We start from the raw sequence: 144,179 nt of genomic DNA on the forward strand, positions 1-144,179 counted from the left end.
TCTGAGCCATAGTGTCAAATGCCAAAGTTGACCTGTTCTCTTAATTCTGACAAAGTTGCCCGTTCCTATAAAGAAGGCTTAGCCAAAGAATGTTTGAATCAGTTAGAAAAAACACTTTCCTTTTAGTCTCACCCAGCATATCCACAGGAAGGTTTGCCAGCATTCTCTTCCTAGTTATAACCTTACAGCATTTGTTTCCAAAGGCAAATAAATGTGGAATATTGTGTGATTCACATGAACAACTTGCCTTACTCTGAGAAAGGAAAGGCCCCCTACTGTTCTTAATGGTTATGTGAGGGGACAAACCGTGTCTGAACTGTTTGAATGCATATCCCCTTACTTCTGCCTGGTGGGATCCACAGTCACCCACGAGGCAGGGTTAGCTAAGGACTGAAATGAAATCCAGTCATTTAAGGAAATCTCAAAGGCTTCCTGGGGTTAGGCTGGAAAGATGTCACTAGGAGAAGGCCTGCACTTGATGCCTTCGCAGTGTTTGTGGAACCTATAGCACAATGGAGCGTGATTAATGAGGCTCTTCAAACTCTGACTTAGGTTAGTTCTTCGTCCTGGTCATGTCTACAGATCAGCCTTTATCACCCCCATGTCAGCATAAATGTAAACCAGAACCTAGTGTTTCCGAGAGGAGTTGCCCTAGCCTTCATCCTCAAGTAAACTAAGGGGTCAAAGAGGACATGTTCTCATTTTTAAATGACAGTAAAACCTTTGCTTCATGAAATGCTTTTCCCTTAAACACTTTTACATGTGTCATTTTATCCTGCAGTTACAAAATGATATAAAGCAAGTTTGCGAGAAATTATTGTCACCTTGTGATAGATGAGACATCTGGGCCATAAGGTCATTAAGTAAGTTTCCTAAATACCTACCTGGTTGGGAACATATTCGATACTGAAACCCCATCTAATTCTAATTGAAATAGATGGTGACACCCTCTTGCACCTGAACACATCCTATAAGGCATTAGTGAAAGAATCCAGCCAACTGGCAGATTTTCTCAAAATCGTCAACTCGAGTTTCTACTCTTTCTCTGAAGTCTGGGAGTAATGTGAAAAGTGAAATTAAAATGTGAATTGTACTCATAGTAAAATACTTTTCCTTGTTTCAATCTAAGAAGTAGATCTCAAAAGCTTCAGAATTGTGCTTTTCTGCCCATTCCAAGCTCAGGCCTTGTTAATTGTGCTCACCCTCATCTCTCTTCTATCCGGGATACTGTGAATGGGTGACAGATCCATTGGATAATCACAGGTCAACATCCTTTATTCTATCCACACTTTTCTGACACCTGAAAAACAGTCTTTTTGGCTGTAAAAGGGCCATTACAAAGCATACAAACTCGATTTTACTGCATCTACTGGGCAACTTCCGTTTGAGAAATATGAACACAGGATACCAACCAGGGCCTGCTTTTAGCTAAGAGCAACTACATCATTTGTCCTGTGCCTCTTCATATGAGGACTATAAATATGTGCCTTGGATCCTTTTATATTATTGAAGGTAGATGTAAATTATTCTTCCTGGACATTTTCATCAGCATCACTGAGCAAACATGACAGTGACAGTTATCCAAATGTAAAAGAGATGACATACCCTTATTCAATTTTCTTCTTTTTTCTTTTTTGTGGTAAAAAATTTCAGGTCATCCTCCTGGTAAAATGACACGTTTACCTGCTCCAGGCCTTGTAAGGAAACCCAGAAAAACAACAATGGTGTTTTTGCTTATTTATTTTCTAGTTGCTCATAGCTCTGGAGCTGTTGTCATTTGAGTTAAAGAAAAACCCTTGATCTGAGCTCTTTGATGGATGAGATCTTGTCTTTATTTTGCCTCCTTTGTCAATTGATTCTACCCTTGAATTTCTTCTTAACCCATCTTATTTTTTCCCCTTTTGCAAGAAAAAAAAGAAAAATTTGACATTCTCACAAATTGATATGTATATTGTTCTAACTGGAAAGTAAAAAAGAAGATACCTGGTTACTGAACATCTGAAGCAAATACACGGTTCTCTTGATATGTAAAATAATTCACAATTCTATTATCAACAATATATTTTTATTAATAAACAGCCAAACAACTCAAACAATCTGACTTTGAGCCATAGTATATGATTATTCTATGGGTTGTAAAAATAGGAGACATTTTTGGCTCAGTTGTCTGGTGAGTAGAGAATTTAATGCAAAACCAAAAGATTTGTTTTCTCTTGTGGATTAAAAACATTTTTAAAATGTTGCTTAAAAAAATAAAGTGAAAAGCATAAGTCATTTTGCATTTTACTTAATTTACCTCTAAATTTTACAGATCAAATAACTGCATTTAATCAAATTAAACTTTACCTGCTGTTTAGAAGAACCAGAAAAACACAGGAGGAATTGTTTAGAGTCTCATATTAGTTTGCTTTTCCTAATAATAAACTCCATATCCCTTATGTACTCCTCCTAAGATAATTCAGATATTATTTATTATGATAGATGGGAACTACTAAGGATTTTAGAAAGATTAGATATTCATTGATACATGTATCTTCCTTCTTCACTTTTTGAAAAATAATTCTATTTAGACATATTTTGTGTGTCATATAATTTACTCTTTCAGAGTGTTTGGCTTAATGATTTTTTTTTTGCTGGGTTTTACTAAATTATGCGTCCATCACTGTGAATCACTTTTGGAATATTTTTATCCTAGCATTATGATCCTTCATACACATTTTCTGGTAATTCACATTCCCTATTTCCCTCCATTTCCCCTCACCTAGCAACTAGTAATATGCTCTCTGCCATCAGAGTTTTATCTTTTCTGCATATTTATGCAAATTGAATCACATAATTTAATTTGGTCTCTTGTGTACAGCTTCATGAATGTTGTTACATGTGTCTATAATTTGTTCCTTTTTATTGCCAAGTGTTTTTTTTTAATTATGTGGATATTTTGCCTATTATTCACCAGTTGATAGACATTTAGGTTGTTGCCAGTTTTTGAGTATCATAAATGATGCCACTAAGAACACCTGTGTGAAAGTGTTTGCATGGACAAGTTTTCATTTCTCTTAGTTTGATCTTTCAGAGTGGAACTGCTCAACCAAATAGTAAGTTTATGTTCAAATTTTGAAGACACTATTGTTCAAACCGTTCTCCACGGTGGCTTTGCTATTTTACATTTTCATCCATAATATACAAGCTTCCAATTTCTCTACTTTTTGACAACACTTGTTACTCTTCTTTTTTTAATTTTAATTTTAATTTGTTATGTATGACAACAGGATGCATTACAATTCATATTTCACATAAGAACCCAATTTTTCATATTTCTGGTTGTACACAGAAGTAGTACTGTCTGTCTTTTTGATTATAGTCACTCTAGTGGGTGTGATGTGGCATCTCATTGTGGTCTTGGTTTGTATTTCCCTGATGACACTGACAACTCCTTCAGTCTTAGAGGGCTCAGTTCCATAATTTTGAAAGCAATCTGTGTAAGATGGACATATTAGGAAGATGTGGTATTTTAGGGAAATCTGACTTTTATTTCAGAGATAATTAGAAAAAAAATTAAGAGTATCTTTAGTTTTATCAATAATAACAACAACTATTCCTTTCCATGGGATAATAACATTTATATCAAGGGAATGGACCAAACTCTACACAGTCTTCTCAAGATCTATCACCTTTACTTGCTGCCTCACTGTCTCTGTGACTACACAGCTTGTTACCTTGTCATGGTGAATGGTAGTGGGAAGCTCTTAGATACTATAATTAATGTAAGGATGCTCTAAGGGACACAGACTCTGCAAATGAAATTGTTTTACTGTCCACTGCTTGATTTTCTACCAAATCTGACCTATACTCCTTATTTTTGTGTCTCTTACATCTTATAAAAACTAATCTTAACACTATACCATTTATAAAAAGCACTGAAGGATAAGGAAAGATGTATCCCACTGTATAAAATGAAAATGGATCCTTAGAAGGAAAAATAAATAAATAATTTAAAAACAGAACAATCCTGTCCATTTTTATAGTTTGATGTTGGGTTTGGGATCAAATAGACATCTCTGAAACCCACCAGAAGTGAGAAGGATTTTCTGAAATCAAGCTCACAAAGATTTCTTCAATAAGGAGAGCCCCCAGGGCTTTGCCAACCTACAAAATAGCCTAGAGATCCACATTTTCTCTTCAGTGCCCAGGAAGGAGAATTTAATTCCTTCCCCTGTACCATGGATAAAGAACAAACCTCAAATACTATTAAACTCACATATACTCATACTAAATTATTTCCTGTTCTGTTTACAAAATACTTTATTCATGGAAATTTTTAAAGTTAATAAACAGAGACAGAAGAGACTATCTATCTATCTATCTATCTATCTATCTATCTGGGGATAGTAGGGATTGAACTTAGGGGCATTCTACCATTGAGCCACATCCCCAGCCCTATTTTGTATTTTATTTAGAGACAGGGTCTCATTGAATTTCTTAGGGCCTCACCAAATTGCTGAGTCTGGCTTTGAACTCATGATCTTCCTGCCTCAGCCTCCAGAGCTGCTGGGATTACAGGTGTGTGCCACCATGAGACATTAACTTGATAAACCTTTTTTTAATATTAAGTTTTTGTGTTAATTTTATTTTTCAAAAATGTTTTAGGTGAAGAAAGGAAAACATGAAAGCCAAGTTGTTTCAACTGAGTAAGTAAATAAGAATGACTAAATCCTGAAAATTCAGACACTATGATAATTGAAGAATAAAATCAAGAAGCAAAATAAAAGAACCACTTGAAAAACTTCAGTGACTTCCACTAGCTAAGAAGAGGAAGCATGAGAGAAAATTGGCCAAGCAATTTCTTAGTGACTTTTTAATAATATAGGGAAAGATAAGCTGATAATTTCCTGGGTTGAGGAAGTTTATTTCTCAGGTCCAAACTTGGTAGCAAAAGATGATACCTGAAGCCATTGTGCAGAGTGACTTTACGGAAACTAAGCTGTTCTCTACCTTTGAAGTCTGGAAAGATTATGTGGGAGAAGGTCAAGAGATAGCAACACAAGTAAAACCCATGGAGTGACTTAAGGTCACACAGAGTAAAATCTATCTCATATTAAATTATGTTCTGCAAAACACAATAGTCGTATAATGACAGTGTTTTCTTGTTTTGTGATTTGAAATACTTTACCTTCCTTAATTTCTATATATCTACCTTGAACAAGGGTCTTGGTTTTACTTTTCTCATTTGTTAGGGAGACTGAGGTTCAGGGGCATTAAGTGATTTCCTAACAAAGTGATGGAGACTTGAAGTAAGATCTTCCAAGTGCAAGTTCAGAGTTCTTTGTAATGCACAAATCTCAAGGGAAGGTAGTTGTTCTCCAAATAAGTCAGTCTTTTCTTCCAGGACATGCAATTTATTTCTGAAGCATGTCAATATACAGGGGAGAAAAATATTTATCAATTTTAATGCAGAATCTTATATATACATTCAATTAAATGTTTTCTCATATTAAAATATCCTCTCTTCATCAGAATTATAGTTCAATACAGAAAATTCAGTAACATTTTCTATAAGAGCAGCACAGAGCATTGAACAAGCCCCTGGGTAGATCGTTCATCTTTTTTAATACTTTTTTTTTAAAGGAGTTTCCTCAGTTTTTCCACCCACTACACTTGGAGAATGTTTGCATCAAGTTTTCTTTTTTTTCCAAGCTTCCCTTCTGAACAGAGAGCAACTGCTTAACAAATGGCAGGTTTATGTAAGAGGAAATCTCCATGGTTTAACGTGCTTTTGTTTCCTGTCAGTATGTACCTTCTGTTTTTGTTCACGCATAATCATCTTGTAACCTGCACAGAAAGGCAAAGAAACTGAGGTTTGGGGAAATGAAGCAATTGCTTACATACTGATTTTCCAATTCTTGGCCTAAAGAATTTTCCGTGAGACAGGAGACCCCAGTAGCTGGGGCTGCTGTATGCAGAAGACCAGATATAAAAATAATACCTCCCAGTCCCCTGTAAAATCAGTACATTGTCAAAAGAACCTCATCATCACTTGAATGAGGCCTTCTCTCTAGAGAGAACTTGTTTCATGTCACTATAGTCCTTTTGAACATAACAAAATTATTGTATTTCCATAACGAGCATACAATTATTTGTGTCTTCACTAAACTGAGAGTTTTGACAGGGTAGAGACTGAATCCATTCATCAAATTTCTGCTACATGTTTTGGATTTTCTACAAATGTGGTTGGGTGAATGGATGAACCATAAACTCTAGCTTGGCGTTTCCAAATCAGAATGGTATGAATTCCAAAGTCCCGGATTCAGGTGAATCAGGCCATGCTCACAAAAGGATGGCATAGATTAGGAGTACTTTCTACTCCTTAAAGAGAGGAAAAGTTGGGCTAGGGCAGTAGCTCAGTGGTAGAGTACTTGCCTAGCATGTGTGAGGTATTGGGTTTGATCTTCAGTACCACATAAAAAAGAGAAGAAAAGCTAATTTTCTAAACTGTATTAGCCAAGGATTTCCTTTCAATGGTCCTCATCCTCATCTTAGAAGAAAGAATACATTCCTCTCTACCTGCCAGAGAAGCTTGTTTGTGAAATCAATGATCATACTTTAAGCTTCTACCAGATGAAAAGTGTTGTACTGGACACTAGAAAAATACAAAAGTGAAATAAACTCAATTATTTAAGAAGACATTAAGATCTAGCTAAGAGATGAACATGTGGAGAGCAAATACCACTTTAAGAGAAAACAGAATCAGCAGTATATTGGTGGAAAATGTGAAAGGTAGAGAGGGATGGGAGGGGATGGGTGTCACTTGTGCACATGGAAGTTGAAATTTTGAACCAACCAAAGCTATGGCAATGGGTTAGGAAAAAGAAGCAGCTGTTTCTAAAAGCATCAATAGGATTTGGACAATGCCTGGATTTGAAAATTGTAAAACAGATTAGTTGAAAATGGTTTCAACATAAGTAACCAGAGGAGACAGTTCAGTGATTTCCTTAGAATTTACTAAATTCTAAATAGGAAATTTTTTTTTTCTGAGAGATTTTTGCTGAAAGAATTTTATATCTGGTATGTTTACAAGTCATGTAGGTGCTTATTTTGCTATTTAGAAACCCGAAATTCATGAGAGTGGACTGAATTTAGTGGCTCATTTCCAGAGAATCCAAAGAATTGTGTGGCCAGGGTAGATGGCTTCACAGCAGAAAAACCTGGTGCAGAATGCCTTCAAGAGTGTTGACATCACCTGTGACCCAAGACTGCGTGTGATGAATAGGACCCCGAGCCTACTGTTCTCCCATCAAGGCCCATGACTAGACACTATTCATGAGAGAATGACAAACCCAAGCTGAGAGATGTTCTGTGAAAGTACCTGAACATAACTTCTCAAAATTCTCAGGGTCATAAAAGACATGCGAAGATGAAGGAACTATCTCAGAGCACAGGAGATGTGATGACTAAAGGGAATATGGAGTCCTTAATGGGATTCTGAACAGGAAAAGGATATCAAAGGAAAAATGGTGAAAAACAGAGCTTAGTAGCAATGCACCAATGTTGGTTTCTTAGATTGATGTAATTTGCCTATGTTTTGAAGAGTGGGACTAAGTGATACAATAATAATAACATTAACAATAGCTCATGACATTTTTTTTTTCTTTTTTTGGTACCAGGGATTGAACCTGAGGGAACTCAGTCAGGGAGCCATATCCCCAGCCCTTTTTTATAGTTTATTTAGAGACAGGGTCTTGCTAAATTGCTTAGGGCCTCACCAAATTGCTGAGCCTAGCCTTGAACTTGGGATCCTCCTGCCTCAGCCTTCAGAGCCACTGGGATTACAGGCGTGTGCCACTATGCCCTGCAGCACATGACATTTCTAAAGAATTTTCACCTGTGCTGGCTCACTCTGGGATAATGTTATGAGGTTTATAGGACAGGGATAGTCAATGTTCATTTTGTAAATGAAGAAGCAGAGGTTCAGAACTGGACACACAGAAGATCAAAACTATCACTGCCTGGAGTTTCAACCATGGTTTTAGAAGACAGATACTGTGTTATTTTTACTTTTGTCAAGTATTAAGAAGACAGGTCATTGAAGATGTGTGTATATATATAGGGAATGACACAAGAAACACTTGAGGGAAGGTAAAGACTTTGAGATGTCAATAAGATTTCTACTGAAACGAAATCTCTATTAAGGACTGAATTCTTCAGGATAAGTAATGAGATATCCTTCTGTTTTGTTTTCTTTTTTAATCTCCCAGATTGTCATTTGTTTCTCTTCTATCTCCCTATCTTTATGTATCCGTGATATTTTATCAATAAAAATAACATAATTATCACAATTTTTGAGTTGGCAAAATTATTACACTTTAGATCTCCTGAATCACATTCCCTATTATTTCGCTTCTTCTAGTCACATTGCCATATATTGTTAAAGCTGACTCAGGTCAGATGAATAAAAATTTTTTACAATGGTTCTCTTCACAAATTTGATGTGATCTTTTTCACTACCTATCTTTCTTTGTCCTGATTACCACATCTGCACCAATAGCCTCTTGTAGGGAGAACACAGTCATAACATTGTTTGCTTATGATTTAGAAAGAGCAGTAATTGCAAATACAATATCTGTACTTCTAAAACCATCCCCTCCCCCCTTCTCCAGCTCATTCATTTTTCAGCAGCAAAAGTGAGAAAGTAAAAGCTGTAAAGAGTTCCATCTTGCTTTCAAACAAAAATGTGTTTTTAAAGGGGAAATCATCATAAGGCCCTCATAGATCAACATTTCAAAGGAAGGACATCATGCAGGCTCTTATATACACTTACATAGGAAAATGGATGTTTAAAAGCAGGCAGATGTGTATATGTCCTAAAACGCGGACTTTCTAGTTGATTCTGGAGCCCAAGGAGCTATCCCTATGCTTTGCTGCCACCTTGGCTAACTAGAAGGATTTACAACGGAATTCTCCACTGTAAGGGCTGGAAGCGGCTCGCACTGCCTCACCGGGCTGGCAGAGCTCAGAGAGGCATTTGAAGTGGTTATTACTATTTCCCCTGGCTTGGGTATGTTGCAGAGAGAAATTAGAACATCTATCCAGTGGAAAAGCACTCTTTCACTTTTGAAATAACTCAGTTTCAGCACGATCCACGATTACTCTCTGAAGACTTTTTAAAAGGCATCTTCCTTAGTCCAGAACGGAAACTCCGAAGGAGGTGATGTCCAAATGCGGATCTGAGGTTGCGCCCCCTGAGGTCTTGGCTCTTTTTGGGTGTGACGGTGACCGGAGCAGCGCTGTGCCAACATTTTTTTTTTTCGTGTCTGTTCGCATTCTGTCTTCAAGAGAAGACTGGCCTCCAACTCCGCTGAATTTCTTGAGCTGAGAACACTTAGTCAAAGCTGTTTATTCAATGCAAGGCGAGGTATATTCTCTGTTTCACATCTTCCAAAGCAGCTGGGAAAATATTGCCCTCAAAATCTTGGCGCTTAACACTGACCTGCTCTTTCAGTGCTGGGACCTTGATAATTTTTTTTGCATCGTCATTCTTGTTTTTATTTCCCCTATTTGTTTCTTTCTAAGGCTAACTTCTGTCTCTGTGTCTATTCCTTCCCTTCTCCCCCTTTCTCTTTCTCTCTAATCTCCTTCCTCCCTTCATTCCCATTTCCCCATTAACAAATCAAACTCCTTCATCTCGTCCTCACAATCTTCTGGTGTCTTAATCCTCGTTATTTGAGTATGTCTTCATTATTGAGTATTTGTCATTTGTCTTACTCCGGTTCTAGATGGGGGGAGGCAGCATTCCTTGAGGGTTCATTTAAATTTGGCCTGAGTGTCTCGCACACGCAATACAGTTAGGAGCTAGAGTTAGAATCAGCGACAAGTTCCAAATCTTCAAAGCTCAGCTAGTGAAGGAAATAATACGAGGGGCGGGGAACAGAAGTAGAGGAATAAAACCCAACTTTGCTGGCAACTTCCATAAATCCGGTAACTGGAGGCAAAAAATAGATTCCGAGGGCTGGGTCTGGTCCGGATGAAATGCTAGGGCTCCTTCCCATCCCTGAGTCTGGCGCTGGAAGCCCGTCACTGGCGTCTTGCCACGCGAGTGCCCCTAGACAGCAACACACCCACTGGAAACGCACGTGAACAAAGCTCTCGCCCTGGGAGCCGCCGCCTGCGGTTTCCTAGTCCATTCCAGCTTCTCCCTGGAGTGCAGGGCGCACACAGGGTTAAGTTAGTCCCCTCCCTGGTAGGAGGCAGAGCTGGGGGAGGGGAAAAGAAGCATGCAGTCTCAGGCTGGGTATCTTGTTAGTTGTACGTTCAAAACCTGTCTCCTTCACTTGTGAGTTTGGCATCATCCATTGTCATCTCGGAGGAACTAGCGCTCGGAGGTAACAACCTTGCTCGCAATCTTCGAGCCGAGGCGCTGAGCTTCCCCCGCTGGGGGTGCGCTTCTGGTCCTTCTACCCGGGAGTTTAGCGGCGGGGAGGTGGCACCTCCTCGCCCGCGACAGTGTCCACCGAGCCCCAGGACCAGGGTGGCAGTTCTCAACAATGGGCAGAAGGGACCTCGGCGGCGACCCCTAAAACAATACCATGCCCCGGGAGCCCCGCTGCTGCCGCGCCAGCTTCTTCCCTTTCCACCTCCCTGACCCTGTCGGATTCGGATGAGCCCACTGGGAGGAGACTCGGCCGCCAGGTAAAGAGACTGCGGTGCCAGGTGAAGTTTCTAATAGCCGCCCTAGCAGCCGCGAAGCGGGCATCACGCTCTTTGGGGGAAGATATATTTATTTTTTAACTGGGGAGGGAGTCACCCTGATGGGATATTCTAGACTTTTTCCTTTACCTGGAGAGAAATTAGGCTCCCGACTTTAGGGACGTCTATCTGCAGGTCCAATCCACCTTCTTTAAGGAGTTTTGTAATGGCTCAGGGTCAAAAAGCAAAAATGATTGCCTGCTGGATGTATAGGTCTTAAATGAGGATTTCCAGACCCTTAAGCCTGCTGGAGTACAGCCTCCCATTTCGTCAGAAAGAATCTCTTAACTTCCACGATTAACAACCTCCTTTTCCATCTACTTTTAATGCTACCAGCGTTATTATCAAGTGGTTATATCTAAAGCCACCAGCCCGCTCCATTCCCTCAATCCAAGATCCTTTAGCCGCTAAGACGCAGCGGATACTAATTCGTTTTCTTTTCATTTGGGGAGAGGGGCTGCTTTTCCCCAAACCGAGTCTATCCTGAGCCCTTTTGGTTCTCTGGGGCTGGCGGTCACTCAGCTGGGGCCACTGCGCCTTCCTGAAGCGAAGGAAAGGGTGGCGAAGACTCGAGGCACAAGAATAGCTGAACTGTGATCGCGTTCGGCGCCGCTTGCGTTGGACGCAGAGATGGGGCGGGTAACGCCCCCAGGCGCTGAATGCAGGGACCAGAAGACCGATAGAGTGGCTGAAGCAAGGCCTAGCAAGCTGCCACCGGGTCGCTGCTAGAGCCCCAACCTCCTGGAAAGATCCTTCCGCCGCGCTGACCAGTCCAGTGCTCTCCCCTGCTCTTTCAGAGTCGGCATGGTCACTTCTCTTTCTTTGATAATTAGGCCCAAGATCAAGGTACCGAGTTGAGATCCAGGCACTAAAGAGGGTAAGGGAGCCCTCTGGGGAACAGAGTGACTGGAGCGGGTTGAATCCACACTTGACTCCTGGAAAACTCCTGGAGCAGGTGAAACAGTTGCCGGTGGAGACTGAAGCCACCGCTGCTGTGGTCTCAGGCGCTTTGCTCCAGGAACCTCCCAGCAAGATGGCACTTACTGTTTCTCTGTGATTAGCTCCACCATCCTCTCCCCTTCCTCCCCTGGATAATTATTAGTTACACTCTGGGAGTTTGGGTAGAGGACAGGCTATGCATATCTAAGTTCAAGCGTTTTCTAGTCACCTTTGCATGATACTACAGAACAGCGACAGGCGCTCAAGCATTCGAATAGTGTGTATGAGTGTGTGTGCACGTGTGAGCGCGTGTGTCAACGTGTGCCTGGGTGGGTCCATGCGTGGCTTAGGAGACAAATCTGGCGTTTCTCCAACTCGTCTTAACCTTACTTAGGCTTTCAAACACATAAAGGCAGTAGACACAACAGGGATGCGAAGGAAATAAAAACAATCGGAGAAGGGGTGCCAAGTGACTCAGGCTTTGAACTGAAGACAGGGAGTGCGGTCTCGCCTGGGCGCGTCCGGAAATCATCTCCAGCCGGTTACAGGCACCGCCCGCGTCCTACACCATAGCCCACGGAGCTAAGAGGATCCCTAGAGTGTTGGTCCGGGGTTAAACTTGCGGATTGCATCTCCCTTGGCCTCACTGACAGCGCGTCTAGGCGCAGCCCAGCGCTTGGCGCGGGCTCGTTCTCCCTCTTCTGTTCAGATTCAGCCTCTCTCCGGACTTGTTAAAACATGACAGCAACTTACTGGAGGCAGGAAGAGCAGCAATGAAACGAAGAGCAAACCAGATCCCGTCCCCCGTTCCGCACCTCGCAAAGAAAAAGACATACCCCTCGGGTTTCTCAGATTATTCTTTACTTACTCTTTGCAAAGAGATTGAGAATTGGAAATGCTATTTATATACAAATTAGGTTTCTTTTGCTGTCCAGTCTGTCTCCAAAGTCTTTGAGGCTGAATTTTGGCTGTCCACTGAAATCTGTGGGGAAATTGACCCACCCCCACCCCACCAGCTGCAGCCAGGGTAATACGAGAAAGTAGAGGTGTTTAAAATGGTCATATCAAACTCTAGTTCATTCCCCAATTAAAGTTTAAAAAGGTCCGGAATGAAGGAACCTGTAATGGGGTGGAGATGGGGGTGGGGCAAATCATCAAGGTTGCCTGCATTTGAAATAACGCCATTTTGGTTCAGAGGCTTGCTATATTTTTACCCTCAAATCTCAGGTTTCGATCCTTTCTCGGAATCAAAGTAATAGATCCTCTCTCCTGGAAGTACAGCATTAGGCGACTTGGGGAAAATCGCCTTTCAGGGTTCGGACGCTGGAAGTATTTCTAAAAACTGTGGGTAGGGAGGGCATGTGCTTCGTAGAAAACCCAGAGGCAGCGTGCAGGGTCTAGGTGGTATCCGCGGGGTTAGCTCCAATGCTCTGGAACTCTCTCCAGGAAGGACAGGGTTAAAATTGGAGTCAGACTTTGCCTCTTGGAAAGCTTTGGGTAGCAGCCGCTCCTCCCCAGCATTCTTTAAACCAGAAAAGTGGGAGGGACTCCGCGAGGGAGGAAGAGAAAGGGAGGGAGAGAAAGAGGGCTCTAGGAGGGGAGAGCGCGCCAGAGCGCGAGGGACGGAGGGAGAGGAGGAGCGCGGGAGCCGCGGAGGCGATCCCGCGAATTCATTACTGTAAACATCTCCCGGGGGTGTCAGCAGGGGTGGGGGTGGAGGCCTCAGCGCCTACATTAGCCAGAGCGTCTCAGATTGAGGCAGCAGTTTGGTCAGAACAGCCTCCACATCCGCGCTGGGCGGGCGCAGCACTTGGAGCGAGCCCCGCGCCCGCCCCCGCGCAGATCCGCACGCAGTTCCGCGGGGTCCGCACACACGCGTCGGAGGAGCGCCCGCCTGGCTCTTCCGCCGACCCCCGGGGTCCTCGGTCTCCCAGGAGTCCGGGTGCCTCCTGGCCGTTTTCCACCGCTTTCACCGCCCGCCCTACTTTTTTTTCGGGGTTCCTTGGCTTAGCCGAGGCAGTGAGAAGGAAGGCAGAGGAGGAGAGGAGGCGGGAGCCAGGGCTGCCCGAGCCGAGAGAAAGTGGCATGCCCGAGCCCTGGAGGCGGAGGTGGCGGAGGACGGGGGAAGACGATGCCGCGCATCCGTAGGGGAAGTAGGCGAGAGCGAGCGAGGCGAGTGGGGCGCCCGGGCGCCTACAGGCTGCGGGGAGGCGCGCATCGCTCTGAGGCTCTGGCCTCCGCTCCCCCGTGCCCCGACGCTGCAGGCGACAGGGCTCGGCTTCAGCAGCCTCCGCCGTCGCCGCCGCCGCCACCCGGAGGACTAAGCAAAAGTTTGGATCTTGGGGAGGGCGCAGCGCTGAGCGGGATTACCACCAGGGTTGGAAGGAGACCTCGAGAACCTTCGCAGGTAAAGCACTTCCCCAGCCTTCTCTTTCTGTATCCCTCTGCTTTCTCTCAGACCCTTTCCTTGCGCTCGCCAGGCTTGGGTCAAAGTGAGAGGGAGATGAAGTTCAAGATGCCGGGGATGGGTACCTAGCTCTAGGATCTTATATGTGCCCGATGGGCAGCTGTGCCCGGCGCAAATGCCCCTGGGAGTGAATGATAACCCTCAGCCCCAGATGGTGCCTCATCTTGTATGGCTCTTTGGAAATCTGGAAAGTGAATCCAGGGGCTTTTAGTATTCCTCAATCCAGGGAAATGATTGATGGATTTCACTTACCCCCGCACGCTCAAACCTCTCACCCCTATTTAGCATTTTAAAAGAAAGAAAGAAAGAAATTCAATCCCACTCTAATTTGCCTGCTAGGTTTTGCTTGCTCAGAACAACAAATATGGGGAGGTGTGTGCAAATTGACTGCAAAGAGGCAAAAAGATCTTTCCCTTTTGACATCCCTGGAGTCCTCCCCTCTTCCATTCACCTTCTGGCGTCATATAATAGGAACTTTAGAACTCAATTTTCATTGAGGGGGCTAAGATGAAACGGGTTAGCTTTTAGAAATGTGAATTTTCAGTAAGTGTGTGTGTGTGTGTGTGTGTGTGTGTGTATGTGTATGTGTATGTGTCTGTCTGTCTGTCTTAGAGGGAGAGGGTTCCTGGTTGCAGAGGGGCCAGTTCCCCTCTCCCCTCTTAATGGCCTGACGGACGATGGTGCCAGGGAATTGAGTGGCCGCGTGGGTGCACTGAGGCTGTGGGCCCAAGAGAAGGTAGTCATGTCTCTGGAACAGTGGCTGGCCTTACTTAAGCTGAGAAAATAGCTGCCATTCATTCTCAGAGCCAAAAGATTCCAGCTCCAACTTCTCAATGCCTACTTCAAACCCCCCATAGAGTTTTGAGTTGGAAAGCACTTCAACATTTGCTGCTGCTATCGTCTTTATTATTATGATCATTATTAATTCACCTGGAAACTCATCATGCTTTCTCCTTTGAATGGAAAACAGTCTCTAAGAGCTTTTGATTAATTTTAATGGAGGGAATCTCATGTAAAGCTTACTGTAAGCTAATCAAGTAAGTGCAAGGCACAAATCCGTGTAAATGCAGGAGTGCAAGGTGCTGATTAGATTTCTTTACATGCTGCATTTGCTATGCAAAGCCTCTTCTAAATGGGAGCTATTGCTCCCCATTCAGCTGGGAGGCTCTTTAATCACACAGGGTTTCAGGGAGCTTTGGAGCATGTCCACTGCTTACAGGCTTATTGCTAAATTTATTATGTCTAACTTCCCCTAGCCAAAAGCTAATATGAAGGCTAGCTCCCATATCATGACTTAGATTGTCTATACACTTAACTGGTATGACCTTATTAAATCTCTAGTGAAAGGATCCCCCAAACATTTGAGGTAAATAGAATGCAGGTTGGCATCTGTCCAGGGATATATTTAGTTGTTGTATGAATGTAAAAATTTAGGTCAGTGTCTGAAATGTTAGAACTGGATTATTATTATTATTTCAATCTCTAAGCAACATGTGCCAGATAGGGATGATCGGCAGGTTACCATATTGCAAGAGAATCAATGTTTGGATGATAAATATACATGCCAAGAAAAGTTGCTTTTTCCCACAAAATATTATTACTCCGAAAAACACAACTTCTCTTCCAGCTCTCCTGGAAAACCTGTAACAAGATAGGGTTAAACTATCTAATTTTTTAATAATCACTGATGACAGTTACAGCACCATACTATCACATTGAGTTGCAAATATCTGTGACTGGAGGAGGTTGGAAGATGGGATTTTAAACATGATTCCATGTCTCTGCCAGTAGGTATATGAAATTGTAAAAAGAATTGGACTAGGTATACTGTAACAGAACCCATTACAAACCTAGCATGTAAAGAATGCTAGTTTAAAAAAAAAAATTGCTGTGTCCTAACACTTTGATAGTTTCATTGCATTTTTAGAAATTCCAGGTGATGCTTTTAACAAAAGAAAGTAGATTCCCAAATTACAACATGCTGGGATATATACCTGGGGTCCCCAGGTTTTTCCTGTATACCAGGCTTCTTGATGTGATCTTATCCTAGTGTGACTTCAACCGGCTGGATCTAATTTGAACTCTCTGTGATGCCCTATTACATTTATATTCTGGCTTGCTGGAGAGTTTGATTTAGGATTTATACGTGTCTCCCTAAATCAACTTTATATTTTCCCAGTTTGAACCTGGGGTTTCAGGAAAGGCTCAAGTATGTCTGATTCTTGAAGCCTTATTCTGTAGAGACTCAGTGTGAGCATCTAATCTAGTTTGACTCTTCAGCTCCTTACTTTATCAGGAAGAATTGCTGCTTCTTCGATCAGCAGCTTCTGAAGTTAAAAAACTGCCAGGGTGCCAAACGGCTTTAGGTTTTGCTCTCTGTTTAGAAGATTCAAGAAAGGTCAAGGTGATGAAATATTATTTGAATTCAGGTCACACCTTTCTGGATAATCGTCTTTTGGTATCTTTTCTTTATTTTTAATTCAAGTTCATTTTTCACTAGATTGCTTTAATAACTATGTGGTTTCTGCCACAGTGATTCAAATCCAGTCCATTAGTGACCTCTATCTGCGAGAAGTGAATACTCATTGTTTTTCTTCTTCTCATCAGTCTTCAGATGTGTGGGGGGAAACCCACGTTTCCTAGTTCTTTCTGAATGTTTCAGTTTTTCTAATGTGATTTTTCTAATACGGGGTTCAGTATGGCTAATGATATTGAGTAGCAGCAATACAAATATGATGGACTAATGCGGAGTCCACTAAATGGTTATTCCATAGAGCACTGACAATATGATCAACATAAATAAAACCCCAGTGCTGTCCATTGCCAGTAAGAGGATTGTACTGGCCGGGTAGACTGTTGTTTTGGGACTCACAGTGCTGCTGCATATAAGTGAAATTTTATTGTCCCTAAGTGCTTACATAACAAGGGAAACTTGAGACCAGCCCAGAACATATATGTGGTAACTAGACTTCATAGTAGCCGTATGTATGTCTTTAAATTCAGTCTGCTTCTGCTGTGAACTTGTGGTACAGATCAAGGACAAAGTAGAGTGTGAGAAGAGTATTTATAAACAGATGGTCCTTTTAAGGAGACTTTTAAAAATCGGATTCCAAATCCTGCTTTGCCTTTGGAGGGTTTTCCGATCGAATTTTCAATTCTAGTTGATTATTCTAAATGCTAGCTAAAGACAAAGTTTACTGAATTTCTAGGGTGGGCGGATACCATTATCTGACATTTTCCAGATGTTTTTTGATGTAGTGGTATTTGGGGATATGGAATTTTTAGGAGGTTTTCTTTCTTTTCCCTTGGGCAGGTTTTTACGCAAAAGACATTTTTAAAGACCAATTATTGTTATTATTGAAGTTAAGCAACCCTTCTAGTACCTCTGCCAACTTTCTTGCCTTTCCTGCCTGCCACAGTTCTTTGCTTTTGTGAAATTATATTTTTCTTCCAAGACTATATTGTTGGAGAGAGGAGCAGGAGTGTCACTCCTTTCAGTAATAAGCTACCTCTAATTAAGTATCTGTTTATAGTAACGTACGCACATACATTGCACACTTACACACACGCGTGCGCACATCGCACACTCACACACACACATGCATGCACTCACACACACATGCATGCGTGCGCACGTGCACACACACACACGCACACATACACACACACACACACCAAAAGCCATTATCAGACAAAAATTCTCTTCAAATTTTTAAGTATGTTCCTTTTTTAAGGGCTATGACACAAATATTGTAATAAAAATATCCTGTGTTCTGATGAATACAGAGACTTATTTCAGTTGGGTGAAACAGTAAAACACTGTATTAGCAAAATAATCAGTGGTATTTTGAGTACATGGTCAAAATCTGTTAGAAACTTTATTTCCCCCCTCCTCCCTTGGTGAATTTCTCATCCACTGGTCTTTTTGGTTTTCTTTGATTCCTTCTACTGTGGCTCTTTGAAGTGATTGAAAATTAAACAGTAGCTACTTTTTAGGGAAATTCATCATGCTATGTTCAGGATTCCAGAGGAGTTAATGATGCAGAAAAAGTCCTGTAAAACATCTTTCTAAAAGAAGTCCTTCTCTTGCAGGCTTCCCACTTACTGGCCTCCCGTACCATTTGCAGTGAATTGGAACTCCATTATTTATTTATTTTTCAAATACCGCCTCTAACTTAATTTAATGTGGGATGTGTTTCTGCAAAAGTGTATAGTGCCATGTGTCCCGATTCACCTGAACAAAGCAGTGTCATTGTTACCGATCTGCAGTAAGGGAAGGTCAAAGAAAAAAATCCTGATATAATTTGGGAAGTCAAAAGGCCACATTCATGGTTCTCAAACACTGCTCACTTATTCTGCTAATACCTAGGAAGGCCATACTTTTTCTGGCAGCTTAATGGTTAAAGATCTCAGCCCTTTTTTGAGGCATTCACAAAATAAATCTGTGGAGCTGCTAACCATTAGGTGTTCATTAGACCTGAATTTTTTTTTAACATTTTTTATTTTTTCCCTTACTTTCTTCTCAGGTTGCTTTTAAGGGAATGTGCAAGAAACTTGGAAAAAGGTCTTCTGTTCTCCTCAGTCCACAGCTCATATTGTTGTATTTCAGTTCCCTTTATTAGAGCTTTCAAGATACAGATAAAAGAATCTCCCATGTGAACCTTTTAAGAACCTGAGGGCTTTGGGATTTAAACCCACTGAAAAATATCAGGTCCCAAAGTTCATAGATGCTATTAGGCCTCAGAACACTGAAACTACCTTTAATGGGGAGTAAAAGAGCAGAAGTTCCTAAAATCAGTTCACGAATAGACTGTCCATTGAAGTCACCAGAGGTCATGTGGCTGGATGGAAAACACTGAACACATATCAGTCCTGAAATAGGTTCACATGTTGGTGTCACTCTCAGCCCCAGCTGCCTAGGAGTGTCACTTTCATGAGACTCCAGTGTCAAAACAGTCTCTGTGCTAGTTTTCTCTCCTACTTTGCTCCCACAGTTGGACTCAAATAATTAGACAGAAATAATGCAGGGAATTGTGATTCTTAACCACAATATGGGATAAAGAGAAGATGAGTTGTAATTCATATCATATATATTAGATAAAGGGGAGGTGAGAGATGAAGGCAAATAGTTTGGATAAGTATGGGCCACAGAGGTTCCATGGAACTCTTTTTAAGACAGATTTAAAAATACTTTCATATACTCTTTATAACCCAGTGCTTATGTTTTCCACTTCTCACACAAGCAGTTTCACTTATATCTTCCATCTGCCTGACTTCCAACTGGGTTGCTGGAGCCACAAAGAAGCTAAGGGCTATCTGACTGCATAGACTTTGATGACTAACACTTATTTTACTTTTTATTACAAAGATATAGAGTTCTCAAGATACAGTTTTACAGTTTAGAAGTTTCATTCTTTTTTTTTTTTTATTTGTATGGAACCCAGGAGTGATTAACCACTGAGCCACATCCCCCGCCCTTTTTATTTTATTTTATTATTATTATTTTTTTTGAGACAAGGTCTTGCTCAATTGCTTAGGGCCTCATAAATTGCTGAGCCTGACTTTGAATTTGCGATCCTCCTGCCTCAGCCTTCCAAGCCTCTGGAAAGAAGCTTCATTCTTTACATACTTACCCCAAAGAATCAGAGTTGGGTACTTTTATTAAAATAATAGAAAATATTGCAATCATAGAAATGTTTAGATTTAAAAATAGTAGCATTTAACTCTTTCTCAAACATTGTATTTTATATTAGAATACAGGTTTGCCTCTTCTGAATAATTTTATGATGCAGGTATTTGACCTTTTTTTATTGGTTGTTCAAAACATTACAATGCTCTTGACATATCATATTTCTTACATTTGATTCAAGCGGGTTATGAACTCCCATTTTTACCACGTATACAGATTGCAGATTCACATTGGTGAGGAGGGAAGAACAGGAAATTGTTTTAGAGGAAAGAAAAGAAAATCTGCATTTTCATGTCAGCACAGCCTTCCTTTATTTGCCTTCCTTTATTCGACCTTGTATGAATTGCTTAATCTCCAGGAGACTTAATTTCCCCTTTGCAGAGTTCAACAGAGTTGTTGAGGGTCAAATAAGATTAATGTGTGTGAAAATGCCTTAGTAACAATGCAAACTCTTATTCTCAAAAGCAGGCCTCATTCAGGTTGATGGTGTTTATCATTGCATGATTGTCTTGTGTTAAAACAGGCTCAGCTTTATCTAATTAGGATTATAACCTCAACCCAGTACTTGCCCTTCAGGAGCTTTTGTTCTTGTGGGTGGGGTTTCCCTCAGTTTGTAACTTGTCTGGTGGCCCTTGGCATCATTTTTTTTTTTTCTATTCATTCAATGCTGGGTACTCTCCTTCTGTGAGTTTGCTCTATTTTGTTGCAGGCATCCTTTCCAAGGATAAAGGGTAATTAGGGTGAGTTGAGTTCAAGGGCCAAACTTTCCTTCTTGAAGCTTTGGCTTGTTGATGGAAACCAAATTCGTCAAGGATGGATTTCATGGAGGATCTTATTTTGAATCAAACCATTAACATTCCCTGAAGCTTATTTTTCTTTTTGACCAAGTTTGAACTTTAGCCATTCAAGTTACCTTTTGTAAAAGCAGTGTCATTAGTAGAAACTATGATGATAAAAAAAAAAAAAAATTATCTTGCAAAATAAACCAGACTAGTACGAAAAGACCACCACTTTGGCAAATTTCTTTCATTTCATTTAGCAGTAAATGGAAAGATAAGATTTATTATAATTCTAACATATATGCCAAAGCTAGGCCTTATTTTGATGTTGTTACTGTCACTAAATCCTGGTAGGCCAATTCTTTACAATTTATTTCTGTGTATTTTGTTCAGTTGTATTTTTACAATTGTCAGATCTGAGACATTTTTAATTTTGAGTGTTCCAAATGTAGTCTTGCTTAATGTTGTTAATTTGCTTATATTGAAGTGTTTGTAAATGTTAGTTTTTAATTATCTTATTGTTGTTTTGTTGAAGGCTTCAGAAACACATGCACTTATAAAATGTGAATTTATAAAATATGTGATCATGATTAGATCATGATTCTTGGTCAGAATGCATGTTTACTCAGTAATTTGAAATATAAATCTGTGATTAACAGTGTTCTTTACCATTTCTGATTTGCTATTTGCCAAAGTTCTGAAGCTTGCTTTTCTTTTTCAAGTTAACTAATTTTTTTTGGTAATACGTTATAAAGTACATGGCCATAGAAATACATTTTAACATGGAAAATTACAGAGTTTGGTCAAATTAATCTAAGTTCCTTTTGTTCCAGCAGTGTTGAATGCTATAATAATATTTTTTAAAAGACAGTGTTTCTATTACTTTGAAGAGTTCTACCCAATGAAATGACAAGAATCTGTAGGCAACTGTTTGGGGAATTAGTATATGTGTATATCTTTGAAATGCACAAATCCAAGAGTTCAGTACTATGAGGAGGGACTGCTGTTTTACCCCAAACCTAGGTGCTGCTAATTTAGCCCATATCGCCTTGCTTGTCATAAAATAATGAAATAAGCCAAATTTTAATTGAAGATTTTCCCTCTAAATAGGCTGTAGGCAATGTAAATGGAGAAAAACATGAAGTTATATCAGAAATGATACTTTTGTGTGAGGAGCCTGGTCCTCGTGTAGGAGATGTCCTTCTTGTAGAATTGGGAGCCGTATACCACATGGTGAAGAGAGCTTCGGCTTTCATTGAAGAGACCATGTGTGGCACTTAGCATGCACCAGGCAGGGACTCCAGTCATGGATGACCTGGGCTAGACAGGAGAGTCTGCACATAGTGAGCAGGAGGCTGCTGAGCAGTGAGGAGACACAAAACCTAATTCCGTGGCAGTTTCATACATGATTGAAGACATCAACACTGATAGTGTGCCAGGAATTCACAGGATTAGTGCAAAGAACTCTGCCTTTGAAGAGGGATCCTCCAGGTTCCAGTGCTAGCTGGAAGTCTAGTTCATTTTATAAACAGGACTCCCAATTTAAATGTCTCTTAGTCTTTGCCATTTCAAATAGAAAGTAGGCAGGGCTGGGGCTGTAGCTCAGCAGTAGAGCGCTGGCTTGGCATGCATGAGGTAGGGGAGGATGGAAACAAGGCTCCTCTCAGGAGGGGATTCAGAAAGCGGGGTCAGCAAGGATCTGCCTAACTTGGACTTTTTTGTTCCCTGAAAGCACAATTGTTGTTAATTAAGAGGTTTGTCCCCATGCACTATAACTCGCAGAAATGTACCTAATGCTGATGACCAGTGCCTGCAGCCTGCAAGGAGTCCTATGTCTAGACTGGGACTCAGAGCATAGTGAGCTGTGGTTATGACGTCTCTGCCAAAGTACAAAGATGTTTATCAAAGTGAATTTTAAACACCTTGCCTCACACAATTCACTTGGCAGAGTCATGAGGATTTTTTATTGTAGATTAATGCATAAATTATTGTTACGCTTACTTAACACTTATTCTGTCCTTACAGAATGATTGTACCTTGCTTGGGTAATGATAGACGATAGAGTTGGAATGATGCGATTGGGTATTCCATCAGCCCAGTGTGGAAGTATTTTCTTGCAGAAGGTAATTTTCAATTAATTTCAGTAAAGGAGCGTCTTACTATGTCTGCAGCAAACACTTCTGAACAAGTACAGTGCTAGATGCACTGGTCAAATGCACAATTTTGATTTATACTTATAGTTTCATGTATGCATTAGTTTAATTTCTGCACTCTAGTCAATACTTGAAATTAATTTATTTTTTATTTTTTTACATTGTGAATCTGTAAATTTTTTGATATAGAAATGTTATTTATTATGAGGTTAGGCATGCCCCGGACCTCCAAGTTGGCAAATACAGTAGCTTTTCCTGTTAAGATCACATAATATATAATATAATATAAATACATATAATTAATCAAATTGGAACAACAAGAAGCAGGCACTTGAGTATACTTTATAAGCTGTTAACATCTTATTAAGTAGCTTCTGAACCAACATTCAACCCAACATAAAACAATAAGACCTTGTTTTGCTACTTTAGAAAATGTAAGAGAGATTAAAATTCCTTGGGAAATGTTTTTTTTTTTTTTTTTTTTTTTTTTTTTTTTTTAAAAAAAACATTTCTTTTACCCAAATAGGTAAGGAACAAGTCCAGTAGTGCTGACAGCAATGGAATTTAAAACTCCATTCTAATAACCTCAGTCTCCAAGGAATGCCAGGCAGACATCCGTTCAAGTCTTGAGCTTGTAGCTGAGGATTTGACAAAGGTTGAGTCCTTACCAAGCTAAGCCTTGTGCTAGGTATTTGGGATACTCTTGTAAAAACCCTTATCCCTGCTTATCAAGAATCCTGATGGGGGCTGGGGATGTGGCTCAAGCGGTAGCGCGCTCGCCTGGATCCTCAGCACCACATACCAACAAAGATGTTGTGTCCGCCAAGAACTAAAAAATAAATATTAAAAATTCTCTCTCTCACTCTCTCTCCTCTCTCACTCTCTCTTAAAAAAAAAAAAAAAAAAAAGAATCCTGATGGGTCAGACTGCAATCCCCCTTCTACAGAGTTCATTCATTTATGTGAATTAACAGGAAGAGATGGTTAAAAATACAGGTTCCAGGTTCCTAACTGGAGATGTTGACTTACTAAGGCTTTAGTGGAGCCCAGGAATGTGGATTCTCGAAAGTTCTGAGATTGGGAATCACTGACCTGTATAATTTTTAGAATATTTCTCTGGAACTAGAGATTCAGTGGTTTTATAATCATCTAGTTGAAAGTCACTTATGAATTTCTCGGAGTAAATTGTGGGTGTATTTTGACACTTAGGAAATATTGCTCAATTTAACTCTAGTCTTCTAGAAAAGAACCTGCAGAGGAGCCAGCTCTCAGGGCTGCTTCACTCTTGGCAACCACAGTCTCCTGTTTGGTCTCCCCACTATTGGGAACCTCCGAAACTATCATAATGTTCTTGCATTCCCAATTTCCTTAAAAGAACAAAAAAATGCAAATTACATAATGTTCTTCAGTCACCTGCATCTTGGATGCCCTGTCCTTATGGATAAAGTTATCCAGATGTGTGTCCTGTCATGTGAGATCTTTGACTGTCTCCATCTCAAGCTAGCCCTCAGACATTGTTTTCAAAGTCCTGTTCCCTCTAGTGCACCCACATCCCAAAGATGGTAAGGTATGACTGTCTTAATTCTTAGCCTTTCCCATGCCTTTTATTCTTCCCATAGAACATGAACTCCTTCTGGCAAAATCTTTTTGTTTTAAGTCCCACATGGATACCACCTTCCTTCCCAGTCAGAAGGAACCACTCTTCTTCTGGGCTTCTACACCATTCTCTGTAAACCTTGGTTGGTTTCCTGTTCATGTTGTCCTCTAATGTATCTGTTTACATGTCTGTTTCTCCCACTAGACTCCGTGAACTTTGACTTATTCTGTCTCTCTGGTGCTAACAGATGTGCCCATTGCACCACGGTCTGCATAAATGTAATTGAATGAATAAATGTGTAATCGAACCAGCCCAGCTATGAAGACAAGGTGTTCATAGTCTAGGGAGAGGGACTGCTTCCTCAGAAGTGCTTTTGCATCACTACAGATGGGTTGCCCAAGAGGAAGAAATGTAGTTACTACCTTTCTGCTTTACTCTATATATTTTAGTTCAGAAATGCCTGCTGGTTAATCCAATCCAAACCATGCATGAGATAATTCACATGCCACACTGGATAGATCTGTGTAAAGAAGAGATAATTTTGCTTCATGTTCTATCTTTCTTGGCACCAAGTAAAACTGTCAGTTAAGTAGATGGTCACACAGATGTATTTTTCCCCCTTCTACAGACTTTAAAATTTAAATTTTAAATATTTAATAGTAGCTTTAATTTTATGAATCTGCCCTGGCAAAATAGAAGAGAGCAAAGCAAAAACTTGTGAAAATTGGTGCATTTGCTTTTTCTGTTGTGCTCTTCGTTTTTATTTCGCTTATTTTACTTAGGCATATTCTTTTCCTGATGGAGATCTCTGAGGAGCCAGAATCCTCCAAGGAAGAGAAAAGAAGACTAGAAATCCCAACTCCTTAATCGCTCTGTCTCCACAGAGAAGGATGCATTCATTAGTCTTCATGAGGGCAAATTGAAGGGCATAAGAAGGTTATGGTACATTCTAAATTTATGTAGTTTAATATGATTTAACCATTAATCATGATGGTGACAGAAGTTGGGCTTTAGGTCCTTCATGAGGACCAAAAGTCAATTCTAACAACTTGGCTACTCTCATGGTGAATTATCAATTAATGGACAGAGATGGCCTCTGTGTAGGTGGACACATCTCAGTCTCCCTCTTTTGTTTTTCAGCAAAATTTTCAGTGTGTAAATGTATAGAAGAGGGTAGAGTGTATTTTGATATGCCTTTCCTTGGTTGTCCATACGTTGTCATCACTCTCTACTATAGCAGGAAAGACAGGGACTAACACCTGAGATGGTGTTCAAGAAACCACTTATCTTTCAAAACTGGGGCTCACCCCCCCAGATTTTAATGCTGATGTGTGACACTGCTTAGAAACAATGTGCTCTTCTGTCTTGAATGACACCAAGTATTAGCAAAGCTACATTCTCATCCGGAGGATCAATAAGGATAATAACAAAGATAATGGTTAATAATAATGGTATTGATTGTGTACAGGTTTTTTTTAGAGTGCTGCTTATGCAGTTCATTTACATTACCAACATTTAAATCTTCATAAAACCCCTGTGAGGTGGGTTCTATTGTTAAATACCAGGAATATTCCCATTCTACACACAGGAAAACTGAACTAGATTGCCTGGGGTTGCTTATCTTATTTTATAGTTATTATTAATTATTTTTACTTGATGAATGAGCCCCACATCGTTTGTAACATCAACTGTCATTTGTCTTTGAGTTAAAAATGGAATCCAGAAGGGGTGGCTCACTGTTCAGTTATTATGAGTGGAAAGCTACTCAGTGATATCCACCTTCCATATTTGACTTTTCTAGTAGATAACTATCTAAGGTGCCATCATGAAGCCTTTGCCATTTTGGAGTGAACGAATATTCTTGAGTCTCTTTAATGTCTTTCTGTAAAGTGGAAATAGTGAAAAGAACCCCTAAATTGAAAATAAAAGCACATTTTCAACAGAAATGAGAGTCTGTGGGTAAAGCGTAGTGATCAAGGACTACATTTATAATAGAGGCAATTCACCATTATTTTCCCTCACCCTTTTCCCAGCAACACTAATACATAGTTAAATGGATTGATTTGAGATTCGCCCCTTTTTCCCTGTGGAGGTGATAATGGACAGCGAAATGACCAGAGGGCAGATAATAGCAGAAAGCATGTAGCCTCTGAGGGAGTCTGGGAATAATGGAGAATTGGCAGTGTTATAAATAGCCTGATTCACTGCTTCAATATCTATGTAATTGCTTAGGCGGTAGACTTCTATTGGGTGAAAAAACGACCCAGTCATGGACTGGGAAAGGCTTGTTCCACATTGATGGTTTGAAAATAAGCATGGCATGAACCTTCACGTTTTTGCCTTATTGAAGTAGATTTTTTTTTTTTTTTTTTTTTTGGTTGGGGGAGTACTAGAGATTGAACCTAGGGACTTTTCACCACATCCCATCACTTTTTATTTTTCATTGTGAGACAGGGTCTCCCTAAGTTGCTTTGAACTTGTGATCCTCCAGCCTCAGCCTGCCGAGCCCCTGGGATTAAAGACGTGTACCACCAAGCCCAACTTGAAGTGGGTTTTTGACCATCCCTTGGTTTTTGACTTTCTACCAACATACTCATCGTTGCACCTAGAAAAGTTTTTTTTTCTTTTTAACTTCAGCATTGCAATTAAAACCCTCCACTTATTTGCCCATGGTATTTATGTATAAAAATTAATAATACTGCCAAAATTAAATGACCCATTCCTTAACTTCTTCATTTCCCTGAGGTGGCATGTAGTTTCTGTCACTTCTAGGTTCCTTGTTACCACATCCCCATTATCTGTCATGCGGTGATTGTGGTCCATTTCCGACCTAGTTCAGTCTGGATTCATTTAATGAGTCCATGTGTTTAGTGTAGGGTTGTTTGTGAGGGCAGTGAGTTCCCAGGTGCAGGAGCAGTTTAGAGAGGGGGTCCATAGCCAGCTCTACCACCCCATGGAAACACCAGCTCTGTTGGGATTGATGGGAATTTCTGTGGTGTTTCTGTCTACTGGCATGTACTGCATAGAATCAAAACATTCACTAGACTTTGTAGCTGGAAAATGATCAGACAATGTGAGAGAAACCTGACATACCAGTGTTGCTCCTGCTTGAACTAAAGGCTAGGTTTGTCTAGACCACATGCATCTGCAAAAGGTAAGTCTGGGATGTGGTGTCTCTCTTCTCTCTGCAATTTCTAGTGCTGAACTCACTTGGATTTTCTGGACCTCAGTGTCAGAGTGTTTTAGATTGAACTATTCATTCTCAATGAAGTTGCCCTCAAGCTCAACTCACATTTCTTACAGAACAAGACAGGTTGCTCCAACCACCGCTTCAAGTTGTCTTTCTCACTCCCTCTCATTCTTCTTCATTTGTCCCATTCATGCATTTTGAAGAAATTCTGTCTTTCTTGCCTTTTCACATTTGTCCCACTGTGGCCATTGTATTGAAACCTAGTGGATCCCTTTCGTCTCTCCACCTCTGACCTGTACGCTGGTTACCTGAGTCTTTCCTTTTCCTGTGTTAGCATCACTCTCCATTCCTCATGTGGTCAAGTCTAAACGTCTAAGCCTCACACCCAAGTTCTTTCTGAAGCTTTCTCTACTCTTTCCAAAGAAAGCTTTTTCTACTCTTTTCTCTTCTGAACTAGATTTAGGCTGTGTGCTTACCTTTATGTTTATAGTAGGCTCAGTGTGGGTCTACATTTCCCCCAAATGCTTTGCTTTTGCTGTGTGGATGAGCTCATTTAGAGCAAAGGCCTTGCTGAAATGAACTCGAATGACTGAACCTAACCTGCCTCAGTGAAACCTCCAGTACAGTGCAAGGCATGTCCCTCCTTGTGTAGACTTGTTCCTCTCAAGCTTTAAATGTTGAACAAATTAATATTCACAAAGTTTGCACAAATAACCCCGATGTATGTGATTTTTCAGATGATCTAATAGAAGAAGTTTCCTTTGTTCTCTCCATGGAATACTCTCTGAAAGCAGCGTGGTCTCTTGCTTTGAAAACAGGAAGGTAGAACATTCCAACAGCATCATGAGCCCACTGTTTATATTTGTAAGACCTGTACTCTTTCCAGGCCTCTAGGCAAAAGCAAATAGAAATAATCAGAGGCATTAGAACTTGATTATGTTGAATTGGATTCTTATAACCAAGCCTTGATAGCCAAAATTAGTGGTGTGGTAGTTTATTCTGAAAGAGATGCTTGTGATATTGCAAAACCATAGACTGCAGCTTACTGGAATCTTTGAAGACATCTGGATGTTTGGACAAATGCAATAATCACATGCTTTTAATTATCTCCATAATAAAAAGAGAGCTCTGTATGAAGACATCGGGGTGGGGTGTAGAACAGGGAGTTTGGATTTAGACTGGATTTGAATCCTGGTTCTGCCTCAAGAGCTTAGCATGACTTTAGCATGTTGCTTCATTTTAGTTGTCTACTTTTTCCATTTTTGTGGAGAGAAAAAAATACACGATGATTATGACATGTAGGATATGTGACATCTGGCACACATCTAGAGTACTGGTATGCGTACCTGTGTACCATAGCCTTCGCCATTCAACTTGAAACAACATGAGGGCTGGGCCTTGTGAACAGCTCTTGATAAGGTGGTTTTGTAAGATTGTTAACATTTTCCCCAAAGGATGTGTCTCCGGGGCCACAGTATATCCTGCCTAATTAATCCATAACAATACTAATTTTGGGGTCTCAGAGGAAGCAGTCACCTTGGAAACATTCACCACTCTGTCTCACTGAATCCACTCACTGTTGAAGCACTCTTAACATCACTTCTCTTTCTGGGAAAGAGGAATCTTGTCATGAGTCTCTTCACCTCAAATACTGTGGAGATCAGGAATTATTGGGAAGGAATTACCCAAACAAAGTGCTCTTCAGAATAACCACCTGTACAGGAAGCTGGTTTCTCAGCAGAAGAAAAGAGTGTTGTTTTTTTTTTTTTCTACTAGGTTTCAGGTTATCACTCTAAATGAGAAAATAGCAACATTCATGATATATTCTGCGGGGACAATGCTGTGAGTGTTTTTCCACTGGGTGGAATTCTCAAGTAGGAGCTTCTAAGAATGAACATTTACTCGAGAACCCTAGGGAACGTCTATTAGGAAACAGGTAGATGATAGCACGGGAACCAGTGCAAAAAGGGAAGCCAAGAAGGCAAGATGAGTAACTCGGTTCCCTCCAGCCCCAGTGGGGAAATGTGATGTGATGTGGGGCACATTTCTCCTCATTTAGCATGAAGGATCAATGTAATTGTATTCAGCCAATGAATATTTTTTCCTTTTCTGCATAATATTAATATCACTTAAAGTTCTGACTATTTTTCCATGTTCAAGCTCTGTAGTCATTCAGAATTCTATATATTTAGACTTCTTTTCTGGTTCTTGGTGTTTTTAGACTTTACCTGGATTTTAGTTTAAAGGTTTATCCACAATCTGGAAGGTAAATGTTAGAAGATAAAGAAGGATCTATAGAACATACTTTATAAAAACAAACAAAAAAAATCAAAAACGGTATTAGAGCTAATACTTGATGATGCATATATATGTGTATATAGTAATTTTTTTTTTGGAAGGATTGATCTAATTTGATGTACTTTCAAAATCTGGAAGGGGTTTCAATGGAACATTTCAGCATTTCTTACATCACCAATCTTTAAAATAACAAGAATGATTATCTGATGGTTTAGTTGTAATTTGGCCTTCTCATGACAAGTATTCAAAGCAGGTTGGCTGCCTCTGCCCCTCTTGTTCCTTGATTCAATACTGCTAAATCATTAATGGGATTTCTATGAAAATATATAGCCAATAGATTTCTGAAACAATCAGTATTCAGATAATTCTCCCTAAAGTAATTCTTCTCCTTAAGATAATTCTGAAGATAATTGCAGATAATGAAATCTAGTGATGAATTTCCAGTTTTGTTTAACTAGCAGTTTGGATTGGATTCTGATTCACCTTTTTATCAGAACTTCTAATACAAATATGATGCGATCTAATCTTCATATCCAATCTTCATATTCAGTTTACTTCTCTCTTTGAAATTAGGAGAACCTCACTGGTGGTGGAGTGGCAGTTGGTATTGGTGAAAGGTGGTAAATGGGGCTGCTTTGCCATTATTGAAGTAATAAAAGAAAAAAAGATTGTCTGGAAAGATTAGGAAACCAGCTGGGGGCCTGGAAGGGGGAACTTGGAAAAACCCAGCCATGGTAATGGTAGAAATAACCTTTTAGCTGGGCATGGTGGCACACACCTGTAATCCCAGTGGCTTGGGAGGTTGAGTCAGGAGAACTGAAAGTTCAAAGCCAACCTCAGCAACTTAGTGAGGCCCTAAGCAATTAGGAAAACCCTGTCTCAAAACTCAAAATAAAAAAATAAACAGGGCTGGGGAAGGGGCTCAGTGGCTTAGCATTCCTGGGTTCATTCTGCAGTACCAAAAAAAAAAAAAAGAAAGAAAATAATCTGTTAGCATTTTCTTTCTGTATATATAAGCTTGTATTTCTCAATAAAGGGTATTTATTGATAATTCATTTTTTAAAAAATGAAAATTTTTTTTCGCATTACTCTATCATTTAACTCTTGAAAGCCCAAGTGATAACAACAGCTGCTCCAGTGTCACCTTCATTTCTCCTGTATAATAGGAGGGGCCAGGAGAAGTAAGACCTGTGGCCGTGGCCCTTGGCAAATCTAAACACAACTCTTGGTTGATGGACTCTCTAGCACACACCCATGTTAGAATTTAGTGGGCCAGATGTGAATTCCAGCTCCTACCTAACTCTGAAAACTTGAGCAAATTATGTGTTTTATGTACTCTCCTATAAAATGAAGATTTTTATACATTATAGAGACCCCATAAAGGTTAGATGAAATAAGATCTGCCAAGTATTCTGAACAGTAGGATCATATATATATATATATATATATCAACAACAATATATTATTTGGCTAATTAACACTGTATCCTAAGTTTTTAAATAGATGAATGGATGAATGAACACATGTATGGATGGATGCATGGATTTAATCAATATGCATGGGGATTCTGCTCTGAAATACTGTGAAGATACATTTTATTTAAGGTTATAATGGATCCCGGTGAGATAACTAAAGACTTAATTCAACCATTACCAATGAGAAAACATAGCCACACAGTGAGAAACTTAGAGGTAGAAACTGGTTTTCATAACTCATATTTCTTTTGTTTCTTATAATTTCATTTTGCTTATGTCATTTTACTTTCTTATCTACTGCAGTAGGTTGGGCGTATATCATTAACCTATTTGCTGAAGGTAACCTATTTCCTTCCTGTGTTTTGTAGCTGTGTACCAAATAGGCATCCTATCAACCTTGTGGCCAGGAATTGAATTGCTCAAACAATGTGATTCTGAGAAAGTCAACAGTATGGTGGGCAGGAGTGCTGAATTCTGGTTTTTTTGTGCTGCCTCTAAGAAATCTTTGACATTGTTAAATTATTTAACTGTGGATCTCAGTTTCTTCAAGGCAGGCAGTTCCAGTACCTCCCTGAGTCTCAGAATCTAGGGAGCTGAAATTACTGTTTAGGGGCTTGACCCTGGATTTGGTCTACTCAGGTCTGCAGCTTATTTTACTGCTTCAGGGCGGTGTGGCTTTGACAAATAATTGACATAAGCCTTAATTTTCTCATCTGTACGGTGAGCATAGCCATGATAAACCACTTTAAAGACTTGCCCTGAGGATTAAATGATGTACACCACAAGAAGCCTTAACGGAGTGCCGGGTACTGTTCACTGCTTGACAGATAGTGACAGTTTCTCCAACACGGCTTGTTCAGAAAAAAGTGAGAGTATCACTGATTTTCTCAGAAAGCTATTGACATTGACATGGTCCTATATTATTACTCAAAAGCCTAAATCATACTCATCAAGGCTCCCCAAAGTACAGGCCGTCATGGCTGATCTTGGAATGTCCCAAAGGCCTTCTCAAAGACAAAAATAGTCCCTTTAGGAACTCAGCAGTTTGAGGATGATAACATTGATGATTCTGTGTAGCATGGGGTTTTCAGGTGCATTCAGGTAAGACACAAGAGGCCTTTGGGTTTATGGCAGGATTTGAAAGGCTGATTATGGCACCTTTTATGTGAGGGAGATATTCCTGAAATCCTCCTGAGACACCTAAGCTGCTGTAACTAATGAGTCTTGTTCCTCATCTATCTGACACTTCTGCCACTGTATTAAGGCTCTGAAAAATTTACCAGCCTGACATCCAGGGTATAGTTTTAGAAGACTGCAGGAAGAATGGTATTGTTTAATGCAGTGTCCAACATAGGGCTCCTGCATTGAATTTTAACAATAGGAATTATGTGAAGTAAAGATGTTCAGGCAAAAAAGATACAGTGAATAAGGCTGGGAATACTGAGAGAGCAGCCACCTCCCCGCCTGTTGGCTCTTTTTTTTTTTTTTTTTTATTGGTTGTTCAAAACACTACAAAGCTCATGACATATCATCTTTCATACATTTGATTCAAGTGGGTTATGAACTCCCATTTTTACCCCAAATACAAGTTGCAGAATCACATCGGTTACACATCCATATTTTTACATAATACCATATTAGTGACTGTTGTATTCTGGCTCTTTTCTTTTGATCAGGTAAGGCTGTCCGGGTGTCTGTATTAGTTGTGGTCACAATGTGCTCCCAGGTCTTTCTTGCAGCATTCAGATGGAGGAAAAGGATTCAGTGAAGAGTGCAGGTTTATTGGCCAGGACACATGAATGAGGACAAGATGGGATGATCAAATCGTAGAATGCAGATGAGGGTATTTAATAGTGGACGACTTTTAAATGCCTGGCACCCCTTCCCTGATTATTCACATGCCCTCTCTTTTTCAGGAGGGCTATACCACGAATATTATATAAGGTCATTTACTCTTGTTGAAACCCTTGAGGATGATGGATGTCACCTTCTGACTTTTATTTGCAGATCCTATCAGCAATGGGGACTATAGTCAGGATTCAACAAATATTTATGAATTGAAGGATTGGGGAATGAAGAAAGGGGAAAAATATTTCAGCTTACATCTAGTAGGTGATTATAAGTAGTATGTTGTTGTGTTTGGTGTTTATTGTCATTGTAATTTTGGAGAAGGATAGTCTGTGTGCTATTGAAACAAATCATGTTACAATTGAGTTTCATGGTGCATTAAAACTCAACTCAGACTATGTCCTCAGCACAGTTATTCAAACTACTATAGCAATGGAAGAGATTCTGTGTTCTTTAGCCTACAGGGTAGTGTAGATATTGTCAAATGTGATTTTGAGGGTTTGAATTGGAAATACAATCTCATTAGATATATAAAGCAAAGCCTCCCTTTTTATCTTCAGGGGAAAGAAAGGAGAAGTATCTTATTTTGTTCTTTATTTTTTTGATACTCTGTAGGACACCATATATATTTAAGTAAAATAGATTCGTGATGGAGACAGGCATCATCAAGTATTTATTGATGTTCCAAATATCAGAAAGTTTTAGTGCTAGTTTAGTGGTACTCCTGATGGATCTAGAAAACTGTCATCTTGCAAAATATATTGTAGAAGACAATTTTTTTTATCAGCGAATTGTTGTAGGCTGAAGATACTTTAATCCAGATTGGAAGTATATTTCATTTTTTAACCTTTTGATACACCTAAGAAATTTTGATCTAGAATGTTCAACATTTTCTTTCCTTTTTTTTTTAAAGTGTGCCAGTGGCCTGTAGATGACTCTGGGTCCTACCAGATCTTTTCTGTGTGTTTTTTATACCTGTTTTGAATCCTCTGTTCCTTTCTTAAAGCAAACTCTGTTGTTCCATCTGACTGCTAATTCAGTTCACTAGCAAGGGTTGTGGCTGGCTCCTCTTTAGTTGTGTTAGGTCTACTTGATCCATTATCTATAAATTTTAATTCATTGACCAAAGTGATTAATATTGTTGATTTTTATTTTAATATTTTTTTAGTTGTAGATGGACTTAATTAATTAATTAATTAATTATTTTTTTATGTGCTGCTGGGGATTGAAACCAGTGCCTTACATGTACTAGGCAAGTGCGCAATCCCTGAGCCACAATGCCTGCCCTAATGCTGCCAATTTGAGATGTGATTTTTAATCTAATCAAAGCAGTGGCTACCTGTCTTTGGTTATTCCTTTCTGAATATGAAAATAGAGAATTGCTACTTTGAATTTCAATATACTTGACCTTGTTAAGAGAGCAGTTCCATATCTCTACCAGATGCCCAATTACAGTCTGACTCTAAGGTCCTCTTTTCCTGTGGCTAAGGTGTTGGTTTGCTGTCCTGCAGGGCCACTTTTTTACATGCCAGAGTCACATACTCTCACCCCTTGGGTATGTGTCACACCCGCAGAATAAACGTATGAATTAAAGACCTTTAACATCATCTAGTAATGCTTGTCTAATGGAAAATAGTTACCATTCTTATAGTATTATTTTGGTCCTTAAGGACTTGGTATGCAGGTTAGAAATTTGATTTTACTCTTGGTGAAAAAGAGTATTTATTGGAAGGCAAAACGGGAATATTTAAAGTGACAACTTAGTGAAAGTTAGTTTTCCACCTCAAATTTTCCTAGAGATCTAGAATTTGAGTGAGGGGGCCATCAGAAGTTATCAAGCCTGATAATCTTGCTGGGCATTCAGAAATAAACTAGTCCGTGTGTCAGAATATACCTGGATTCCTAGATGATGTGACAGATCTGCACAATAAAACTGTTCCCCCCATCCGAAATCTTAAAATGAATATAATTAAGGAGAGAATAAAACTGAAAGAAAGCCAACTAGAAAATACTTGCAAGAATAAGAGGAAGAAATAAACATTAAGAGGCATACATGTTTATATTTTCTAGCAATGGGATGTCAGTACAATATAAGTAGAAATAAGAAATTTGCTATTTATTTAGTAAATCCTATCTTGTGAATATAGATTTTTATACTTACATAAAACTGTAGAATATACAGATGATTCTATAAAAATAATATCAAAGCCATGATAATAAGCCATGCTGTCTAGACATTAAAAAGTTTTCCATGTTTCACGTCCTGGGGACAGCTGTATAGATTTCATCTGCAGGATTCACCCACTGGGAGGTTGGGAAATGAGCTTAGCAGAGTGTGTGCCTGTGCCACAGCAATTTTCCTGAAAGGAGCTTTCCCTTAGATTGTTGGCTTCCCCTTTGAGAGGCTCTAGCCTACATCCTGAATGCCCTCTTTTCTTTTCCTGAACTTCATATACAAGCAGTGCTCTGTTAATTTCAAAAAAGTTAGTGTAAAATTCTTTTGCTAAAAATATTTCAGCTTTAAAAATAGAATCATATCCTGGAGATGAAGTGTGTCCCTGCAGGCGAAGTCACTTCCAACCCAGACTACTGTGTGTGCTGTGCTGTGCCTGGATGCACCCCTGCCTAATGGCAGTTGTAGAATATGACTACAGTGTTCCAGGAGCCAGACTCCCTGGGTTCAAATCTCATCTCTTCCACACACTGGATTACATTAGACATGTTTTCTCAGTTAGAGCATGGAGATGGGAATGATGCTTCCGTTATAGAGCTGTCGATGGTATTAAATTGAGTTAGCACATAGAATGTGCCTGGCACAGGGTACATGCACAATTAGTAATAGCAATTATAATTAGTTAAAAATACTGTTTTCCTAGCAAAATTTCTGTGCTGTTTGTGATTGATCTGGTAAACAAAGTTATGAATAAAACAAAAAGACCCCCACAGATTCTCTTACCGGAGTGGAAGCTTAAAACTGTGACTAATTTTCAGTGTTCTTTCTTTAAAGCATTTTTTAATGAGGTAGCTGTGTTACTAGTTTGCAAATGCCTTGAGAGCAAGGTTCATATCATATTCATCTTGTAGTACCTCTGTAGCACCTAACTGAGTATTGAAGTGATGAATAAATCTTCTTGAATTATTCTTTCCCTAAGTGTACATTATGAATGTGAGGTATTTCATGCAGGGCACCTAGATTTCCAGAAGTGGAAAGATAGACTGGGTGATATTCCTACATGGACTGGTATAAAGTATAAAAACAAAAACAAAAGAAGCACACTTTGTTTATACCACTTGTTCATATTACAATGAGAACCGATTGTAGAAATAGCTTGGATCATTCCTAGGAAATAAAGCATGTAATGGACTTCCATAGAAAGCATCTCTGAGCTTGCCTTGGGAACAGATTGTAGGTTCAGGAAGCCTTAATATGTTCTGGGTGGCCCTTGGAATCATATGTGCCTCTGCATGTGTGTCTACACATATGTGTGTTGTGTGTGCTTTCTATTGAGTTCAGTGGACATTTTTTATTTTGTAATCAGAACAAGAGGCAAAGAGGGCTCTCATTTGACCCCAGAGTTATATTTCAGTATTTCGTGTTTTCACCCTGTAAGCTTTATCTTTTCTTCAAAAGTAAATTTTAAACTACATAAATAAAAATACATAGAGAAAACAAACCGGGTAGGTGGGGGGAGGGAAGACTCAATCATGGGAATGAGCAGGTGCTTAGCTGATTTAGAATGAGAAGTAAAAGCAAGGGCTGATGTTCCTGGATAAATGTCAATATGCATTATTAAATGAAACAGCAGTAAAATATAGACTGTCAGAAGCATTTTTCTTCTAGAGACACGGGGAGAATTGAAATGCAGTTTCAAAGAAGAAGCCTCTTTCAGGGTTTCTTCAATCATTTTCTGTTTGAAGCTTTAATTACAGTGCTCCCTGCTACCTAACGCTTTCAGTTTAAAATCATATCACAAAAGAGAAGGGAAGGTGCAATTGCTCGGATGAAGAACAGCCATTCCTGCGGCTGGAGGTGTTTATTCACCTGGGAGTTCCTGCTACATGATTCCTTTCCAGATCAACATTTTGTTTTTAGAATGCTTTTGTATCATGCATATCTGACACAGTGTTGCTTTAGAGTGATTGTTGCGATACTGCTATTGCTGGAGCAGATAATAACCTTTGGGAAATAATGTATTCTAAAATAAAGGAACTGGTTATTTGCATAGCTTTCCCTGAATCAGATAACTCCAAGGTGTCTGGTGGCTTGCTAGGAATTTAGCATCCTAATCATAAAAAAATATATATATTTAAAATAGATTTACATGGGCAAATACACATAGAGGCACAGGTGTACACATGAATGTGTGCACATGCATATGAAAACAGATGCACACACTTACATGACTGTCGCAGTTATTCGTGCAGAATAATTCATTATTTGGCCCTGTTCACACGTGTTCACTGAATACACATAGGTGCTCTTTGTAGGGATGCAGTGGTGCAGGAGAATTAGCCCCCTGTTCTTAGGTGGGTCTTTGTGGTGGATCCAGATGGGAGTAGAGATCACAAGCTGTGATGGTGGAGATGTGCTCACAGCCACCTAGGAGCAGAGCAGAAGTGAGGCTTTTTTTTCTCAGGAACTATGGACAGACTTCAGGAGGTGGCAACCTTTGAGTTGATCCTTCCTTGTTATAGGAACACGGATGAGCAAAACAGATAAGCAGTAGAAAAGTACATCAGGTGAGCTAAGTAATCATTTTTGGGTTCAATTTACACTAAAATGAATAGTAATTCTTCTTGTTTCCAAGGAGTTCAGCTGTTGTTAAAATGCACGGTTCTCATGCCCAGAGTCAACGGAGTCAGGGACTTTAACTGTAGTGGTTTGTAGTCAAGATTACATTTAGTATGTTTTATGTGGTACATTTGCATATGTATATATGCCCATATGAATGTATATAATACTGCATGTATATACATTCATATAGCTTTGTGTGTGTTGATGTTTATAAATTCCATTCATCTCCTTTCCCCATTTAACCTCAGTTCAGCAATCATTGTTATCATCATTTTTCAGGAAAGACAGGGAGTCTCATGGAGATAGTGTCACTTTCACAGGACCATGTGACTCATTTTCCCTGACCGCCAGAGGTGAGACTTGGGTTGCACGTGAGATCTCAGACTCCAGGACCCTGGTGGCAGTAGCAGCATCTGGTCAGTGGTTCTCCTGAGCCTGCCTGGATCACTTTCACTTCTGATGATCTGTCTCAGGAAGCTCATAGACTTGAAGCAAAATGTTGACTTCCTTTCATCTCTGCAAGGCCTCCCAGGAATTTCCCCCACCTAGGAATTTCAACCAATCTCTTAATGCAGCTTCCTCATTTCCATTCTTCAAAGTATTTCTGATGAATGCTGGATGTAACTTGTCTGTCTGCCTCTGAAAAAAAAAATTTTTTTATTTTAAAATTCTTGCTTGTTTGCTCCTACAAACCAGGTGTTTTGTCCTCATTTCTGTAGGTGAGAAGGGGTGAGCACACAATTAACTGAAACTAAGCCCAGAACAGGAAGAAGAAACACATCTGAAGGTACCAGGATTAGAAATGATACCATGCCACCAAGGATAAGAGTCCTCACACAGTCACATGAAGAACCTATAGATATAGGGACAGTCACATGTAGAACCTCTAGATGCAGGGACTGGTAGCTGCTTATAAAAAAAAAAGGCAGGAGCTGTGTGCCAATGTAGCTGGTCTTCCTGCTTTTGGGTTCTCTGATACTTGGGAGAATTTTTAAATTTATATATGAAGAATGTTCCTTTCTCTCCTTTTTTCCTACAATTAGATCTTCTTGACTAAGAAAAAGATGCAGAAGAGCAATTACTCTGTTACTTTAATTACTCTCCTAATTATAACGATAACCTTGTCATATTATCATAATTCCCCAAACAGAAAAGGCAAGCCCCAAGTTGCACCAATATTTGGTAATTTCACCTTGTTAACAGCTCACTGTCAGTATGCAGGACACTAAGTCCTTTTTCCCCCCAAATACCTTTCGGTTGCACTATGTATATTTCTTCGCCTCCAAACGATAATCCATTCTGTATAGCCTGTTTGTGTTCTACCACCCCATGATTTGAATACTGCTTTATAACATCTTCCTAGCTTCAGAAGCTGTCTCCTGAGCAGGGTGTAATTCTCGGCTGTTTGATGGTAATGGGAGCTGTACATGTAACTAGAGGGAGGAGAGCACAGCCTGGGGTGGGAAAGGTGCCATTTATCAAGGTATCTTACAATCTCGGTTTATGTTGCTGTAAAACGTTACTGTGCATATTCTGGGAGATTATATCCACTAGGAATTTGTCAGCCATTGTCAACATACTGTAAGGAATAAGGATGTGTATTATTCTAGTCAACTTAATTTTATTCTGCATTTCTTTGTCTTCATTTTCAAACTATCAGGGACACTTGTTTAATGGTGCCGTCTGTTAGGGTATGAAATGCACTTCCAGGACAAGTGGAGGAACACTCGAGAGCACTCTCAGAGCTCTAGAAGGTAGGTGATAGACAGCCTTAATGACTCCTGTCTGCCTGGGTGTTCTCCCTCCGATATCACAGCAGATGATGATGTCGAGAATCAGAAGAGTTGCAGATTGGCTGTTGCCATCGCACTGAATCACAGTTCAGTGTCAAAGTAGGAATGAAGTAAAATAGAATCATACCAGAAACTTCTCCAAATACAATATCCAATTGCCCTTATTTTAAAGTGTATAATAATGGTGTTTGAAAGTGATCCATTCTTCTGACAGCCCCAGCCTTTGGTAAAGTTGCACTTAATTTTCTGTTGTAGTAATTATCTTTGTATTTTGTTATTGTCAGTGTTTGGCTTCAGTGTCCCTAAAATTTCAGAGCTCCCCATCTTCAGCCGTGGGCCACTTTGGTTACATAGTTCTTCTCTATCTTTAAGCATTCTTAATGAAGAAGCTGGTTTCAAGATAAGTTGGAGGCTCATTCTCACTACTGTGAATATGACTATCACCCATGCCAAATGTTAGTGTTCTGAACATATTTGTACTTTAAAAATGGAGTAAATACAGGTATCTACTGAAATAGAATGTTGATAGCCAATTGAATAACTTAGAATAAGAGCAGATAACAGCTATTGAAAAAACAAATTTGTTTGCTTACTTACCTGTGGTGCCAGGGATCGAACCCAGGACCTGTACACACCAGGAAGAGTAGGAATGTTTACGGGAGGGAAGGCGTCACTTGCCTCTGGAAGTTGCATATCACACACATGATCAGCTTCTTGAGTTCATGCAACTCCAAAAGGACATTTCATTTTCATAGACATAGATATTGTTGAAATGTAAATCAAAAGTAATTGAAACGTGCTGTAAAACATTTGAATTTCTTTGGTTTTCAATATATGGCCATTGACATTGACTCAAGTTGGAGTTCAGTGTCTACCACTTATGGACTGTGAAGACCTAATTCAGGTTTTTTGGCTTTCCAAAAAAAAAAAAAAATCTGCAGTCTCCTCCACTGTACATTGAAGTTAAGCATACCAACTCAGGGACTTACTCCAAGGACCAGTGAGATGCTTTGAATATCAGAGGGAGTGGAGGGGTAGATAATGGCAGCCACTTGATCTAGTCCCAAATCTCTCCTTCTCCCACCTGAATTTTCTTTTGGAATCCAGACTTGAGTTATATCCCACCTGAATTTTCTTTTGGAATCCAGACTTGAGTTATGTTATTTATTTGGTAATTGCCTTAAAGTCCATGATGCTCATGAGCATCAATTATTTTCCTGTACTTTGGAACATTATTCAGGCCACAACGGTTCAATAACAGGAAAGAATACCATCACGTGATTGCATCATGTTCTTCAAAATGAAATCTATCGATGGCTCAACAGCATAAACAACAAAGAACATAATTGGTCACAGTGACCCAGGGGAAATACCCAATGAAATTAAGCAAAGGAAATTTTATCCTTTGTGTAAGAAATCAATGGACTGTAACAGAACCCTACAGCAAGAGACAAGGCTCTTGAGTCCCAGAGAACAGAGGTGATTGTGAAGCACTGTAGACCAGGTATTGGGTTTCTTGTTCCACTCTTCCAAGGCTGTTTTCACAGTGTTAAATGTGAAAATACATAATAAACATAATAAACAAATATGTTTTAAAATATTTTTATTCTTACATAGTCATAGGCATTAGAAGGTTCTGTGGGACATCTATCCCTTAAAAGGAACACCTTATTTTTGAGAATTAGAGTTTTTCCTGAATACTGGTATCTTTTTTTTTTTTTAGAGAGAGAAGTGAGAGAGACACAGAGAGAGAGAAGAGAATTTTTGATATTTATTTTCAGGTTTTTTTTTTTGGTGGACACAACATCTTTGTTGGTATGTGGTGCTGAGGATCGAACCCGGGCCGCATGCATGCCAGGCGAGCACGCTACCGCTTGAGCCACATCCCCAGCCCCTGAATACTGGTATCTTAATCAATTTAATTTTTCCAGAAGCCTAATGAATTACTACAGTAGTTTCCAGGTTACAAAAGTTACATGGTCAGCAGGGCCACACAATCAAGAAACGAGATGCACCTGACTGCATGGTCTCTGCTGTGTAACACCAATTGCATCAAATCCTTGCTCTCCTTTTTGTGACTGACATGGTTCAGATCTTTTATTATCCCTGAACACTAGCACTTTAAGTGATCTTGAGAAACAAAACAAAAAATGGCAGGACAGACTTCTCTCAGGTGTTACATCCATCGCCTCCTGGGCAGAGATGATGGGAAGGTCTGTTGTCCTTGCTTACCTCAGTGGATGATGGTGGTCTCTAATCCTGGTGAAGATACTGGAGTGAAAAGAGAGGTGACATTGACACATGGAAAAGCCCTAGCATGAGAAGACCCTTAGAGAAGCAAATCCTGCCTTACATGGTGGCACACCGCTGTAAACCCAGAGGCTTGGGAAGCTGAGGCAGGAGGATTATGAGTTCAAAGCCAGCCTCAGAAAACGCTCTCTCTAATAAAATATATAAAAAGGCTGGAGATATGGCTCAGTGGTTAAGTACCCTTGAGTTCAATCCCCGCATACCAAAAAACTAAAAGTAAGTCCTACATTTGGCTCTTGAATGGACAATCAGGGCATTGGCGCTATTTGTACCTGAGGAGACTTTAGTAAGGGAAATATAGGATATACATGTAGTTTCCTCCTTTAGTGACTCTACTTGCAGCGTTTGTAAGGCAGAAACCAAAGTGGAATTTGGCTACCTGCTCTTCTCAGTCTTAACATGGCTAGTATTACAGCCAGATGGCATTTTTCTCGTACCTCGTTAACTGATTTAGTAAGTGACTACGTGTAACTTGCATGACTACTGCATGGAATGCCTTAAATTGGCTATCAGTTTAGAAGCTTTAGCAATCTTTAACCCATATGTCAAGTAGCAATTTGAGACTGTTTAAAGAACGACCAGACCGGTTTCCCTTATTTTGGTACAAATGAGTACAAACAGAAGGAAAAAAAAATCACTAGTTATAGAATTATTTAGGTAATTAAAAACTTAAGTAATGACATCTCCACTGGACCAATCAAAACCAGTCCAAATATACTTGGAGGATCTCTGAAAAAACATTCTGATGTTAGCAAAAAGGCTTTCTCTGGTGTGTATCAGACTCACAAATAACATTAATAGAATTTGAAAGTAAGATTCTGTCTTAAAAACCATTTTCTATGTCATTTCTATATCTTGCTAACATAGAAAAATGCCACTGTACCTATTATGATTAAAACAAATGATGTATAATTTAATGCAGTAGTTCTTAAGTGATGTAGCTATGCATCCTCTCAGATCAGCTGTTTCATCTGTGAGGATTCTAATGACACTGATCTCAAAGGCTTTTTGTAGTGATGTGGGACTATATCTAAAAGAGATTTGCAAGTTGAAGAGCCCTATTCACATGTGAATCCTGGTAGTGATAATTACTCTGATTCTTTGGGGGTAGTTCATATATTAAGCCATGTTTCATGTGGTTTCTTGTCTTATATTTATATAGTATTTTGCAATTTGTTTATTTATTTTTATTTCATTAAAATATTTTCTAATATTTCCAGGATAGTCATGGATTAGTTCTCGTGTGCAATCCTGACCTTACCAAATAGCAAATAATTTAATTTTATGATTCAATCAGTCTTTGGGATTTTTAAAAAAATATTGCTTCTTCAACGTTAAAGAGGATCCCAATTCATGAATTGATAGGTTGCATCTAATCTTTGTAATATTCAAAGGGAAACTTTTGAATGCATGATGTTAATTTTGTAATAAGAGGAGGGATACGTATTTATCATGTGACCATTGATTTAATTCTAGACCCTGTTACCATTTCTGTGATAGTGAGTAAGTAGTGGAGTTATAAACTATACCAGTCTTGTAAGATGGTACATAGAATAACTGAAATACAAAGCCACAGGAATCCTAAATTTTTATTTTAACTTATATTTCCATTTGTGTCACGACCAATCTTTTTAGGGATCTTACGAAAGAGAATTTAAAAAAATTCGTTATGGTTTTGTTTTTGTTCTTCTGAATGAGGGTAATGAAAGTCTTCCTGACTCAAATGACATGCAGCCTGAAGTGTCACATGTTGGTTTTGCATAGACTGATGTTAATAACCTCAGTATGCACGGAGTCGTACAAATAGCTTTTGTCATAGCATCGCCGATGTGCTATTACTTTTCTCATAAGAAATCTGTCAGGCTTGTTTTAAGTTAAAATGTAGATATGAGGCTGGTGAATCCTGCAGTTTTTTTAATAGACTGAGTGTAGAAATAATGACCTTGATGTAGCTATTCAGAGTCATTCTATCCTCTCTGGAATCCTGGTACTTCCTTAATTCAGAGTAGTAGTACTATGGCTCTATTACATGCAAGGTTAGTAATTAATTTATTTAATTAGCTAATTTTCCAATGATTTCAGGAACCAAATAACAAGGCAACATATTAAGATATATAAGCTTGACAATGTGGTTATTGGTTTTAAAATAAAGGTGGTTAACTTTTAAAATAAAAGTTGCTGTTTCAGGTTGTTGTGCTTGAAAGATCCTTAGAAATAGCACAACAAGCCTTTTACATTGAAAGAGCAGTGGCAAGCCATGAGGGAAAACGTGCTTGAAGTGACACTGATGTGTTCACACTGATTGAATGAATCCACAGGACCTTGGAACCTGACATGAAATTAGCAGTGGCAAGCCATGAGGGAAAACGTGCTTGAAGTGACACTGATGTGTTCACACTGATTGAATGAATCCACAGGACCTTGGAACCTGACATGAAATTTATTATAAAATACGTACTATCAGGCCTTATCTTGAGGGGGAAAGGCATTACTTTGTTAGTCTGCTAGACAAAAATCTCAACTGTTCAAGTAATGATTTGAGTAGAGATGAATATGCACAATGCATCTAGTTTTGAAAGATCCCCTGTCAATCATTGAAATAAGAAAGATATAGATCTTTGTCTTCTGCCAGTTCTATAACATGCTAACAGGTAGATTGGTACAGGAAAGGGACAAATATAGGGAAATGTGGAATACTACTGTGCCAGGTGTATGTATCAGAGATTGGAGGACAAAGTAGCTTATGCCTGGATAGAGAGTCATCTTCATTAATTGTATTTGGTCCAGTTCACTCCAATTGAGGACCTCAAGAAGGCACATGAGCCAACTAACTGTAGTGGCTTCATGGGTTAGGAGAGAAAAGCCTAAGTGTTGTGGCCTGAAGTACCCCGGAAGACAAATATCATGGATGGCTCTTTAGTCTGTAGAGATGTACAGGGGAAGGTTTCATTGGGAAAAATGGAAACGGGACAGATTATTATTTCATTTAAGACAAATCAGGGCTGTTCTCCAGGAATAAAAAGGTATGAATGGCATAGAGAAAATCATTCTGGTTTTTCAGCCCATAAGATAACTCTGGAAAAATTCTCAAGTCTTGCCCTAAAGGAGCAGTCTTGAGAGAGAGAGAGAGAGAGAGAGAGAGAGAGAGAGAGAGAGAGAGAGAGACAGACATGGAGGGGGTAGGTAGGTAGGGTGGGGGAATATACAAAGTCTATATTCCCAGCCTGTTTGCAAAGAAATAAAATGTCACCCAGGGACTGAAAAGGAGTCTCATTGTTGGATACTATCAAATCTTTGGCATGAAAAAAGGGAACATATCCCTTTTATGGGTCAGCTCCCTAGGAGTAGAACAAGCATAAATGTTTTTCTGTTTGGTCATTTGTGAATTAGTCATGATGAGAAAGCGGCTTAATTTTGCCAGAGGAAGGGAATACAGAGCAGAGCTTTCAAACAGTAATAGATATTTGGATAATGACTAAAGGTAATGAAAATAGTTTCCACAGGTTGTACAATATTTCTCATGATTCACGCAGTGTCACTAAAAACTGAGGAAGGATGTGTCTGTTAGCACCTGTTTAAATGATGAATGTGTTAATGCTTATACTCAGTGGTAATGTTTTCAAAGGGACTGGAGTTGGAACAGGTACATATAAACACATGCAAAAATCAGAAGCAGTATGGTAGATTTGACTTTACAGAGATGGTTGAAACCATCCCAGTTTAGCTGTCACACTTGACATGTCCTCAGAACTCTGTGGATACCTGTGCAGGGTTTGGAACAGTGGTACCCTAGCTGTTGTGTGGTACCTACACATAACAGAAGCTCCACGAGCATTTGGAACTTCTAGGCTTATTTTATTCCCTTTGTATTTCTGGAGCTTTCTAGGAAAACATACACCTCACATGTTTGTGTGTGTGCACACATGTATGCTTGCCCTATTGCCATATTATGTCATTTAAGAGCATGGAATATGGAGTCATATCTTGGCTGTTTGGCCAAGTTTCTTTGGTTTTATGCCTCTGTAAATGGCTTAGAACAGGTTCTAGCACATGGCCTTTAAAGGGATTTGTATCCCACAGAGAACAGAGGGATGTGTGCCGTGATCTACTCTTCCTATATACCATGTGACCCACCCTCCTCTTACAAGGCATATGATGGTAACACTAGCAAGCGGCCTGACTTCTGTTTTGGAAATTAGCCCTTCTGTTCTCTTGTGGTGAGTTCCTTAAGTATATGCCCCTTCCCTGTTTCAGGAGGGGACAAAGAAAAATGAGGTAGTGAAGGAATGGGAGGTGCTGCCTTCTATTTACAGCACCTTACTGAGTGTAGGAGGGAGGCTGCTGTGCCCAGCAGGGACCTCTGAGGCACAGTAGCTTTGATATAATCCTGCTGTAGGTACATCACAGTGCTCACTGAATGGGCAGAGTGCTCTTCCCTGCTTGCCCAGCTAAAGGGCTTATTGTTAAGAGAAGAACACTGAAATCATAAGACCTTGTTTGAGGCGTAATACCAAGAGAACAGTCAGAGCTAGACAATCTTTTCATTGATTCTGAGTGAATTTAATTTTCATTCTGTTACATAAGGTAGATGGGGATTATAATTACAGGTATGTTATCTTTTCAGAAGTCCAGAGCAGCTCTGGACCAAGTGGCACAGGAGACGGTGTTGAATTTCACATCCTCTTTACCTCCTTTCTCTGCCCTTCTATCACCTTATCCCCTTGTATTTCCATGGAGTTTCTCAGAGACCAGTGTCCCCATACTATACTTTCCTCACCCCAATTGAAGAGGACACCTCAGTGTGGAGCCCACTTACTTTTTCTCTCCTCCTATCCTTGGGATCTGAGCTTTTTCCTCTCAGTTGCTTATCTTTTTGGAACCCAGTTTCACAGTTTGTAAAGTGGAGAAGTCATTACCAACTTCAGAGCTAATGGACTGGGTGTGGTCTGTCCTCCACAACCATGGCTTCTGTGTGAATCAAAAATAATGGAAAGATTATGTCTCCATTGAACATGTATAGATTTTTTTTCTTGTCAGTGTCCCTGAATAAATATTGTGTAGCAACTATTTACATAGCATTTGCATTGTATTTAGTATTATAAGTCATCGCATGATGATTTGAAGAGGATGTACAGGAATTATATGCAAATACAACACCACTTTATATAAAAGGCTGAGCATCCTTCGGTTTGGGTGTTGGATTTTCCTGGAACCAGTTCCCCACAGATACTAAGGGACAGTTGTAAAGTGTCTACAACAGTGACCAGCATGTATGAGTCACCCCTCTACGTCTCATTTGTTCCATCTCCCGTTTGCCCTAATGTCCTATTGACACTATAGATTTGTAGTTCAATCTATTTATTCTAGAAATCCTAGCTATTATACTAATTGATTTTTAAATCCTTTTATAATAGATAGTAACATTTAACAGCAATTTCCCAGCAGTTGCAACCCTTCACTGAAACACAGGGCAATGTAGTGGTGGACTTATTAGGCAATGTGACAAACCAGTGAGGGCTCGGTGGGGGGGAAGCAGGGCTCTGCACCTGCTGCAGGTGATTACTGTTTTGCCTTTGACCACTATTCTTGGATTTCTCCTAGAAAGGAGGGAGCGTGTCTTCCCAAAGCAGCTCTGTCATTACCCCCACATCCTTGGCAACTGAACAGCCATTGTCAAGGCTACCGCTGTCAATGCCAGCTTTCTTTTTCCAGCCTGACCTGGAATGAAGGGGAAATTTAAGCTCCATTGGTTCCTTTGGCTGACCAGGACGTGGCACTGAGAGTAGCATGGAGGGCACAGTTGGAGTGATGTCCTCTGTCCTGGGGCTGTAGAACCAGGGCAGGATGAGAAGAACAAGGATGAGAGGTGATTTTGTGCAGCAGTCACCACCACCCCGTAGCTTCACCTAGGTCCTCAGAGATAAAAGTTTGTGACAAGTAGCCTTTAGTGCTTTACGAGTTCTACGAAAAAGTCTGCAGCCGGTCACAGTGAGGAGTGCATTTTGAGATTTTCAGATGAGGTTTATTTTGTCTTCAGCTTCTTTGGTAACCACAGCTTGTTTTGGTTTTATCAGAGCTACTAAAAAAAATATATGTATCTTGCTAACCCATGATGAGACAATGGCAGAATACCAATCTTGAAATAATGTTATTGAGGCATTTTTTTTTCCTGTGCTTTTGGAGGGATTTTGCATTAGCAATCAATAGGATCACTAGAGTTGTCATGACCCAGCTGTTTTCTTTTAAACGTTTTGGCCGGATCGAATTTTAGGATCATGTTAATTAAAAGTGACAGTCTTAGTGGTATTTATAAGAAATTACTGTGCCCACTTCGTCTATTCCAGGACTTTTTTAAACAGTAGTTCTCCAAATGGGCATATCATCTTTCAACCTTAGAGAAAATCAAGAATGGAAAGTGACAAGCTTTCATGCCAGATGAGACTTCGTATTTCTGCCATCCTCCCTCTCCAGCTTCCGGTATTGACAACTGTCACCCAGGAGGGTAGAGTTGTCATTTTGACACATAAATTATATCCTGGCTCCTTCAAAGATGTTCTCTTGTTCTTTCTCCAAGTTTGCATTGAGTATAAACGTGGAAGACCTTGGCTTGTATACATTTCAGATTCCTACTCCAGGTTGGAATCTGTGTGAGGATACTGTAAATAATTCAGGAAATACATGTGAAAATTGTACCTATAATAATTCAACTTCTTTTTCAGTTTAGGCATTAGAATTCCTAGTTGTGCTTTCTTACCTCAATCCGAACACAGTATTATTGCAAGTAAGCAAACTATTTCACATTTAGAGATCAATTATTTAAAACATGGCATTGGTGTGCTGCAATTTGTACAGATACTGAAGGAGCAAAGTGAAGTCCATGGTTTTAATGAGTTCTTTATTTTTGTGTTTTCCCTTAAATTCTCATTACTTCTTTGAAAACATCTCTAGTAGCTTAATATAACACACCACTAAACTTTTCTTTCTTTTTTTTTTTTTTTGGTGTCTATACTATATAGCATCTCTTGCTTTTATTCTCTGTCAGGACTGTCTCTTATTAACAGGTCTATTTATGATTCTCTAGTATTGTTCTTGGGTGATGTCAAGTGATAGCAGGGGATCTTGGGCTGTGGTGACATTATAAGGATTTGAACCTGGGCTTTTTTCTTCATCTCTTTTCCTCGATGGTTTAAGATGGATATCCTTTACTTCAGCACAGAAGGCCATCTGCTACTGTGTTTCTGTAGAAGAGAAGTTTGCATTAAGGGCCCCATGATCTTAACCTAGGGTCTGCCATATTATATTTATATTCTAGAAAGTATTACCTTCTACATATTAATTTCAGAAACCAGCATACTTCACCATGAGAAGGCTGTGGAGTGGGAGGAATTAGGTGGCTAAATAATATCTATTAGGACATTTCACTTCTCTGTACATAATGGACGATAAGGGGTGGTTGGGGGCATGAGATAGAAGAAGTTGATCTCTGGCCTCTTTTCTTCCATGGGTCTGCCTCAAGACTGTATCGACGATTAAGTCCAATGAATAGAATCAAATGTAATCATTGTTCAACTGGTATCGAGTATTTCCTTGACATTGTCCCCAGGATGGTGTGGGAGGACTTCTAACAGGTGGGCTGGGAGCACGGGCAGAGCAATGGGCAGCTTCTCCTGTCTGACTCCTTGTGCCTTTGATGTCTGAAAACACAGTTAGCACCTTCCTTCCTTATCAAGGGTGTCATGATTCGGCTTGCCAAAACTCTTTGTGGCACCAGTTTCCCACATAGTGACATAAACCGTGTGTCAAGAAACCTTTTATTTTTTTGTGGTTCAGTGAACTAGAAGTGTGAGAGTGTTTATGTTGTTTGGGGCCGGGAATGATTTTCAGTTTATTGACTTTCTCATATAGACTTAGCTCTCATATATCTGTGCAGCCCCAAATATTTTGGGGTAGAGCCTTGAGAATAGTCACTGTTATTGTTTAACGGTTAGACAGCAGACAGCAGCGATCCAACTCCTGTGCCTGGCATTCAGAGCTGGTAAAAAACCATGGATAATGTACTGTATATCCGTGTGTCATCACTTAGTCCTTTGTGTCCTCATTTTGGTAGCTTTACTTGTGCCCAGGATTTCCTCTTCTCTGTTTATCTAAATCCTTCTCTTTCAGGGCCAGTCTCAAGTGGCTTATCATCCATGAAGAATTCTCCAACTGCCATAACTCATGGAAGGTCCTTTGCCCTAGTCTTTATCAGCTCTACCACTTCTGGCTACTTCTCAGGAACTGCCATTTGTTCGTTATGCTCTTTTCTTAGTTGATACTGAACTATCATTTTCGTTGACTTCTCAAATGGGCATGCTTTATCTCTTCAACCAAGATATGGAGAGCAGGGCAGGATGCGTTAGAATTTTGGGGCATCATCTACATAATCAGCCCATGTTCAAGGCAGGGGTTGTTCATAAGTATGCACTGATTAATTGATTGTAGGACAAGTATGTACAGACAGTAGGTCTTGCTGTTCTTTCGTTCTCCACACAGGTACTCATGGAGTCAATTTATTCGTAAGGACTGGTAAATGTAGAGCTACCGACTAATAACCCTTTGGGGTCACAGAAATGCACCCTCTTGCTTGTCTTCCTTCCCATTTAGTGAGCTACATGCCATGCCAGGTGGTAGGAGCTTCGTGCATATTTGTTTATTTACTCTCACAGATAACTAAGGTGCTCAGGGGGTTTTAGCAGCCTGCCCAGGATCTCATGGCCACTCAAGGTAGAGCTTCAATTTGAACACAGGTGTGAGCAGCTCTCGAGAGCTTTTATCACTCGTTCTTTTGCCTGTGCTGAATTCCTCCAGAATACATGCTGTTGCTGCTGTTTCAGCTGTCCAGTCCTTGGCCAGCCTTGTCATGGATAATCTTTTTGTGTGTGTGTGTGTGTGTGTGTGTGTGTGTGTGTACACCTCTATTTGGCTATCTATCATATGGCTCTTTGAAACTAATAGGTGGCAACCCAGAATTGTCAACCATAACCTCTAGGAGGGTCATTTTTATCCATTTTTTAATGAAGAGGTAGGTGGTGAGTTATTTTAAATGGCCAGTCACAGGGAAGACACTCTGCTGATGGAAAGTAAAGGAGACATGCCCCCCCCCACTCTCCATGTTGCATGTTCAAATACACAACACACACCCTTGGGATCAAGAAGCAATGGAGTATTATTTTCATTAGGGTACAGTTATATTTTTCTGGATTCGCTTTTAATGTTGTCTTAGCATTTGCTGATAAAATGGAGAAGCCATTTACATCTGTGGAGGTAATTCCTGACTCAGAAATGGATTTCTTTATGCCAGGCTGATTGGACAGTCCCTTTGTCCTCAAGGAGTTAGCACTTTAGCTCAGCACAGAAGAATGCCTTGCTCCTTCTGCTGGGTGTGCCAACTCTTTCAGCTGTTCCAGAAGCAGGATGTCAGGGGGATTTTTGAACAGTGATAGCACAGGGAGATTTCTGGCATCAGGTGTCCGAGGGAGGTTCTATTCTTGTTCTTCTGGATTGCTGGTTTAGATGGGACCACCCCCCCCAGCCACCCAACACCACCACCACCACCTCCACCAATGTTCTCATCTAGATGATAAAGAACACCATGGTATTTTCTCACCCAGTATTTGGGTTCATATTATCTCGTTTTGACATTCCCAAGTTATACTGTCTTTAGATTTAAGTCTTCTAAAGCCCTAATGGAATGATTTGACTCATCAGAGAAATCTGGCTTACTGTGTCTGCCTCATTTTTTAAAAAAATTATTCTGGGTTACAACAGTTGTTCTCAGGACTATAAACATAGTGATGTTTGGCCCATCAGAGACCTGATCTCTAGGGGGAGGGTCTGCTAATTTGCATTTTCAAAGTGTTCCAAGTAGATGAGGACCTCTGGGTTGCACCACCAGTCAGCTCAAAAATAGTTCATCCAATACTTGTTCATGACAGTTTGATTGTTCTCTTATGAGGGTGAGTAGATTTAATAAATAAAATAAAGCATGCCCAATTACAATTGAATTTTTGATAATGAGTTATTTTTTGCGTACATATGTCCCATGCAATAATTATATCCCACTTTATCTGCAACCTTTATACTACAGAGTCAGGAAACTCTTGGTTCTTTTACTAGTGGTAATGCCTAGAGGTCAACAAGGATCCTGAGACAAAGTGGTTTGAAGACCTGCCTGTGAGCATGTATCCTGAGTCCCTTTGAGAACGATTATATAAGAAATTTGGAGGTTCTTTTTTTATCTTTCATTCTTTTTTGTCCCTTTCTACTGCATGGTGCCAAGGAAGCATTCACTTTTATTCCTTAAATAAATAGAAGGGTTTTTTTTTTTGTTTTTTTTTTTTAAGAATGCAAAGGAGGGAGCTGGGGATGTGGCTCAAGCGGTAGTGCGCTCGCCTGGCATGCGTGCGGCCCGGGTTCGATCCTCAGCACCACATACCAACAAAGATGTTGTGTCCGCCGAGAACTAAAAAAATAAATATTAAAAATTCTCTCTCTCTCTCTCTCTCTCTCTCTCTCTCCCCCCCACTCTCTCTTTCTTTAAAAAAAAAAAAAAGAATGCAAAGGAATTTAGCCACTTGACTTATTAAGCCATCCCTTCATATGGAAATCTTTTCTCATGTGGCTACAATCACCTCCTAAAATGCAAAATTTTAGTTTCATGCGAAGTTTATAAGGAATCTAAGACCTCCCTATTGGCCAATTTTTTTGTCTTCTTACATAGTTATTATTCTAATTGGCATATTTTCCATGGTTGTTGAATTGTACCTCCTCAGTCTCCTTTGAAGGAAAAAAAAAAAAAAAACACCCAGAACAATACTGGGCAATGTAGAAAACAAAGACATTGGCCATTGTTCAAGAGCAAACCAGGTCAGCACCAACAACTCTGGGATTCATTTCTACTTAAATTGATCTCTGGGTACCACCCACACTTATTATGAACTCACCCTGCAGAAAAAGCCTGTGGCCATTAGATAAGCCAATAGTTTCTCTTTGGCTTTTAGTTAATAAGTCATCAGCTATGATTTTATGTGCACTTAATAGGCACAATTATCTTGTGAAAATGGCAGATTCTGGGATGCAGCCTGAAATAAGTGGGTGTGATAGGCAAGGAGATAGTCCATCTGTCCTTACCCAGCTTCACCTTTGTCTGAGGTTATTGACTCTCAACTCCTATCCCCCACATTTTTACAGTTTCACTACAGTTGAGAAACTTGGACCCAGATCATCCCACACACAATCTTAATGTCTAAAGCAGGACCTAGGTTATTTTGCATGAAATGATGAATGCTTATATCTGCTACCACTGGGTTCTTTACCGGGGAATATGGATACATGGAATAGGGGACTCTGAGACTTAGAACTCCATCCCTCACTTTCTGGGGCTGATGACAGTTTCATTCTCTCTTATTTAAAGATTTCTTCAAACTCAATAGTTATTATCTACCTTTTTCGTCTTCCCCCTTAAGGTATTGTTTTAGAGCACAGGAATGGGTCCTGTTTCTCAAAAAGAATGTTCCCAAATTTACTTTCCTTTTTTAGTAGGCACAAGTTGGTCTGGAACTGGGGAAATAAAATCATCCTGTGCTTTAGAACTTGCTGGGGTAATCCTGTGCAAAGGGAGCTAAGTGGAGTAATGGGAGATGAACAATTTGGATCCTAGAGACCCCAAACTAACAGTTTTTACAGTGAGCATTGAAGATCCTGCCTTGGACTGTACTGTTTTCCATCCCTGCATAGGAGCTGCAGAGTGAGTGTTCAGGAAGGAGAACAGAAAAGGGCCTAGCATTGTGGCCACCGTCTAGCCAGTATACGCAGGTACAGGCCTTCACTTCCCAGTGTCACATGTTCCCCTCTAAAGACACGGCACTTGGCCTAGGCCCCACCACATAGAAAGTTAAAGCAAGTAATGCATGTTTAGTGACCAGCAGGGTCTGGGAGGGCCATGACCTTTCAGAACCTCTGTAAAACTTTAATTCCTCCTTGTCTTTGCAACTGTTTGTGAGGCATATTCCAGTACCAGTAAGGATGCTTATTGCACTGACTTGTTAAGACATAATTCACAGACCTGTTTGTTCATATGTCATGTTTCCTCTGATTAATGATCTACCATGGAACTCACCAGGACCAACCACTAGGTAAAACAATCTTCCTTTATTCATAACCTGCTATAGTTGAAAATACGACTGACAGATGCAGCCTAAGAACATAAGATTCTTGACCAAACACTGTTATTTGTTTTTTTTCTTTTTGATTTGATGCTACTTTAATTAATGTGTGTTTTCTTACTTTCCTTTCAAGAGCTATGTGGTTTTTGGTTTTTTGTTGTTGTTGTTTTTTTTACTATGGTTATCTTTCATTGCCTCCAAGTATTTGCCTATTTCCCTCAATTTGGTCATTGAAGCAGAAACATTCTAATTTGCTCCACAGTATTTGCTGTCTCCCAACAGTAGAAAGAGTGGCTTACATTGATAAAGTACTAAAATATTTCCATTATTTTGTGTTTGATGCTTGCAAACTTGAAAGTTTGCATATTATTAAGAGCTTCCAACACCTTCTCTTTGAAAAATAATCAGCAGATTGCTTGCCTCTAGCATCCCTTTAAGGAAAGCCAGAGATAGTGGTTTTCAGTTTTGAAAAAAATTTAATTCCCAATTCAATGGTAGGACAAGCAGGCTGTACCTTTTGGGGTAGTATAACAAGATATTTGTCCTTTGTGTTTTTTTGTTTTCAGACTCATTTCACGTTCACAGCTCTCCATAGCGAAACTAATTGCTTGGCTTGATTGTGGAAATTCTTTATTGCATTGGAGAAAAGACTTTGTAGATATATACTTTGAAAGTATTCCATCGTACCTGCAAGAGGACTGTGGGGGAAACAGTAATTCTGCTGAAAAACACAGATATTTTACATGAAATTCAGACAACCCCCACATGTTTTGTGTTTCATTTTGGAAAAAGTGGATAGCCAGCTCTACTCATGTGTGCTGCTGATCTTAAGTATGATTATTTCTCTAAATATAGTTCAGGACATTTGTCAGTGAACTGTGAAGCTCTTGTTAAAAATAAAATGGAAATTCAAATCTTAAAATAAATGAAGAGATAGCCAGAATGTGTTACCACTTACATTTTTCATCTTGGGTTGGAGAATCTGGGCCTGTGGAATTCCATTGTGGATGACCCTATTTAAATAATTATTCCAAGGCCATCACACCTTATAATTCTGATGGCTACTTTTGCTGCTTCAGGAAAACACTACAAAACCAAATTGATTTTTTTTGAGAATATATTTTTATATTTTGTCAATATGTATAAAAATGGAGGAGAGGAAGTGAAATGATTCATTTTAAGTGACGTATGAATCCATATCCCCCTGCAGTGCTGTTACAAAACTCCTGTTGGCACTGAATTTGAGTGCATTTGTGAAGAGGAAGAATCCAGTCACAAGCTCTTTGCTGCTGTTGTTAAAGAGGAGATGCATGAATTAATTCCCTGAAACCAGGCTCCCCTTTCTTGTTCTCCTTTCTAGATGTGTATTCTCTTTTAGGCTGTTCATTAGCCTCTAAGGATCATTCCTGACCTTCAGAATGTATGTTACTTCCTATACTGGCAGTTGGGTTACATGAGAAGGTCAAGGGCAGACTTTGGCCTTCATGCAGCAAATGGCCGTGGCTGTCCTTGGAGAGTTTGTTAAAATGAGTCAAGTGGGGAGAGGGCCAGAGGTTTTTAATGTTGTATTCTGTACTCCCTTTTTGTTGTCATCTGTGCACAAAAGGTTACCCAATCTGTTGTTTCAAAAAGTACGTTGACACCTGTTTTGGTTCCCCGTCCCCAGTTCTACACATAGCCATTCCTAATGCTGCTAAACATTCTACTGCAGCAGCTCTTGTGACTTGTGCCAGGACCCAAATCACAGGCACGCTATATTAACTAGGCAGTGTAAAAGCATATTGCAAACATTATTATCAGAGGAGAACATCTTTATAAGTCTATAATCATTGGAATAATAATGGCAGCAGTAACAATGATAACCGATGGATGATAAACCGAGAATGGATGCCTAAGTGGCTGTCTCGGAAAAAGTCAGCTTGTAAATCAGCTGCAGAATGGAGGAAAGGAAGCATTGATCTGACTCCCAGGCAGAAACCTCCAACCCCTGATACGGGCAAAGAAAATAGACACACTGGCAATGTGGAGAGAATGGGCGTCGGGAGTATAGCAAACCTACAGAAAGGAACTTTCTGATTATTTCATGTTTACTTTACGTAGCTCATCTAGGGGCATTCTTGAGCAAATAGAGTATTGCTTGAAATTATAGAAATGCACAGGGTCAAAGATCTCTGTGGGAGGGTCCAATACTGATGCTCTGCCATGGTATGGATAAATTGAATCTGATGGACTCATGGATGGGTTTCCATGTGCATCAAACTCAAACTAGCTCTTCAAAACCTGAAGTCACCTCATAAGCTAGAGAAGCATCTGAGCAGTAGAAGCTCATGCATTCCTCCAACTTGGAACCTCATATCTTCTGATCCGCCCCAGCAGCCCTGATAGAAATCAGCTTTGGGAAGATACTTTGAACTCCTGTTTTGAGATAACTGCAAGGAACCTCTGCTCTTCTTCCACCCTCCCCTGTAGATAAATCCTCCTTCCAGCTGACTTGACTTAACTTTATTGCTCTTTCTACCCCCAAAAGCTATCTTTGAATTTGGTGGGAGCTGTGCAGTAGGCTGGTGGGAGTGGAATGATGGAGGGGAGGAGTCAGGGTTAAATAGATTTGTGGACTCCATGGGATTGCAGGTTTCTTCTTCTCCTTTTTTTATATATATTTATTTTTTTAATTTTTAAATGAATGTCTTCTCTTGCCTCAAATAAAGAAAAGAATAGGTCTGGCTTTTAAGAACCCTCCAGAGCCAGCTTATTCATACAGAGTTGACTGTGAGGACCAGCCCCCACCAGAGGTATGGGTGCCATGATTTAGAAGTTGGACAGATACTGTTTCATTTAGGCTGAGGTTGTTTGGGGGAAGGAAGGACTCAGAAGTGTCACAAAACGTACAAATGAATTCTGATACGCTCTTTCCTAGGATCTCATTTTCTAGCTCCTTAAATCAAATTACTTTGCCTCTTGGAGCCCCAATTTTTCTTATCTGTAAAATGGAAATAAAACTCTTTTATCTCATAGGGTTGTTTTGAAGATTAAAGGACATGGTATTCTGAAGGACTTTACCCCATTTCTGGTTCATCCCAAGTGCACCATAACTTAAAGCCTTTGTCATTATCATTGCTGTTTTTATGGCAAGGCAGATTTCTAATAAAAAGGTATCAGTGTTTAAAGGGCAGAAATTTATAGGCTTTAAAAACAGCACCACTGGAATAACTTCGAATACTTCTCTGTGAATATGTAAATGCTACTCCAGATTGGGAGGGGGTGGGCATCCCATATGTAGGACATTGGGATTTCCTGAAATAAGTGGGTGTCAAAAGAGGATGCCTGCGTCATTTGTAGATTCGTCCTTGAACATGCACCCGTGTGGTTTGGGTTGTCTCAATTTTGACACTGAAATTTGCATCTTGTCTATCTTTCTGCTTTTACTTGTTTGGATTTCTCCCAGAGTATTTGTGGCTGAAATTTCTTTTGGACTCGGAACTGTCTTCTTTACATAAGCTTTGGACAGGAATCAATAGAATGTCAAGATGCCAGGCACACTGGGCCTAATAGCAGGTGGGTGTCTGCTGGACAGTATGCCCCATCTGCCTGACAGCAACAAATTGAGTCCAGAATTAATGAGCCAGGGGAGGTGCTGTTGGTGTTGCAAGATTCTTGCAGCATTTTCAGAAGTAATTTTATTTTTACCTTCTAATGGGATTATGTTTGCACAAGAAATACATGGTTGTGTGTGTGTGTGTGCTCATACATGTGCATTTTTAAATGATACTGTTATCACGGCATTGAGCCAGTTTATTAGTAGAAAGAGATAGTCATACTTACATGAATTTCTCACTGGAGTTTAAGGTAATGATTTGTCTTAGTCTTTTTAATGTCCAGAGAGGAAAACGCTCAAAGGCTGATGAGTTGCTGAAGTTTTTGTTTACAAGTATCAGGACACATTCTTGTTATGTGAAGGGCTAATGTCAGAGAATGGCCAATCAGTGGAAAGCAGGTCTCCTGGGAGTAGAGGAAATGGGTTCAGAGCCAGACAACTACCTCGTTTGAATCCTGTGTCTACGTTTTAGAGTATCTTGAAAACCCTCACTTCTAGGTCCTTTTAAAGATTAAATGGGGAAATGCAAATGAAGTGCTTGGTGTACATCACAGACACTCCCTAAATACAGAGGCTTTCTAGCTAATCCTCAGAGACAGAAGGCATGGTGATGATTCTGTGGCTTCCGTGTTTATCCCATTGCTGGCCTTTTTGTCTGTCTGATTATCTGTCTCTGTGCTTCTCTAGTTTCAGCTTTTAATTTCAAGTATAAACTCAATTCTGAAACCCACTGTTGACCAGGAATGCCCTTTAAATTTGTGCAACCTCCCACCGTGGGATGGTATTAAAACTTCCTGATCTAGATTTGGGCAGAAGATGAATAAAATGGAAATGTGTCCTATGCAAATCAACCTCTCATTTATTTGGAGATGGTCTGGAGGCAGCAGCAGTTGCTCAGTATTCCAGATTCTGGAACAGAGCTAGCAGTGCTCTGAATGACAAGCCTGTGGCTTCCCATGGCTCATTACAGGATGCCACTTAGCCCCGGAGAAGACTGGCCTCTTATTTAGTGGTCGAAGAGAGGAAAGTAATAGCTTGACAGCACCACGGAGTCCTAGGTCAATTTAGGAAACGCGACCACATCTCCACTCCTTGGAGTAACTCTGACGTTGATCCTTCCCTCAGGTCACACACAGCCTTTCTTCATGGACGTCCTCAGTCACTGGTACCATAAGATTACCATGGAGATCGATTCCACAATACAGACTTCTGTTTCCTTCTGGAATGGAAAATTAAATTTTCCTTGCAACATGGTGACATGACACACATTCTTACCAAGTTCTTTTTTTTTTTTAATGATACTTACAATTTTTAAATTTATAGAAATGGATATTAAACAATGAAATTTTTTTTTTTTTTACTTTGAGTAAAGAAAAGAGTGTATTTATTTATGGGGCTTAAGAGACTGGTTGCTCCAAGGTTCTTTTCCCACATTTCACTTGAGTAGAAAATGGTCTAATATCTGAGGTCACTTTTCAGTCTTATTGCTTCATATATTCTGCCCACGGTGAAGGACGCATGACACATGTGATTCTGTGTCATTTCATTTCAGTTTGGGTCACAGCTTTTGAAGGATGCAGTGTTGGTTATGGCTGGCAGCTGTACCTGCAAACATGGATGTGGTTTGGTCTTAATTCACAAACATTACCTCTGATAGCAGGTTCCTCTAATAACAGCTACCATTCTCCAGTCTGTATGATGTATGGGTTAAATGTATATATAGGCCCAGTTCTTAGATCCTGTAGATTGGAGGTAAGGCAAAAGAAACAGATTTTTGTCATAATTCTGTTCAGTAGCCATATGAGTCCACAACAATACAACCACAAAAATGGCAAATTATACTTTATGTTATGTATGATATGTCAAAATACAATCTACTGTCATATATAACTAAAAAGAACAAATACAAATTTAAAAATACCTGTATGAGCATTATTTTGATAGATATGAAATTTGACCTTAGGATTATATGATGACGTGCATGTGCTTGTAAGGCATAGTTGTGGTTTGATTCATTTAGGAATCTCTATTGAAGGGGCAGAAAGCTTGAAGTGGGGACCTAAGGAAAAGGCCAAAGTTGTTTCCTCAAAAACTCTTAGAGATCTTTTTCAACCTCAATCACTGATTTTCATTTGTGTGTGTTTGAGGCAGTAAAACAGAGTGGTTAAGTAGTCTTGAATGAGGCCAGTCTGAGTTTAAATTCTGGCATTTACATGGATAGATGTTTGAGTAAGACATCCTCTCGGGGTCCACCTTCATTTTTTATGCTATATCAAGATACTTACAAAAGCACAGGTTGTATCGGGAGTAACTGAAGAACAAATTCCATACTGCTGCTGCCTGGGTTAAATGAAGACACTTTAAACCAGATGCCTGTCACATAGCTTGGAGCTCCATGAACTGAGACTGTCGCTGCTATAATCATACTGTGATATGTATAAAGAGAATAATAATTAGTCCCATTCTAAGTGGTCCTCCTAGGAGTGCCATGAGATATTCATGTGTAGATTCACTCTGCAGAGAACATGCTCAATAAATTCTAGCTATTTTTTATTATTAATGCAGGAGGTTAGCACCTAGTTTTAAGGGCTGTTAAGCAGTGACTTAAAAAAAAAAGACATCGTTTTGTAGGATTTTGTGCATGTTAGATGTATTTTAAGGTTTTGGCCATTCATGTGTATAATTTTCTACCTCGTCTTTTCATTTTGCGAGTCTGGAGGTTAAAGCTAAGCAACCTGTCTGCCCTTCCTTCCTGCCCTTATCTGAAACGGAAAGAAAAAAAAAAATCAACCTAGGGAAAATACCATGTGAGGAATGAAATTGTCCTTGTGAAGGAACTGTTTCAGAAAAGCATTGAAGGATAATGTCCATAGGACCCTGAAAATGACTGGCAAGGATCAACTCTGGTGGGTTAGATGGTCTCTCCCAGGACTTCTAGAAGTATATATTTAAGGGGTGTGCATAGTTTGTGGTGTCCACCTTCATTTTTTTATGCTATATCAAGATACTTACAAAAGCACAGGTAAGGCACAAGAATACCCTTTTGTTGAATCAGACATTAATGAAACTTTCCTCACCCCACCAGAGTTCTTGCTCCTGGTAAAGGAGAGCAGGGAGCATCCAGAGTGCCCCTTCTCATAGCTACCAAGGAGTTAATCTATTGAGCATTGGATGGACACTGTGTCTCATGAACGGAATTCAAATGTGGTTTAACGCAGTGAAGTTTAGGAGCAAACACTCCTACTTTGGCAACAGTTGCTTGAAGTCTCATGTGCTCCTAGAATTGGGCCACAGATGCCTTGGAGAGATGGATAGTCGGAACACAGCCCAGGACAGCCCTGGGGTGAAGTCAGAAGTACAGCTTCTGGCCTCCTTCAAGACAGTGTTTAAGGAAGGAACTATAACTCACTCTATATAATATCAAGTGCTGCATGTTGATTGTCCTACTCTGGAGAGGAAAGCAGGAACCTCCTGAGAATCGGGCTAATCACAATCTGACAATGGTTATATGGATATTTTAAGAAGAGCTGGTGATTGGCACCAGTTTCTGTTATCTATGGACTCCTGTTTTGCAGTGGACTGTCTTTATTCTTGCAATAGGATTTATTTGTTTATCCTTTAGGGAATATGGACTCCCCCACTCCCTTGTCAGTGAGTTGCAAGGCGTGGAAAGGCCCTGCAATTAAATTCTCTATTGTCTTAACCTCTCTAAGCACTGGTGAACTACGGCTCCTTAGTACTTGTCTCCCAACATGAACGAGTGAGTTGATTAATGTTTGCACAGGACTAGAAAATGCCTGTTCCGAGTGGAATGTACATGTACCAGGCTGCATAATGTTGACTCAGGACACGGTACTTATTTCCTTGTTTAAATAATTAGCAAAAGAAATTACACTAAAAAAAAAAATGCCGAAAGGTAAAAATGAGAAAAATGCAGGGACCAATTAAAGCTGTAAAAGGCCTTTCTTCTACTGGTCTTATATTTGTATTTCTCTAAAGCTGCATAGGGTGATGCGAAACAGTGGGGCAAGTTCTTCCTTTGACGTTCTGCAGTACTCTCTCTGCTTCCTGTCTTTCAGGACATGACAATATGCCCTCCAGAGCCACAGAGGACAGGCATTCTTCTCTGGGCTCCAGGGCCCTGCCTGGGTCAGCAGAGAATTCCTCACTGTGCAGGAGCTGGTGGCTGCTGCAGATGCCCACGCACAGGCTTCTAAGTGGGCTGAAAGCTGCTTTATGAGCCTTGTGGCACTGCTGTGCACGTCTGCAGCTGCACTTCTGCCAGAGCGCTGGTGGGATCAGGCCTCCTTGGCCCTACCTTAGTCAGGCCTTCTGTGCGCGAGCCATAGGAGGCTTTTGTCCTCCTGCCCAGTTTTCACTGAGCATCCAAAAGGCCTGGGGTGGGGGTGGCTGGGGGGGGGCACGATCCAGGCAATGAATAAAGATGTAAGAAGGCTAAGCAAAGGCAAGAGGCAGGGAGGCCCTCCGTGGCATGGTGAAAAGACATTTAGCTTAGTGCCAAGCGATGTGATTGGCATTCCAAGGCTGCTCCTGACCGGCTGTGTGACTTGGAGCCCTGGTTTTCTTCTGAGTGAAAGGGTGGCCCCAGTAGCTACATAGGAGATGAGGTGAGATTAAGGGAGATGCTGCCTTTCAGTCCTCTGTCATCAACACTGCATGGGCCTCTCTCTTGGGCAGCCCTCTCTCCCCAGGTCCAACTGAGTTGAATATCTGCCCTCTGGCCTGAAAGAGAAAAGTTATTTGCTCAGAGGTGTTATTTCTCTTACTAATCTCCTTCAGGTTTGGTTTATTCCAGACTATCATTTATCAGGGCAGTATTTATATTATACTGTACTTATGCTTACTGCCCCACTCAGAAGGGACTCTAGCATTCAGTTAAAATGGAACACTAAAATTGTCCCCATTTTAAGAATGTGAACCTTTTTGTTTCTAATTAACCTTTTTATTTCTAAATCTGTAAGCCAGATTTACTGTGGATAATTTGGAAAATCCAAAGGGAAAGGATTAAAGAACCACCTTTTGTGACTTTAGCACTCAGAAGGTCACTGAGTGTTTATTACACAGGCATGTAATATGGACAAAAGTGTACTTCATTATATAGTATATTTCTCTTAATGTATTAGTTAGGGTTCTTGATGCTACAGTGTAGTTTTTAGAAAATGAAGATGGTTGATTTTTTTTAACTTAATTTTTAGCAAGAGGTTTGGTAAAAGAGAGAAAGCTGTGCATGCATCCTTGGATTTCTTCCTGAAACATGTGGAAGGTCTAGCTGAAGGGCCAGGAAAGCAGAGATGAGTGCTTGCTGTCCCCTTCCTAATGCCCTGCAGGAGTAGCTAGGCTTCATCTCTGCTGTTGTCAGTGATGATCATAGCAGATATCTTGTTAAATTTACCTCCATGGCATTGATTCTAATGATCAAAATGCATAAGTATATTTAATTAGAGTATGTAACTGATATACCTGCATATCTATTATATATACATAATAAATGTATACATAATCAATGTATATATAATAGATAAACTCATATGTGCTCATACACATGTTATATGCTTTAGTCAGAGGTTTTGCTGCTGTGGCTAAAAGATCTGACTAGACAGTTTTAAGGAAGAAAAGTTTATTTCATGGCTATGGTTTCAGAAGTTTCCCTCCATCCAAAGAAGGTGGGCTCTATGGGAGGCAGAACATCATGGCAGAAGACAGTAGTGGAGGAAGTGGCTCATATTGTTGAGAGTCGCCCGGGCTCCGAACACTAACTTCCCCATCCCCCAAGAAGAGCTGTCCACTGGTGAGCCCTGTTGGCTCACATGATCCTGCCGTCCAATGGTGAGCCCTGCTGGCTCACATGATCCTTACCCACCAATCAGACTAGCCCTGCTGGCTCACATGATCCTTACCCACCAATCAGACTAGCCCTGCTGGCTCACATGATCCTTACCCACCAATCAAAAAGCACCCCATGCCAACTGTCAAACCTTTCAACCATTAAACTGTCATAACTGTCAAACCACCCCCGGCTCTATAAATATGCAGAGCTGTTCCTCAATAAACGGGCATTTTCTCCGATGGCAAGCCTTGATCGTTCTTTCACATATGATGATCAGAAGCAGAGAGATTCCACTTGCCACATACAAATATATACCCCAAAGCTATGCCCCAATCTTGCTTCCTCCAACCACACCCTACCACTCTAGTTACCACTCAGTTAATCCCTATCAGGGGATTAAATCACTAATTGGGTTAAGATCCTTACAACCCAATCATTTCTCCTCTGAACATTCTTGCATTATCTCACACATAAACTTTGTTATACAATATTGTGCCTATAGTTAAAATACCTTATTGAACACTTAAAAAAATTATTGATTGTAGATATCATGTTAAGTATTATTACTATAATACAATAAAATTTCTAAAAACAGAAATGCTATTCAAAGCTGATGTTTCATAGTCCTAATAAAACTCATCTATACAATTTATGTATGCATTTTTTTCATAGTTTAGAAGTTGAAAATATGGTATTTTGATATGTACAAAGAAATATAAAAAATTTTATATAAAAAATATACAGTTGTGAGGAGGAAAAAATAAAAAGCCTCTCTTGGTTTACCTGATGTTTTAGCAGTTGAAGCTTTAACATCTGTCAGATTGTCATGGCATGGTCTATATGAAATCAGTTGGTAATGATTCCATTATTGGAACCATGTGGCTATAATGTTTTTCAAAGTAACAGGGAGGAAGTTCACATCCAAAAGGTTGACACAGTAGGTGAGCTAGTTGTCCTGGGGCTTCTGTGGAACAAAAAAAAAAAAAAAAAAATGAGCAGGGAGCATGCCAGTGTAAAAAATAATGGATTTGTTCATGTATTAATGTTCTCTGGTTTGCCTTTATAGACCAGTATTCTCCACCTTGGCTATAGGGAAGTCTACTCTATTTTATGGAACCAGGATGTAATTTGATATTTGGTCCCTCACCTGTATATTAGACGAGGGTGTTGTGATTGCTTTTTACTTTTTGCCATCAAAGGAGGAAGCTGACTTTTACTTTGGTTTCAAAATGATAGACATACACACGCACACTCACATTCTTTCAGCAATTCAGGAAGTGGGCACAAGTAAACTCTAGCCTTGAAAACTGCTTTGTCATCTAGTTTGTAGCTGGCTAAGGAATGAAATACAGTAAAGTAATATCAACAGAAAGGCCAAGCCCATCATGGCCACTCTAATTGGCACCGACAGCAGATACCAGCGTGCCAGTCTTTCCAAAGAATTCCTGTGGAAGGCTACTCCAGCTGTCCGATATCTTCTCAATTTGTTTTGTTTGCACATTGAATGTATAATCTTGTGGTTTCTGGCTCTCCCCACCACCTAAAGCAGAAAAACACATTGGATTCCTAGGTTGCTCTTACAGGATGCTCCTCAAGCCAACTATTTCAACAAATTAAAGGACTTGACCATGACTTTTTTTTTTTTTTCCAAGAGAACACTTTACTCTTACTCAAACCCTGCTACAAGTTCAGCAGAGAAATGCAAACAACCTTTTTAGATGTGGTCACAGTCGACGGTTTAAATGAATCCAGTCAAGACCCTTAGGACTAAATAAAAACTCAGCCCTAGACCAAGAGCTCATATTTCAAAGATGATATTAATATGATAATGAGCTTAACATCCTTTTTCAACATAATTTTTTTCCTGTTTACGCATTATCCACAATGCTGTATTGTTTTAATCACCCTTTAGTAAGATACCTGGAACTCTTGCATGGTAAATGATGAGGAACTGTTCTGGGGGATTGCTTTTATTGGTGCTTTCTTTCTAATTGGTTGTAAAGAGATTCAAATAAAATATTCTAAAATGAATCAAGTATGATTCCTGAGCACTGAATTTTATATTTCTTAACTTTATAAACTTAAAACAAGTGCTTATTTTTGTAGCCTCTCCAGATAGGTCGTTAAGTGTAAGACATCCCATTATTACTGTTAAAAATAATAGAAATACTTCAATCCAAGAAGCCTAACAGTAACTGGATGAAGTACTTGGCTTTGAGTTATCTTTTAAAGTATCCTCACCTACCTTTAAAGGTAGGTACTGTTTTATTGGTAGCATTATACTGATAAAAGAGACTTGATCTTCCAGAAATTCATTATCTTGTCAAAATCCTACCACTAGTTCAGGGTTCCTTAATAGCATCCCTACTGACCTTTGGTTTTCCTTGTGGGCTTCTGTGCTGTGAACGGAAGATTTTGCAGCCTCCAATGTCTTTGCCCACTAAATGATAGTCACAGCACAGGTCATGGCTACCAAAGCAGTGTACAGGATCCAATTCTTTGGGATGGGGATTGGGAGGTAAAATTACCCTCACTGAAAACCACTGCACAAGCTAGATGACAGAACTTGGGAATGTTCTAGACGAATTTCATTCACTGAACTCTTTATGTCTAACCTGTGTGTAGTTAACTGTGTGTAATTTCTCGTCTCTCTATGTCTTTCTTCTGAGTTTTAGCACTTCAGAAGCCAGTCACTAATGTTGATGATAAGTGCATTGATAAAGATCTCCCTTTCCCTCTTGTAGGTGTAAAGAGTGTGTAGAGGTCTGTGTAGTTAAGGCAGTAGTGTTGGCACAGGATCACATGCAATCCTGTAGTAAGCACTTCTTGAATTACTCACTTCTGTACCCTCCCTGCTTTTATGCCTGGGGTATGCCCTAGTCACAAGTGCTCTGAGTCAGACTTCTGATCACTGTTCCCTCCAAAGTGCAGAATGGCCTTGAGCAAGTCAATGAATCATTTGTAAAGCTTCTGCTTTTTTCCATTTTGAGTAATTAAGGACCATCCTTCTACTGTAACACACCCTACTCTTGACTTTGGAGAGTAATAGGGATGTTAACTGAAAAATACTTTGAAAGGAATTCTGAGGTGTCCAGTGCATCAAAGTGTAAATACTGTTTTTGAAAAAGAAAACATTGTTCATTGGAGTTAATTTGGAGATGAAGTAGTCCATTTAGCCTTAAAACATTGCAAGAAGGAAGCCAGAAGGTAGCAATGGAAGGCCATTCTGAGCCAACTTTTCTGAGGGTGGCTTCTGTTTTCTAGGTGGTGGTCACTTTCTTAGGCCTTAGACTCACTGAGGAGGTAAATACAAAAATCACTGTAGAAAAACTTAATGAAAGCATACATCAGAGGTGACTTGATGTTGGTGACATTCATTCATTTAAGAAACCAAGGACACATCTTACCCTTTTCCAGAGTCCTTATGCGTGAGGTGCATTCTTCTGTGACAATTAGAAAGTCCACAATAGGAAAAGGTTCAGCTTTTGAAGATGGCAGGAGAAGAACACATTCCACAGCCCTGCTTCTTACCCCAGGAGTGCCAGAGCAGATTCATGCTGTGCACTTGTAAATGTGAAGTAGGTAAATAAATGCCAGGAATTCCAATACCTTAAGTCTGAAAAATAGCTACTAAATTGTTTTTGCCAATTAGTACATAAGATTAGTGGAGAATAAAGCAAATCTTCATATATCTAGGATTATAGCAACTAAATGTTTCTTCTTAATTGCTCTTAGTTTATTGAGTGACAGGCATATATGGCTACCTAATTGTAAGTGATGTGGAATTTTGTCTGGTAAATATATAGCATTTTTTATTGCTTAATAAATATTTCATGAGCTCAATCCTGACATGAGGAATAAAGGGACATTATGATTACAGAGACTGCCATATAACTTTAATATAGATTTACCTTATTGTTTTAAACACACATAACAGTAGAAAAATGAATAACTCACTCCACTAAATTGATTGAAGGCAGCAAAGTAAATTATCACTTGATTTAAAAAGTGTCAAATTAGGAATTGCTTTACGTGTTAGTTGATTTCACCCTGCCTGAAATGGGACTTAAAATAGATGTGATATGATGAAAAAATATTTTTGTAAAACTGTTTCAAGAAACAAGATAAAACTGTTTTTCTTATTTTTAAATTTTTATCAATATAGATCTTGTGATGATAGAAAAGAAAAAATAACTCCAAAGAAGGAAGGGCAGAGCTCCTCCTTCTGGGTCATTGCATTTCATTGATGGCATCTCCCAGCAGGTGGCAGTTGGGCTGCCAATTGTGGAACACACTATAAGTGAGATCTCCACTGTCCCTTTCTTTCTCATCAGGCAGGTAGGTAATAGAACCTTCTGTTTAGTGATAAAATACATCAGCTGTAAGAATATATGGTGCCTGTAAAGGGGTACTGGTATTGCCTGCTCTGTTGAAACCTGGAACCACGTGAATCCTGTAGCAGTTCATGCAGAATGTCATGCAGAGCATTCTGGAGCATTCTGGAGATGGACAGTGTACCAGGAGGTCAGTCCCATGAGTACAGGGCCGTCTGTGTAGGCATTCCATGTCATTTCCCAATCATATAAATGTTTTATGTAATATTTTCAAATTGGTGGTTGGATGGTGAAACATGGTTCACACCTGGATACAAGTAACATTTTCTACTTGGATTAAATAATTGTCACTAGATTACACTTAAAAAAAAGGACATTAAAGTTAAATACAGAAGAAAAAAGAAAATATACTTGATTAGATGTTTGTGTATTATTCCTAGATTAACTACTTTTTTTTAGAATAACTGGCTTTTAAGGGGTTCATCACTTGAGTTTTTAGACTTTCCTGATATTTTCATATTTTTCTCCTTTGCCTGTGTGCCCAGGTCTACATTGCTTCTGAAATTCCACAAAGCTAAACTCTTGCACATGATGCGTAAACACTTTCTGGTACCTCCTTCCCGGCTGCATATCTGGAGGGTTGATTTAAGGCTTTTTTTCATATAGTGTGTCTTTTAAGTATAATTGAAACCCTGTTGGTTTGATAAGATTAAAATGTGTTGAGCCAAAATCAGTAAGTGCCAGTAGGACTTTAAATGTGTCATGTAGTTTCTAAGGACAGGAACCAAGGGAAATTGGTGGGTATTTATAGTATACCTGGGCACCAGTAAATAACATTTTATAGCTTCTGGACTGTACGTCATTGTCAACTCTGAACTATTCCTTTTGGTTGTTTAATGTTGTTGGAATGGCTCTTAGTTACTTGAGCCTCCCTCACCCCCTTTTCATGAAATAACTTTGCACTGGGTCTTAAGTAATTAACATCTAATTTTTAAAATTATATTTTTATAACTTCTCGTCACTTCTAATAGGATCCCATCATTTGTCAGCTTATTTAGAATATTTGGGTTGAAGTATTTGTTACTTTGTTTACGAATTTATTAATAACAATATTACTTTATAATATTTAATATACACTAAGTACCTGATATTTAAATGTTGTTACTTAAATAATAATACATCAAGTAATGGAATTGTACCTGACACGAATGAGCATAATTAGTTTTTGCCTAAGGGAAAATGAGAATTTTCTAGAGTAATGAGTTTTTTAAGTTCAATCAGATTGTGGCCTTCTGGACATTTATTTTTATGAGCTGACTCTACCTTAAGCTCTTTAATGCAGTTTCTACAGAAAACTCAAATGGAAGTTGGTAAGCCCAGGTCATTCACCAGTCAGGTGATAAAACAGCTAATGTCTGTCTTGACATGACCAAGATATGCAGTTCTAACAGCTCAGAACATGACAGCAGGCCAGCTGGGAAGAGTTTGGTCTCCATCCTGTGCTTGGAAGCACATGGGTTTGGGTGCCCTGCCCCCAACTCCAGCCTCACTGCCTCTTACCACCAACATGGCTTCCTTCCTCTGGTTTCCTCAGGGCTTCTCTGCAGAGAGATGTGAAAAATAACTTATGTCGATTGGAGGAGGTCTTCTAATACTAAAGAGCCCTCAAAAAAGCTATGTTGACTACTAACTTGGAACCAGAATAAGCCCAGGAAAGGTGCCTGTGGAGAGTAGAAGTGTACAAACCAGCTGATTCATGGTGGAGTGCAGGAAGGAATAATGGGAGAAGAGACTCCACAGACATACCTAGGCCTGTCAAGAGGCAGGGCTTTGAACTTAAGGAATGCTTTAGGTCTGTAACAGGAAGCAGCCCTTGAGCAGGTGACTGGAACCACAGATTGTGATGGTGATGGAGTGATTGTCAGGGAGCAGGGGTCTTGCCTAGGTCCTACTTATGTTTCAGATTTGCCTTCAGTGAAGGGGAAGAGGAGGAGAAAAACAGACCTTGATCCCTAAAGTTTGGGAAGTCTGGTAATTTGTGGGGTGTGTGTGTGTGTGTGTGTGTGTGTGTGTGTGTGTGTGTGACTGTGGTTTTATGCATGTGAGCATAGCTTCATTTAACAACTCTCCTCTGAGATATGTATGCTCTGCTTCCTTCTGCAAGTTTCAGCTCAAATGACTCAAATAAGGTTTAGCTTGACCATGGCTATTTAAAACTGTCCCCACACAGCCCTTCATTACACCCATTAAATCCTTCTAAATCAGGTTCTTAGAAAACTTTTGGGAACTTCCCCCCTATAATCCTCATAAGAACTAAAGTTTTCTTAATAGTTCCATATGTACCCATAGTCATTAGCTAATTGGAGATGCCTGTTACAGATTACAAAGTTCCTGGGTTTGGGGAATCACATAATCCTAGGATCAAGTGATGATGTTTACAGTTTGTTTTAAGTTAAGCAAATGATTCTACTTTTCTCAATTTTAGTATTAAAAACATCTCAAAAACAGATTAGTAACAATGGCCTACATGAATTCTGTAAGGATTAGTAATAAGGTATAAAAAAATCCTGACAAGGTTACCTGGCATTGAGAAGATGCTCAGTGGTTGGTATGAATATTTTTCAAATATATGTCTGTATGCATGTTTATTTGTGCTTGTGTATATACACGTAGCCATAAGAAATCATGGATTCCTTTCATAGATAAGGGAAGAAAGAACCTTTTGAAGTCTATATGAAAAGAGCTTAGGAATTAATGTCCTGCTTTTATCCAAGGTATAAGTGCCTATCATGTTCAAAGGGCACCAATAGGATTAATATTAAAAATTTTCTTTGAAGTCCTAATACGGAAGGGCCTGGAAGTAAAGTCCATAGCGCTTTCTATACGGGAAATAAGCTCTTAGTAACAAGAAACAGGCCCGGTGGGAAAACGAGGCCATTTTAGGTTTGCTGTGCTTTCTTGTCTTCACCAATGCATTTGGATGTTTTCTGGGTTCCATGAGTTCCGTTGCGATGGTCCAGTTGACTGGCAAGAGGGGATCCTGTTCTTTGGGTTGTTCCTTGGAGTCCAGCCCTGCAAGTTCTGTGAAATAGTTTTGTAGGTCTTTTCACAAAGCCATTTAGAGATATTTGATTTATTTTTGAAGAAAAATATCCTATAGATACCATTACACATTTGTTTAATTTGTTCTACTAGATTTTGCTGGCTGTATTTCCTAAATTTTTTGCAGTTGGAATCGGGCTCATTTTCATTCCTATTTGGACAGGTTTGTGGCTACATCTCTCAGGAAATTACAGTTCATTTTTTGACTGTCTAGGAAGAGCCTTTTAAAATACTGGTGTCCAAAATACAAACATACAAGGCAAGGAGGCTGCATCACCCTGGGGGGGGCTAGGAAGCAGGCTCCTCTAAACCTTTGTCATCTCTTCCAGATCTGGAGAGGACAGAGAAACTGTCCTCATGAATTTAGGTGGGGTCCATGAAATACCTACCAGGCCTCATCTTCACAAGAAGCTTCAGATGAATCAGGCCTTTCTTTGTACATATGAACACATCAGTCGGACACGCTTTTCACATCATCTTGTTTTCTTTTTGAAAAGCAGCAGTGCCTTGGTTCACTAATTGTCATGTTACGCCTTTCAGACTCCTGGACCACACAGAAGTTGGGCAGTAATACAAGATGGGCTGGTTTTGAAGTGACTGTTTCTGCTTTTATAATGTATAAAAAGGATTTTAATGTGAGAATTTATTTTCTGGGTTTGTTCAGTGCACGGGTAAAAGAATTTCGGATTTTGAAACTCCAATGCAATTAAACTCATCATTTTCCAGAGGTGTTTTTTAAATTAATTTATGTTTTTAAAAAATAATTTGCACTATTTAAAATCTGTCTGTCTACCAGCATGGTGCTGGAGAAAATTGGGATGTTCCCCCTGTGAGCGGTTCCTCTGCACATGCACAGATCAGGACAGGTTAACTGTGCCTTGTTATGTGATGTATTGACTTTCAATTGATTTTAAGTGCACTTTAAATGATAATGAGAATGCCAGGCTGGGAAATGGCATATGCCTTCAAAGATCTGATTCTCAGAAAGCAAGCAAACATTGAAAAATGATGGAGTTTCATGATAGAGAAAGTCAAGGTGAAATCAGAATGCTTGAATGGCAGAAACGATTTCTTCTTTTTTATTATTTTTATCTGTGCTCTTACTATATTTTGTTGTTTTCATTAGAAAACAAAATATAACAAGCAAGGCCAAAATTTGTTAGCCACATTAGGGTCAAATTAAATACAACATGCGGCAAGGGTATGACTACTTCGGTTCTTTAGAACTCAAAAAATCCTTCTTATAAGCAAAATTTAATATAAAAAGTCAATTAAAATATAATAAGGAAAAAATGCAGATCAAGGAGCTGGAAAATGAGAGAGAATGTATCAGAGCATGAAAGAAAAATGAAGAGAAATATTAACTAGGCAGAAGTACATTTATATATGTGTGCATGTGCACGCTTATAGATATTTCTGAGTACATATTCCCTTATGAATTTAGAGAAGTATGTAACTAAGTGAGATGAATGAGCATGTAAGGACCCAGTTTGACATCTTGGCTGTAGCCACCATTTTGGTTGCCATTTTGCCTTGCAGATGACTCTGATAATAACCTTAACCCTGTACGACAAGCAAAGTCATTAAGATAGCCAATTGAGCATTTCATAGTAGCCACTGATGGCCAAACTGTTTCCTAACTGACATTTGAACATATCAATAGTTTGCAGAAAAGGCAAGGTACGATCCAGTTGGCCACAGTCCACTTTGGTGTAGCTTGCCATATAAATCACTTTGTCCTGCCTTGGGGTACTGAGTCCAACTATCCTGCTGTCACTCAAGACACACTCTTACCCAATAAGTCCCTTATAAGTTGCATTGACTCTCTCTTTGTCTCTTTGTCTTATAGCACCTTCCAAATTTAGTGGCCAGTTCTCACACACTGGGAATAGGTCCCTTCTTTCCCTTTATCTCTCTCTCTCTTTCTTTCACAAAGCCATTTAGAGATATTTGATTTCTTTTTGAAGAAAAATATCACATAGGTACCATTATACATTTGTTTAATTTGTTCTACTAAATTTTGTTGGCTGCATTTCCTAAATAGCAAAAATCAGTCTTCAAACTTATTTTCTTAAATCTATATTATCTTAGGTAGGAGCTTGATACTGGAAGTAACAAAATGCAATGATTTTAAGATACTTAGTGGATTTGAAACAACTTGGGAGAAATTCAGTCTGTTCGCAGAGACATCATCATGCTTCTCTTCATTCAGTCATTTCTATTTCTGCAAAAATCTGAAGACATTGGTGAATTGTGCTGCCGTGTGGCTTGAAATTATATATAGAAACATGTTACAACTGAATGGAACTTCAGAGATGATATATTCTAGTGGCATTTTTTTTTTTTGCACCAGCAAAGCTGATTTATTTATAGTTATAAATACAATTGTCTGCAGTTGGAAGCTCAATGGAATTGATCATCTCAGTTTCAAAATTTCTTTTAATGCCTTGTCTACACCTGTCACTATTTTACTTCAGTTGTTCCACTCAAAACTGTTAAGCCACTGCATTTAGACACAGCCCAAATCTAATAATAAAAATAATGATTAACTTTTATTGAGCATTTACTTCATTCAGGCCATTCACTAAGGAAAAGCTGTGCATAAGTGGGCTCATTTAATCTTTACAACTACCTGGTAAGGAAATTTTGCATTAGAGATGTTAAACGATTTGCTAAATGTTCGCCCACAGCTCATTAATGGCAGAAGGAGTGTTTGCACCTAGGAGTCTTGACTGCATTTTGTTCATCTTGGAATTTAACAGGTTCTTTTACTGATTAAAGAGTTATATAGGAATTCTAAATTAAATGTTCAAGTAGTTTTTGGTTGCATGATACCAGATACTAGAAGGAGATTTGGGAAATTTGGTCCTCTCTGACATCTTCACAAACACTTCATATGATGTCCATTCCTCATAGCTTCTCCATGTCTTAGGACTGCTTCTCTGTTGACCTGACAGTGCATGGTCCCTGGGACTATGGCTTTCTCAAGCTGAAGAAGACCTTAGACATCATAACAGCTCTCTTCTTCCTGGTACAGTTTTAATACTCAAACTAGAGAGATGAAGTATCCACACATCTAGTTAGTGAGCATGCAAACAGAGATCCAGGGTTCCGGAATCCAAGGTTTTCCTCTTCCTGGTATTCATGCATAATGTAGGTTTATAAAGCATATTCTGTATAGCTCTGCAGTAAGTTGTAATGAGAAATGTGGTGCTTTGTTTTTTGACTGACTTTTTTTTTTAAAGATTAGTGCAATAAGTGCAAACACTCTTGACTGAATAGGATACAGGTGTTTTCCAGGGTCAGAGATGGCCATGCTTTGGCTGCTACCTCCCTATGCCAATCTCAAGAACAGTCCTAAGGAGAGCCCTGGGGTACATGGACCCCAGAGATACATGTTCCTGTTCCTAATTGTTACAGTAACCTTGGAAGACAGGTATTGCCTTTCCCACTTAGAGAAAACAGTGGCTCAGTGAAGTTAAATGGCTTGTCACCACAGGTGCTTATTAGAATATTCAGGAATTGATCATGGGTTTTACTAACTATAAAGCTTGCTCATTTCCCTCCATCCTATACTGGACCAAATAAATAATAATTTTGTGTATCACACACAACAAACTTGTAAAGCTTCACTTTAGTCATTCAGCTTAATCCTTTCTTCTACCTGTCTCTTCCCTTTTCCTTTTCACCTTTTCTCTTTCCCTCTCTTCCTTTCCTCCATCTTCCTTCCCTCCTCCTCCTTTCTACCTTCCTTCCTTCCTTTGCCTGCCCCTGTGTCCATCTGTATCTCTCTTCTCCTCTCCTTTACTCTCTTTTCTTCCTTCCTTCATTTTTCTTTTGCTGATTAACAAATTCATATGTGTATTTTAAGATGAGGTAGCTAGGTCATGAGAACATTAAGTAATTTACTGTCAGTCACACAGATAGTAGGTATTACATCTGGAATTTAAATCCAAGATCCAGATGAAAAGAGACTGCAGGGGGGGAAAAAAGTAGAAATCATATTATTATCACAGGAAACAGACGTAACAGTTTATAGTAAGACAGTACAATCATGGGCATGGTAGTAGTTTCAAATCTGCCAGTAGATATTGCCAGTAGTTGCTGGGTGAGAGAGACTGGAGACAAAGAGTTATAGGGTAGGTGCAGTTTAGCCTCTTTATGGGTTTGCAGTAAAAGTCAAAAGAGGGAGGCATAGGAGAGATGCTGTACAGAGAGAACTGACCTCAGGAAGGATTCACTTGGCTGATAAGAGGAATTTAGTATGGGTAACTGAGAGAATGTCAGTGTCATTAGTGAGAATCAGAAGCCAGAAGAGCCTGAGAGATTTGGTTTGAAGTTCCAGATGGATGGCTAGCTGTCAGAATCCATGGGTTTGGAAATGTAAGACTGCATTTCTGATCAAAAACTGTAATTGGGTTAACATTTTTGGATCCAGTTCTGTAAGATTAAAGTAGTAGCATTTAATCATATCTTGAAGAAAAGGTGCATGGGAATAAAACTATGTACACATAGGAGTTGGGAAGCACATGGATGTGATCAGAAGGTTAATAGGAATGTTGACACTAGGGAGAGTTTAGGGAAAAGAAAAAAAGTGGTCAAGAGTGTCAGTTCTTGCAGAGAAGCCAAAGAGGAGGAAGACAAAGCTGAGTGAGACCATGAGATTTTGTGTTATGAAATCAATGTGTATGTCTGAGTGGTGTAAACTGGATTAGACGGAGCCAGAGAATAAGAACTAGAGACACTGTAATTTACATGAAAACAAAGAGAAAAGTGGAGTGCGAGCTTGGTGAAGGGCCGGTTCTAGGAAGGAGTATCTAGAATGGCCAAGACCGACCCTCTTTGTCAGGAGAAGAGCTGGTCTGAGGTCAGTTCTTTGTGACTATGCATCATGCTGTGGGTCTTATCCACTCTTAAGGGTTTAGTGGATGTTCATTGAATGACTAACCTTTTATCAGTCAGAAAGAGAGATATTACTCTTGTTTTATATTTAAAAAGTACTCTTGAGTCATGGAATCCAAAACCAAATGAAATCCATGTCCCAGAGTAGGCAGTTGGGTGGGAGAGTGTTTACCAAGGGGCAAAGGGTTAACCTCAGAAAGGGAAGGTCCAGCTAATGACAGGCAAGGACTGAGGTACAGGAAGCCAGTGGTGATGCAGGTTGGGAGCCACAGTACTAAAGCATGGGATGGGACTGAGGGAGGGAATGCTCCATGTGGAAGAGTCCCACTGGCAGGATGTGGCCCTGGGTGGGCAGTAGGCGAGGAGTCCACATCCATCAGGGCTGTGGACTCAGACCACTGTTGAGCCTGTTCATCAGCATTGCTTACAAGGCCCTTTGAACTTCCAATGACAGCATGATCCTAATAAAGAGGTTCTGGAGCAAAGCCAGACTTCCATGACTAAAATCATGCCCAACACCACCAATTCCTTGGGGAGCCTGCAGGCTGGTGGATAATGGAAGACAGCAGATTGCTCCAGCTGCTAGTGAATGGCAGGCTGCAGGATCCTGGGGAGAAAAAGTCTAAAGGACCTTCTCAATCCAAAGCCCAGCTCTGCTGCCTGCTGTCTAAACAAGCTTGAGCCAATCCCAGGCACTCCCTGGACTCCATTTTGTTATTTATAAAGTGGAACCAATGACCACACTTGCCTCAGAGAGCTGTTATGAGGTATCAAATGAGATACATTGAAGAATATTAAATTTTGTGCAAACATTTAGCTCTTTAATGATTATGATTATCATTATCATTGGTAAAGCCTCAGAAATGTGGGTGGCTAATAGTACTAGCTGAAGATTGCCATGTAGTATTCAGAAATGGGAGATTTTTTTTTTTTTTTTTTTTTTGAGGACAATGTTTTGAATACCAGGTACTACCACTGGTTGTTCCTGGAAGTCAGGAGGAAGAGTTCATTGTCTACTACAAATAATGCTTCTGAATGTATATAGAGGAAAGGGCTTTTTCATAATAAATATTTTCAACCGTATCTAAACATGTGGATAAAATGTATCACTTAGTATTCATACTAAAGAGTAGTGAAGTATCTGTTCAGATGAATTGTGGCTGTAAACACATTTGCATATATATTTATAGACACATGCCCTATAAATGCACAATAAATACATATGTATTTTACATAAAAATACTTATATAATTATTTTCTTTTCTCTCTCCTGACAACACTGCTTTTTCAAAGGATGATATATTTATTCTAGTTTCTAAAAGTAAGCATCTTGCTCAAAAGTCCTTTTGTTGCAGGTGGAGTTAGCATTGCAGGAGAGTTCCTGGTGTATAACTGGCTCTTCTCTCTGCCCAGCTTCTGGATTGGAAAGCAAGCGAGATGGTACTTCCGATTTCATTAAAGCACCCTGTAGCTTAGAGAACAAATCAGAGAATCAGGATTGATTACATTCTGTGCTTTCTTTGTCTTCGTCCGGGTTTGTTCAAAGCCAAGTTCCAGCTTTCAAAGAGAGAGGAGCTTAATGGAACTCTGCACTCAGTACAGAGAATTGTGATTTGGCAAAAGGTTCAATTATTATGAAGAGTGAAATGAAAAGGATGTCATTTTGCTTTAGCATCTGTACCTCCACATGAGTGACTTTTGCTCTGTTAACTGAATGGGTCTGGCAACTTAGTAGGAAACAAGTTGCTTAAGATGTCGCAGATGGATGGTGTGTCCTTTCATGCATGTGGATTCTGAGTGGGGACCTTTTGTTTCTGTTTCCAGTGAAACTAATAACCGTTTGGAAGATAACATCATGGAGAAATCTGCCATAATTCTGAGTGAATGACCATCTCTCTCTAGGGTTGTTTTATTGATGGTGTGTGTGTGTGTGTGTCTGTCTGTCTGTCTGTCTGTGGATAGCTGTCTTCTTTGCAACTCTATGGGGTGTGTGAAAACTGTGGATGAAGCTTATCTCAGAAGCAGCTTTCTCTCCAGGTCTTTGAGATATCCCTAAATAGTGCTGCTCTGGGTTTTGTACCTGTGTAGAATTTTGTCAGTGCACCTTTATGGCATTGATGACCTTCTGCCTTGGTCTTCCATTGTGCTGTCATCCTTGTCTTCCTCTCTCCTGAATCATAGCCAGGCAAGGACATGGATTGATTAATCTCTGAATTCCCTGGAGGTGCTTCATACCCACACAGGCTCTGTACAGCCTCACTTATGCACTGATGCAAATGCCAGAAACAGGAGACAAAGGCCCCTTTATGTCTGCAGGGAAGAAGAACGTTGAAGTTCTAGGCACCAAATATTAAGGGAAAACAAATTAAAAAAAAAAAAAACAAATTCTGTGTCATAATACTTTCTAGAATAATGGGATTGACTGAACAACTGATATCCACAAAAACCATTCTAAAAAGAATGGCCCTGTCTCATTACTGAAGGCTGAGTGAAGCTTTCTGCATGAGGACAAGATAAGGACAGACTAAGTAGCTTCTGAGAGCGATGTGATTCCCTCTTCAACACTTTTGCTTTTGTCCTATCCTGGCAGGTAATTAAGACCTGACTTAAGAAGGGAAAAAAGCCAGAGATTAAAATTATATATATTTCTGAGTAACACAGAGCAACTTTTCCTTGTGTCTTGATAGGGCCATTTGGACTGTGTTAAATGTACTGCTTTCTTGGAAACCCAGGTCTATCACTATCTTCCTTGTTTTGATGAAATGAAAAATTTCATCCTACATAAATTAGTCCTCCCTGTCTCATTAAGTATCAAAACCAATTTCTGTCGAGTGTTATGTTGTTGTGGGGGATGGGATGGATTGGACAGTTGCCACATTTTAAAATTGGAAAGGAGCTGAGGTAGTGTCCATTCATCTCCTTTCAGATATGGTGACTTGGTGACATGGTACCCAGGACAGTTAAGTGACACCTCTGCATTCATGGAGCATTCAGGAGTTCCATGAAAATCATGATTTCCTAACGCCTACTCAGATTTTCTTTTGCTTATATCTTATTTCTTGTGTTTTCTGCATGTTTTGATGTTGCCCGATAATGCTCTCCAATGTGGGAATTTTATTTACGAAAATACAGTAAATTTTTCAAAGGCTCTTGAATTTTTCAAGAGCATAACTTTGACTTCTCTTGACCTCTCACCACCTACACATGTCTTCAACATTAGTATTCATGGTGGATTACAATTGAAAGACAAATGATTGCTGTGGGCCACCTTTGTTTCCGCAAATTGATGTGAGCAAAGAAATTGTGAAATAGTGGAAAACTCTACCAAGAAAGAGGAAAAAAAAATGAGCCATATAAATAAGGCTAGGGATTATTTTTAAATCTCAGAAGAAAAAAACAATTTTTTGTAGTTCATATTGGTTTTGAAATTGGACTAATGGTAGAGGCAATAAAATGATGCAGATAAACTAAATTGCTCTAAATAGCTGTAGTTCAAAGCAGCACAAAGAAATACCTTCAAAGAGAGTTTAGAAAATGTGGGGGAAATAGTCTTTCCTGCTGTGTGTGTGTGTGTGTGTGCAGAGGCCTGGAATGGGGGGATTAGGGACGAAACTGGAAAGACAATAGAGTCCTCCTGGCCTAATCTGGCTATCAGTGCCTTGAGCCCTGAGGTGACTCTTTGACACACAGAGTTCATAATCACCAGAGGTCACATGAGAAGACCCAGAGAATTCACTAAGAATTCATTGCCCTTGGTGGCTTAACTTCAGTGAGCCTGATAAATAATTCAGGTAGTCAGAGGTTCCTGAATATGGAAGACTTCAGCTGAGTTTTTCAATCTTCCAGGCCTTTCTGCCCCCCCTGCCCCCCCCCCCCCACACACACACACTTTCTCTGAAGACCTCTCAGGGAGCCTCTAGTTTTGTTTACTCTCTGCTGCATTTTACTTTTGATAACTCAGAAATACAGTTAAAGATTGAGACCTGATTTCCATCCATCGCCGTGTCTCTCTCCATTGCACGGTAAACACTGCTTTGGCATTACTTTTTGCTTCCATAAGTCTCAGATTTTCCAGGTTTTAGGCCTGATAGAATCATGACAAACTGTGTTTGAAAGCTTCTGTAATATACTGCTTATCTGACATCAGACATAATTGAAAGTTACTTGAGTTCAATTAAAAGATTATAAAAATAACAAATAATAACGCAAAAATCACATCTAATTGAACACTGGTTGGCCAGTTTTTTGATGTAGGACTCAGATCCTGGTCAGCACATGGAGCCACTAATGGATTAACATTGTTTTCCCCTTTAACTGTGTCAACTGATTTCCAGTTTTCTTTCATGTTGAAATATAGGATTTTTAAGGTTTAGCCCTGTCCTTTTCCTTCCAAACCCCCAATTTGCCGGTGACGTTGACTTAACATTAATGTGTTTTTCTAAACCATGCAACTGGGTTTGCATTTCCTTTTTGCACCTTTATTCTATTTATTTATTTATTTATTTAAACAAAAATTTTGTTCAGATTCTGTGATTACAGGAGAAAAGCACAAGTGACATTGTAGGTCTGGGGAAGCATAGTCAAGAGATATGTTGAGATGCTTTGGCAGCCACTGATGCCCATGAGGTCACAGTTTGCTTGTTTCACCCAGGGGATGGCAGCATAATACTTTCTGGTGTACTGAATAAGTGGAATGGCAAGAAGCTTTCTGCTGCCTGCGTCCCAGCTACCAATTCTAAACTCACTGATCTTAGGAAAGCTACTTAAACATATGATACCTTAGTTTCATACTAAAATGGCAATATCCAGAAGTCTCAGTCCATGGTCATCTGACTTCATTACTCTGGTTCCAAGGTGAGGCAGAACATCATGTCCAAAGGATGCCACCAAGGAAGATCTGCTCACCTCATGGCAGGCCGGAAGCAGGGAAAGATGAAAGGGACCAAAGGGAAGGTGAACCCTTCCACTGATTCTTGGAGAAAGGAGAAAAAAACACTTAGACTTATGATGTTGTTCATGTCCTTCCCTACTACTTAAACATAATCAGAAAAAAATGTACATAAGTCACTTCTTGGAGAGGAAAAATGGAAAATATTTGAAAGTCAATGCCATAGAACTACCCTATGGGAGTAAGAATAATAATAGCTGAGTGTCATAGGACACTGTGAAATGTACCACACCATGTGTTTGAGATTGGCCAACCCATTGAGTTCTTTGGGTAACCCTATAAATATTATTATTATTGGGTAATGTTGGTCATAGCAACACAAAGCTGACTAACTCAGATTGTCTTTGGAGCTTTGAAGTCATTATTGATTGGCTTGAAAAATATGAGGTGGGTGGATTCTTAAAACTGTTTAGGGTGGGACCACAGCACTTTGGAAAAGAAAATTTTCAGGTCCAAGAATAAGAGACTTTTGGGGAAGCCTAGAAGCTGAAGTTAGGCCCCAGATGGATGGCCTCCATCCAGAAGGATGCTGTCCCTCCGTTTACAGGTGAGTTTGTTCTGCAATCTTGCTATCAGAGTTGGATGTCAGGGGACTCTTTCTTAGTCAGCTTCTATTACCAGTGGCGGCACGCCTTGCTCTTGTGTTCCATACTTTACATTTTTCCTACTGTAGTATGAAGGCAGCTGTATCTCAGGTTGTTAGCTTACAGTGCCATAGCAAATGACCACAGCCTAGACGATTTGGATAAAAGGAGTCCCTGCAGTGCTACAGGCCGGAGGTCCAGGATCAAGGTGCCGACAGGGTTGATTTCTTCTGAGACCTCTTGCCTTGGATTGAACAAGGTTGTCTCCTCTTTCTTCCATAGGCATCTGTGTCCTGATCTCTTCTTATGAAGACACTGGTCATAGTGGATCAGGACCTACCCTGAGGACCTCTTTTTAACTTAATTGCCTCTTTAAAGACTCTACCTCCAAATATAATTCCGTTCTGAAGTACTTGAGGTTAGGATTTGAGCAAATCAATTTTGGGGGACACATTTCATATGAGGGACACATTCTACAATAAGCCACTACTTGTCATATAGTGATTATTGAATAAATGATTATTGGCTGGCTGGCTGGATTTTTATTTAATTCAGGTTAAGTCTGTGTAGTTACCAATTTTAGAAATACATGTGAGTTAAATAATATTTCTTAAAAGATTTTTTTCCTATTTCTTTCACCCTAAAGATATGCTTAGGAGATAACATTTCTCAATGATGTTTCTATTTATTTAATAACTACATTTAATTATTTTCTCTATGTAGGCTGGTCTCATAATAACGCGAAGAGCTACCACCATCAGCAGACCTGCCCCAAACATTTGCAGGAATGTATGATAAGAATATATGAGAAGATCCACTATAGATCTAATTCTTCATTAACTATCAATCTTACTTAAAAATTATTTTAAAAGTCTGTGTAGTTCTTATACTGTGACTAATCTGCCTCTCAGGAAGTCCTGGAAAGTCAGACAGGTATGACTTTAATATTTCCAAACGTATATATTGCCAGCACAGTAATTCCACCCACTCAGGAGGCTGAGGCAGGGGGATTTCGAGTGAGACCAACCTCAGCAATTTAGCAAGGCCTTAAGCACTTTTTTTGAGACCTTGTCTCAAAACATAAAAAAAGGGCCAGGGATGTTGTTCAGTGGTTAAATGCCCTTGGGTTCAGTTCAGTCCCTGGTACCAAAATAAATAAATAAATATTCCTAACTCCAGCAAGTTCTGCATGAAAAAGTTGCTGAGCCAGGGAAACTGGTTCCAAGTCTCTTCCTTTCCCACTGGGATTCAAAAGGTAGTTAATTGAAGGGGCTATTTCACTGGGAATTTGCTTCATTAAGTTCTGGTCCTGAATAATTACTGTTTCTGCACTCAAGAGGATGGACTTTGTTCCAGAAGCCCATAAGCAGGTCAGGGGTAGAAGCAGAGCATGAGTGGGGCCCTGCACCTATTGAGAGGGGCCCAGCCTCACCTGCAGAGACCCGGAACAGCTCATATCCCCTGTTCAGGTCAGATAGCACAACCCAGGCAGTCATCAAGAAACACATCCAACCTGGGTTGCACTAGGACTTTCCTTATCACTAGGATCACTAGGGTCCCTAGGGTTATTAGTGAATTAAGGTTGTTTTCCAGGCTATGCACAGAATTTCTGAAGAAGAGGCCACAGCTTTACCACATAGAATAATTTATAAGTAGAGACCAATTTACTTGCTAGGGAACAGCAGGGTGGCCCGTGCGTTCCCCAGCAGAAGGTACGTCCGGCTAAGCAGGGTGGCAGGCTTCAGTGCTCAGCATAGAAAGGGGAAGACCCTTCTAATTAATGCCATGGCTGTCGTTACACAGCATGGGTACCTCACTTTGTCATCAAAGTCCTTGATTACTCAAAGCTGTGTTTCTTTTTTTTTTTAATTTATTATTTATACATCATCTTATTTCCAAAGAGAATTTGAGAAGGCTGGAAAAAAGAAATGTATGGGGGTGAAACAGGACACCGAAGAGACAATTCTGACAGATTTTTGGAGCTGCTTTTCCTCTCCAGACTCTTCTCAGTAATCTTTCCCTTTCTGCCTCATCATTACTTCCTTTCCTCGAGAGCATCTCTAGGTCTCTCCTGCACACTTTCGGGCAGATTCTTGAAATGCACTTTCTCTCTACATCCTCTCCTTGCCCCAGTGTATTTCCCTGCAGGCTTCCTGAGAATAAAGTCTACTTGGTCTCCCAATGCCCTGAGGCCCTGCAAGTTCAGATCTTTTAGAACTCTCGGCCCTCGGTCTGTACCCCACCCTCTCATCATTTCCAGTTACTTTTTCATTCAGGCCTGGAGGCAGCCAAGCTCTTCCTGCCTGCTCCTACCTCGGCCTGGCCATGCACTGCTCACCCCCAACCCTGGATCCCCATTCTCAACAACTCCTTATGCATTTGGAATCCCGTTCTCTAAGGTGCCACCCATGACCACCGTGTCTGAGTGCTCCCACATCTCTCTCCAGCTGTTCTCCACCACACTTCGTCTCCTCCATGCTGGTACTAGTTTGTAGTTTTTATTTGATTTTACTTTTTTGCTTTCTGGACATATCCCCTTCCTTGTTGATTTGTAGCGATGTCATCTCTCATTCAACTTTTCATCGTACAGTGGCCACTCCACAACTAAGGAATGATTGAGAAACACTTGCTTTAAGGAAAAGTCTGATGTGGTGCTTCACTTGATTTGGAATGGCTGCCAGAAACATTTGCCTCTGGGGGGAGGGTAGCATACTCATTTAAATTATTTGCTTTGTAATTACAGTATTTTAAGCATCCGAGAACTGGCAAGGAAAGGTTTTTGAGGATGTGGAGGTCCATTGGGAAATGACAGCACACGAAGAAGCCCTTGTCCACTCACAGGTCTTGCTCTTGACCTGTATCTTTTGTTGTCACCTGGGTTTTGTCTCAGAGAACAGGGCTGCCAATGGATGCCATGATTTACGAGATAAACCTTCATAGACCACCTACCCTACTCCCCAGAGCCAGGGCCTGCCTTTCAGCCAGGCCTAGGAGCATAGCTGAGGGGGGATGAATACGCTCATTTCACACATGTAAAAATCTCACCCTGTCTTGAGTTTAGATCTAGGTTATCCCACACTCTCCTTTGCTCTTTTAGACTTGGGTTTTATTTTATTTACCCATAAATATTGCAGCCCAAACATTCAGTCATTAAAAAATATGGAAAATGAATCAAAACTATTTTCGTGTGTGTGTGTGTGTGTGTTTGAGAGAGAGAGAGAAAGAGATAGAGAGAGAGACAGAGAGACAGAGATTGGAGTCACCTTTCCACAGTGTTGCCTCCCTCTGGTGGCAGTTATATGCACATGGACCCCGGTGGCATGCACTGAGTCACATTGTGGTTGTCTTTTTATAAATAAATAACCAAATAAATAAATAAATGCCTTTACGCCCCCCATCTTTTTTTTTAAACAAAAATTTAAATGGTTGAAAATGGAAGTATGGACACAAGCTTTTGGTGTTGGAGTAAGGTTTGGAATCCAAAGTGTCCATAAATGAGAGCAGAGCTCTGACTCTCTATAAACCTAAAGAAGACATTTGGCATTTGTTTTTTAGGGCTTGGCTAGCTTCGCTTAGCATAATCTGCTCTAATGCCATCCATTTCCCCGCAAATTCTATGATTTTGTCATTTCTTAGTGCTGCATAATACTCCATTGTGTATAGATGCCACATTTTTTTTATCCATTCATCAATTGAAGGGCATCTAGGTTGGTTCCACAGTCTAGCTATTGTGAATTGTGCCGCTATAATCATTGATGCAGCCGTATCCCTATAGTGCGCTCTTTTAAGGTCCTCAGGGAATAGTCCGAGAAGTGCGATAGCTGGGTCAAATGGTGGTTCCATTCCCAGCTTTCCCAGGAATCTCCATACTGCTTTCCAAATTGGCCTCACCATTTTGCAGTCCCACCAGCAGTGTACAAGTGTACCCTTTTCCCCACATCCCCGCCAACACTTGTTGTTGTTTGACTTCATAATGGCTGCCAATCTTACTGGAGTGAGATGGTATCTTAGGGTGGTTTTGATTTGCATTTCTCTGATTGCTAGAGATGGTGAGCATTTTTTCATGTACTTGTTGATTGATTGTATGTCCTCCTCTGAGAAGTGTCTGTTGAGGTCCTTGGCCCATTTGTTAATTGGGTTATTTGTTATCTTATTGTTTAATTTTTTGAGTTCTTTGTACATTCTGGATATTAGGGCTCTATCGGAGGTGTGGGGGGTAAAGATTTGTTCCCAGGATGTAGGCTCTCTATTTACCTCTTTTATTGTTTCTCTTGCTGAGAAAAAACTTTTTAGTTTAATTAAGTCCCATTAAATATGGCATTATGTAAAAATGCGAATATGTAACAGATGTGATTCTGCAATCTGTATTTGGGGTGAAAATGGGAGTTCAAAGCACAATTTGAGTCTAATGTATGAAAGATGATATATCATGAACTATGTAATGCGATAAATAATCAATTAAAAAAAAAAAAAAAAAAAAAACCTAAAGAAGAATTTTCTCGTATGTTTAGACTCTTCTGTGTTTGGAGACATACCTCAAAATTTATTCACATGAGAAAAGCCACCCAGTATAGTTTTTTAAAAAGTGGCTTTTAAAAATCTGCCGTGTATTTTTTATATTTTCCGTTGAATCGTTTCTTCTGTGCGTTGTGTAGCTATCCTGGTTATAAAAGTGTTGCAACTCATCTGGGGTTTTATTTTAAGCTTTAGAAATGATTTGCTCTTAACCCATGTCTTGTCACGTTCTGGGGAAGAAAGTGTCCTTGAGACAATGAGAGGGTCAAGGATAAGAAATAATAATCTCTCTTCTGTTTCTTTCCCTTCTCATTTCCAAAATCCAGAAATAGTCCCCTGAACATAGCCTGACACCTCAGCATGACAGGTGTCCTGAAGATGAGAAGGTGCATTGTAAAAGTCTATTTATGCAGGGAGGAAATTTTATACCATTTACATTCCGAGCCATCTCTCTGATACCAAAATAGGCTTAAGCAATGAATTTTTCATTTTTCAGACTCAAAACCAGATAACTCACCTGGAAATACTATTTAATTTCATTTCATGTGCCTGATCAATATTGCCGACTGGAATCTGCGTTCTCCTTGTGAAAGGAGATGAAAGCTTTTCTGTTTCATTCGTACATTACATATGTGGTGTGATATTTTGGTGGGGGGAAATAGGCCATGTTTATATTTTTGGATTCCGTTTATTTATTTATTTTTTTTGGTAAGTGTTTTTATAGCTCTCAAAGACACTGCCCTATTTTATATTGATTCTAACTGTGTGGAATGGTAAAATGCTATGCAATTAAAGCTCAGTTGAACTGCTACCCTGAATTTATGTAAATATTTAGAAGCAATTGATATTATGTGAGCAGAAATACATATATTTTGTGGTAGACCACAAAGACTTTCTGATTTTAGCTCACAGCCATCATAGAACTGAAGCGATAGGTATTGACTGGCCTCTCATCAAACCTAGTTTGTAGTCATGGTTCAGAGTGACCCATTTCAGAAACACTGTAGGTTAACGAGAGCATTGAACCTGATATTACTTTGAAAGTAAATCTATTACTGTAGTAACTACAGTGATTTCCTAGTAGCATATTCTGTGCCTTTTACTAAGATCATTAATTTCTTTATGTTTAGGGACCCTTCATCCATCTGCCTCTCTGTCCTTCAATCTGTCCACATAGGTTAGAATAGCTTGACACCTGTGAAAGCTGTTATGAAATATCATCTCAGTGTTTTCTTGTGGGACCTTGGATTGAAGATGTTGAAGAGTTTTTACAGACTGCCTCTTCAAACAGAGTAATCATCTGAAGAGCATTCTTTGATTCGTTCGTTTATTCCACAAACAGTTCTTAAATGCCTGCCAAGGGCTGCTGTGGGCTCTGGGGAAATAACCAAGAGCAAATGCTGACCTGCCTCTGCCTGCGTGGAGCATGACAAGAGGTGGTTGGAGTATGGAGACAGGCTCTGCAGCCCATGCCTACCTTCTGGTCCCAGCCTGTCACTTTTTCACTGATTGACCTGAGAATTGTATCCATACATTTGCAGCATTGACAGATGGGAAGAGTTGTGTGTATCACTCAAGGAAAGAGCTTTCAGAAGATGAAAGGGAAAGGAAAATGGGATGAATTCAGCAGAAGCAACTCTACCAAACCAGGGACAAATACTACTTGTGCAGGAAGGGTTGCTGTTATTGTTTAAAACACGTAGTAGGAATGACCAACATACTGACTGGGTTCTGCAATATTCTGAGTGATTTGTAGCCTGACAACAACCATAACAGATTGATACTATTAATTTCTTCATTTTAAATGGGTTGTCAGAGAGGTGAAGTCATGTGTCCAAGTTAATAGGATTGGTAAGTGAAATGCCTCTTAGGTTGTCTGTCCCTCATCTTCCCCAGAGCCCATCTGTCACTCACAGAATCATCTCTACACACAACCCCTGCTTTCTTGTTACTGGAGTTTGAACCTGGAGGTGCTTTGTCACTGAGCCACGTCACCAGCAACCAGCAGCCCCCTCTGTTTTTTTGAATTTATTTTATTTTATTTTTTTAGGAGACAGGATGCTCAGGCTGTCCTTGAACTTAGAATCCTTGTGCCTCAGCCTCCTGTCTTTTTGGGATGACAAGTCCTGCACCGTCATGTCCAGCTCCTCTCTGCCTCTCTTAAACCAGTTTGTTAGTTTGTTTTGCACTTAATCCTCATCAGTGTACATACTTGGTATCCTCTCTTTCAACAGTTCTGTAAGCGCAGCTGATTATTACCTCCTTGAGATGAAGAAAGTGAGGTGCCAGAGGTGAAACCAGGTGTCATCATCCTGCTGTTAGTGGATGAGCTGAGATTGTTGCTAAATTCTCATGGACTCCGAACGTCTTCTCTTTCTTTGACCCCAGCCACCACCCACATGGTTATGTGATGGGTGATGGAGAAGGACCAGTTGTCTGGGTCTCCACAAAGCATTTCTGATGGGGAGAGGCCCAGATGGATGAAGCCTCAAGTGATGATCTTCAGGCTTACCTGGGGAAGGTTGACAGGGACACCCCTGCCCAGCCTCCTGAGCAGATCTCTTCAACCAGGATCTGCAGAGGGTTCCCAGAAAACTCCATTTTGCCCCACCTTCCCATTGTAGTTTGATGGGCCACAGGGTTGGGTAGCCACAGTACCAAATAATGAGGGGAAAAAAATCTTTTATCAAGGTGAGAACCTTAACAAATTAGAACTTTGCTCTGAAACATGAGGTGTTACTGTTTAAGCAGATGAATTAATGTTATAAATGAGTTGAACAGCCTCTCTTTGAAGTGGATTAAAAGTATGTAGATAGGAGCTATAGGAAGTTCATCCTTTATGGGGCATGTCCTTTTGTATTCTGTTAGCATTCTTTCAATTCCTCTCTCTCTCTCTCTCTCTTTAAAACTATATTTGGGAACCAACTACCCAGCCAGGGATTACTATCAGGAATTGCTTTCTGGCATCAAGTTAACTGGTCATTCTACCTTCTGGAGCAAACCTACATGTGGGTGGTTGATAAGGAAAGAGGCCATTGTCTAGCAGTTACAGATTTTAGTCCATGGTAGCTCTCTCCTGGGTTGAAGCATGTCGTGGCAGTAGTGAATGTGCCCTTGAATGTGTGCATTTGACGTTTTATAAAAGTGGTTGTTTGCTCTAATCGTATCTCCATTATTTGAGCCAATTGGAAACCACATGAGGATAATCCTTCAAATGTGTTGTCAGACAGATTTTTTTTTCTTTTTTTTTTTTTTGAGGGCTGGGGTGAGGTTTGATTTTAATTCTAGACTGAGTGGAGCCAGGTAATTGTCAACTATATAAAGTATTTCCTTTCTTTTCTTTCCTCCTTCTCTCTTTCTTTCCCACTTCTCTCCTTTCTCTCAGCAAACAAAAATATTTGTCTAATGAGAAACTTCAGGGGTCTTGGTCCAGTGAATGAGTTGGAAAAAATGGTTTCAATTCAGAGGTGGCTATTGTTATACTCCCCAGATTCCTTTGCTAATCGCCGCCACATCTTGGCCAGCTGACTACAGAGGTCTCCGATTGTCGTACAAACAGTATTTATAACCTACCCTCAGGAATGTGGAAATGTGCACGAGATCTATAAATTGCTTTCATGTTTCCAGATCCTATCAGAGACGTTCCTCGTGTAGTTAGGCTTAAGAAATCTGTAGCTGAATGGGTGTGATTTTAAACACAAATTGCTTAACACCAGAATCTCTAGTAGTGGGACCTGACCCCAGGACACTTTTCTGGGAGAAACCCTCTTCATCTGAGCTTTCTCATTCCTATCACTTCGTGCCCAGTGCTATCTTGTCACCATCCCGTCAATGCTGAGCCCATTAAGATTTTATTAGGTTTGTCCTAGTGTGGTTATGTTATGTGATTGGCAGTGCTTATTGACAACTCTTATTTTCTCTACCGTGATTTTTATAGTCTGGATTTATTAAGTGCTCCTAGAATACAGGCTTCTGGAACTAATTAAGAAAAAGAAAGAAAGAAAGAACGAACTTCTTAGGTAACACCAGGAGAAACACTTTGCATAAAGCTTTTACATGATTTGTGTGCTTAAATCTCAGTTCGTATGAAAAGAGTTAAATTAAGGTAAAATAGCTTGGAAAAGATGCTGCTGTTACTGTCATCTTTAAGAGACTGGCAGGGCCAGGCTCTCTCTTTGTCCCCAAAGAGCATTTGTAATGTGTTGGTTTATATGCAGGCTTTTGAAACTGTATTGTGGACTTTAAATGAAAATTTCTGTTTTTATCTAACACCTTCTATTTCGCTATACTTCATTATCTCTGGTTTCTTGTAGGGGGAACATATTCAGTACACATTCAAACAAACAGGGGAAAATAAAATCATTCTGTCTCAATATTTCAAATCCATCTTACAAAGCCATTTTTATCCCAGTAGTTAAAGACTTATACATTTCTAATGATTTTGAAGTATGGGTTTGTTTATTATCTTTTAGAAGTGCGGTACTCTGGGAGAAGCTAATCAAGAGCTGGGGAGAGTGCTTTCTGGTTGGTGAAGTTTTGTTCCTTCTCTGGACTGAGCTGGGTTTCAACTCTTGATTCAAATATCAAGCAGCTTGATCTGTGTGCAACACCCTTTGAATGGCTCCTTGGCTTGAGACTTCTATCCTTCACATCTACACTGAGAGAGTCCTCCACCTGGAACAATTAATTTTGTTTTTTTCTTGGTCCCCCATCAGCTGGATTAAAACTCTTTCCACAGTGCTCTCATTCCCTTTATACCCAAGTCTCTCCCTTCTCTACAATTTTAACCCTCATGAGGCCTAAAATCACACTGGCTCTGCCCTATATTCAGCTGCCCATTCTAGTGCCCAGTAAATATGGATGGAATAAATGAATGAAAAATCATTGCTTATTAGTATCCACCACAGTGAACATTTTTAGGTTATGCTTATTAAAAACTTACCTTTAATTTCCCTTAGAAAATTATCAATAACGATGCTAACCTTCTGAGGCACTGGTAAGATGAAAACATTTTTGGATGCACACCACAGCCCCACAACAAAGAATTATGTGTTCCAAAATGTCATCAGTGTAAAGACTATGAAACCCTGCAGTAGGAGAAGGCACATAGAATTTGGCAGGTCAAAAGTGGTATCATTTTGTTCTACGTATTGGAGTTCACCTCTTTAGATATCATTAATAATGACAATTACATAGAGATACTGGTTTGTGTTTATTGTATTTTTGCCACCTGAAGGCACTAGACAAGCTTTTCAAAACTCTCGCTTAACTCTCTCAACAGTGCTATGAATTAGCAACTATTTTTCTCATTTTTCAGATGGGGAGACCATGATTTTAAAGTGTCTGTTCTTTTTACCTAGGAACTTCTAAACATTGCAGCTGTTTTTCTTACCTAGGGAATATAACAGTAGCCATCCTCTGAACTGAAAGTAAGAACAGAGTGCTCCTGTCATATTTTGAAGATTCCAGATGAACACAATACTCAGACATATTAGATTCTGGGTTTTTAGGCTTTCTTTTCACCTGAAGAGCAGGTATACCTAATTACTTCATAAAGGTAGGCTGTTCTGATTACAAATAAGTGTTTAAGGTCCTACCAGATAGCCAAGTTTGTCACTGAGATAAATATTTTCCACTGAGGTCAAATGGCATAGCTAGTCATTGTGATTCTCTACCTAGACGATCTAATTTATATACAAGATATAATCTGAGGCCATCTCCTTGAGATGGAACTGATTAGTGTCTCTTCTACCTCTACTTGGCTCACAGAAGTCGTGTGATATACTCCTGCATTTTATTTAACATGTAATAAATTAAACCATGAATAATTAAGACATCTCTGTGTTTAGGGCAGTATTTCTCCAATATTAACGTGCCTACCCACCGTTCTTGCTAAACTGCATTCTGCCCTGAGGTTCTGCATTTCTACCAGCTTCCCAGGACAGACTCCTGCTGCTGGACCACACACCATACTTGAGGAGCAAGACATTAGGAATCATTGGGATACTGTGACACCTGAGATAGGGATGGCATAGAGGTGATGGCATCAAACTCTGTTTTCCTGTGCTACTCTCTGTTGTATAAACTATTCTTTAACCATGTAGAGATTTCTTCTGGAGAGAATGGCTCCCTTTCAGTGGCAAAACACATTTATAAGTACCACTTCATTTTAAATAAAGCATCATATCTTTCTGCTTTTGCCTGGAAAGAAACAGCCTCTCCCTTTTTTTTTAATAAGCAATCAAAAATAAATTTATCATTTCTGATCATCAAAGGCCGTTTTTATATGGTTTACAATCTTTTAAATGATAGAACAAATTCACAGTATCCTTGACACTGAAATAACATTTACAATACTTTTTTTCTTTTTTAATTATATTTCTAAAGATAGCTGAAGGAACAGTTACAAATAGACCCTCTGTGCTTTTAGATATAAGTTATTTCTATCTCTGTATCTTGGTGAAAATTAGAGGACTTGCAGTCCCCATGTCCTGTCATGTTAGCTTATTTTGTAGGGAAATCAAATCTGGCACCTTTCAATTAACTTCTTTACCTCTGTAATCTAAAAACAAATGGAACACATTCTGGAGCAAGAAGGCATGCTTGCTAGCCCTGGATTGCCTTTCCTTCCTCCATTATGTCTTCTCTCATTTCATAATTTTCTGAAAGTCCTTCAAAAAAAGAAAAGCACTCACAGGCAGGAGGGAGGTGATATTGGAAAATCATTTATTCTAAATCATGAGCCTGGCAACTCTTAAAGGAATCACAGTGGCAGAGCTCATGCATACCTGGAGGTCCCAAAGGAGGCGGGTGGTGGAAATGTGTCATAGATTGGAGTTTGGACAGTCTCCTTGGTAACTCAAGTGGGAGCTATTTGGGAGGAAGACAAAAGAAGAGAGGCAAGAATTGGGGAAGAAAAGAGAAGTCTTTTCTCTGCCTTCATGTGTGCATCTGTGCATTATCCCTGCACTAGTTCATCTGTGTCAGATGGAAAGGATGCATGGGTTTTTAATGACATGGAATGTGATCATGGCAAATTGTTAGGTAAGAAGCAGGAAGGTAAATAATGATTCCAATGATGTTATGTGCATTCTTAGGCAAAAGAAATAAACATCAGTTATCTCTGAGTGGTAATATAATGAGTAATCTCTATTAATGTTTTATTCTAACCTTTTCATTGCATTCTCTAGAATTCTCCACTAAGCAGAAGTAAGCTTTCATATTAGAATTTCAAGATGAATTTTAACAGGAGATGGAAACATACAAAGCTATAGCTACATCATTTATGAGTTATCATTATGTGATAAATGTATTTGGAAGCACAGTGCATTTGGAAGAATTTTTAATAAGGGTACATTTTTTTAAAATAACTTACTCCCCATTTTGCATTTTGAAGATTTATAACTCTGGAAGGCTTCACATTTTTTCCCTTAGTGCCCAACTCCATCTTGTAGTAAGATTGATCAATAGGATTTGGAAATGATAATCATTCACCAATCCTGTGTGTTGACTGTGTGTCTGTTGCACTTTGACAGAACCTGTCCCATTATTTTGATTTTGCTGATATATATATATATATATATATATATATATATATATATATATATGCGCATAGATATTTAAGAGAAGGTACTGATTGGGATGCAGAGTTCACAGTACGATTGATAATAAGAGTTTCCTTTTGAAGATATTTCATTGTTTTCTTAAATATTTTTCCAACTAAATACTGGTTAGCTAAAATATATGCTAGTCCCAAACTTGCTATTTTTGAAAGGTTTGTGGGCATATCAGTACTTCTTATATAACTACCCTTAACTGACTCTCTTCTCTTTTCTTCCCTACAACAGATCACAGATTGTGCTTAACCAAGAAGTCCACAGGTCCATCAGCCCTGGCCTGATCTCCATCAGAGGACAGGAGTTCTGTCCACCCACTCTGGCTGTGTAGACCCGGCAGATAACGTGGCCTCACCTGCTGCCTGCGTAGAAAATTCTCCCTATTGAAGTCTTTTGCACATGGAGGACAACAGCAAAGAGGGCCATACAGGCTGATAAGACCAGAGACATCAGAAAGGTTCTTTCACCGATGCCCTCCGGACATTTCCTGTAGCTGGAATTCTGGACTTTGACAGAACCTGTCCCGTCATTTTGATTTTGCTGATTATATATATTTTTTTAATTTTTGTTTTCCCTACCACATTGTATTTTCTTTCTGTTCTTCAGAAATGGGCCTGCAGACCACAAAGTGGCCCAGCCATGGGGCTTTTTTCCTAAAATCTTGGCTTATCCTTTCCCTAGGGCTCTACTCACAAGTGTCAAAACTCCTGGCCTGCCCTAGCGTGTGCCGCTGCGACAGGAACTTTGTCTACTGTAACGAGCGAAGCTTGACCTCAGTGCCTCTTGGGATCCCGGAGGGCGTAACCGTACTCTACCTCCACAACAACCAAATTAATAATGCTGGATTTCCTGCAGAGCTGCACAATGTACAGTCAGTGCACACGGTCTACCTTTATGGCAACCAACTGGATGAATTCCCCATGAACCTTCCCAAGAACGTCCGAGTTCTCCATTTGCAGGAAAACAACATTCAAACCATTTCACGTGCTGCCCTTGCACAGCTCCTGAAGCTTGAAGAGCTGCACCTGGATGACAACTCTATCTCCACGGTGGGGGTGGAGGATGGGGCCTTCCGGGAGGCTGTTAGCCTCAAGTTGTTGTTTCTGTCCAAGAACCACCTGAGCAGCGTGCCTGTCGGGCTTCCTGTGGACCTGCAAGAGCTGAGAGTAGATGAAAACCGAATCGCCGTGATCTCAGACATGGCCTTTCAGAACCTCACAAGCCTGGAGCGTCTGATCGTGGATGGGAATCTCTTGACGAACAAGGGCATTGCCGAGGGCACCTTCAGCCATCTCACCAAGCTCAAGGAATTTTCCATAGTCCGTAATTCGCTCTCCTATCCCCCTCCTGATCTGCCAGGTACGCATCTCATCAGGCTGTATTTGCAGGACAACCAGATTAACCACATCCCTCTGACGGCCTTCTCCAACCTCCGGAAGCTGGAACGGCTGGACATATCCAACAACCAACTGAGGAAGTTGACTCAAGGGGTCTTTGATAATCTCTCCAACTTGAAGCAGCTCACTGCTCGGAATAACCCTTGGTTTTGTGACTGCAGTATTAAATGGGTCACAGAATGGCTCAAATATATCCCTTCATCTCTCAACGTGCGGGGTTTCATGTGCCAAGGTCCTGAACAAGTCCGGGGGATGGCTGTCAGGGAGCTGAATATGAATCTTGTGTCGTGTCCCACCACAACCCCTGGCCAGCCTCTCTTTACCCCGGCCCCAAGTACTATTTCTCCAACAACACAGCCTCCCACTCTCTCTGTTCCAACCCCTAGCAGAAGCTACACACCTCCAGCTCCCACTACATCGAAACTTCCCACCGTTCCTGACTGGGATGGTAGAGAAAGAGCGACTCCACCTATATCTGAGCGGATCCAGCTGTCCATCCACTTTGTGAATGATACTTCCATCCAAGTCAGCTGGCTGTCTCTCTTTACTGTGATGGCATACAAACTCACGTGGGTGAAGATGGGCCACAGCCTGGTGGGGGGCATCGTTCAGGAGCGCATCGTCAGTGGGGAGAAGCAACACCTGAGCCTGGTTAATTTGGAGCCCAGATCCACTTACCGGATTTGCTTAGTGCCACTGGATGCTTTTAACTACCGTGCTGTAGAAGACACCGTCTGCTCGGAGGCCACCACCCTTGCCTCCTATTTGAACAACGGCAGCAACACCGCTTCGAGCCATGAGCAGACAACATCCCACAGCATGGGCTCCCCTTTTCTGCTGGCGGGTTTGATCGGGGGTGCAGTGATATTCGTGCTCGTGGTCTTGCTCAGCGTCTTCTGCTGGCACATGCACAAAAAGGGGCGCTACACCTCACAGAAGTGGAAATACAACCGGGGCCGTCGGAAAGATGACTATTGCGAGGCAGGCACCAAGAAGGACAACTCCATCCTGGAGATGACGGAAACCAGCTTTCAGATCGTCTCCTTAAATAATGATCAGCTCCTTAAAGGAGATTTCAGACTGCAGCCCATTTACACCCCAAACGGGGGCATTAATTACACAGACTGCCATATCCCCAATAACATGAGATACTGCAACAGCAGCGTGCCAGACCTGGAGCACTGCCACACGTAACAACCAGAGGTCCAGCGTTGTTAGGAAGGCGAACAGCCGAACTCTTTGAGAACACACACGTGTGTGCACATAGACACGCAGATCACATTTGATAAATGTTACACAGATGCATTTGTGCATTTGAATACTCTGTAATTTATACGGTGTACTATATATTGGGATTTAAAAAAAGTGCTATCTTTTCTATTTCAAGTTAATTACAAACAGTTTTGTAACTCTTTGCTTTTTAAATCTTAAAAAAAAAAATAGTTGCTGAAGTACTGTACGGGGTTGTACAATGAGAACCTAGCACCGAGGCAGAAGAAAGAGTGATTCTTCCTTATGATGCACATTAACCACTTTGCTGTGGTAGCTGTCAGGATAAATTCCTTTCTGACAGCTGATGGTCAGATGAAAGGGCATATTCATATGGACTCCTCGGGGTAAGAAGAATAATGGGTAAAGCAAGAAATGGCTGAGATGTTCTCATGCTATTTCTATGCCTCCTGGTCTGGAAGAAAAGTTAAAAAAAAAATTCCATGAAATAAGAAAGGAGGTAGTTACCCTGAGTTGACCCAGTGCAGGAAATTTAGAAAGCATCAAAAGGAAGCCGGTTCCTGTGAGATAAGTGAACCCAGCCTGACACAATCTAGAAAATCAAGAGCCAATTTGAAAAGACCTTAGAACCCAGGGGTGGCTTTCTGAGTGGGAGCTTAAAAATCACTCTTCATGCTTCCCTGGCCCTATGTGATAACAGAGTTAGAGACTTGAGTATGATTTCAGTCATCTTCAGGGACAGGTATGATCAGTCCTAGCAAGAAAAAAAATCCCTTAAAAAGTGTCACTATTCAAATCATATGTCAGGTTGAATCACATTCAACAGAGATATATTCTAGAATACTTTTTTAGAAGAGCCTAATAAAATAATGGGAAGAATTATATTGAATGGAATTATTTTTGATAATGAGAATTATTTGGGTAGTTTCACTGAGGCTATATCAACATGATATTTAGACCAATGAGAAAAAAAGTGTTTAAAATATATTAAAACAACTTCTTATTTAAAAATTACTGATACTATTTAGACAAAAGCAACTGATCAGTGGTTCTATGACACTCTATCAACTGACTTTATTAGTATCATGTTGAAATAGCTTGAATTAATACCTTTATCCCCTCTCAAATTCTTGTCTTCCAATCATTTCGCATCTATTTTTGTAATTAAGTTGTTTATGCCGCCTTTGTTTGTCCCCCTCTGCTCAGTATTTCAAAGAGAATTATGAATGCCAGTCCTGGTTGCACAAAATATCTTTATGTACTTACATGTTTTAAAATGCATATTAATTCTCACTGCTAATAATTCTATAAGGACACATCAAAGCTGGCCAAAAGAATGCGTATTTTTAAAAGCAATACCAGGTTTCCATCTCGGACCGACTTTGATCCCGTTCAACACTTGAAATTTCATGTGTTCTTTTTCGATTGTGGAAGTTCCTCCAATTGGGAATTGTGGAGGGATGGTAAATCTTCTGTAAGACCACCGATGAAAAATGAACAAGTCAGAGAAGAAGAGCTTCCCCAAATGTTGGCAGAGCAAGGCAACAAGCAGAGGGCATAGAATAGAGAGGGATATCTGCACTTAATCCTAAATGTTTTTGAAGCAACATCCATCTTCAGCAAGCACGTACCATTTACTCTAATCTTCACCACTCCTTAGATGTAGAAGGGCTATAGATCACATGCATTATCTGAAAGAAAGTGCATCCTTGGAAAATTATTTTGGAAGATCGTGTCTAGGCATTTCACTGCGTGGTATATTTCTGTTACCACTGGCCATTATTTTAGGGACTCATGAAGTAAATGTCACACTCATCTTGCTTTCTCTGTCTTTTTAAGCAAAATAAAACTGTGATGCGTCTTTGTAAAAGTTTAGGTATAAAACGCTATGCAAGTTTTTCTTTATAGTAAGAGCTTTATTTTCCTTAACGATATACCCTGACTTATATGTTTTAATCTCCCTCATCCCTCAGAATAAGCAGAACATATAACTGAAGCTAGAATGTTGTAGACACAAGACTTGAAACTGTGCAGTCAATAGAGCTGAATTTAGCTATGAATTAATTTAAATTAATTCTGAAGTGACTCTGGTTTCCGTTTTAGTCTGTTAGCTAGAGGGTCTTCGCTGTTGTGTTTTTAAAGATAGGTCCATACCGTGAAGGGATAAGACAACCTTGGAAGGTGACCAATGTAATAGTAAGCCAACTAAAATCAGGACGTTGTCGTGGGGTTTTTTTTTTTTTTGTACTTAACTGGATAATGTCCTTCCACTGGCCTCTTCCCCTTGGCTATGTAGATAAAACTGTTTGTTCAAATGATGGTACTCTGGCTTTTGAGGGCTTTTATTTCTGTTATCCACAAAACCATTCTCATTTATTGGTATTGTATATTTAACTCCCAGTGGGAATTTTGGCTGTTGAGACCTCTTTGCTTTGGATCAGGAAGAACAAGAATGGAGAGGTTCTTGTAATATCTTTGGGGATTTTACAGAATTATTTCAGGTTTAAGTGGCACAGTGGAGATCTAGTCATGTGAAATGGTTAGGGTGATCTGACAGAATTTCTCTACTGAAGAGCGAAAATCTAGTTACAGGATTTATTTTGATCTTGTGCACATCATGACCAAGAGTGCTACGACTATATGCAGCCTGCCATTTATAATAACATAACTGGGGCTCTCACCTGTACCAGGATGGAAAGTACATCAAAAAATCTGTAAAATCTCAGGCATCGTACAAAAATTGTTGAATGACCGTCACTGATGGATTATGCTTTCACTGGCATGTTTCATCATCAGAGTATGATCTGCAGATACATCTGCTCTGTATTTTCTCCTCTTTTGGTTTAGTCATTTTGTATTTTGAGGTGATTAGTCAAGGTTAAGGGTGCAGGCCAAGACCAGGTCCACTGGCTTATAGAGAGCTTGATGCTGACCAGCTGCGATGATCTCAGATAGTATCCAGCCTTGTCAGAGTGCAGAAATATGTCACAGTACAGAGGACATTTCAGAAGGAGAAGGCATAGCCATGGTCACACAATATTATCAACAGATATTCATACCCTGGGTAGTTGCTCATATCTGCTTATTTGAGGAGATGTTTTGATCATGGAGAGACCTTGGGCTTCACTCAAACACTCTCAGATGCACTGCCCACACATCACATGGGACATTCACAGGCAGAGACCACAAGGATGTTCCCTATTTTCCTTGCACAAGGTGGAAAACGATCTCTTGTGTTAGGGAAAAAAGATGCAATTTCTAATTATCCAGATGTTCATTGAAACTATATTAGATATTCTCCCCCCAAGTTACAAACAAAAATTATGATGTGACCGATCTGGTAAAAAGTCTTATTGAAGTAGCACATAGCACAGCTCCATTTCCTACTAGTGCTGATCACAATGGTCTTAGTCATTTCACCATGTCAGAACTTCCTTCTCTTCATGTTGTGAGCAAGGCTCCCACTTAGAACACAGGGCAGCTTTGTGGTCCACAGGGAGCAGGTGCCTCACTTGATCAGCAAACCCAGCTGCAGTGTCCATTGCAACATTTGACTGTGAAGTGGCTCATTTCACTCAGTGTCTTTGTTGATGGCTCTTTTCTCTAACTCTAATAAGGAGACTACACTTTACTTTAGAGCATGACAATAGCACCCATGCTCATAACTTTCCTTTTCAGATTCACAGGACAGCAAAGCAGAAGAGTACCCAACAGGGAAAAGATACATACACAGAACAGCTTCCAGTTCTTGATCTTGTCAAATATTGCCTGATGCTCTTTTATTTATGTCAAAACACTAAAGTTAGGAAGCTGTAGCTCACATCCTTCTTTGGTTCCTTCTGCAAGGTTGAAAGACAATTGCTGGCAAAGGGGGATGCTTTTCACTGGCTGTGGGGAAAATGTGTTTTACACAGATGATGATGCTGTTATAACAAATCTTCTTTTGCTATATTTCTTTTTTCTCACTGCACACCCACCCAAAGAGCACAAAGCAAGGCCATTGTGACAGGCATTTTTTAATCAGTATGAAGTACACATGTGCGTGCATACACATAGACCTGAGGGCATTTGTGAAGGTGTCCATAGGATATAAGACTTGTAATCAGTTGAGGCACGGTGAGTCACCAGCACTATAGGACTGATCCATCCACTGAAATCAATCTGATGACTTGTTATTGTTTGAATCATTTGTCGATTTGTTTCTGGTTTGTGTGAAGCGTGTTCTCTCTGACCAGGAACTTCAAGGAGCTGGAAGATTCTGCATCCTACATCCTCTTGAGACCTACCGTGTCACACACTCTGTTAACTACAAACTTCACTCCACGCTATACAGTACCTTGTTGATATGTTCAGTAAAGGCTTATTTTAAAAGAAAACCACATTGTGTTTATCTACTCAGTTCATTGGGATACAGCCAGTACTTGTATTGTTAATGTAAAAGAGGAAGGAGGAATGGAAGAGGTAATAGGATTTTCACATTCTCTGACCATGCAAACAACTCGTGTTGTGTAAGGGCCATTGATTCTTTTTTTGTGTGAGGGGATTAGTGAAAGCCTCATGTTCTTTCCTATTTCCCAACTAAATTTTGTGTTCTCACAAGTATCCTTAACATATACTCACATATACAGAGCGTATTGTTTTATGTTTGTGAAAATGATGTTGTTTAGGATGTAGATAATGACAATGCAGTTATCCAGTCAGAATAGTCTTCTCCCTCATAATCTGCTCTTAACATGCACTATTGGGCTTGAATGTCAGTTTTAAGAATCCTCATGGTACTTTTCTCCTTCAGAATTTCTCAGAGCTCATCACCTATACTTTTCTATGGGACACTCATGAAAATGTGTCTGTTCAAGTTCAATTCTGGATATTCTGGATTAGTCTCATGGAATGTTCCAGAACCCCTTTCCCTAACCTTCTTGGCCATTTTCATCACTAATGTATTTGACAGAGATTGCATCAGGAAATAAAATTTTGACATTTCAGTTAACTAGTATCACTTATTTGTAGAATCTCTGCTGGAAAATGAACTACGAAAGAGAGTGGTAATCGGTGACTCCTATTACATTGGGAATATTTTATGTAAATTAATGTCCTTTTTATTCTTGGTTGGTTTTGCCAAGTGTTAAGACATTACTGTATGGAGACTAGATCCCTTAACCAAGGAGTACCTTTCATTTAAAAGAATTTATGAAGGTCCTGCTCCTCTGTTCCAGGCCCCAGGCTGAGTTCAGAGGCTTCATAGAACAAATGCAGTGCTAGCCAAATCAAGCCCGAGTTCTACTCCACCATGTCCATAGATATTTCTGTTCATCCAGTGCATTTACCTACCCCTCATCTACTATGTATAGTATTGTTAGGTTCTATTGAGAATTCAGAGAAAAATGAGACTCTGCCAAGTAAAGAACACATGGATTTTGTAATTTATTTTTTTGCCTGATGCCCTCATGTCACAGAACACATATAATCACCTGCCATTCTTTTTATTTAACTAGCAGCATGTCCAGGATAATGAGAGAGAGGTAGATTCCTACCTGTTGGGAAGGTGGATGGTGCATCTACCTTATAGGTTGATCTTTGCTTTTAATATGTGATGCAAAGTGACATCAAATTGACAAAATCAGAACTAATTTCAAATAAAGTTTTCAAATGTATGCCAAGTAAAAGTAATTGAAACATTAGGAACTGTATTTTGTAATTACACATGCAAACTCTTGGATCTCTATTATGCACCAGAATGGAAAATTAATCTTGAATAATAATGGCACCTGACAATTATCAAGCACCTATGTATCCAAAAGTATGTATCCAAAATGCTTTGATACACATTTGCATTTAGTCATTAAAATAACCATGTAAAGTATGGTCTCTTAATTTTTCAGATTTTAAAACTCAGCCCCAGGGACATTAAATGATTGGTCCATAGCCACAAATACTGCAAATGGCACAGTCAGGAACTAACCCAGGCAGGTCTCCACGGACATTTAGCAGTTTCCCTAAATTGACTGGCCTTTGGGATAAATTCTTAGTGTTTAAAGATATATGAATATGGAACTATAATTTCTCTCCGTGGGTGCAATATTAGTTATTCTTTATGACTAGTCAAGGAAACACTGGGAAAACCTCAAAAAATACTTGGCTTTTAAAGCCCTTTTTCATTCATTCCAGTTTTTTATAGAAATTCCATTTTTTTTTTTTTCTGAATGTGTAATGCCCTCATGCTCGATTTGAAGGTTTCAGGTGGAAGCAAAATATGTCTCCACCCACAGAGAGATGAAACTATGAGACAACTTGACTTGGGCTATTTTTAGTAATCATTTGTTTCATACTTGAGAGGTTGCCCCAAGTATACCATACATCCTGCTGAAGATGCACTTACGTCAGAATCTGTTAGAGCTGTAGGACCCTGACTTCAGGATTTATACTCACTGTGGTACAAATAAAGAATGAGTGCTTTGGGAGATATTATTGGGGCTTTATTTTCTTGAGTTGTGTTGAAAGTTAAGGACACAGAACTTTTAATGATATATCTCAAACCAGATGTCTTTTTAACATGCACACCCAATGATAATACCACTTGTTTACTCTCTTGGTACAAAGTCTAAACAAAGTGAAAATTTCAGTGTCTCTTTGGAGGACTCTTATGATTTCAGGGATATGAAAAACCTCCATATTGGGTCCGTCTTCTTTGAATCAAATATAACACTGCTGGCTCAGATGTGGTTAAAATGCCTACATTGAATACATGGGCCTTTATTCGTTTGCTTTTATTTTCATTCAGCAAATATTTACTGGGGCTAGGTAAGTCTGGGGGCTGAATAAGAGAGTTTTTCAGGGGAGTTAAACTGCATCAACAAAATCCGTCCTAGAAGCCACATATTCCACATGTGGCTCAGGCAGCCCCTGAGCTATGCATCCATCAAACATTTACATGTTGGTTTAAATAATCCACCAAGGATTCAGCACTTGCCTAGGCCTCTCAAGTATGATTTCTCTGTTTCCTGACTTTAGTCTTTTCCCACTTTAGCCCTTCCTGCATCCTGGGACAGAGGAAAATCTATTAAAACTGGATGCATGTGATGTCTTGCTTTCAGAATATCCTATTACCATCACTTGCAAGATAGAATTTTAACACCTTGTGTGACACATCTGAATGCAAACTGCTCCCTGGCATGCCTTACCTGTCCTGCCTCTACCTTCGTTAATTCTCTAGACAAGACTTATATTTACAATGAACATACACAGAAAGCTTTTAGTTTGTTTCGCAGCCATCACGAGTGCTGTACATTCACTCAAGGAATATCATCTGACATTCTCCTTTGCCTGGGGACATGCTCATTTTAGATATAGGTCAAACATGCCCCTTGAAAAACCGTTTCAACCTCACCTGCCAATTTTATCAGACCCTCCCCCCATGCAGTTAATATCACTTCAGAATTTTTTTTAGCACCTACATATTTTAATTTTCTATGGGCTTACTTCATACTCACACTCCGGGTGGCCTGGGGGTGAGGAATGTATCTATCGATTGTTTCACCTCATGCTATGCTGAGCAAAGTGCCCAATCCCTTCTAGAAGACCAGCCACCCTCACTAGTCACTTTGGGTGAAGTGACTTTAAAAAAACCTCTGAGATCTGTGGAATTCTAAATTATGTGGAATCATTTAAACACCCCAATGTGTACTTTACAAGAAGGAAAAAAAAAACATATTTTCTAAAAATGACTCATATTATGTATCTTAAAGAAGTTTTACATATTATGTATCTTAAAGAAGTTTTGGGTTTGTGCTTATGTGATGGTCACACATTTGTGTGATTTGAAAGCTTTAGAAGGAATCGGGATGTGTCTACACCTACAGGATGAGCAGAGTGAGCTACCGAAGTAATGCAAAGAACTTACTTTTTAATGTTACGAACAACCTGAAAACTCTGAGCCAGTTTGCAGAAAGGCACGTAAAGAGGTGTCTTTACAAATTCACCTTGTAAAAAAAAAAGTGTCACCATCATGAAAAGTCTCAAAGCATGGGTAGACATAAAGTCAGAAATGTTGACAGTTAGTCAAAACGAATTCTTCACATGTAAAAAGCAGAGAGAGATGTTTCTTTTGTCTCCATCAGCAAAATCAAAAGAGACAGCTATTATTCACTGTCATAGCCTACATAAAAATGCAGCATGTGTCATTTAGAGGTCCCCATTGTGTGATCCTATTTGGGAATGAATAGTCTGTCCTAGAAATAACAGCCCCTACAGGAGGCAGTGGAGAGGGGTGGTTAGGAAGAGCTCACACTTGAGTTCACTCACATTTACTTTGGAAACTTGCCCCTGCAACTGACCAGACACAATTCACTTTGGCATTGACTTACACTTCAATATTATCAGTTCCCTTTTCCATAAATGAGATCTATGATGTCGAACACATGGTGACAGGAAGAATAAAAGGTATGGAGCGAGGTTGGCCTAGTATCTGATGCTGAGAAGCATCACATAAATAACATGAACATGTTGTATTTTCCATACAGGACGAATTCAGAAATACATGGTGTCATAGTGTCACCTTTTTAACATGGAAGTCAACTTCTTGAGTATTAAGATCAGAGTTACGTATAGGGTTTTTTTTTTATTTATTTAAAGGTAGTTAGCTTCCAAAACTCCACATAACTGTGCACAATAATTACCAATACAAGTCTGACAGTTTTTCATTTTCCCTATTATTTTTATTTTTTTTTATTTTTTATTTTTGCTAAGGAAGAGCTAAGGAAAGTGAGGTGCCACATGATAACAGAACAGCAGCACGTTCTTGTCTCATGAATGGGACCATTGAACAGCTTCGTAGAACAGAAAGAAAACAAACTCCTTTGTAATACAGTATCATTCCTCTCTAATCTGCAGAGCACATATAGGTTTGGTTATTGTGGAAAATCAGCTCAAGAATTGGGAGTACCAAAGGACCCTGAGAATGACAGTTGAGCAGAGGGTAGAAAGCCAAAACATTTTTTAAAATCAGGGAAATAAATTTCTGTTCCAAAAATCTGTAATCTTGTAATCCCAGTGGCTCAGGAGGCTGAGGCAGATGATCACAAGTTCAAAGCCAGCCTTAGCAACAGCGAGATTCTAAGCAACTCAGTGAGAGACTGTCTCTAAATAAAATCCAAAATAGGGCTGGGGATGTGGCTTAGTAGTTGAGTGCCCGAGTTCAATTCCCAGTACCCCCTCCCTCCCCAAAATCTATTATCTTATTTATTTACTTATTTTTTTCAGTGCTGGTGATCAAACCCAGGACCTCCACCTCCCAAATCTATAATTTTAAATGGCATGATGTTGGTTCATTCTATGATACCACCAACCAAGGCATGTAAGTGTACCTTGCACAGTGGGCATGGTAGCAACCAAAAGGAAGAATATTTTTGTGGCTATGCAAAGCAGATGTTATAGTCTACCATCTGTTTTGCAGTAGCTTTCTTCAATAGGTTCCATTCTTAATTTTGTAATCTGGTAATAATTAAGAAGCATACATCCTCTTCAGCTAGATCATGTTGTCTTTTATTACCTGCACACTTTCTGTTTGTGGGAGTTAAAATAGTCTCAAAGCAGCTCAGTTATTGTGATCTGTATTAGCATCCATTCCCCTTATTTTTCTGTCTTTCTCTTGCTCAATAAATGTGGAAATTCAGATATCTGGATTCTGAGGGGAATAGTATTTTCTCTTCTAGTCCTTAACTGCATAGTTTAATTGGTTTCAGAGTATTTATTTGTCAAGTATAAATGGAGAGCAGCATTCTGTGGTCTATAGCCAATCTCTGTTCTATTTGGAGGAGTGTCTGTTTTGATTGGTTGGCCCCCAGCTGTTTCTATTGAAAAATATTTTCAATATCAGCCCTCATTAGTTGGAAAATGACATGCTTCACTATTATTTCTGAGATAAGGGGAACAAGGAAGTGAATTGCTTTGCAATTGAAGTCAACCATATTGGACAGAGGGTGGCAGTGTCTATAGGACCATCGCCTATTAGATGGGAAGGTATATCATTCAAACCTGACAGGTCTCTTTAATTCTGGGATCAAACATGCCTAGAACTTGATTTAAATCACTGCTCCAGCTCACACTAAGCTTGGGTGTTGAGAACGTTTATGCTTTAGTTTTCTTATCTTTAAATAGGGAATAACAATAATACCTCCATAATAACAGCACAGTACAATACCTGGCACAACCCCGAGCGTTCAATACATGTCAGCGACTATGTGAAAATATTCAGAATTGGTGTATAAAAAGTTCGGTTGCATAGCTCAGCTCTCCCTTTGATGTTGGGTAATATAATTTAGCTCTCTGGCTTGTTACTTTTGTCAAAAATGTGGGAGTTTAGTTGAGTTAGTTTATAAGTTTAGTTAGTTTATTAATCTGTTGGGACTTTAAATTCTGTTTCATACTTCTTAGTTTTCTAGGAAGTTGAGTTTTTGTTTATTGGGCTGATTTGTGTCCTGTTTTCTTGTAAAATTCAAGAAGATTTGTATTGAATAGATAGTAGGAATATTCACACACTCAGCTTCATTGACTTTATTATAAAGTCAAAATGCTTCACACTAGTCATTACAACCTGAAACTAGACATGTTTGGGAAGTCACATGCATGATCATGGAAAGGAGGAGCCATGGAGTCAAGAAGAACTGTCGTTTTGTACCTATGTGGTCTTATTTTATGATGCTAAGCCTCAGTTTTCTCCTAGGTGAAATGAGGTATTAATATATCTAAGGATTAGTGAAGTTATATATGTCAAGTCTTCAATGATGCATTTATTGAAACCCATTATGGTTGAAAAATGACAGATGAACAGGACTGGTAGCAAGTAGAAACAAAACTCCTTTTTAATTCAAATACCTTTCCCCATAACAGGGAAATGAAAACTATATTAGCAAGTAGGCATATTCATAAAATACTTTATGTCAATAAAAATGATCACAGAATCCCTTACAATAAAATTATATAAGGCAGAATTGTTTCTTAGAATATTGAATATATCTTCAACCTTTGCAAGCCTTTTATGTACTAGCTATTAAACATTAAAGATTCAAAAGCATAGGAATTATGAGAACACCCAGGAAAATATTAAGTGTTAAGTGTGGTATATTTGGGATGAAGTAGAACACAATTTCACACTGACTCAGACACTTCTTTCTCTGAATTCAAAAAAATGTACAAATATGATCTTAAAAAATTAGAGAATGAGTTTTTAGGACAATTAGATAATTTTTTATTTCCAACATCTTTAATACATTTGCAAAACACTGCTTAACAGATAACAATGGGTTGTTAATTTCAAAATGTTTAGACTTTTAAATAGTTGCCTAAGAATAGATTCCAATATACACTTTTTTGATCATATCATACACCTGAATATAATAATGAAACATTGTTTTATTAAGGATGTTTATATAATACAGCCTTTCCAATAAGTTATAATAGCCTAATTATTGATATTTTCGATTGATGGCTTTTAATTATATAATTGGAAAGTAATCCTTGGGACTCAAATTGAAGTACTGTTATCTATTCTTTTACAAGCTATTATTTTTCTTATTAATTAGCTCCTTGTTATAAAATTTTAAAAATTTCATTAATTCGGTAAAAGAAATTTAATAAAGTGTAACAAAATTAGCAAAATGATTATTTTCTTAAAAAAATTATATAAATATTATGCTACCTCTAAAAAAGGACCAAAATAGTATTTTAAAAGGAGTTTATCAAAATAAGTCAGATAAAAGTATTTAATTATATTTTTGTTACAAACAATCAAGCACTACCAAGAAATTTAATAAGTAACCAGTACTGCTTAACTTCAGGGAAATCAAGTCACCTGGGAGAAAAAAACACATATTTATTAATCTCAACTATTTTTTTTATAGAGTGAGAAAATCAAAATTTCAAAGGACATGTTTTTGAAATAACTTATCACTAATGAAAGAATTAGTATGAATCAAGTCTATTTTGAAAAGCCAATATAACCTGAAATGTAAGCAACAAGCACACAAGGAAGAGAAAAAGACCTAAATAAAAAGTTTATACAAAACTGTTAACCTTTTAACAAGTAAGACAAAAACAATAAAAAACAAAAAATATACAAATATGTTATACAAGATGGTGACAGAAATGTGGGCAAGTAAATTGTGAAATGACCTAACTTTTTAACCAAACATAAACAATATGTTTTGTGGACGCATGAATAAACACTTTATACATAAAAATCATTTGTGGCATGAACACAAATTTAAATAATCAGGTATAATGCAGAAGCTATGAAAAGATTATCTGTAGAACAAGGAATTACCAAGCGAATTAACAAGTAGTTTATAACATTAGCCCTCCAAGTTCTAGAAACTCTCACCATTGTCATGAAAAGTTATTCAAGATTCACCATGGCATACAACATAGTGGAAACAGCAATGGCCTTGGAGTTGTTCTCATGTGGACTTACTTGTTCACTTACCAACTGTGTTTCCCAGATGTATAACTTTGCCTCTTTAGTGTTTGGTTTTATATCTTTAAAAATATATAATAAAAACACCTCCTATAGTGTTGGTGTGAGCATTCATTTTTGGCTACCAGCACAGTGTCTATTAATATAGAGTCATCACCTTTAGTTCACTTCATGCAACTTTCTTTTCCACTGCCATCACTTATGATAGAACTAAGCTCTTTTCTGTGCTTCTGTAGAGTAAGCATCTCAGTCTGCTATTCCCTGAGACCTTCCAAAGAGAGAGTTGTCTTCTCCTATGACCAGGAGTGATGTGGCTTTGAGTATTACTGACATATCTTGTATGCTCATCTATCATGTATCTTCAAGTCAGGTTTAAAACATGATAGATTCCTTTGAAGTATCTCTGAATGTGTCTGGAAGAGCTGGTAGGGCACATGCTTCTTCAAATTTTTCATGTTGTAAAGTCACACTACCTCTAAAAAGTGATCCCAAGAGTTAACTCTGTGTACTCATAAAGCAGTATCATTTAAAGGGACCATGAATTCTCTGTCATTCTGAATCTTAGCTCTGTTGTCCTCCCTTCTGCTTACAATGCCCACTTTGACCCATATTTCTTTGATGCCATCACCAAAATATACATACTTGTTACCTAGATTTTCAAGAAGGGAACAGTTTCCCTTCTTGATGGGAGTGATGGGAGTCGGCACTGTGTGGTTTATTCAGTTACCACAGTCACCAATAAAGGGCAAAAGACAACGGAGTATGAACAAAGGAGAAATGGAAGAATCTTGAGCATGAGATATTTGGAGGACGAGATCCCAAGGGAAATCCCAAATTTAGCGTAGCATCAAGGACAGCAGACTTTGCCTGTATGTTTGGCCTGCCCAGATACGGTGAAGTGCCACTGCTCGAAAATCTCCTTCTGTTGCTCCCTTGGACATTGCTCAGGCTGAATAGAGCATTTCATCAGGTTTTGTATTCTCCCCAGAACACTCTTTCTGGATGACTGATGGATGTGGTGGTAGGTAGGCCTGGGAAGTTTACACCAGCTCAGATTAGCCCCAAGGGGCCATGTCATCTTCCTGATGGCTCAGTTGAGGCTTCCTTGGGATCTTATCATGACTGACTTCTCCCTCCAGCTGGTCCTGCTTCCTTTCCCTGCCTTTCACAGGGGTGTTAGACAAGCCTTCCCTCCTGGGTGCTAATCTCTGTTTCTGAGTCTGCTTTCTTGGGACCCAACCTGCCACATCCTCCTTCACACTTCTGCTCAAGCTGTCTTAAATTTCACCAGAGATTGAACAATAATTATGGAAAAGTGTGAGATGGAGCCCAAAGGGTTTCTTTACGTACTGAGCCAAGTTAAGTAAAAATAACTTCATGTTATGATCCCTCATTGTTCTTTTAGTTCTATGAATTTAAATGATGCACATGAATGTGGTTTGGGCCCAAACTGGAGTATGGGTTAATAGAATTTTGATGTATAGACTCTTTAACTGCTGTCAAGTGCATCACCCATTTTAAAGATAGGAAATTTGAATCCCCTGGAAACACTAAGATCTTACAGTAAGAAATGGAGTGAGATTTGAAGCACAGGGCTGAGGATTTCAAATCCTTTTGCTTCCCTAACTGTACCACACTACTTCACTATTAAATTTCTTGTAATTACCTGACTACTTAACTCATGTGGACTTTTCCATGAACTTGCAGATAAAACAAAGGAAATCTTGAAATGAACAACCTGAACACTTTGTTGAGGACAATGAGACCTTCAGTGGAGTAATGAACTTTCCAACTTGCTCACTACATTTTGAATCACGCAATTACTACTTTATTAGTGACTGTGGCCAAGATTCCCTTGTGAAGTAAAATTTAGTTACCAAAATCTGTATAGTATTAAATATCCTTGAAGATCTTTTTTTTTTAATTGATTAATTCTTGGGAAAGTGTCTGAAATTCTTTTCTTCAGAAGCAAATAAGGAGAGACAGAGTAATTTAATGATAATAGTAATAGTAACTAGAATGACTAAGTTCTCTAAAGTCTCTGCCATTATAGAGCTATTTGCTGCCACAAATTGCCTGTTTTTTAAAAAATATTTTTTTAGCTGTGGATGAACATAATATCTTTATTTTATTTATTTTTACATGGTGCTGAGGATCGAACCCAGTGCCTCATTCATGCAAGGCAACAGCTCAACCACTGAGCTACAATAAATGTCCCCATGTGATATTACCATGGATGTAAATGTGTACTAGATTTCTACTGGTTAGGCTCTATGCCCTGTACTAGAATTTAGCATTGCTGCAAAGAGATTTAAGTGCCTTGACTAGATCTTAGGAAACTGCTCAAACCATTCTAGCAAACATGTCATTGGAAGCTACCTCCTCTTCTCCCTCCTGAATAGCTGGAGTGCTTAGTGAAAACAAACATATCTAACGTGCAGATCCTCCCATGGGCTTTTCTGCAGTATGACTGAGTTGTCTGTATGGAAATCCTGTCCTGTCTTTCCACTAGCTAGACGACCTTGGCCAAGTTGCAGAAATTGTAGGCACACATTTTCCTTGCAGATTTGGTATAAGTACAAAATGAGTTTAAATGCATATAAAGTGTGTACTACATCTAGTGCAGTTCTCCATAATGTGGGTGGCAATTGTTCTAATAACTCCCACAAAGTATTTAGTTTGTGACTTATTTCTGCTAAAACCCACTAAGATGAAATTTAACAAAAGAGAAGGGCTTTTAAAAACATAACAGCCTCCAGGGATTAAGGAGAAATCATGCTATTTAATGATGGGGTGGCATGCTGTAAAAGTCAAGATTTTAGGCAAAGCCCCAGATATAGCTTATTTGTATGAATTATTTATAATTACTTCTGTATACCTTCCTTTCTGGAAAGAACTGCATTCTCCAGACTGCTTTACATTTGTGTTCTACGTATTAATTATGCTTTGCCAGTTATATGCACATGTACAAATTTTCAGGGCAGAGATGAACTGGGACTATCTTCCTGTCAATATTTGGACTTGGGCTCAAGAAGCAGTCAGGCCTAGCAATGATCAATGTTCAGGGTCTGAGGTCAGGAGACACATGATCTCTGGACAAGGGCCATAGCAGTATGTCCTTGTGTGTGACAGCTTAAGAAATAGCCCTTGATATTTCTTCCCCCAGTCCTTTCACCAGTCACATGCACACATAATACTTGTATTAAAACCTTTCTTCCTTGAAATAATCAAGATTATTAGATTATTTCTGCTTTCTTTTTTTAAATCTTATTGTATGAAGTATTTGGCACTAAAACTGGTTGCAGGTTTATTTACTAAAGGATATACATTTGGTATTCATTGTCTAACCTGGTTGAATAATTCTGCCAGTGCATTATGGATCATTGGTAATTTATGGCTTGCAGTGAACAAAAAAGTATTGCTGAAACTATTATCTGAGGTTACCTGCAATGAATGAGCTATTCAAGCCAAGATTTTGATAGCCAAGGAACATCTATGACTAGCTCTTAAAATCTTTTCTATCTTATAGTTGTAGAGCTTCTGTCAGAAAAGAACTAACAAACAAAAACTTGCACAGAGTGTCTGATATTGTTTGTTGCTGAATTGTAATGTGGCTGATTCAGAGACTTACTAGGACTCAGTGAAAGTTAGGGTATTGATTAACAAAGAAGAGAAGTCCAGATAATTAGAGTAGGAATGCTACATGGATTTAGACTGAACTGACAAATTCACTGAACTTTTACACCAGCGGATGCCCTTCATCCTTGATGCATAGGTTGCATTCTTAGAGACTAAGTCACCTAAGGTAGCAAGTGGACGAGAAGTACCAGCTCTCCTCATCGCCCATCCAGCTCTAGGTTTAGAATTGGTTCTCTCTGTGTTAGTAGAGGATCCAATGCAGAGTGTGAACCAGGAAGAAAAGGCTAAAACAACAGAAAATGGCAAGTTTGTTATTTTATTATTAGAAACCCAGAAGATATCAATGGCAATGCCTTTGAAGAGAGTTGCACCATGTAGGAAAAAAATCATAGATGGTACCAAGTTAACCAATTCATCTGTGTGTATGAGATTCTTCAGTCAGTGTGCTCACCCCCAAATTCAGAATGTTTATCATTGTTCTGCTTTGGAAATTGAGTGAGTGAAATCTGGACTCAATGGTGGCCCACACTAAATGAAGTTGAGATGCAAGAAATTTCTTGGCATATCATAGAATCTGAGACTTATGGGAAAAATTAGTTCAGGCTACTATATCAATAATATAATACACTGGGTACGGGGTGGCTTAAACAAAAACATTTATTTCTCACAATTCTGGAAGTTGGGAAGAAGAAGATCAAGTGCCCAGAGATTTGGTGTCTAATGAGGGCCACTTCCTAGATTGTAGACAACTGCCTTCATGCTATATCCCAGAGACAGAGAGAAAGGGGAAGAGAGAGAGAGGTCATAAAAGGAAGCTTGTTCTTGTCCCTTCCTATAAGGCACTGATGTGATAATAAGAAATCAACCCTAGTGGCCTAATTACCTCCCAAAAGCTCCATCTACAAATGCTATGCTATTACAGGTTAGAATTTCAACATATGAACTTTGAGGGGATACAAATATGCAGTCCATAATAGTTCACTAGGAACATTGGAATAACTTATCATGTGACTTATTTTATTATTTAATAAAGTTCCTAAAAGATTCTGAAGGGTAATTCTTTCACCAATGTGTTCATCAATAAATTCATAAGGATCCTATTTTCTTTGATAGAAATGAAGGTATGTCTATGGCCCTCAAAATGGGTGTTCTATTTAAGTGGGAGTGATGGACTTCTGGAGTGACAAAGGACAAATGGCCATACTAACACCACTTACAGGGTGGAGATGGCTTTTATCACAAGTGTCAAGAGCACAGTAACAGGAAAATAGTTGAACATATTTTCAAAGACTGCATAATTGCTTATCACAACCGTATGAATAAAGTAGATGTTCAGTTCATTTAAACTGTGCCTGAAATGAATAACTGAGAAAAGACCCAGGTTTGGAACATTGAAGAGTGACTAGTTATCATAAGAGAGTATCCCCATCACTCACCAAATTTCCAGACTTTAGGTTTGGGAGGAGGTGCTTCTAGGATATCCCTATTTGTCTTGCATCTTTGATTCACGAAGAAGTTGGCTATTCTGGAGAATAGCAGATCAAGATAAGACTGCTCAGATGTTGACTCCAGTTGCTACTTTGTTGAAGTTATGATTTTTACTGGAACAAAATCAACTGAGTTGTGACATCTCATATGGAGTTATCAATCTAGAAAAATATTTTAATCTCAATAAGCAAAGAACACTAACAGAATGGTTTCACCTTCAACAAATTTTGGGGTTAGTTTGTTTTCTCTTGCTATAACAAAATACCTAAGATAAGGTCATTTATAAACAATAGACGTTTAGTTCACAATTCTGAAGTCTAGAAAGACCAAGAACATCGTGGTGGCATCTGTTCGGCATCTGGTGAGGAACCATTTTACTGCATCATTACACGGCAAGGGCGTCACATGGTAATACAGAGCACGCTTGCTAGCTCAGGTATCTCTTCCTCTTCTTATAAAGCCAATAATGTTATCATTGAGGCCCAATTCTCATGACCTCATTAAATACGAATTAGAGTTAGGGTTAGGGTTCGGGTTAGGGTTAGGGTTAGGTCTGTGTATTAAAGGCTTGGTCCCTAACTTGGCACTATTGGAAGATGGTAGAAACTTTAAGTGAGGCTTAGTGGATCTTGAAGGGGATTCCAAGGGCTCCAGTATTTTCCTTTTTATTTCTTTGGCCTCCTGGTCATGAAGTGAATGGTTTTGTTCAATCATGTATTTACAATCATGATGTGCTTCCTTGCCTCAGGTCTGAAAACAATGAGGCCAAATGTATAATGGATTGAATATCCAAAACTATGACTCCCAAATAACCCTGTTTTCTTTAAAAGTTGATTGTCTCAGATATTTTGTTACAGTAATGGAAAACTAACTGACAGAGTGATCCATACAACATTGCTTTACAACATAGAACACGGATTTATTTGTATCAGAATGATTGAGAAGATGGACTCCAGCCAGGAGGATTTACTGGTCTTATCATGTGCCACAAACTGCCTGAAGCAACTTGACTTTTAAAACAGTAAAATGGATTACTGAAGTGGACACTCTTATTAAAAATAAAATGATCTCAATTATTGACCAATACATGGTAATCTGCCCCCTATCATTAAATGACATATGGAAATTACCTTAATCAATTCCAGAAGCTATTGAACAGAGAGGTTCATAGACCAGATTAAGATGTTCAAATCATGTGACTTATTGGATCAATTCAAAACAAATCATGATGGGCTGGGGATGTGGCTCAAGCAGTAACGCACTTGCCTAGCATGGGCCGGATGCTGGGTTTAATCCTTAGCACCACATAAAAAATAAAGATGTGTGTCCACCGAAAACTGAAAAATAAATATTAAAAAAATTCTCTCTCTCTCTCTTTCTTCTCTCTCTCTCTTAAAAAAAACAAATCATGAGACTTAAGGGAAAGAAGAGGTAGGTTTACACTCTTTTTCGAAAAGGATGAATGTGGGCTGGAAGAGGCAACACTCATTTCTTATTTAGGCAACACTTATAATATTTAGTTCTCCATCTATCTGAACTGGAGAAGTGTTAGGTTCGGTCTTAGTACTCAAAGGAACAAGGCCCCTCCTTTGAAGACTAAAATTACCACTGAATAATTTAGTCTTTCCATGACCCTGAACCCAGAGACAAAGAAGTTACCTACATTAGCTGGCAGAATCCATCCTATTATTAAGGAGAATAGGGTCGTTTCTACATAGATGAGGATTTGTATATGTGGAACAAAGGGGGTTCTACAGGAGTACCTCTAATTTCTTTCACTTTTTAGAAATGTTCAGTTACACAGAAGACTGTAATAACCTAACAGAGGCAGGATCATTAGCAGTAAAGTCTCATTGGTATGAAAATTTGTGTCCTTCTACTGGTAAAACCCATAACCAGTCACAGTGCAGGCTGCTGTCAAAAGCGAAATGGAATGGAAAGAGGATAAAAGGAGTCTATGTTAATCAGCTTTTCCTCGCTGTGATCTAACTACCTGATGAGAACAACTTAAAGGAAGAAAGATTTATTTGTCTCATGGTTTTAGAGCTTTCTGCCCGTGGTTCAGCATCCATTTGCTGTGTAGACAGGTGGGGTGGTGGAAAGCTGCTCAGCTCATAGCAGCTGGACAGCAGAAAGAGAGAAAGGGATACAGGAAGTAGGCGGGACAGAAGTGACCTTCTAGGGCACACTCCTAGTGCCTTACTTCTTCTAACCATACCCTGTCACCTATAGTTTTCACCTCCTCCCAGTAGTTCATTCAGCTATCAATAGAGTAATGCACTGAAGATGTCAGAGCCGTCATGATTCAATCATGTCTCCAAAGCCCCACCTCTGAACATTGCTGCATTGGGAACCAAATCTTCAAACTTGGGACTTTGAGGAACATCCCAGATAGAAACCATGACAGTGTCCTAAACACATCTCTTTGCATAAGGGAGAGTTGTTATATATTAGTCAACTAGGGTGGTGTTTGTTTTTTGTTGAGGTTACAAGTCTTGAGTTGTCTAAGAGTGCGCTGTCCTGGATATAATCAGTTGGTACCCTGCGCTAACTCCCTATCCTTCTGGATGCAATTCCAAACTAAGCAATCTGTGAGCCCCCACATTATTTCCCACACCACCTTGACTTCTTCTTCGGTGCTGAAGGTCTGGGTGGGAATAAGGTGTCACCTTTAAATACACTTACATATTTTCGAAGACAAAAAGGGACAGATCCATCCTTCCAGCATAGCTTCAGTTAGTAGGTTGTCTGATGCATGAGTATCAAGAGTGTTTGATGTGGGGATCGTGGCTGCGCAATGAAGCTGTGTTTTCCTGACTTAAGAAGGACAGCAATCTTTGAAATAGGTTCTTGAACCTAAAACTTCCATTGGCAGTCACCTTTCTTTGCTCCTTTAATTCTTCCTCTGATTTTCCAGGTGTATAATTTCCCTAAATGCCTAAGGTAGATTTCATTTTTTGAACTAGATACAATAAGATGTTCTGCCTCCTTAACTACCTGCACAAAAGCACCAAGGATACCAACTCTAAGTGGTCATTTTTCTCTGTGTGTTCCAAGTCTATCTCCCTGTCAGGTCCATGAATGTGTTTGTTTACTGGACTCTGACATAGTGTTCAACATATAAGAGGACCTAAGTAAAATGTTTTTGAATGAATGGATTCTTTTTTTTTTTTTTTTAAAGAGAGAATGAGAGAGGGGGGAGGGGGGAGAGAGAGAGAGAGAGAGAGAGAGAGAGAGAGAATTTTTAATATTTATTTTTTTTTTAGTTCTCGGCGGACACAACATCTTTGTTGGTATGTGGTGCTGAGGATCGAACCCGGGCTGCATGCATGCCAGGCAAGCGCACTACCACTTGAGCCACATCCCCAGCCCCGAATGAATGGATTCTAACCATGTGCAAGCAAGCAAAGAATGTGACTTTCTATTTCATAATTCACCACTTCCTTGGAATTTACACCACTGTCTTTTGCAGGAAATGCTCCATAACAGATATCAATAAAAATTCCCAAGCTCTGGGGAAATTTTGATATTGTTCCTGACAACATGTCTGTTACCTCAATGCAACATAATACCCTACATATGCAACATAATGCCCTACAATCTGATTGCAGAATCATAAATATACATGTATACTTTTAGAAATGATCTAAGAACCTGGGAATAGACTAAATACTAAATTTTTATTCTACAGTTTCCTCTAGAAAGCCCCAATATATTTATTCTACATAACAATGTACTTGAATAGAAATCATTTGACCCAAATTTTCATGATTTAATAGCTCTTTGGAAGAACTTGCCTGAAGCCATTGGTCTTTTGGTTTATGAGCCTTAATAATTTGAAAATCAAGAGGATAATCAGGATCCAAGATGGATATTTGTGTCTTGAGGCAGAACATTATTCAGAATTGTACAAAATATTTTGTCAGATGAACTCCTTAACCACATTTGTTACCAGTGACACAGAATATATTGGATTAAATTTTGAATAATGTACAAGGATAATGACAAACTGATTCTAACAAACAAAAAGCTCAGAGTCAAAACCAGAAGGTTGTTTTTATCATACTAATTTTAGGCAAAGGATTTTAAGGCAAATTCTTTTATACTGAAATTTGTTACATTGTTTATCACTTTTCTCATTACAAAATTTCATGACCTTTATATCATTAATATTTTTGTGTTAATGTTGGGTGTTTTCATTTTATCTTTACTTGAGTTGTGTCAATAGCTTCAAAGAAGATAATGTTTGAACAAATACAATTGCACTGTTATTTTCTTATTGTATGTCTCACACAGGTTCTTTGTTATATTCTGAATAAGTAGTAGTGATTCTGTCCTAGGTGATTATAGAGTTTACTGCCTTATCATTTATTTATTTGAGTTATCCAATTCCTGTTGTATTTATTTTTATTAAGAAGTATTTTAATCACACCAAAAACTAAAAACAGTAATAAAAGAAATATTCATGTACCCATCAATCAGCTGTTATCAATTTGTTTCAGAATTTTATTCATATCAAAAATTACATCATACTATTCTCTTTTGCTTCTTAAGTATTTATTATGTTCAGTATGTCATTGTTTTATATCATTTAAATTATACATAAATGGTTTTAAACATTTATAAATCTTTATTTTGCTCTTTTATGCTTAATTTTTAAAATGTACTCACATTTCTTTAATTTATTCATTTTCAGTACAGTTTGTTATTTTATTGTATAAATAAATAGGGTTTTTAATTTTACTTTATCTTATGGATGAACATTCAGCTGTTTTAGTTTTTTTCAGGATTCTAAACTCTTTTCATGAACAATATTTCAGTGTTTGCTATGTTATATATGAAAATTCCCTTACCATATATCTAGGATTTGGATTTCTAGATTGAAAATTAATTTTTCATTTTAGCTTAACTAGATATTGTCAAATAATTTTCCAGAATGTACCAATTTTCTTTGCTATCAGAAATATATGAAAATTCTCATGTTCATATCCTTGCTGTTTTCTATTGTAAATATTTAAATGTATATCTATTTTGGGGGTGAAAATGGCATCTAATTTTATTTTGATTTGAGTTCATTTAAGCTTCTTTTTACCTGTTGTATGTAAGCTTCTTTTTGCTTACTTATTATCTGTTCATTCTTAACCTATTGACTCAGGTTTTATGCATATACTAAATAGTAAATTTCAGCTTGTTATAGTCTGTAAATTTTTAAAATTTTGTTTTTCTTTTTTTATAGTTATAAATAACCAAAATACCTTTATTTTATTTCTTTATGTGGTGCTGAGGATCGAACCCAGTGTTCCATGCATGTGAAGCAAGCACTCTGACACTGAGCCACAACCCCAGCACTAATTTTGTTTTTTTTAATGTAAAACTATGAATTTCTCTTTGTGTACTAATGTAGCTGCCTCTCAAAATATTTATCTAATTTTATTTACTTTTTATTTTTTTAAAGAGAGAGACAGAATTTTTTAATATTTATTTTTTAGTTTTTGGTGGACACAACATCTTTATTTTATTTTATTTTTTTTATGTAGTGCTGGGGATCAAACCCAGTGCCCCGCGCATGCCAGGCGAGCACATTACAACTTGAGCCACATCCCCAGCCCCTATTTATCTAATTTTAAATGAATATTCACCTTTTAAACTTTTCTAATTCAATTGATGATATGTGATTAATTAGCCAAGACTTATTTAGGAGAAGGTCTACAAGTTTCTCTCTCTTTTTTTCTTTTTTTGTATTATAGGTATATTTTATTAATTATTTCCAATTTATTTTCACTTAAGTCAAAGGACTTAATTAGCATTATTTTTTGTTGGAAAATAACATTTTTTGTTCTTGTTAATTGCTCTGATTTGATTGGTGGTTTGCTTGAAATTAGTGCTTCTTACAAGTGGTTGTTTACAGAATTCTATATAACTCCATTATATTAAGTTAATGTTACCTGACTTTATCTCTTCCATTTTTTAATTTTTGGCCTGCTTATTGGTATGATGTGTTATGAGTATGTATGTATATACATATATATATATATATATATATATATATATATATATATATATATTTCTGCCATTTGTGTCTTATATTTTGACTCTATGTTATAAAATGGGTAGATTTTTATTATAAGCATATGTTTTGGTGAGATATCCCCTCTATAATTAAGTGTGACTTGCTTCATTTTTCAGAAAGATGAATTTTGTTAAGTTATTCTAAACACTATTTTGATTGTTATTTATTTACTTAATTTTGGTCAATATTTTCATATTATTCTCTTCCTGCTATTATTTAGCCATTCTATGTCTCTATGCTCAAATTATGTCTCTTATGTATTGGTTTTGTTTCTTCCTTCAACTGATTTGGAAGATATATGTTATATTTCTAATCCTGAAAATCTCAGCATGCATATTTGACTTAAGGTCTAAAATTAATCAACACTTTCTCATTTTCCTGAACAATAAAAGGAACTTCAAACACATTATTGATGATCATCACCTGCCCCCTTACATATGCTTTCCTACTGGCTCTGTGAGCTACCACATCTACAAAAGTTTCTGTATTAAATATGGAATTCAATACAACACTAAGAGAATGCTATAGATCAGATAGTTCTTATTAAGTCAACTTGCAAAGAAATTAATGATCTGAGAGCAACAAATATTCCTTTGACATGAAGCACAAACAAAGTGTTTTTAAAAGTATATTTGATGTTGTTGAAGATTCTTTCCTAAGCATATTATTTAAAGTCAATTAAAATTCTACTTTTGATAACCTTATCGTCTCAGAGGCTGCTTTAATGATTTGAACTGATAAATTATTTGGAGAATCTTTAAATAATACTGTGAGATGCTTTAGATATATTGCAATATGTTACTGCTGCTCAGGAACATCAACGTGGTAGAGCAATTTTTTGAATAAGTTGAAGAAAGACTTTTACTTCCTGACATGCATTCTTTAAATTAAGGAATTTCCAAGGTGAGTTTTTCTTGAGAAGCAATTTGCCTTTTTCATCTTGAAGTGGTATTTACATATTTTGGAGATACAGATTTTTTTCTTGATATTTTTCTTATAATGTTCTTAATCTGACTAAATAAAAAATCCCTCTTTTTTTTAAAAAAAAATAAAACCTAACAAAATATTATAAAACTTTTATAATATTGAAGTTATGACTGTTTTTAGTCTGCAGCTTAAACATAATCTCCTTGATTAGAAGGTCAACTGGGGTATTTAAACACATTGTATTTATTCTTATTTAGCTATATTAGTTAAGCTGTTCAGAATAAATATATAATAGTTAAAAAGCATAAGAATATTTTCAGTGATTTATAAAAATCTGGAAAATAGCTAATGACTTCCCTTCATTATTTTTAAAAATTTCTCCTTTGAAAATCCCTTTTTAACAATAGAAAGAGAAGTTAAAATTATATGTTTGGCCATTACTCAATGTAATAATACTGTGCTGTGAATATAAGTTGCCTTTAAGCACAGAAAAATAGTTAAGGAAAAGTCAGATTTATGACCAAAGTCAGCTGATATGCAATGGCTGGGGTAGTGGCCATTACCTACAAGGCATCACATAAGTTCCAGATATTCATGGTTTTGCATCTAAACTCAGAATACATTTTTTTAAACAATTTAAGTTTTTTCCGATTGGGAGTATGGCTTAGATAGTGTGGCTGAAGATACTTCCACATATGCAAGTGGAATGTTTTGAGCAAAGTTGCAAGCCCTACACACAAAGAGAATAACATGACTTGAAAAAGTAGCAGATGACCAAAAGTTTGGTCATCCTAGATGACTAATCTTCCAGGAGCATCAAAAGAGTGTCATTTGGCTAGTAATGCATGGATGAAGAATACCAGAGGTTCTATGCAGGTCACTGAGGATGCTCTGTAAAGGTATTTAAACCAATCACTCTGGCAAGTGATCTCTAGAATCTCAATTTTGGTTTAATGAAAAACTTCTAGCAAAGCTAAAAATACTTCTGCTAGAGTACCTATTAGCTTTCTGCACAGTGCTTCTCAAACTGACTTCATTTTCCTAGAAGAACCTGAAAGAAATTCAGATACTGTGTGCCCTTCACCAAAGCCACCTTGGAGAGAGCCTGCTCTGAGATGCAGAGACATGGACTTCATTAAGAGCTCAGCCACAGAGTGCTTTGATTGAGTCATTTAACCTTTGTGCTCTCTGAAGCTCTGTTCCTGGCCTGTGTTGCAGAATGTTTTTGAGGCTAAGTCTATGTGTAGGAATCCTTCCGTGTATGTTGCTATTAGAGACATGGAGATAAGTAGCCAACTTTCCAAAAAATAAATGAGGGAAATGTAGAAAACTGCCTGTTTTCCTTCAAATTCAATTAAAAAGAGACTATCTTCATTGTCATTCTTGTTGCTGAGTATATGATTCAAAAATGCAATCTCCAAAGACATCTCAAGTCAATGTTACATGGTAGTAATTGAGTTAGTGATATCTGTTGTCTTGTGATTCAAGGTCATCTGATAAAAATTAGAATTGTTTCATGAATATATGGGGCATTAAAATAAAAACTGGCAAAAATAACTTCTTGCCATCTATATTTATGTCAAAAGTGTCCTGTTGAGTTCTTGGTAAAATGAGTGCAGTGAAGAGACTGGCTTTTTTGTTTGTGATTTATGAATAATAACAGATTTATGACAGTTATGAAAATGCCATGGGGTTGATTTGTAAATAAGTTTCTCTATATAGATAATTTTAATGTATCCTTATTATTGGAAAAATCACAAAAAATAGATACAAAAAATTAGCCATATTCTCACTAACCAGAGCCAAGTAATTATATCAGTTATAAATATATGTATATATATGCATATATATTTTTTAAAAAAAAATTAAAATTGACATAATACACTTAAATCTTACTTGAGCATTTTCTTTATGAAATATACTTTTTAAATATAATAATCTCTTATGGATTTACCAACATGTATTTAATCAGGGTCAAGTAAGATTATGTAGATGATTGTTTTTAGTATTGCATATGAGATAATATATACCTATTTTGGATTATATATTTCAAATAAGTGGTAAAATTGGCCAATTGGGTTTTTTCAAGATTTTAGTTCATATTATCACATTCTGTCAACAAAATTTATACTGTTTTAGAGTGCATGGAAGCTTCTAAGTTACTGTATCCTCGAGAACACATTGTTAATTTAACAAGGTAGGAGATGGTACTGATGCCTTCCTGGAACAATCATAAAACAGACTTCAACCAGATGTTGAAAGAACACCTGGCTATTAACAACAGCTAAACAAATTGAAGAAGTGTCTTTAAACTTAATCCTGAAAGCTCTTCCTCAACATTTGAAAAGCTTTAGGAAACAGAAGAGAAAGAATGCATTAATTCGAACCTGGGGGTCCATCTGCTGCCTACAAATCAAACCCATTAGCTTTGCTTGCCTTATGGTTTGGCTATCACGTGGAAACCATCTTGACTGCCAAGGAGAGATAAAAGCGTGCATTAAAAATACATTGCACCTTATCTCACGGAAGCAGGTGAAGAAGCTCTCCTTCTTTATGCAGACTTTACCTTTTTGTTGTGTGTGTTTAACAGGGACTCTACACAAATGTTAGCAACAGGCAATCTGAGCATGTTATTTCAGGAGCAGTGTCTGCCATCTGCTTGGGCTAAATGGAACTGGCCCAGCCCTTGCCTCTTCCCTGCCCCTGAAACTTGACTATTAGATTTTAATTACATGGTTATATGATTAAATCAAAGAGATTGAAAGGTTAAAGCTAATGTCCCCAGAGGTGAAGCAGGCCCCTAGGCCTCTGAAACAGCTGGCATTGGGGAGGCAAACTCCTTCCTGGCATGTCGGAGAAGGAGAGGGAATGAACTCCTTTGGGTGTGAGGCTGTAGTTTTATTAGATGAAGTTCTGATGGAGAAAGAAATTTTAAGTTCTCAAGCTCAGAAAATGAGTGTAAAGCCTCCCACCTTGTGGAGTCTTAAAGTCAAAATGCCCCCTGAAACCTGGTATCCTCTGAGTTGCTCTTTGATTTCTTTTGCTCTTTGAACAATTCTGAGAGCCCAGAAAATGTGGATACATTTTCTTGAAAGTTAAAGAATTAAGGAGGCAAAAAAGGAAGTCTAGGACACTTTTCAATCCCTGGGCTGTCTCTTTCATATCACCAATAATTTCATACGGTGCTAGTGTCTGCATCAAAACCATCAAAACAGGCATTTCCTGATGGACTTTGACCTTCAAAGTGAAACAGCACTTTGCTTGGAAAATGCATGGGAAATCAGTGAATAATCAGATATTAGTTGCAAATGATCTTGTAAACTTTACAGTGCAGTGTGACACAGAGCACAGTAAGAGATAGCAGAATCCAGACTCAGGGGCTAAGATCTGCATGAGGGAACAAAGCCTGGTTCTTATCACTGGTATGGGCAAATTACTGGACCTCTCCTTGACTCAGTTTTCTCATCTGCACAACTGACTAATGATAATACTTCTCTCATAGAAGTGTTAATCAAAGGTCTAGTCTGGCTAGTTAACACCAAATGTTCAGTATGGGGACTTTGAAAGGATAATACTTATTGCTATTAGATCAGATGAAGAAAAAAAATTATTTGATTCTTCACACACTTGCCCTTTCCTAGGGTCTGTGATGTGCTACCATAGCTCTTTGGCAAATTCTTTTCAATAAGGACAAACTATGTTGTGAGAACTGGAATGGTAACATGAATTGAGGACCGTACCATATGATCTCCCAGCCATAATGGTGGAATTTCCAGCACCATTATTATGATAAAAAATGTTTTAGTCAGGACGAGAATAATAGAGAAGGGTGTGCCACCCAGAATCTTTTCAAGTCCTCAGTAGCAAAGCTCATCCTTCTTTCTCTCCCTCCCTCCTTCAGAGTAGCTTAGGTAGATTCTGTCACTGAGAGACATTCTCAGCACTTGTTACTTTTGTTTACAAAAAGAAGCTCATTCACAAAGGATAAGGCAATTTGCTGCTTGCACCTGGGAGGCTGTGTCTTTGCCAAAGCAACCATTACTTGCAGAGATTTGGAAGGAGGAGGTGTGACAGGCAAATCAACTCTTGCTTGTGACTACTGAGATAAAAAGGGAGAACAGACTTTAAATGCAGAATGACACAGTCATTGCAGGCATGGATGAGGATTTTCCAATAGTGAGCATAGTGAATATTGCAAACATCAAACTTCATTTGCTCATTTGTTCTGGATGTCTTGCTCCTGTCATGATAAGTCTTGCCTGCATTTCCACAGCTAGAAAAGTCTTATGCCTGGTTTCAACCCAGCCCTTTGCAACCTCAAACCCATCAACCTTTGACCATATTGCTGTATTGTATTGTGCAGAATGATTGAGGTGTTATAAAAATAATTACATCAATATTTATGGACCTGTTTCTGTGGCCAGGCCATTCTAAAGCACGGTAATGTGCATTACATGTATTCTCATATAAAATCCATAGTAGGAAGAATGTGATAGCAACACTATTTGACAGATGAAGAAACTGAAGTTTGCTGATCTAAGGAGATGAGATTTGGACTCAGGGCCTCTGAGTCCAAGCCATCTTCTTATTAACCAGATTATGTTAGGATATGTGAGATTATGCTTCTGACTATCTAGGATTTGGGAAGAAGACAAATAAGCACATATGTAAAGCATCAAGAATCAAAATACAAAATGATGGAGAGGGTTTAGGTGAGCATCAGAAAAGCCAAGACAATGGTTGACTTTGGTCTGCCATAGGTCATTCTATCAACTTGGATAAACCAGTTATAAAACACTATTAAATAAAGGACATCAATGGATGATTATTACATGTCCTGTTTGATAATTCTTCTGAATGTAACTACCAAATTATTGCTATAAATGAGATTAAGGTGATTAATAAAAGAGATTCTTCTTTTGTAAAAGGGGAACTGCATCTGATGTTCTCACTTCATTAGTTTTCTTTCATTTTTACAGTTCACTTTTACAATAGGTGCTTTTTATCACACACACTTCACAGAACGACTTTGACAATGGTCTCAAATGACTTTCTATTTTATGTATTTATGTTACAGTTTGGATCTAATGTGTCCCCCAGAAACTCATGGGATGAAGATGTAGTTCCTAATAAAGTAGTATCCTGAGGTGAGACTTTTATGAAATATTAGATTATGAGGGCTCTGACTTCATCAGTGGATTAATCCAAGCGATAGACGGATAGTTTACACAGACTATCTGGAGATGATGGAAACTCAAGAGGTAGGACTCAGTTGGAAGAAGTAGGTCACTGGGAGAATACCCTGGAAGGGTATTTCCTGTGCCTGACTCCCTCCTCTCTGTCTGTCTCTGCTTCTTGGCTGCTATGAGCAGAGTAGCTTTCCTCAGCAACACTCTTCCCCTGTGATGATCTAGCTGCCTCACAGACCCAGAGAAAAAGAGTTGGCTCACCATGCCCTGAGATCCATGAAACCATGAGCCAATACCATGTCAGGTATTTTGGTTATAGTGATAAAAGTTAACCAAATTATTTATTTTCACTATCATTACATCAATTGAAGAATCTTTTCCTGTGCCATAAAATTTTATTTTTTGAGATCCTAACTGAAAGCTGTGGAATCTTCAGTAAAAACTTAACCCTGATACATAAAAGTACATCTCTACATATTATCTCAGGTTACATTTGGTGCTAAATTCTGCATGGAGCTCAAGAAGAATTGAGACTGAGGAAACTCCTTTGAGTTTGACCATTTGAAGAATTTTATAAATCTCAAGTGTCAAAGATAAGAAACAAGTCATATAACAAGGGATAATGGAGGGAGGAATCAGAGACAATGATGGATTGGAAGCTCATGAGATTTCTTTTTGGAAATAAAACTTTATTGATAAATAGCATTAATTTTGGAAAACAATAGAAACAACACCATTTTCCAAATTAGACAATTTACCTACAAAGATAAAAAAATGGACTTTGATATTGGGAAACTACTTGATTAATTTATTTTCATTTTTCTTATTTTTTTTCCTCCAATGTAAAACTATGGGTTGAGGAAATTATAACAGCTTATGAGTACTAGGTGGGTTCAACCTTGTTTAAGTACACATGTAGAGTTTCCAGTCATTTTAAATTTCAGTTGAGTTATAGTACCATAATGGTCCAAAGAAGAGAGTCCTGCAACCTGTATGCCTTTCATTTTTTGCATCTCTTCGTGAGTTTACCAACACATATATACACAAAATAATTATATAAAATCACAGTGAGCATTTAATTTAAAAGCAGTAATAAAACTTGGTCTTTCAACACATATCATCAATGCTCTTTTAAGAGCTCACATTTACAGGCTGGGTATAAAACTCAGTTGCTAGAGTGCTTGCCTTACATGTACAATGCCCTGAGTTCAATTCCCAGAACCCCAAAAAACAAAAAAAAAAAGAAAAGAAAAAGAAGAAGCTTATATTTAAATTCCAAATTTTTAATCACATGTTGGGGTTCTTCAAAGAAACAGAATCAATGGGATATATATATATATATATATATATATATATATATATATATATACACACACACATACATACATATATGTGTGTGTATATATATATATATATGCACTTATATGCAATATATATATGAATTTATAATTTATGCTATTTATCTAATTTATATTAGGTGTCTCTTTAGAATATGTATACATATAGACTTACATACAGATTTTTGCAAATACAAGTAGACACTAATCATAAGGAATAATTGGCTCTCATGGTTATGGAGGCTGAGATATCCAAACTCAGCAGAGCCAATAGTGTCATTCCAGTCTAAATCTGAATGCCTGAGTATTAAACATCAGTAGCATAAGTTTCAGTAGAAAAGTTGGCAGGCTTGAGACACAGAAGGACTGATGTTTCAGTTTTGAGTCCAAAACCCAGAAAAGACCAGGGATTCAGCCCAAGCATTCAAGCAGGAGCAATTCTATTCTATTCAGCCTTTGGTTTTATGCAGGCCTTCAACTGATTGGATGTGGTCTGTGCACATTAGGGAGAGTGATTATCCCCCCCACCACCCATTCCACCAATTGAAATGTTAATTTGATCCAGAAACACCTTTGCAGACCCACTCAGAGAAATTCTTAGTCAACTATATGGTGGTGCTGTCAAGTTGGTACATAAAATAAACCATGACTCTGTGGGATTACAGATACTCAACATTTGGGACATGAATCTGAATCACATGTTCTTGGTGACATATTTTTCATAAAAAGAAGGCTGCTCCCAGGCAAGACAGAACAAAGTGGCAGAGGTCAAAGTTACACTATTCAGGGAAAACCAAAGGAGTAAGAAACACTTGTGCTTGACTATGAAGTCAGACACAGCCTGTGGAACTTCACTGTGTCCTAAAACCTGATCACTGCCTTTCAGAGGTCAGCTGACCTTGTCCAACCCACCACTATTATTACAATAGCCATTCTTTTGGAAATGTTTCTTTGCTTTTTCTTGAATATGAATATAGAGTGGGATCCAGCCTATAAATACAGAGTGGAAATCAGGCCTGGGGAATGTGATACCATTAGCTGGATTCTGCTAGGTTTCCCTAACACTCACCTGGAAATCTATCAACATCATTCTAACCCTAACCCTAACTGTAGTTTTGTTTATTCCCTGTTCCCCGCTCCCCTCCCTTATAGACCTTAAGAGGCCTGTGCCAGTCTTTTTGAAATCTTGCCATTCTTGAGAAAAACCTAAGCGGTACCTTGATTTCCATGAGCCAGCCAATTCTTTACGTGCTTTCTGAGCATGACAGGAAACAGATGTCAACATCTAACATGATGTTTCCTCTGGTTTAATTTGAAAAACTGACTACTGGATCAATCCCATAAAATCTACTTAAAGTGGTTATCAAATTGTAATAAATTTAATTTAAAAAGAACTTTGAATGCAGTTTAATGAGTACCTGTGATGTGATAGGTTTTGTAGTCTATTTCCTGACACCAGCAATATCCAATAAACTCCCGGCCCTCTCTGGTTTCCTTATAGAGTTGATACTTAGAAAACTAGAGATTTTCTTTTTCTTTCTTTCTTTCTTTAAATTTCTTGGTAGCAGGAAGAGTTGTATATCCTAAGTACCAAGGCTTCAGCTTTAATTTGTCATCTGTTGATGGTATTATGTCTCATTTTTTAAAAAAAGAAAATTACACTAGCTACCATAGACCATAGTAAATGTCAAAATTACTAAAGAGTTTGATCCTTCTGATAGTTTGGAAAAGTTCTCTGAAAATACTATGGATGTAACAGAAAAGTGGGAAAGGGAGAAAGGGGGGAGGGGAGAGAAGTAGTAGTAGCTGTATTCATTTCCCCTAAACTGATGTAGCAATCAACTTTGCAATTACTAAGATCCATTTCACTGGATTTTATAACTGGGAATGAAATGAGTGAGAAATGAGAATCTCTAATGAAGGCTCAGGTCCCCACCCATTGCGTTATCATCACATTCCACCAATTTCAACATTCACTCACCAGCTTTGTAATTTGCAGCTTATTTTCTCACAGCTCGCCAAGCAGTTCCCATTTATTTACATTATTGCCGTTTAACATGCAGACAAAAAGAAATATGGTTTAAGATCTGATGGGCTTGGCATTTTTTTTTCTTTTTTTGTCTAGTTGAGTTTGTTTTCCTGCTGAAAACAAACGTCTCTGGAGCTCCGTTTAATTTAGCATGTCAAACTGCTTCCTTGAAAGGCGATTTGGAAATGCTTTATATGTATGATAGAGGATAGAGGCAAAAAGTCTAAACAGAAGAGGGAGCGATGCTTCGGTGAGGAAAGTGAAAGCAGAAGGCGGATGGCCTCTTTGCTGGAGTAACTGCTCCACCATTGGTACATGAACAATTGTCCTAAAATGAAGGAAACCAAGGAGAGGGGCAGGAAGCATTTCATCAATCTGAGCTATAGAAGACATTCTTTATTTAGTATCACTTTATTTTCATTGATTTCACTGTAAGTTGTCAGTGGCAACTCAAAGGGATGGAACCCTGCTAGACACTTGCTGTACCACTGAGCTCTACCCCAGCCACTTGAATTATTTTTTAAAATCCAAAATATCCTGGTGAATGTGATACCATCAGCTGGATTCTTCTAAGTTTCCCCAACACTTACCTGGAAATCTACCAACATCATTGTAACCCTAACCCTAACTCTAGCCCTTGCTGGGTTGTGGCTCAGTGATAGAGCGCTTGCCTAGCACAGGTGAGGGTCTGGGTTTGATCCCTAGCACCACATAAAAAAAATTAAGCAAACAAAGTAAAATTCAAAATATCCTGACATTTGAAAACACAGAGATTCTAGAAGGGCACTTGTGAATCTGAAATGACAGTAGCCACTACGAGTGGTACAATGCTATTTTAGTTCCCAAAGGGCTTTCCAGTGTAGGATCTCATTTGAACTTCACCAAAGATTTTTGGAGTGGGTGTTATTTCTATTTTACCAGTAACAACACTTGAGACTCAAAGATGCTGAATGATTTTTCCCAAAGGTGATGAAATATTGTACGTAAGGTTAGATCCTGTGTCTTCAGGTTTCATATCCCAGCTTCTATTTGCCTAGAACACAGGAGAAAATTTACTCATCAAGTAGACTCTCATGCAAAGTTCGATCAAAACTCTGTTCATGTGATATAAGAAAAAGGAGAGAAAGAGAGAGAGAGAGAGTGTGTGTGTGTCAATAAGCTGAAAGGCAGTTGCAAGTCACATAATAAATTTTTATATGTAGAGCTGCTTTCTCTGGCATTTGATAAGAACAGAGGATCCTGAAGGTTTCTGCACATAAAGAAAATACTGTGCATGCATTACAAAAGCTCAAGTCAGCTAAAACCCATCCACACCTTTGCCCTAAAACAAAACAAAACAAAACAAAAATACCTTCTTTACCGCCAAGGTTGAGTTAGGAATATCAATTGCCAGCTATTTTTTTCAAGAAATAATTCTGTTAAACTAGACTGCTGAACCTAATATCATATTAAGTAAGGTGAGTCAAGTAAGGTTTAAGAAATATCCCAACTAATGTTAGTTATCTGGTGTCATGATAGTGATTCTCACAAAGAAAACCCAGCTTCTTTGTTCCTGTGGGTCTTATGATCCTATTATTTGCAGAGCCCTACCACCCTAATGTGACTCATTTCTTCTCTCCCTTGGGCTTTTAAGCCAGGACAGGAAGGCTTTCGTGACATGCAGGAGAGATTTCCAGAACTCCTCGGTGCCTCTAAATCTCCTGTTTTGGCTGGAGGAAATTACCCAGTGCAATCCTTAATATCAGATAGCAGTCTAAGGAGAGGCTAAATGTCAGGGCTGGGGAAACAGAAGGATGAGGGATAGATGTGATTGCCCAAAGCAGGGCGGAGACGAGCTCATTAATCTTTCATTTTACAGGCACTGGTTTCCAAGACAGACAACAGGGACACAAATAAAAGATGTGTGTTTTGGGCAACCCATGGAACAAAACCTCCCCACATCAACCTACCTGGAACGTGAAGAGGCTCTGCTAATACCAGTATGATCTTGATGGTGCTTTAAAGATCTCACTCAGAGAGAAGGCTGAGTGTTCCGTAAATCCTTAGGCAAAATGTTCATTGCTGGGGGGCCATCAGAGAGTCTTGGTGCTTTTTTTTAAACAGATTCAACTTGCTTTAGCCCACAGCAAATAAGAATGACAGGGGAGCATATATTCTATGATTGCTGTGGTTAATAAATCTGGACCTCAAGGTTTCAATGCCAAAATTGCTTTTTTTATAGCCTATCTGCATGTAAATAAACAATTCCCCATGAACATGGTTTAGGTCACAATCAAATTTTTATCACTTTACTCATTTTATGTGATTCATTCTGGGTAGTCAATTTTAATCCTGGATTTACAGGTGGAATTATTTATTTACATATTTATTAAGTGATGTAATGGACTAGGCATTACAGTTAGCAGTCAATGTCTACTGAAAAAGTACATGGAATAGAAAACAGTGGTACAATGGGGTCTTGTCTGTGATTGACAAATGAACATAGGGACAATAATAGGGTCTTGGAAGAATGTGTGCTGTCTTCTAGGACATGAGTAATACTTCTTGGAGAAGGTATTGAGGTTGATTCTGGAAACATGGAGATTTTTCCACATGAACAATTCAGTGGAAACTTTTCTCTATAGAATAAATGGCATACAAATGCTACATACAAATTAAATATTTTGATACAATACTTTACCTTGGATGCACTAACATGAATATAGCTCAGTTACATAAAAATAATGGAAATAGCTTCATAGTGCTATCATAGTTGAAGGTATATAAAGCACTTTCCCATATGGTGGTTCTTTGAGTGCATAAATGACACAGAGGTCAAAATATCCACTATAAGAAAGGTGTGATTAATCTTTTAGAATATCATATGAGAATTTTACACATGCCACATTGCAATAAATATATATTCATTTTAAATTGCTCCTCTGAATGCACTGAAAATTTCTCCTCCTAATAGTAGTCCTAATAAGTGATAAAAATCTGAAATGATTTTTTGCTGTACTGGGAAACATTTGAATTACATTGCTGTGGTTTTCTTATTGTAAATTTTCAAATATATTTCTCTCTCTTTTTTTCTTAAGGAAGAGTTTAGGTTTTGGTATTTTTTGCATAATACTCCTAAAAGGCAAAGACTGTCTTCCCCAACTTGATTCTCTTCCTGTGTATTGTGCTGGGCAACTTCTGGAGGATTGCTTGTTGAATCATTTCAGGCTATAATCCTCTGCTTAATAGGATAGCTGATTAAACCCCATGAATTATTTTCTAACTCTGCTGAGGAATCTTGTTTCATATGATCAGTTGTGATCATTAACTTTTATTAAACTTGGCAAAATTTATAACTTTCATTTTGAAATAAATTCAAGTTGCAAGCGGGGTGCAAAAACTCCTATGTATCTACTACCAAGCTTTTAAAGATAATGAAATCCTTACATAACTATAGTTGTAATGACCCAAACTAAGAAATTAACAAAGAAGAAATACAATTCAGTAATGAGCAGAACAGAGTGACTTTCACAAGCATGTATTTTCTGTTCCAGGATTCAATCCGGAATCTCTGTTGTTTCTTGTTGTTCTGTTTCCTTTAAACTTGGATATTTGTCTTTCACAATTCCATCCTTTAGAAGAGGGCTAGACAGTTGTTACCTTATTTTTGGTTTATCTGATGTTTACTTACAATTGAATTCAGATTTGCATTTTTGACAAGAGGGACACAGAAGTGTTATGCCCTCAATGGGTACTATCAAGAATTACCAGATGGGCATGTCTCATGACCAGTCTTATTAACTTTGATCACCTTGAAGTCTGACTACATCAAACCAAGTTTGTGATCACTCTGCAATGGTACAGATTGATTGATTTTAGTTCCTAACTTTGCATTCAAATTTTCATTTGAGGTATATTTGTGGGAGAGATAAGAGTTTGTGAATCACAGTTGAAAGAGACAAGATTATTATCTCCTTTTGCAATTCCTGATTTTGTTTCCGGAAACCAAATCACAGTTCTGAAGTTTTACTGAGTTTTCTAAGTTAAAGAAAGTTTTCTCTCTCCTCTTGCCACACTTAGACAAAATCTGCTAAGCTCACAGGACTCTGGTCTCGACTATCTATGCTATCTGGGAGAGAGAAAGCATGGATCCAATAATCTGAAGGAGATTTAACGTACACTTGTAATCCATATTCAATCCCTTAGTATATAATAGCTCACCAAATGCCCTTTTTTATGAGGAGAGAATGACATGACCAATTTTTGACTGCAACTTCCCTTTTATTGTTGAAAGATATTATACTTTCAACTTTTCTTAGAAGAAAAGAAAAAGCAACGATGCAGTTCTTAGGAAATTCAGGAGGCATAAAAACAAAAAAGAGCTGCAGGAGAAATTACCAAGGAAGTTGAACTTCATATGTCTCTATGTGGAGACATCGTGAAACAAGGTTCAACCTCATCAAAATAGGGAATTGAAGTGGAAATAGGAAGAAGCATGAATTTCGTACAGATAGTGATGAGCTCAAGGTGCATGCACATGCAGAAATTGAATCTCCTACTTGCGTTGTCATATAATAGCTGTGCTGTTGAGGGACTAGCAGGTGACTCACATGATCCTAAATAGAGTTGATGAGATTATTTTAGCAAGACATGGCTATTGTATCCACTTCATCATCAAAAGCAAAGAATGCTGTTATATTATAATTCAAGTAATGCATATGTTCATGAAGTCAGAAAACACAAAGAAAAAAAAATCAACTTGCTAATAGAATCAATGAGCATGGACATGTGATGAAAGGTAGTAAGTGTGTGTTTGGAGCCTTAAAGCGTGACTATCTCTAATTTCTCCACTTTGGAAGAGGCTCCCCATGAAATCAGAGGAGATGAACTTCATTTTTAGCTGTTCTAGGATTCAGATGAGTAAGCAGGAAACTCCTCACCACCAGCATACTGGAAGAGATCCAGCCACTCATTCCCAAGTTCTGGTCCAGGGTGGAGGAACAGCTGAGGGCCTTCCATCCCTAAACATGCACATAACACCATGAGTGGTTGAGTCCAAAGTGCTCTATCAATGATCTCAGCTGCGCTCACTGTTCTCTTTCAAGCTCTGCCAGTCTCAGCATTTTATCTCAATATCAACCCTGAATGTTCATTCGGCAACATACATTCATAAACACTCTTAATATTCCATCTTTCTTGACAATATCATTCTATTATTAACCTGTCGTTTTTAAAAATGATGCCATAGAATTAAATTCATGAGCTGTTTTCCATGCTGTGTTTTCTAAGACATTTTTAAATAACAAAACATTCTCTGTAGTTATTTAATACTTCCAAAAAGACTACTTTTTAAAAAGCTCTTTCATGATTAATCATTGAAAAGTTTACAACTAGGAATTTAGCTGTTCTGTGAAAACCTAACACCTTCTAAATCTGACTTCCATTTGAAAAACCAGGGGATCATTTAGCTCTTATAACTGCCTGTTGCTTAGAAGATCATATTGAATACCAAAGAGAAGTAAATAGATGGGATGAAAGGAATGTCTGTGGCTGACTGTGTTGGTTCCTTCCCTGTTAAATGCACCTTTTTCTTTAAATTAGACAAATGGCAGGGCTTCCTGCCTAATGGGACTGTTTGGACTTGTGGTTTGGGAGTGTCACCTCCACTCTTTATCAGGTAATTATAATTAGGGTAAATGAACCAACCAGGGAAGTGGAGAATAAGTCAAAAAGCATACTGAAGGGAAGAAAAAGACCTCCAACGAACAGACCACCAGGGCACAATCAGGAAGAAACATCCAGAGCTCAGAAGTCTGGGAAAAGCCACTGGGCACCAGCAATGTGACTACTGAATTACAGTTCATAGCAAGTTTGAACCCAGACTGTCTGGACTGTCTAACCAGCTCTACTTCAATTATGTTCACTCTTGTCCTCCAGATTGCAAACACTAGCACTTTTTTTTTTTTAAATTTCCTTCTCATTTTCTGCCAATTAAAACAGTCCAGGATCCATTTGAATTGCATTTGTCTTCTTATTGCTTGTTGCCCCCTTCTGCTCCAACTGTAGAATTCTTTCACAATACTGGAATGTCTTTGCCGTAGGACACAAAGAATCCTCTGAATCCCTAACAGTACCAACACGGAGGCACTGAAGAATCCATAGTAGGCTGGGATTATTGCTAAGGGCCCTTTTAAATTTCTGTTTTTACAGTTTCAATATTGTTGAATGTCGTTTTCTTTGAGGAAGAAGATTCCTGGGGGAAATTTCTGGGCCAAGTCAGACTAAGACCTGAACTTTTGATTAAATACAAAGGTATGGTAGTTACTCTTCGTATTGGCAAGATCAATGTTACGCTTATTTTCAAAACAGTAGGAAGGCAGAGGTGAGGGATTCATGTAATTAATTTGAATGAGGCATGAAAATAGACTCTAGGATCCTACATGCTACAAGGAAATGGACAGGTACAAACAAATTTCAGATCAGTGACTATTAGACAATTGAATGATAACATATTGCATATTCTCAGTCCCCATTTCCCAGAGATTCTAATTCAATAAACCAAAGTCTGGGGTACAAAGATTTGCACTTTTTAGAGAAAACACACACACACACACACACACCACACACTTCACATCGCTTGCCTCATAATTGTATTTAGGCAAAAACAGAGGAAAATACTATTTCAAGTAATTGAACTGTTCACAAATGAATATTCAAGGTTAAAGTAGAACTGGGTCTAGGTTCTGAAAGCTAGTCAACTAGAAACTTCTATCTTCTGGGGTCTGCTTTTCTACTTAGCTTCTTTCCCAGGAAGACTTTGACTAGAAATGTTATTTATATAGTACTACCAAATCTGACTTAGAGTATACTAGTTTAGCAACTCTTAGGGAAGATTTTCTCTATTTCCAATGAGTTTAACAATTTTTTTATGATGTAATTTCACTGAATTAATTTGCTGAGTTAATAAAATAAGTTTATTGACTAGATTTGGGCCATTGAAACACAGTGGTGGGCAGGAGGGTAGAATATGGCTAGCTATGAGTGACATGTTACCCATGGATCCTGGGGTGGAGTTTTCATACAAAAATCAAATGGACTGAAGTGTAGGCTAGAAGGGGTTGGATTTCTGAAGGAAAATCCTGGATTCCATTCTCAGAAGGGGAAGTAAATTCTAAGAAGTGTAAGCATTTCCTGTCTATTCTGTATGGATTCAGATAAGGTAAAAAAGACTCCAGAACCTGAGGTCAATGAATGTTGGGGAAAACAATGTGAAATAATGACTCCATATTCTAAAGAAAGGATGTGTTCCCCTGATGTGGAATTTATGATTTCTCCCTTGAATAAAAATGGACAAATTTCTAGGAGTGTGTTTTGCAGATACTGTTAAAGCTGAATCCAACAAGATATTCTCACGGCAATGACAAAATTACTTCTTTGAAGGGTTTGGATGGATGAATGTAAAACTTAACACAAGGACATTGGTAACAAGATGTTAATGAACTTAGTTACAGAAAATGATACCTTAAACTGATTAACTTATAATCAGAATCTTTGAAAAAGTTCAGAGGTTTATAGATTTTTTAGTTCTCATATAGGTGTAAATTCAGTATATTATGCAAGAAAAATTTGTAAAGAGTGTATCCATTAGACTGGGATAAATAAAAATGACCAATATAAGCTTAAAAATGGCAAGACATTGCTATGAAAGGCAAGGAACTAATTATTTACTAGCTGTTACTTGTAGGTTACTGACATTCAACATATATAGCATGATATTAAGCATTATATTTTTTAAAATTTTATTTTTTATTCTAGCAAACTAGACACAACAGCATTTACCATGTTAGCCATTTTTAAGGGTATAGTTCAGTGACATTAAGTAGTTGATATTGTTAAGTAGGTTCATATTGTTGTATATCCATCTCCAGAACATTTTCATCATTCTTAACAGAAACTGAGTCATTAATAATACTCTTTATTGCTTCTTGGTAATCACCATTTGATTTTCTATCTCTATGAATTTGAATATTCTGGATTCCTTGTATAAATGGAACCATGCCATATTTGTCCTTGTGTGTGGCTCATTTCATTTAGCATAATGTCATCAAGTTTCATCCATGTTATAGCATGTATTAGAATTTCATCCTTCTATAAGATGTATGTAGATGCCACATTTTGTTTATCCATTTGTACTTTGATGACATTTGAGTTTTCCGCCCCCTCTTTTGGCTCTAGAAGATAATGTTGCTTTGAATAATGCCTGGCTGTACCAGCCATTATATGTTTTCAATTAAAAAAGTAAAGCCTATGAATGCGTGGTTTTTATGTGGTAAATATCTAACTTTCTACTTCATATAGTTTAGAATTATCATTGACTTGCATGAAATACATTTTAACTTGTAAAAAGATTTTAATTCAAAACAAATGAAATCAATAGAGGAAGAAATTTGAAAAAAAAATTGGATATTTTTAGAGTCTAAATTAGCACGAATAGACTTTTAAATGCCTGCTGTGGAGATAACACCACATTATGTGCTATATAATTGTGTTCTCAGGTACTCAAAAGTGTGGGTAGCATCTGTAAAAGCACATTCTATTTCTCTGGTTACATAAACTTTTTTTTTTGTGTGTGTGTGTGTGTGTGTGTACATTAGGAAGACATGTAACTGGCACATGAAACATGAGACAAGTTAGAATAATGCTTCCTTCGTTAAAAAAGCAAAAATCAAAAGTGGGTCTAAAATGTACAGTAAATAAAAAAATAATTGCTAAGTAGATACTGAAAAAATTGATATGGGGATTTATGAAAAACTGAAATTTGAGAAATTTATTGTGTATTCAGTAAGAAATAAGTAGGAAATAAACCCTCGGTAGGAAGAAAGGTATAAGTTAGGCAAGTAAGGCCATTTTTATGCAGAAAAAGTCAAGAGAGCGATAGGCCGTAACACACTAATCAGAGAGGATTAATGTTACACTTTCCAATACATGTGCGTAAAAGATGTGTGAAAGGAAGACAGACTGTGGTTCCAGCCAAGGGGTGAAGGAGGTGATAGAAATTTTTGCCTTGTCGTTTTGGGTGCTAATGTTAGGTACCCTTTTAGCCAGAATTAGCTTAAAGGGAGAGAAATGATTTTCACATTCAATCCTTTCAGCAGGTCCACCTGGTTTTCTAGCTGATTGTCAGTCTCAAATCTCACATATCACACTCAACCTGTTAGCACTGCATTCATGGGACCTACAGAAGGTGGAGTTAGTCTTACAAGAGCAGTATTAGCATTGTCTTCTGTTTCATAATTATTTTTATGTGCCACCCAAACTCAGGATGAAATAAAACTGAGCTCAAAATACTTAATTTATTTTCCCCCACACAAAATAAAAAAATAAAAATAAAATAGATATTAGATAGTATTCATAGATGGCCTCAAAGAATGTAATTTCAGAAAGTTTACTTTTGGATATATCAATATTAAATAATCTCCAACAGATAGTCTATGGCAAAAAAAAATCTTTATTATTCCATATAATTTTCCCTCTTACATAGCAAAAACCAATATGGTAAGAAGTAAGAAATAGGATATTTATTTATTTATATGTATATTATATGCTGAGGAAAGAACCCATTTCCCACACATGCGAGGTAAGCATTCTACCACTGAGCTACATCCCCATCTCCAGGATATTTTAATAGGAAATAAAATCAAAACTGACTCTAGATATGCTCTGGAGATTAATTAGACAAGATATTTTTGAGTGGCTCCTCCTTTTTAACTTCATTTTCTTGAGTCCAGTCTGAGCTTGGTGTTAATTTTCCAAGTTCCATCACTCATGAGAGACCAAGTTTTGCTATGGAAAGACCCATAGTTCAGTGAGTGCTCACACAGAATGTTACTTTCCTACTAATGGAAGGACTTCAGAGGATCTGTGTGACTATCTACTGAACTTTCGTATAATCCCGTGGCATTTCAGTTTTCTTGATTCATGATGCTGGAGTGGTGGAAAACTTATCAACAGATCACATACCAGCTCTAAGATGTTTCTGCTGATAACGGCATCTGTCACTCTTTCCCTCTGGCATTTAATTCACTAAAAAGTCCCATGATCACACTTAAATTTACAAGGTCAGGGAAGTATAAATCTAATCTTTCTGTGTCCTCAGATGGGAAGAGACCTGCAAACAATGTGAATTCTGGTAAGGCCGACACCACCAGTTAGCTTTAGAAAATAATTTTAAAATGTCAGTTCCTAATATCAGAAGGCCATATGTTCACCATGTTATACTTGAGAAAATTTGAGTTGTCTGGAGCATCACATAGGCATGTCTGAATGTATTTCAAATAAGCATTTTTAATTATCTGCCCATGAGAGATGGGAATCAGCAAAATGTAAAAACTGCATGGGTAAGGGCTTCATGTGAAACTTATGTGCTGCTGTAATTCCAGCATAGCTTTAGATACATAGAACGTGCTTAATAAATTTTCATGGATTGATTGATAATGTATGCTCATTAGAATAAAAATCATCTAGAATTGCTGAATTTGACTTAAGAAATAAGTATTTCAAAATTGTTCATGAGAAAAGTCAATTGTCTTTCTAAAACTTAAGTTTTAAAAGCACAAAATTAAGGGCAGAAAAGTTTAAGCATTTTTTTAGAGTTTATGTCTAAGACATAAAAGCATTTGGAGTTTATGTGAGAGGTATATTGAAAATGGGGATGTAGGACCCTTTTTTCTAGATTGTTTGACCCTTTTATTCCTCTCTCTTCTCATAACCATATCAATTAAAATGTATCCCAGATTATTAAATTTTATCATGTTTTTCTAGATTGTGGAGTACTTCAAAATCGGTTTGATTTTTAACATATTGACTTCATATGTAGATACTGCAAGGTCAAAGCTGATAATTAAAGAAACACAGACTTGAGTTTATCCATTCATTTAATCTCCACTAAAGCCATTATAATTGTGTCATTGAATATTTTTTAAAGAATAAATGCCACTTTGAGCATGGATCTCTTAAAATTTTGAAGTCATTGGGAATCTTTGTGGTGATTTTTGTATTTAAAAGATATAGTAAATGAGTTTAAAGTATAAATACTTATAACACAGTTTTGTAATTTATAAAACATATATTCCATCAATATTTTCAGATTCATAAGTTTATGAACTATGGTTTTCAAAATACTGGCGTGAAATACTTGAAAACACAAATATTGATGATAAATTTAAGAGTGAGATATAGAATGCAAAAGACCTATTAATGCTCTTTATTTTAAATTTTTATTTAAAAGCAGGGTTGTGAAGCATTTTCACAACTTGTTTCACAACACTGTTTTTGCAAAATGGTTTATGGCAAAAGAATTTAAAGGTCTTGAAAGTCTGGGGTGCATCTGGTGTCAAGTTGTAAGGCACATTACCATATCAGGGTTAAGAATGAAGCAGGGTCCTTCTCATTTGGCTTTAACTTGAACTTATATGCCATAGGTTCTGTATATCATGTATATGTGGAATGGTTCTGAGAACTAATGTTTGATAAATAGCAGAGGGAAGCTATTCCTCTTCTAGTGTAGAAGAGGACACTTTGCAGCTAGGTTAGTCAACTTTTTTATCCTTGTAATCAAAATACCTGACAAGAACAACTTAGAGGAGAAAAAGATTTAATATTGGATTATAGTTTCAGAGAGTTCAGGCCATGATCTGCTGACTTTAAGGAAGAACAAGCATGGTGGAATAACATGGTTAAAGGAAACTTCTGAACTTGTGAGAGCCTGGCAGAGAGAGAGGAGTGAGGGAACATGAGGATCCAAAGACAGATAGAGTCCAAGGTCATGACACAATGTCCTACTTCCTCCAGATATGCCCCACCTGACCTGTAGTTACCATCCAAGAGTTCCTTTAGCTATCAGTGATAAATTTGGCAAACAGATTAATCCACTGTTGAGGTCAGAGCTCTAATCATTGCTTAAAAGTCCCAGCTCTGAACCCTGCTGGATTGGGGATCATGCTTTCAAGACACGAGCTTTGAGGGGATATTTCAGATCTAAACCATAGCAAAAGGCTTGAATTAAAATATTGGCACTTAAATCTTTATTTTGGAGTTTCTTAAGATAGGCATGCTGATAAAATAATATCTGTATCTTAAAATTCTTATGGGTAGGGCTGGGATTGTGGCTCAGTGGTAGAGCACTCGCTTAGCATGGGCTGGACCCAGGTTTGATTCTCAGCACCACATAAAAATAAAAGGCATTGTGTTGTGTCCATCTACAAAAAAAAAAAAAAAAAGATTCATTCTCTCTCTCTCTCTCTCTCTTTCTCCCTCTCTCTCTCTTTCTCTCTCTCTCCCCCCTTTTAAAAAATTCTTATGAGTATATACATTGATTAATGTATGAATATTATTGGAATAGAGCCTATGTAATATGAAGAGTTCTTGATAAACTCTAGCTATTATCATAATTTTGTAAAGTCTGGCTTTAGCCTTTGAAGTAACCTGGAATTGACTCTTTTGTTCTTACTCTGTCTTATCACATGTGCAGAACTGTGCATTTATACTGCATATATATTATATGCATTGGCATACATGCATAGGCACATCTACCTAGCTGTTTATTCAACTGTCTATTCTATCTTAATAAACTTCATTTAATATATCACATAGAGCAGAATATTTCCAATTAAAAAACCTTTGTGAAACAAACCCTTAAACATGTAGTTTTTTGGGAAATGTTAATATTTTACTAAACAAAATCATGCTCTTCTTTCCAGAAACACTAGGTATAGATAGCCAGTGAGAAATAGAAATATGATTTTATAAAGAACAACGTGACTTCAATTCAGTGCAATAATTTTCAGTTTGCTCAATGGCACTCCTTATATTTTGGTAGGATTCAAACATGAATTTCTGTTTGAACACTTGTGTTCTTGATTATAAGAACCAGAATTTAAGTTTCAGAGTGTATTTCCCCAATACATAGTCTGTTTGTTTGATACACACAGTCTGTTCTCATTTTATTCCTAGTTTAGACATCATGTAAGATTTTCATTAGCATTTATATTTGTTACAGTGAAATTGAAAGAAAAATTCTGTATTGCCCATATATTGCATGATTTCTCCTATATTCTCATTGTGGACAATGGCCTAAAAGCAGAAATGAAAATTCATTTATTTTATTTAGTGAAAGCTTATCTTTATTATTTTCAAAAATACATCATCAGTCTAATTATACATACTGTCAAAAAAGGAGATTATTTTCTTTTTAAATTTTTTTAAATTTTTCTTATTTAATCAATTCCATTTGATTAAATGAAGTTTCGTTTTGATGCTTCTGTGTGCAAGGTCTTAAATCATCAAACTCACTGAGGGAGGGCTGTAATTTGGATGTGGCAGGTTCCCCAAAGGCTCCTGTGTGGAAGGCTGGATGTTCAGTTGCTGGTGCTTCTGGGAGGTGGTGGAACCTTTAGAAGATGGAGCCTAGTGGAAAGAAGTCAGGTCTTTGGGATAGAAATCTCACGACTTCTTATGCTTTACCTCCTGGCCACTGTGGGGTGAGCATTGACTCCACTATGTATTCCCACCATGATATACTGTACTACCACAGGCCCAAAGCAACAGGGGCTCAAGTGACCATGGACTGAAATGTCGGAAACTGTGAGCCAAAATAAATATTTCCACCTTTTCAGTTGTTTATCTCAGATGTTGTGTCACAACAATAGAAAGCTAATACAGGGAGAAACCACCTTGTAGCTGCATTTGGAAATTTATGGGAGCTATTTTTAGTTATCACAACATTTGGGAGGTAGCAACTAGTAAAGTTTCACTGAATGCATCCAGCAAGTTTAGATATTATGCAACAATAAGAATTATTCTGAAAAAACAAACAAACAAAACAAGGATTGTGTATGTCCTAAATTTAAATTTCTTATTTAAATTCAAAAGCTCTGAAGTTTCTTTTGTTCAACCAAATTGAATGTGCATGCCTAAACCTATAGACTAAAATTCCATTTTTATAGACAAATTCAGAATATTTCTGGCAATTGTAAAGCAAACCAAATCATGTAAATTAGTACAGCCATTATGGATGTTCCTCAAAAACATTAAAAATAAAACTACCACATGAGTCATCATAGTATTATCGAAAGGACAGTTAATTGGTATGTTAAGAAAATTTCTGGTGTTTTTTTTTTTTTTTTTTTTTTTGCACTATTGAGAACAGCTAAGATGTGGAATCAACCTAAGTATCCATCAGTGGGTAACAAAATTTAAGAAAATGTAGCATATATCCACAATAGAATATTACTCAGTTATAAAATAAGGAAATTCTGTCATTTGTGGCAACATGGATGCACCTGGAGGACATTATAATACATGAAATAAGGCAGGTACACAATGGCAAATACCACATGGTCTCACTAATATGCAGAAGCTAAGCACACTTGAGCTCATAGAAATGGAGAGTGGAATAGTGGTATTCAGAGGTTGGAAAGGGTGGGGGAAGGCAGAAGGTGGTTAATGTTCACAAAAATCACAGGAGAAATTAGTTATTTTATAGCACAGTAGAGTGAACATAATTCACAATAATTTGTTGCCTATATAAATTAGCTAGATAATATGATTTTGAATGTCTGACCACAAAGAAATGATCATGTCTGTAGCAATACATATGTGAAATGTCCTGATATGATTATGCACATTGTGCACATGTATTGAGATATC

The 144,179-nt window shown here is 38.6% G+C and overlaps 1 protein-coding gene across 3 annotated transcripts; it reads left to right on the plus strand.

The window, feature by feature from the left end:
- The first annotated feature begins 10,289 nt into the window (after window positions 1-10,289).
- Window positions 10,290-102,600, plus strand: FLRT2 (fibronectin leucine rich transmembrane protein 2). Of its 3 annotated transcripts, none has more exons than XM_081291296.1 (2): window positions 10,290-10,704; window positions 93,951-102,600. In XM_081291296.1, the coding sequence occupies exon 2, from the start codon at window positions 94,328-94,330 to the stop codon at window positions 96,308-96,310; it is 1,983 nt and encodes a 660-aa protein (XP_081147422.1). In that variant the 5' UTR covers window positions 10,290-10,704; window positions 93,951-94,327; the 3' UTR covers window positions 96,311-102,600. The 3 variants fall into 3 exon arrangements, with proteins under 3 accessions (XP_081147422.1, XP_081147421.1, XP_081147420.1); XM_081291295.1 differs by having other exon boundaries at window positions 10,290-10,683; XM_081291294.1 differs by lacking the exon at window positions 10,290-10,704 and adding an exon at window positions 13,209-14,086.
- Window positions 102,601-144,179: the final 41,579 nt, after the last annotated feature.

The sequence above is a fragment of the Spermophilus citellus genome, assembly GCF_964194105.1.
Source record: "Spermophilus citellus genome assembly, chromosome: 4".
Lineage (NCBI taxonomy): Eukaryota > Metazoa > Chordata > Mammalia > Rodentia > Sciuridae > Spermophilus > Spermophilus citellus.

Bases quoted from the DNA above. Each gene is read 5' to 3' on its own strand.
- FLRT2 (XM_081291296.1), top strand. From the start codon at position 94,328: ATGGGCCTGCAGACCACAAAGTGGCCCAGCCATGGGGCTTTTTTCCTA.